This window comes from Saccostrea echinata, unplaced genomic scaffold (genome assembly GCF_033153115.1).
Source record: "Saccostrea echinata isolate AGI-Se365-2 ecotype Australia unplaced genomic scaffold, CSIRO_AGI_Sech_v1 ptg000014l, whole genome shotgun sequence".
NCBI lineage: Eukaryota > Metazoa > Mollusca > Bivalvia > Ostreida > Ostreidae > Saccostrea > Saccostrea echinata.
Genome location: NW_026889763.1, coordinates 2,123,033 through 2,264,707, shown reverse-complemented (window position 1 = coordinate 2,264,707; position 141,675 = coordinate 2,123,033). Strand labels below are relative to the sequence as shown.

Here is a 141,675-nt window from a genome sequence, read left to right as displayed (position 1 = left end):
ACTGTTTCCTACATTAAAGCGAAAGAGTATATTTCAAACGCCGTATTGACAAATGCATCTTTAGAGACAACATATTATGAGTCCGCACTGTTTGTCATTTGTGATACTCTAAAAACGAGATAAAATCTACATGTACCTTTTTCCTGAATCAATGACTTGAAAAGGGTTGTTCAGATGCAGCATCCAGTGCATTATGAAATTTGAAGATAACGAACAGTAATCCAGCTTAAAAGTCCCTTGAAAAATACAAATTTGAAACAGAGCATACACGAACCTTTAAAAACAACAGAGGTGGGATCAGGTGCCATGGAGGAGTGAGCATCCACTTTCGACCGGTCACACCCGCTCTGTGCTCCTTGTCATGTTCGGGAAAACGGAAAATAAATCAGTGAGAAGATAAATGCCTCACAATTTGTATGAAAAATGTCAGTCAAAATTCGACTTAATGATAGATCTATTTGCTGACAAGGCCATTGTAACGACCATAAAATTTGTGAAAAGTTGACGTATTAAAATATGTTTGGTCTTTATACACTGATCACTGTTTAATCGAGTCACTTAATCCGAATCTTGCATCAGACACAAAAGTAAAAATAAAAAACATATCTCGGATGTGCCTGTTCGGTTCGTATATTTCTTATAATGAGCTAAGTAAGTAATGAGCCTAGGTGCTTTACCTTAGGAGGTTCGATCCTTAGCTTTTGATCCGATTTTTCTCTGAACCTTTATTTCCAAAATTTTGCATCATATTTTAGTTCTTAAATTAGATTTGGATTCTACGATGCAAATTGACCTATTTTCATTTGAAACCCACGATGAAATTTTATACAGAAAGCATTAAGTAAGGAACTATACAATATACTATATACTATTCTATTTTGTAGCGGAATGTTTTTTAGAAGAAAATCATGGATTTTTCTTTGTCGAAGTATTTGCAGTACCGTTAAGTTTAGATTCCTATATTTTTTTTTTCATGCAGGCTGCACGCATAGTTATTTTGCGCAATGAAATGTTTTATACTAATCCTTAAATATTTATTAGAGTAGTTTTTATGAATTTTATCATCATATTGTGACAAATACAGCAAATATATTTTGAAAGTCCAGGAAGAAATAGATCGAATTTTAACATAAAATTGACACTGTTTTAGTAATATCTAAAAATGTACATCATAGACCCCCACTTTTTTTTCTTTTCTGAATATATAAAATAACTTAGACCATTCTGCTTAAATTCAGTGAGGGTTTAAGACTTAAAAAAATTCTTACCTGTTGAGTTTTTAATGCCAGAAAAATGACATTTTGTGAGTGTAGAAATGTCAAATAATTGATTATGCGAATTAATTTGCAATTTTTTTCTTTGTTTCAATATTTTTGATGTGTCTCTTAAGATAAAATAAGAGAATATTTAGTCTAATGATTTATTTGAATAAAAAATATTGAAGGATAAACTTCGAAAAAGTAATTTATGTTTAAGACACAATATCAGTGCAAAAAGGTCATATTAAATGTACCATGGCGCCAAAAGAAGTGTATTGACCCCATTATTTGTTTTGACTTTTAATTAAACTATATGTGCAGATACAAATAAAATACTTGAAAAATATTCTTAAGACTTTTGATAGCAGGATCCAACCCCATTAATTAGATTCGGTCAAACATAAAATTAGGTCAAATGCACAATTCAATGTACGAGTACTAAAATTATACATATGGCCGAACTACATATATAGAAGTTAAAAATAATAAATTGCTGAAGCACAATCACATAAAATTAATATGAACCTTTTTAGAACACCTCAGCCGAAGGCTCAAGTGAGTTTTTCTGATAAAAACGTCCATTGTCTGTCGTTGTTGTCGTTGTCGTTGTCTCATTGTCGTCGTAAACTTTTTACAGTTTCATTTTCTTCTCCAGAACATCTAGGTCAATTTCAATTAAACTTGGCACAGAGTATTCGTGGGTAAAGGGGATTCAAATTTGTTCAAATGAGACGTACATCCTCTCTCAAAAGGAGATTGTTAAGAAAAAATAAAAAAATAAAAAATAAAAAAAAACTGGATGGGGTCATTTAAAAAATCTTCTTCTCAAGAACCACTGGGTTCTTGAGAATGAAACTTTTGTGAAAGCTTCCTGACATAGTGTAGATTCAAGTTAATTCAAATCATTACCAGTGGATTAAAGGGGGGCACTGTGCGATCAAAGTTTTAAATGGATATATATATAGGACAAATCTTTAAAAATCTTCTTCTCAAGAACAGGAAAGCCATGATCAGTCAAATTTACATGGAAGCATCCATAGGTAGTGTAGATTCAAATTTGTTCAAATCATGAACCCTGGGGGTAGGGTGGGGCCACTATGGGCAATCAAACTTGGGTATAAAAAGGAAAAAATCTCTAAAACTCTTCTTCTCAAGACAGCAGAGACACGATTAATCATATTTATTTGGACGCATCCTCAGGTAGTGTTTGTTCAAATTTGTTCAAATTCTAACCCCCACTCCCACCCTCCCCCAGGTTCGGTTGGGCTACAATGGACAATCAATGTTTTACATAGGAATATATAGGAAACAAGGAATATAACAGAAAAATTATGATTAATATTTATAAGGAAGCATCCTCAATTTTGTTCAAATCATGACCTCTGGGGTTAAGGTGGGGATACAATGGGTGATCAAGTTACATGAGAATACATAGGAAATATCTGCTGATGAAGAACTAGAAGGATAAACATGTAGTTACTCCGCTGAGCGTTGTGGCCCATGGGCCTCTTATTTACCTGGTTTAAGAATTATCTTTTGTAATTATTGGACCTCATTCATACTAAATTTGACTATTGATTCCGTCTATCTGATTAATATACATGTGACTCAAGGCGAAAGTGACCGATCGACAGGGGATGCCTTCTACTAGGCACTTGATTACACCTCTGGAATTTCCGGGGCCAATGAGGACTCTCTTTTATGCCCTGCTCACAAATTTGTATTGTATTCTTTGTATGTTTTTGAGATCGATCGCTGTTCGTTATTTTCACCTATCTCATGTATAAATATGTTACCATACTTAAAAATAAGACATTTAAACTTGCAATCTTAAGTGTGGTGTAACAATTCTATAGAAATGCTTGAAAACCTTGCTCACATTTTTGGAAGAATAAATTTCTATTCTTTATTTTTGTGTTGTCCATTTTTTCATTCATAAAAAATCAGAAAAAATTGTTACCGGTTATGCAGCGTAAGCCCATAGAGGGCCCTAACAGGGTAGCTAGCATGATATCTGTAGGGTGTTCCCTTGAAGAAAATCATTAAATAATTTTTTGTCTTTTCTTCTGGCTGATTTTTTTAGATAGATTAACAAATGTAAACTAAAGGTAGTGTGAGCGAGCTCGCAAACTAACCCCCCCCCCCCTCCGCCACAATTTTCTTTTAAAGTGCCCATTCAATTTTTCTAAATGTGATTTTATACATTCCAAAAAGACATTGGCTTAAAAAATGACCAATACTCTGGTCATAAGTAAACTTTCAGTGAAATATGGAATGCAATGTTTTCCATTAGAAAATTATAGACCTGCTGTGAATTTTACTTTTTAAACCAGTTCAGTTTTTTTATCAGTGACTTTGAACTTGCAGGAATGATCTTGGTTCAAGGTCATGATACATCCTATGGTCATTAACGATCTCTTTTATGCAAGTGACCCTGAACTTGCCAGAATGACCTTTGGTAACTTGTCATAATGACCTTCGGTCAAGATCATGACAAATCCTAATGACATTGGCAATCTTTAAGCCTAGTATGAGCTTCCAGTAATTCCCCAGTAAAAATTAAAGTTATAGTCCAAATAAGAATTTTATACTTTTTCTACCAGTTACCTTGAACTTGCCGGAATGACCTTGGGTCAGGGTCAAGACACGCCATTGGCTTATAAGCAATCCTTGCACGAAGTATGAGCTTCCAGTGATTCTCCATTACAAAGTCAAAGTTTTAACCTGGACAAGGATTTTATACTTTTTCTGTCAGTGACCTTGAACACGTCGCAATGAACTTTGGTCAAGGTCATGACAAACCTTTGGATCATAAGCAATCTCTGTACCAATGTTTCTCCGTAACAAAGTTATAGCCCGGACAAGACTGGACTTTAAATTGAAGGTTGTCCTTTAGAAACAAGATGGTCGGCATTGCACGTGAATCTCTATGACTTTAAAGTATCTAGGTTGTGTAAGAAGCTGTAGTCTAACAAATCCAGGTGGTGTATCCGTGTCATCCATGAAAGAATTTCAAGATTTGATGCAGCATACTTCCTTAACTGAGAGGTGTCATTTATTAATAAATGAATTCCACAATACCAAATCATGTAATCCTCGTCAAATGATTTAAACCTTAACCCTTCCCTCTGACTACCGCGTAAAATTCTTCTTCCTCCACATTCGTGTTTACCAGTATGGTAACTTTGCTCTATCATGTCCTGCATGTCCAGCACGTCTCTTCTGATGGTCACCTCTGTCGGTCTCCCTATCTTACAGCAGAGACCAACATACAGGATCTCTGACAGACGGGGAATGTGGTCCATCCTGTAGATTATGTGTGAAGAATTGGTACAGGGTAATTGGGCATTGATGATAAAAACGAAAAGAGTAAAAAGATAAGCAAATAACTTTACTTAAAAAACATCTTCAGCATTGTATGCTATATGTCTAAAATACACATCTTAAAAGGCTTATATTACGTGCTAAAATATTTAGTTGAATTTATGTGTTTTAATTCCACTTCTTTATATCTGATAAGGGGTTTAAACTATCTGTATACATGCATAATATAAATGTTTAACTTAGAAAATTTTGTAAAAGTATGTTTTATTACTGTTTGACGCAGGTGAGTTTATCAATACTATAATCGGAAATGTATTTCTATACACTTTAAAGATTTGCCTATTGTACCTTATTTTGTTCAGAGTAAAACAAAATAAGACATTTCATTTAATATGCTTGAGGATGAATGTGGCTGCATTATTTTTTTAATTCTAGATCCTTATATAGCATAATAGAAATATTTTATGTATATATATATATATATATATATATATATATATATATATATAAAATATGCAAACCATAAAGAACACGAATTAAGGATTTTACATTAATATTTCAGTATTTGAGCATTTTTGTCCTAATTATTTTCAGTTTATTGTGTTTTAATAGAGTTCATATAGATGAAAAGAAATAACAATTTTCTATATTGTGAATGTGTTCTTTTTATTTTATTTTATATATTTTTTAACTCATTCATTTTTTTTAATTGCATAGATGTCTCTGTAAATAATATATAGTTATTTAAATCGATCCCCTCTCAATCTGACAATATTTTATTCTTCATATGCACTGTCCCTTAAATTAATAATAAGGATATAAACATAAACATTACAAGATACAATTGTACATGTAGGTACATTTGGCAGCTATTCTTTCATGAATTTATTGCTAATTACAGTTTTACGTCCGTTCCAATATGATTATTTCGCCCATAAAAGACGTCACCGGATACCAGCGAAGGGCTTCTTAAGACCTTTTCTCTGCGTTCGGGCTATTTGAGCGGTATGGAATCTTTAGCTTTCCAATGCCTACCTCGGTTTTTTATGTCTCGTGCGGAAGACACGCCTTTGATTACTTTCAAGGTGACGAGCGCTTGTCTAAGAAACGCCGGGCGCGAATCCACGATAACGAAGAAACGGTTGGAACCTACATATATTCACGAATTAAGCGAGCACTCTGTTGACTTAGCTATCGTGACTGTTAAAAATTAACTTACATTAAACAGATCCCACTTACCTGATTTATGTTCTATCAAATATTACTCTCTTTAAAGTTGAAAATCTCAAGAATATAGTAAAATTGAATACGTGTAGTTCGAATTTTTATTTTGATGGACGGCCATCATTTATAATATGCTGTGATAAATAAGGTCTGCCTACATTCAAGGAAGTACAAAACTGTTATCTTTGAGAAAACATCTGATAACTGAAACATTAAAAATGTGCCTAAATTTAAATACTCCTGCTTTGACTACATAAAATTTGGGAAGTCCAATAGGAGAGTAAGCAAATTTGGAAATGTCTTGTAGAGATTCGAAGGCTTGGTTTTTATAATTATCAAAGTTTAAACATTCTGCCTACAGTGAATAATTATTATATGAATTCGTGGGATTGTTGATCATCGTAACATGTAAAAGATTCAATCAAAATTTAGTTTTCATCAGCACTTTGAATTGGCATTTAGTCAATTTTTCTGTTGGAATTTTTCCTTGTGATTTTTCCTTGTAACTAGTAATATCACAACCAAGTTGTACATGTTTCAGATACATGTTCCTGTATCAATTTTGGTTATAATTTTCTAGTAGTAAAAAGATTATACCTTGAAAGAGATGGAAATACTTTATTGAAATTAATCATAAAAGTTGTTTTGATTATTGATTTTATGTGCCTGAAAAACAACAACATTTTCAGTTCTTTTCTCTTGACACTAAAAATAAACCCAACTTCTCTCTCTCTCTCTCTCTCTCTCTCTCTCTCTCTCTCTCTCTCTCTCTCTCTCTCTCTCTCTCTCTCTCTCGTGTCTTTATTTTAGATGACACTTCCTCCTTGTAATAAGAATCTTTTATAAGGAAAATAACACAAACAAAAAAATTAATGCCTGGATTGATAAATAATTTTTGACTGATTTTCAATGGACAAGTGCTTAGGAGTAGGCATGCATATTTAATTCCTAAAATATAAAAAAAATTGTAGGAAATTTTTTTTTTTTTTTTTTTTTTTTTTGTATTCAAATATGAGACTTTGTGTTACAACAATAAAATAAAATCATAACATGTACACATTACTCTGGCAAATACACGTGTATTATCTAAAATTTGTATATAAACATATATATAAATCAATTAGATATATTGCTGATTTATTAAAAAAAAAAAAAAAAAAAGGTAGATATCCTTTATTGAGTAAGCTATGCAAATATCAATCTTTACTGAGGAAAAAGCCTATGTGGTGTTAATTACTGTTACTAACATAAGTACATAATGCGTCTAAAACATGTACTACGCATAGTATTCATATTTTCAAAGTGAATGATCAACCACTAGTAACAAATCAACCAATCACAATATTTTAGGTAATCACTCTTGGAATTTTTATATCTCAGATGTACCGGTGTTTTCTGAACTCATATAGTACACAGGGTATTCATAATTCTTGACATTTTTATATTAAACAAAAACGTACTTTTAATTGAGCTTAACACATTTGAAGAGATCATTTATCTATACCTGTCTTCGAATGCTCCTCTTTCTAATCCAATATTCAAAATTCATTTTGGTGATAACAATTGATTAAAGGACTTATCGCATGTTTCTAAATTATTTGAAATTAAAAGCGTGAAACGTTCCTTATGACCACAGTTTATAAATTTTGTGTTTTTACTGAGGATAAACCGCGGTAATGAACTAATTATTGACTCAAATGAAAACCCCTGAATTAAAAATCTATGTTAATTAGATAGCGATCACGTGACCCTGTGACGTCAAAGGCGACAATGACTGATCAGCTCCTAACGTTAATCTTACTAAAATATACGCGATACAACCTGAATTTTCTGCGTTACGGACGACCAAATCACCGATTTTATCGATATGAAATTTAATATCCATCCTTATATTTTAGAACTGTCAGCAAGAAATAATCTGGAAAGTCCGTTAACATTGTAAAAATAACAGCGACGATAGCGAGGGAGACGCGGCGAAGACGAAGAAACTCGCCATCACAATAAAATTTGATTTGTCGTCATATCACATGTATAAACTTATTTGATTCACAAATTTAGTATTATATAACTTTGTTATTCTACGTTTTTAACACAATTTATGCAATATGCCTTCATATGTTTTGTAAAGGATGGCAGTCTTGAAAAATAATTTTCCATCACGAAACATTGCCGAAATCAGATCTACAGATTCTAAATGTTTGGAATAAAAAACGAAAATATCTCAAAAGCCTTATACCGTATAACTAGTTAATGTTTCTATAGTAATTGAAAATCACGTTAGGAATTAATTTTTTTCAGCATTTTTCGTAATTAAGCTGAATTTGTCGTTGATAACTTCGTAAATAGTGTGCAACTTCTCATCTCTCTATCACTGAATTGTCGCCTATGACGTCAGAGCAGTATTTCGCCGAAATCCGACTGAAATATGCATATTGCCGTATTTGAATTTCAACTCTCAATATCTCTTAAAATACCCTTTCAACAACATTTACTGTATTCAGAATTTTAATAAACAAGGTTGTAGATAATATTTTTCATAAAATCAAGATTTTTGAAAAATCATGCGATAAGTCCTTTAAAAAGAAGGAAAACTGAAGGTGAAGTTATTAACTTAATTAATTTTTTTTACAAAATTTTGAAATCTCTTCAATTCGTAAAGAAAAATTGTTCAATAACTTAATTTTTTCCTGTGTCCATGTATTTGGACTCCTATCACCGTGTTTTCCATGAAAAAACAGACGTCAATAGACGACTTTCTCATTTACTAAACATTAGTTTTATCAGAGGATCATTACCGATACACATTGTTATGCAATTAATTTCAATTACAAAGCACATTTTAAAACAACTCTTAAACTAACATAAATATTAGTTTAAGAGTTGTTTTTCCCTTGCATTCTTTTTCTTTATTTAAATTTCTCAAATTTCCTTTATGGTTTTCCCTTTAGTTTTATTAAAATAATGATTAATTTCGGTGATAAACAACTGAATAAATATAGAAGCTATGCTGAAAATTTTTATATCAATAAGATCAGTAAAAAATATTCTATTTTGCATTCTTTCTGTTAAAAATTTTTTTTTTTTTCGTTATCTTAAACTTAATTTCTTTAAAAGGCCTTTTTCCTCCTGCTATCTTAGTTTTTCAATGTTCCAGACGGAAGCAGAAACTAAATGTGTTGTAAAAGATGTTTCTAATTAATTTTTTTTTTCTTCCTTTTAAATATATATTTATTCCACGTCTGCATTTTCCAGTCTTTTATCCTGTCATTTTTTTTCTCTTATCTTGATTTTTTTTTTACATAAGCGCAAAAAATTAAAAATATCAAGTTTTTTCCTAATTATTCATTTTTCTTTATTTTCGGCATATAATCGAATATAAAGAATTCTTTTTTACATTTTATTTTATTTTTTATTCTTATTTTTCATTTTATTGACTTTCTGACAGTCATGTTTAAGCTTTAATTTAACTTAGCCTGTACAAAGGTGAGAATCACCATTCATTCAAACAAAATATAGGTCTGGGGCAACTCTAGTACTATTTATCACATTGAATATGCATGGATTCTTTCATATACCAGTTTGCTTTGGATAAAGGATAAACTTTAACCCTGAGATAAATGTCTTATTTACAAACAAAGCAATTGATTCCATCGTATCTCCCTATAACATTTGACAAGATATAATAACTAAAGCTGCCCTAATGAAACTGTTTCCTACATTAAAGCAAAAAAATATATTTCAAACACCCTATTGACAAATGCAAGTATAGATACAACATATCATGAGTCCGACCAATTTGTAATTTGTAATACGTTAGAAACGAGCTAATACCTACATATACCTTTCCTGCATCAATGAAGTGAATAGGGTTGGTCGGATGCAGTTTCCAGTGTATATATACATATGAAGATAAAAAACAGTAATCTCGATCAAAAGTCAATTGAAACAATAAAAAAAATTAAACAGAGCAAACACGGACCTTTAAAAACATCAGAGGTGGGATCAGGTGCCATGGAGGAGTAAGCATCCACTTTCGACCGGTCACACCCACCCGCTCTGTGCTCCTTGTCTTGATCGGGAAATGGAAAATAAATCAGTGAAAAGATAAATGCCTCACAATTTGTATGAAAAAACGTCAGTGAAAATTCGACTTAATGATAGATTGTATTTGCTGACAGGGCAATTGTATCGACCATAAAATTTGCGAAATGTTGACATATTAAAATATGCATTTTGGTCTTTATACACTTATCACCTCTATAATCCAAGTCACTTGATCCGAATCTTGCATCAGACACTAAAGGAAAAACAAAACATATCTCGGATGTGCCTGTTTGGTTCGTACATCTCTTATAATGAGCTAAACAAGCCTAAGTGCTTTACTTTAGGAGGTTTGATCCTGAGCTTTTTAGCTGATTTTTGTCTGGACATTCATATCTAAAATTCTGCCTCATATTTTAGTTCTTAAATTAGACTTGGATTCTACAATGCAAATTGACCTATATTCATTTAAAACCCACGATGAAATTTCATAGGGAAAGCATTAAGTAAGGAACTATATTTTGTGGCGGAATGATTTAGAAAAAATCATGGATTTTTTTTCGAAGTATTTACAATACTGTTCAGTTTGGATTCCTATTTTTTTTTAATGCAGGCTATACGCAGAGTTATTTTGTGCAGTAAAATGTTTTATTTTGATCCTGAAATATTTATTAGATTAACTTTTATGAATTTTATCATCATATTGTGACAAATTTAACAAATATATTCTGAAAGTTCAGGAAAAACCACGTCGAATTTTAACATAAAATTAACATTTTCTTTAGTAATATCGAAAAATGTACATCACAGACCCCCACTTTTGATTGTCTATGTGAATATATAAGATAACTATGAACATTCAGCTTAAATTCAGTAAAAGTTTAAGACTTTAAAAATAATTTTCTTAATTTTCTGAATTTTTAATGCCCGAAAAAAGTCATTTTTTGAGTGCAGAAAGTTCAAATAATTAATTTTGCGAAACTTCTTTCTTTGTCTCAATCTTTAATGTGTCTTTAAAGATAAAAAAAGAAAATATTTTGTCCAATGATTTTTTTTGGATAAAAAAGATTGGAGGATAAACTTTGAAAAAGTTGAATTATGTTTAAGACACAATATCAGTGCAAAAAGGTCATATTAAATGTACCGAAGTGCTAAAGAAGCGTATTGACCCCCCATTTTTTGTTTTGATTTTAATTAAGCCATATGAAGATACAATTAATATACTTGACAAAAATTCTTAAGACTTTTGATAGCAGGATCCAACCTCGTTAATTAGATTCGGTCAAACAAAAAATTAGGTCGGATGCACTATTCAATGCACGATTACAAAAGTATACATAAGATGGAACTACATATATAGAAGGTAAAACTGATAAATTGCTTAAGCACAATCATATAAAATTGATATGTACCTTTTTAAAACACCTGAGCCGAAGGCTCAGGTGAGCCTTTCTGATGAAAACGTACATTGTCTGTCGTTGTTGTCGTTGTCTAATTATAGAAAGGAAAAGTTAAAAAACTGGATGGGATCATTTAAAAATATTCTCAAGAACCACTGGGTTCTTGAGAATGAAACTTTTGTGAAAGCTTCCTGACATAGTGTAGATTCAAGGTAATTCAAATCATTGCCAGTCGATTAAGGGGGGACACTATGCGCGATCAAAGTTTTACATGGATATATATATACAAGAAAAATCTTTAAAAATCTACTTCTCAAGAACAGGAAAGCCAGAATCAGTCATATTTATATGGAAGCATCCATAGGTATTGTAGATTCAAGTTTGTCCAAATCAGGACCCCCGGGGGGTAGGGTTTGGCCTCTATGGGCGATCAACGTTTAAAATGGGTATGAAAAGGAAAACTCTAAAAATATTCTTCTCAATAACAGCCAAGACACGATTAATCATATCTATATGGAAGCATCCTCAGGAAGTGTATATTCAATTTTTCTCAAATTTTGACAACCCGGGGTCGGGTTGGGCTACAACGGGCGATCAAAGTTTTACATAGGAATACATAGAAAAAAAAAGGAATATATGATTAAATATATTTATATGGAAGTATTCTCAAAAAGTGTAGGTAAGGTGTAAGGGGGCAAGGTGGGGATACAATTAGTGTCAAGTTTTACATGGGAATATATAGGAAAAATCTGTTGATGAAGAACTAGAAGTACATAGTTACTATGTAAGCGTTGTGGCCCATGGGCCTCTTGTTCAATTTGTTTAAGATGTATCTTTTGTAATTGTTAAACCTTTTTCATACTAAATTTGACTATTGATTATTCCGTCTATCTGATTAATATACACTTGCCTCAATGAGAATGTGATCGATCGACAGGGGATGCCTTCTACTAGGCACTTGATTACACCTCTGGAATTTCCAGGGCCAATGAGGAGTCCATGTTTTATGCCCTGTTCACAGATTTGTATTGTATTCTTGGTAGGTTTTATGAGATCGTTATCTTCACCTTTTTCATGTATAAATTTGTTACGATAATTAAAAATAAGACTTTGAAATGTAGAATTTTAATTGTGGCGTAACGATTCTTTAGAAATGCTTGGAAACCATGCTCACGTTTTTGGAGGAATAAATTTCTATTCTTTATATTTGCGTTGTTCATGTTAGCATTAATAAAAAATCAGAAAAAAAATTATCGGGTATGCGGCGTTAGCCCATAGAAGACCCTAGCAGGGTAGCTAGCATGATGTGACACTACATCATGTAGTGTGTTCCTTTGAAGAAAATTGTTAAAAAATAAAACAAAAATCGTTCCTTTAGACTGATTTTTTTTTAGCTAGATTAACAAATGTAAACTAGAGGTATTGTGAGCGAGCTTGTAAACTAATGCCACCGTAGCATTTTTTAAGTCAATAGGTCAATACAGAAATACATGTGAATAAAAAATTCCAACATTTATCAAATTCGAATACAATACTTGGATACAGCAAAGGGATATTCATCATATAATTGAAATCACTAAAGTGACAATTCAAAATTGTAAACAATACAAAATATTGTTTCAACAGTGTATAGGTCTTCAAAGAACAAACCAGATACGTCAGAACAAAGCGCAGTGTGTACCTTGATCTAATCCTTGTAATTCATGCGGAAAGAAGAGTGCACATGTGTCAGAGCAACAAGATTTAGTCCAAGTTCATGCTTAATCCACACAGGGTTATCGAAATGGTTAAAATACATACTAACAAGTATTTTTATATACAATTTATCCTCTTTCCTTCATATGTGATATAAAGCAAAAATTCAACGATTACAGGAATTTATATCATACATTTTAATTTCTACTTAGTTGATGCCGTATATGGTCAATTCTAGTTTTTGTAGCTTTCTGTATTCCGCTCCTTGGTACCTGTCTAAGCGACTCTTGATAAGACTGTAAAGCCCCGTGTAAGTCCCCCACAACTTGCAAACAGATTCCTAATATATGCCAGGATATGCTTCTGTAAACTAATGGTACATATGTTCCATCATCATAAAGGAGCAGAGTGTGAAGGTTTGTCAGGGACTGTAGATACTGAGATCTGTTACCTAGTCTGCAGTGAGATAACACGAACATCATTTCTACAAATACAAATACTGGATAACTTGAACCCTCACTACCTATTGACTGTACCATGCTCTCTTCATGTTCTAATATTAGTTCTTCAATGTAGTGTATCCCATGATAAAGCTTAATATCCACAACCCAGGCGACTTTCATTTTTCTAGACAAAGACAGATTATTTATTTCTTCACTATATCTCTTTCTGTCTACTGGTTTTCTGTAATACAAAATAAAGGGTTTTGATAGTCTTTGTTTTGTCAGATTAGTTATATAAAGTGCTTTATTATATCTTCCTGTCCTATGGAAATACATAGCTAAATACACTAAATGTGAGATGCTTCCTATCCGTGATGACAACTTCAACATGTTGCACAGCATTTTGTCCAAATTGTACATGTGTTTATGTTTAGAATGTGAAGGATTGTTAACAATCATGAAAGTTGCCAAAGCAAGACTATCAGCTGTACACCACTGTAATGTTAAATAATGGTATGGCGAGAGTGACGAATTTAAAAGTGTCTCTACAGATTTTAAAAATGAAAAGCAATAAATTTTCGCTACAACAATATCCCTTAATTCATTTTTTCTACACAAATCTTTACATGCACATCCAATTTCTTGACATATTGCTCCAGTAAAGTGAATCGTATATGGACGGCTAAGAGCCTGCTCAAGGATAGATCTGAGTGTTGGACTAAGCAGTAGACAGGATACGCCTCTTGTGTAATACTGGTAAAGTTGTCGCAACAGAGATTCACGTGCAACACCGACAACCTTGTCTGAAAACATATTGTTCTCCGGAATAAAAAAATTGGCGAATTTACCACGATATACACAGAGAATGAGATATTTAAAACACTTCCAAAAACATTCTAGTATATTGTTAGGACACCACCTCAAGTCACCAACTTGTATTAACCAGAACATTGTAGTCTTCATGAAATAAGAACACAGTAATGGTCCCTCCACGTTGTCATTGATTACTTCTTTGAGAAATATTTTAAGGAGTCCATAGCATATAAATTGAGTATGATTCATGGTGTACACTAACTTTTGTTCGGCAAGAGAAAAGGACAACCTCCAGTCTAAAAAATGTCCAATGGTTGTGAATTTACTCCCAATCGCCACACAGTGATAACTATTGTTTAAGATATCTTTAAGCACACTTGCAGGAGGCCACATGTGCCTAAGGCATCTTTCCATCCAGCATTTTGTACTAGGGGGCCAATATTTGCAGGTAAAACAAAACGCTCTATCAACTTCTTCCATTCCCATGTAACCAGTGCAACAAGGACCATTTTCGTGAACATTTTGGTAATCCATATTAGAATCTTCTGTAAGGAACAATTGCCTCCACAAAAAACTGGAAATATAATTTCGATCATTTAACCGAAAAATAGTTACTGATGATGAAAAGTATTTAGGTTGTGTAAGAAGCTGTAGTCTAACAAATCCAGGTGGTGTATCAGTGTCCTCCATGAGAAGAATGACAAGATCAGATGAAGCATAGTCCCTCAACTGAGAAATGTCATTTAATAAATAACGTTCACAAAACCAAATCATGTAATCCTGGTCAGATGATTTAAACCTGAATCCTTCCCTGTGACTCCCGCTTAACATTATTCTTCCTCTACATCCGTGTTTACCAGTATGGTAAATTTGCTCCATCATGTCCTTCATATCCATCACGTCCCTTCTGATAGTCACTTCCGTCGGTGTTCCGATCTTACAACACAGACCAAGATACAAGACCTCTGAGAGACGGAGAATATGATCCATCCTGTTAATTAAGCATGAAGAATTGATAATTGTGCATTGATGATAAAAAGAAAATAGTGAACTGAAAAACAAGCTCTAATTCTTAAAAACATTCTCATCATCGTCTGTTTTGTGTCCAAAATAAACACCTTAAAAGGCATAAGGACAGATAATACGTACAAATTTTTATCAAAAAATCTTGAAAATAACAATTTAAGTCATGTTTATATAACTAAAATGAATACGTTTACATTTTAATTTTTTTTCCAAAGTTTCACAATTATGGGATTTAAGGAGGTTGGATCCTGTTATCAAAAGTACTGAGATTTTTTTTATCAAGTTTATTTTAGGAATCTACACACATAGCTTCATTAAAAATAAAAACAAAAAATGGGGGTCAATGCGCTTCTTTTGGCGTTACAGAGCATTTAGTATGATCTTTCTGCACTGTAATCACGTCTAACACATACTGAAATTTAGCGTGTACGATATTTGGCGGAAATTGATTTTTGAACAAATTAGCGTAGATTGATTTAGTGCATTTCTCAATTTTCTTATTTATGTGTATATGTGCAAGACATTTAGCGTTGTACTTGAATTAGCGGAAGTTTCTCTCCGCCAAAAGTTTCTCTCCGCGCTAAAAAGAATACACAGTCAAATGTAGTAAGTTTACAGTAAATCAATTGTTAAAGCAATATGAGCTGCAACTTTGATGTCGGAAATTTTTGTTGCAATATTGTAAATAAAAATTTCAATGGCAGAAAATATACGTTTATAAACTTCTGCTGTTCTTATTTGCATTGGAAGAACTATTTATAAGCTTAAAGAAAAATTACATTATTGTCGTACAATATTGATTTCTTATATTATACTGTACATTCCATTGTACTGAACTCTTCCGAAACAAAATTAATACTTTATTTTAGTCTAACTGATCAAAAATGTTTAAATTACATGCAAATTATCTTAACAGCACATTTAACAGCAAAGTAAAATGCTCAAAAATACAGCGCATATTGCTTTAAAGTTTTTCCTCCAATATTTTGTTTATTCGAATACATTATGAGAACAAACACAATCTTTTTTTCATTTTGAATAAACTCATTAAAATTTGTGACAACAAAAAAAATTACAAATTACTTCGCATGGTCAATTATTTGACCTTTCTTTGCACTCAAAAAAATTCATTTTTCTGGCATGAAAAATTTAACAAGCAATGAAATCATTTGAAAGTAATGACATTTTACTGAATTTTAGAAGAATGTTTAAAGTGTCTTATACGAGGGTTGTCCAAAAAGTTCGTGGCGTTTTTGTCAAAATGAATGGTTCAAGATATACTTATTGTATACCAAAATATTAGTTATGAAAATCCAAGTAAGAATAGTTTGGTTTTTATTGTTTGGACTTAATATTTTTGTAAAAATCGCGGTCATTAAAGGTCGGCGATAGTGCGCACGGACCAGTGTTAAAATGCCATAAACTTTTGAATAAAGTGTTCTGATTAAAATGATTATTTTCTTTATAAAACGAGTCAAAGATTAATAAAAATTAAATGTGTCGCAAATAAAGCGCTATCGTCATTTTCTGGTATCTTTAGTATCGCTTACTAAATAGACAGTGAGAATATTAAGCGAAATTCGCAAGAAGTATGTTTCAAAAATTGACGGAAAAAGCGACGTCGGCCATCCGAACGGAACAGCGTCGAATCATACAATTATGTTTTAATATGGTTGAAACGACGTCAGACACAAAATATTTATTCAAACAATGCAACTTGAAATTATTGGAATATATTTAGTTCATTGATTTGTAATTGGTGAATACGATTGTTCAACGGTGTGTAAAATTTCGGAAACGCTACAAGAAGTGGAAAACCACTGTTATTTGATGAAAATAGGATATCCCTATTCATGACGTTGTTATAAATCTAGCGCCGTCGGACTGGGCAGTGCAGCCTGTGTACTAAGTATACGAAGTGTTTATATTGATAACGCTCTTAAATTATCGTGTGTTGCTTTGAATTTTAAAAATTAAATAGATTATAGTCTATACATAAATACTATTGAACACACTTGGCAGTGTGGCATAATAAAGAAAATAAGCGTGTTTCCATGAACATGTGATAAAAATTCAAAATCCATATTTTTGACGTTAACATGAAATTAGCGTTACGTCAGACTGGGCCGTGCGGTTTGCGTATATAAAGTATTTACACCTATATAATAATGTTCAAAAAACAGTGTGAATTGTTTTGATTTTTCATATATTTATTAAATCATGGTCTATATTAAGACATTATCGTACATGTTTGCTATTGCGGACTTTATTAAGAAAATTAAGCATTTGTTCTTGAATTTTTTGGACACCCTCGTATATTCAGAAAAGAAAATTAAAAGTGAGGGTCTGCGATGTTAATTTTTAGAAATTACTAAAATAATGTTAATTTAAAGCTTAAATTTGGGATATTTTTTTCTGGATTTTCACAATAAATTTGCTATATTTGTCAAATATGATGATAGAAATCATGACAGTTTATTTAATATATAATTTTAGACCAGCATAAAACAGTTCGCAGCATTAAATAAATCTGTGTGCTGGCTGCATGGAAAATGGGAATCCAAACTTAACAATACCGGTACTTTAAATACTTCGAAAGAGAAAAACCGATCATTTTCTTCTTTAAAAAAAAAAAAAAGCTTCCGCCACAAAATATAGTTCCTCAATGCTCTTGGTATTGAATTTAATCACGGGGTTTTAAGTGAATATAGTTTAATCGGCATTGTAGATTCAAAATTTATTGTAACTAAAACATTATGCAGAATTTTTGAAATATAGGTCAAGACAAAAATCTGCTCATAAGGTCACGAGCGAACATCTTTAAAGTGAAAACATTTGTACAGTTTCATAAGGATGGCTGCAGAAAGGTAGAATTTTGAACATCATAGAAAGTCTACAATTTCTTACAAGTTTTGAAATTTATAAAGTTTTGAAAAGTCGTACGTTTTGATGCTATTGATTTTAGTAAAATTTTGTGATTTCAAATTTTCGAAAAGTTCTTTGGAGTTTTTAAGTATCCACATCTGATTTACACCACTTCTCGAATATGTTGTTGTACAGTACTCCTGACGTTTCTCCTTCATTACAGTAAATGTTTTAGTGAGGAGTAAAGAAAGAGGCTTGGTAGAACAATTACTGGAACCCGCTATCTTTGTAAGAATTTTTATGGATATTTTTTTTATAGTTTTTTTATATAAACAATCACACGTCTGTGACACGATTACAATACTTTAATGTTTAAAAGAAAATATATTATGGCAAATTTGTGTATTTTGTCAAATATTGTTTTTTTGTAATTGTTAGTTGGTAAAAGATTTGTGTATATTTGTTTTTATTTTGTATTATTGTTACATTTTTATATATCCTAGTCATATACGTATATATACATTCATTATATATATAAAATATATTCAATCTGATTGCCCTCGGGCACTTAAGTGAGCATTAATATCCTAGGATATATTGTTGTATGGTTGCAAATAAGGATTTGACAAAAAAAGAATAAGAAAAAAGTGCATATAGAATTGCAGGAAGAGAATTCCTTGGGACAACTCATTTTCTTCCTATGACAAATTTCTGTACATGTACAGTGTACATCTCTGTACACTTTAAATTGCCTAGTACCTTAGTTTGCTTATGGTAAAACTTAAGATAGTTATTTGATATGCTCCAGGATGTATGCGGCAGCATGCATTTTTTGTTTTGTTTTAGATTCCAGATCAGTATATAACATAATAGGAATATTAAATGTAAATAAACACATTGAGTTTTTTTTTTAACCAATGCTCAAATATGTATAAAACACATGATTATAGAGGAAAATATTCTAATTTTATAAAGTCAGTTCTCCAAAATAATATCAGAACATTAACGACCACTAATTCCTGACGAGTAAAAAGATTCCCTTGTATTTGTATCATTATTGTCATTTTTGAATTTACGGGGTGGTAGTAAATACAAAGTATTTAATTTTTTTTTTATTTACTACCACCCGGTAAATTCGAAAATTGCAATAGGATATTCGATTTCTTTCGTATAAGGATTAAAGATTTTAAAGAAATTACTGAGGAATTTAAATTGTTCCTTTCAAATTTGATTCCTTATAAACATTCTCCCCAGGAGCAAAATGTTTACATTGTTCCATCTGGATGTCTAGACTATATTTTAAAACAAGAGGCCCAGGGGCCACATCGCTCACCTGAGCACTGTGGCTAGGAAAAGAGGAAAAATCTGTTTAGTATTGAAAAGCTTGAATGCATAAGTGGTCCCAACCTACCCCTAAAAGGGAGTGGGAGGGGGGTATGATTTGAACAAAATTAAATCTACACTAACTAAGGATGCTTACATGATTTTTTGACTGTGACTTTTTTCTCTACAAGTTTGAACTTTCATTGTGGCCCCACCCTACCCCTGGAGGTCATGATTTGAACAGACTTGAATCTACACCACCTAAGGACGCTTCCATATAAATATGACCAATCATAGCTTTGCTGTTCTTGAGAAGAAGATTTTTCCTATATATTGCTACATAAAACTTTAATTGTCCATTGTGGCCCCACCCTACCCCCGGGGGTCATGATTTGAACAAACTTGAATCTACACTACCTGAGGATGCTTCCAAATAAATATGACCAATCATAAGTTTGCTGTTCTCGAGAAGAAAATTTTTGAAGATTTTTCCTATATACTCCTATGTTAAACTTTGATCGTCCATTGTGGCCCCACCCAACCCCCGGGGGTCATGATTTGAACAAATTTGAATCTACACCACCTGCAGATGCTTCCATATAAATATTACCAATCATAGCCTTGCTGTTCTTGAGAAGAAGATTTTGAAGATTTTTCCTATATACTCCTATGTTAATTAAAACTTTATTCTTCCATTGTGGCCCCACCCTACCCCCGGGGGTCATGACTTGAACAAACTTGAACCCACATCACCTGAGGATGCTTCCAAATAAATATGACCAATCATAACTTTGCTGTTATTGAGAAGAAGATTTTTGAAAATTTTTCCTATATACACCTATGTAAAACTTTGATCGTCCATTGTGGCCTCACCTACCCCTGGGGGTCATGATTTGAACAAACTTGAATCTACACTACCTGAGGATGCTTCCATTTACATATTACCAATCATTGCTTTTCTGTTCTTGAGAAGTTTTCTGTTCTTGAGAAGAAGATTTTTGAAGATTTTTCCTATATATTGCTACGTAAAACTTTAATTGTCCATTGTGGCCCCACCCTACCCCTGGGGGTCATGATTTGAACAAACTTGAATCTACTCCACATGAGGATGCTTCCATATAAATATGACCAATCATAGCTTTGCTGTTCTTGAGAAGAAGATTTTTGAAGATTTTTCCTATATATCCCTATGTAAAACTTTGATCGTCTATTGTGGCCCCACCCTACCCCCTGGGGTCATGATTTGAACAAACTTAAATCTACACTACCTGACAATAATTCCACATGAGTTTCATCTTTCCTGGCCCATTGGTTCTTGAGAAGAAGATTTTTCAATAATGCCATTAGTTTTTTTGATATTTCGTAATTATCTCCCCTTGGAGGGGGTGTGGCCTTTCAAACTTGAATCCCCTTCACCCAAGGATACTTTGTGCCAAGTTTGATTGAAATTGGCCCAGTAGCTCTGGAGAAGAAGATGAAAATGTGAAAAGTTAACGACAACGCCAACGTCAACGACAACGACGACAGACAACGGACAAATTTCGATCAGAAAAGCTCACTTGAGCCTTCGGCTCAGGTGATCTAAAAATGAATGACCTGAAATATCCCATCTCTAATTTTCTCATTGCCGTGTTACAATTTTCCTGGCAGTTTTACCATTTTTTCAAAACTTGGAACAAAATGACGTCTGCTCCACAGTAAGGAACAATAACTCTTAGAATTTATCATTCAATTGAAAAACGTCTCTATATAAGTGAAAAATTCTCGAATAGGACGTAAAACAACATACAATCAACCAATCAATTGAAAGTCTCAAAGGTAGAGTTCAGTAAAACACGTTAATAGTGAACACGCTTATAATGAATAGACGCTTACAGTGATACTCATTCCCTGTGACTTTAAATGGTGTTGGGATTCTAACGGATATAACGAATTACATTTATTACGAATCAAAATCATCTGTCCCTGGCCCTTCCTTATAAGCGTGTTTTACTATATTTTCTTTTTATGCATCTTAGTTATATGAACAACTATAATGATGAACTTTGAAGAAATAACATGGGTGCATGTATATGTAAATTACACTGTACATGTACATGTACTTTGTGAATTCGGTGACATTTTTGTGAGCATTTTCAATGACATTGTACTTTACTGCTGAATATTTAATCTGAGAAAGGAACCACAAACATTTACGGCGATTAAAGAAACTTGAAAATTAAAAGTGTATATATGCAAGACCTAAATTAAAAGAATAAACATTTTCACAATAATTTTCGAGTATTTTTGAGCATTTTGTCTTAATTTTTCTCAGTTTATCGTGTTTTTATAGACTTCTTACGGATAAAAAGGAACAAAAACAAGCATGTATAAGCTCTGTTGATTGTGCTTCTGTTTTGTGTCCGTCAAATTTCATTTACTTTGAACATCGTATTTCAAAGAATGTATGACGGTTATAAACAAGATATTATGGCAAGAATTTGTAATTCTCTTAAATATTTTTTATATCAACATTTAGTGGATAATGTTGTACTACAGGCGTATTTAAGAAAACCATTACATTCAAAGTATAGAATACCCATTAGTCGTTTAAGACTATCAGTGCACGATTTAAAGATAGAGAGGGGAAGGTATAGTAACATAGAAATAAAAGATAGAAAATGTGAAAGAGATAGAGGACGAATTTCACTTTGTATTAAAATGTCCTCGATATGAAGAACTAAGAATTAAATATATCAAGAGTTATTATTTTAAAAAACCATCAGTATTTAAATTAGTACAGTTACTGAGTTCCACAAATACTAAAGAACTATGTAACCTAGGTAAATTTCTGTATTTTTCTTATCAATTAAGAAATGATGTTTTAAATAATGTACAATAAGAAATGATAATACATTAAATGCTATTGTTTATGTAATTGCCACATGTAATGTATATTGTATAGCATATACTACACTTATCCTGTGCAAAGCTTATGTATAATTATTAATGTACATATTTTGTATACCTATGAGATGTAACAGTGTAATGTCTCTGGTTCAAATAAAACAAACAAAAATACTTATTTATTTATTTGTTTATTTATTCATTAATTTCAAATTGTATAGATGTCTTCTGTAAATAATAATAATATATATTTGAATCGGTCCCTACTTAATCTTACAATGTTTTATTCTTTACATGCATTGTCGCTTAAATTAAGAATATTTAAGGATATAAAGACAAATATATTACAAGCTGCAAATGTACATGTCCATACTATTACCAGCTATATATTCTTCCATGAATTGATGGATTGTTTGATTATTTTTCAGTCCATTGCAAGATTTTTTCACTCATATGAGACCTCACCGGATGCAGCAAAGGACCCTTTCTCAGCACGCACTCAGGGGCATTGAGCAGTGTGGGATCTTTAGCTTGCCTCAGTTTTATTTTTAAATGTTTTATGCGAAAGACCCACACCTTTCACTTCGAGCACACCGGGCGAGAATCCCAGCTCTTTCGATTACGTATCGAAGAAACACTAGATACCTACTCACTCACGAATCGAAGCGAGCACTTTATACTGACTGAGCTACCTTGACTGTTAAATTTCAACTTATAATCTATGATAGAACTCACTTACCTGCTTTATGTTCTATCAAATAGTACTCTCATGAAAGTTGAAAATCCCAGGAATATAGTAAAATTGAATTATTCATTTTTTTTTTAATTTTGATGGACGCCCATCGTTTGTAATATGTTGTAATAAGGTCTGTCTTCATTCAAGGAAGTACAAAACTGTGTAATCTTTGAGAGAACATCTGGTAACTGAAACATTAAAAATGCCCCTAAATATAAATACTCCTGCTTTGATTACAAATAAACTGAGACGCCCAATAGGAGAGTACGCTAAATTGGATTGATCACAAGTCGTCCAATTAGGTCATTCAATCGTTGTTTTCCATTTATGTGGTATTTTCTAGTGTCAAAAATAAGTGTCTATTAGAGATTAGAGGGTTTGGGTTTTTTTTGTTTTTTTTTTTATAATAATAATTCAAGTTTGAACATTCTGCCTGCATTATTTTTTTTCTAATGCATTCGTGGGATTGTTGATCAGCAGTATGATATCAAAAGGGTCAAAAGAAGAGTAAATTTTGAAGTACCCATGCCGGAGAAGCAATGTTTACCACATCAAAGATACAAAAACTCAAAAGACAACCCAGTTGTATGTTCAAAACTACTTATGTGTCTAAAATATAAAGCTGAAACAATTTCAAACTTTCTTTCCCAACCACTCTCCACTCCCCCTCTCTTTCCCCACTCGCTCCTCCTTTCCCCAATCACTCACTCCCGAATCTGTTCACACTCCCTCTGTTTATCCCCTCTCCCCCTACCATCTCACTACCTCCCTCTATCCCCTTTCCTCGATCCCCAGTCCCTCTCTACCCACTCCCTCTCTACCGCCTTTCACTCCCAACGCCCGTCACTCTCCCCACCACTATCTCCCATTCACACCTCCTTTCCCCCACAGACTTTCTCCTCACTCACTCCCCCTCTCTCTCCACACTCCCTCTCTCTCCCCCCCAACTCTATCTCTCCCCCACTCTCTCATACTCCTCCCCACACTCCCCCCTCTCTCCCCTTACAACCTCTCTCCACTCTCTCTCCACTCCCTCTCCCACTATCTCTCCCCCACTCTCTCATCCTCCTCCCCACAAATTCCCCCACTCTCCATTCTTTCTCTCTCCCCACGCTCCCCCTCCCCACTTCCTCTCTCCCCACACTCTCTCCTCTCCCTCCACTCTCTTCTCCACTCTCACCCCACTCTCTTTCCCTCACCCCACTCTCTTTCCCTCTCCCCACTCTCTCCCACTCTCTTTATTTATTTCTTGTCCGTCTGACTCAGTTACTCTATGTCCTGGTGAAATAAATTATATATATGCGTAATACATAGATGTTTCATAATTTTTACAATAGAAAATAATTGGGAAAATACTTATTCTACAGCAAAGAGAAAAATCTTATCGTTGTTTCAAAAAAAAAAATATAAAATGTTTATTCTTGATCATTTTACTTTAAAATGAATTTAGCAGAATTGTTTATTTATGCAAAAAATTAATGTCATTTAAAATTAGAAGGGCGATAACTTCACACAACATAAAATACTGCGTTGCAGTTCACAATTAGATCATTGCGTTGTTTGCGTATTTAATGAAGAAGAATTTTATATGCTAATTGAAGAACAATATTTATATGGTTACTAACATGCAAGGAAGATGGTATGTCAGCTTGAAATCCTAGTTGGATATTATTTTTTGTACCATTATGAAAAGTAGATGTCCTAAATTATCAGCATGCTGAGAGGAGGTCTATAAAATATTCTTTATTTGACCAAGTATGTAATTAGGGTTTGACTTTCACTACCCCTTTCCCTTGTATGCATTCAGTTTACTTAAATTATATATTTTTTATAACTGTTGTCCGGTTCAGACATCGTGTCGTTGCATTGAATGTGAGCCAAAATGCATTTGCATCATGACTCTCCCGTTGTTCTACGCATTACCCGGTATTTCATATTTTCTCATTGCAAAAAAATGTTCGTTTGGTGCTTTATTGAAACGCGTACCACATGTAACCTTTTCTTGGTGCATGTTAAATTCTACTCTACTAACCGATTTCCACTTTACGGTGTTAATCATTTGACCGTTGGGCCATCAGTGTGATTTGAGTAAATGTTCACCTTATAACAGGCCTTAGCCATGCTTAGCCAAGCATTCAATTCTTAGTCTGAAGGAAGAATTAAAGTTATGAAAAGGACCGGGGTGGGGTGGGGGAGGGGAGCGAACATGTTAGAAATTCGAAATTCCTTGAGAAGCCCAAAAAAATAATAATAAAGCCAGTAGACTTTATAGGACAGGAGCAAAAAATAGGGAGAACCATACTGCAGTGCATGATTTGGAGACAACCAATATCATTTACAATAAATTATTAATCCTGCGCTTAATAATATGTACGTATACGTTTTGGGGTTCCCTTTTTGGTTTTTTTTTTATTCCTCAAAGGTTTTGTTCCGAAAATGACATATGTTTCTGACAACGATAAACCAGTCCTGTAGGAATGTTATCACAAACCATTTTTAAAGACAAGTTTTAGGTCCCATATTTCTACCTTTAAATTCGTGTCCGCTTTCAACCTACCTTCACCTTTTATCAGTTTCTGGATACACCAATACATTGAATCATAAAAGTATTTTATTTTAACAAAAGAAAAGAAAATCAGAGCAAGCAAGACGTATGAAATGACCACATGGAGATGCTAATTAACTGTAATTACTACTTCAGTTTTAAAATCATGTTATATCTTTTTCCCTCTTTTAGGTTCATTCACCCTTATTTATTACATGAATGTTAATTACCCCGCTCCGAAGAAAAGAGGGTATAGTGTTTTACATTATAATGCCCCTAAAACGAGCAAAATTTAAGATCTAAGGAAATAATATTTCAGCCTTCATACATATCTATAAATTAGACGAAAAAAATTCCTCTCGTTGTGTGTATGGGGGAGACCTCCACCTCCCTTTTTTCAAATTTTTTTTGTTATAAAGTAAATATTGAAAATTTCATTAAAAGGTTGGTTGGCCAAGCCCCCATCCCCTCCAACACTTTTTGTTGCAGTATGGTCGAACCCTCCCATGTTAATGTATCCAAAATTCTTCTTGTCGAAAAGCGAATTATCATGTTGTACATGTTGTAAATGTTGAATTCACTGGTGAAGGTTAATGCGAAAGTAACAACATAACTAGTTACCATGTTGTAAATTTGGCATTTACTTCCACGTAGTAAATTTGAAATTAACAAAATGATAGAATGTTGGAACTATCCCCCCCCCCCGTCCTCATGAAATGGCTTATGTACTTTGGTCAGTACGATATATCTTACATAACTTACTTCGAAATTCATTCATGGTCATTGTCGATCATATGCGCCACTGCACTCCTGAACCATTAGCGGAAATTTCAGATTTAAACCCCTGAAGACCTTCCAGGGCTTTTCAGCGGTTGCAAAAAAATCAAGAAAACATGGAATTGGCACCCCAAAAAGGGCCCTCACAATAATGGAATTCAAGCCCCATCCCATCATAATGCACGTATTATAATGTATATGTAATTGTTTTTTAAAGAATTGATTAAATACAATGGCAAAATTTTTACCCCAATAAGGATATTATTACTATATTATTATATAAAAGAGAGCATGTTAGATATTTGAAAACAGTTCAAAAGCTCAACAAATTGCAACCGGCATGTAACATTTTATCTGACATTGTTCTGAAGCAGAAAGACATTGTTTCATCCACCACCCCACCATCCCCGCTTTCTACGGGAGTGGTTTGCAATGAGCCACTGGTATGTGAGGGGAAAACTGAGGGTTAAGCATCCCTCAACGGAATATATATATATAAAAAATATGTTGTATATTGTTAACAATTCAAAACGTTGAATCACTTGATCTCACTTCGAAGATTCCCTCGATACAAGGCCGTAACTATAGGCAAAATGTTTAGTGGGGCGAGGGACTGGGGTCCGCCTATGGTCCCAGCAAGCCGAGGACAGTGCCCGTGCGGGGGGGGGGGGGGGTCGAAAACTCCGACATGGTTTTAGAAATGGGAGACTTAACTTTATTTTTTTTAAGTTTTTGATAATGTTTTTGCCATGGAAACAATCTACAGCAAACTATTATGACTGACATGGGGAATAGATCTTGCCTTATTTTCATTTTGCCTGATGCCATGTCATTTTACACAATCAAATGAAAAGTGGTTTAGGTCAATAAGCTAAACTAACAACATTTCAAAGTATTGTCAATAAAAAGGGAAATAGTTTGAAAAGTCAGAAAACATGGATTAAGCACTCCCAAAAGGGCCCTCACATTAATGGAATTCAAGCCCCATCCCATCATAATGCAGGTATTATAATGTATATATAATTGTATTGTACTGTAATGTATATGTAATTGTTTTTTAAAGAATTGATTAAGTACAATTGCAAAATTTTTACCCCAATAAGGATATTATTACTTTAAGCAGGGACCTATATACTAAAGTATATAGGTCCCTGCTCTAAGTTAAGTAGAAATTTTACTTTTTTTTAATGTGCACGGAAATTACGATATTTTTAACTTTCAGTAGCAAAGGTTCTCAGTTTTAAATTTTATTGTCATGATGAATTCAGAAAAAAACATAAAACTATTCTGCACAAACACTTGACGTTACATATTTTTCTTATTTAAAAAAAAATAATGATCTCATGCCTTATAAATAGGATATGGGGTTATTTTTCTTTTCTTTTCTTTCTTTCTTTCTTTCTTTATTTTAAACAATGTTTGTCAGAGTTTACGGAGAAGCCGAGTGTCTCGTTGAACGAGCTTCTCCCTGTTACAAATTACAATTAAGGATCGGGATCGGCGTTTTCAATATTAGTTACTTCCGTTGGTGTATGAAACATCACATTTTATGATTTTTGTATTGTTTTGAAGAAGCCGGGTGTTTATACAGAAAACTGTAGTGAATCTTGTTGAATTAAGTTATTCAAATTAATAATGAAGATGAATATCACTTCTGCAGGTATGAATTTGTAACTTATACAAAACTGATATGTTCTTTAGGCCTATATTCCGAACAGTGTCGAAGCCGCGAACGACAAAGAGTTTTAAAAGTTAGACGTAATTATGAAGCAAAAATTTGTGTACATTTGTATATTAAATACTGTAAGTTATTGATAGATGTCGTTATGCTGAAGAAATAGTTTCTGTATTGATCGAGGTGAAGCTGAGTGTCACTCGGCCCCCCCCCCCCCTCCTCTACCAATTGATCTTTTCAATAAAATTTTAAAATTTGAGTTGTTAATGAAACACTATGATTTAAGCATAAGATTTTGTCCTTCTTGGAATAGGAAAACCAATTTAATGCTGCTAGGAACCCTTTTCATAATTTGAGAAAAATATCAAAAGTGATTCAGAGCTCCAGATAAGGTGCGTATATTTGCAGAAATACGCATTGAATTTTTACAAAAACGCATTGAAAATTAAAACTGGGCGTACAGTTACGCATTAGCAATCGTAGATAAGCATTACACCATGGAAGTACTGCGTACGGCTGGTTGAATAATAAAAGTACAACTTGTAGCTATCGATATGAATTGAGGTAAACTCAGTGTTTGATTTTTCTCAAAACAAAATACTGATTTTAAAGCGTTTTGTTAACCAGGAATATTCTAGTAATGGCGATGACGATTTCCATTTATGGAGAAAGAATCAACAATATAGGTTAAAGTCGATTTCTTTAAATAGAAAGACTATGCACTAGGCAGAGTCACATGTACTTTTAAGCACACAAAAGCTTGTGTCGTCTATGTAAGATGATATTGTAACAAGTGTAATACATAAGTAAAGAAAACATGTTACCTAGAAAACAAACGATAGTTGGAGGAAAAAAGTCTTAGGTCGAGAAATAAGTTTATACTGCAATGTTATCAAAGAGGACAAGAAAAAAAAAACAGTGAAGACCATATTATAACCATATTGAAAAAACTAGCTCTGTTTAATTTCAAGACCAATTAAATAAATAAATTGCTGTAGAGAGACATTACGCATAACATGTATTTGAATTTACCGATCAAGAGTTCTCTTAGATTCTCTAGAGTTCCCTGTTTAGTAGGACGAATACACACGGTTTGTACATGACGTTTTTTATGATGGGTTCATTGCCAATTTCTGATTTCTCTCAACTTGCCATATTAATGATGATTTTTTTTTCTCAGTTTACTCTTGTTACGATATCGTCTAAAATAAATGGAGGAAAAGTCTTTTGTGCCAATGGTTACTTTACCTACTGTATGAATGTTCCTTGTCAAAAAAAAAAAAAACATTTCTCAGTTTTATTAAAATGTCTTATTGGTATTTTCAAAAATTATTTAAATGAATGCAGAAACTGTCCTTTGTAGTTTTTTCCCTTTCCTCTCAACACTTATATTTCGATAACAAGCTCAAAATCAAAATTTATAGATGTCAAAACATTTATATATTAACAAAATACTCTTAAATCATTTTGCTAAAAATCAAAATCTGCATTGATTTAAAAATCAGGGAGTAAATACACTTTGAGGTAAAAAATTATCTGGAGCTCTGGTGATTTTTTAATTTACCTGAAAAAATTCAGGAACGCTGGATCTATTAGTGATGGGAATCAGTTACTTATAATTTCATAATCAGTGTTTGGTTTTCTGTAACCAAGTAATTATTGCTTATAATCCAAAAAAACAAAAAGTTGCATGATAAACTATCAAATGTCATTAGATAAACTTTTGTCATTGATGAGAAATAATGAAATAAGAAAGTAACTATTAAAGATCAAAGTAGCCTAGTGCACATTAAGAGTATACGGTTATTTCTATGGGTGACACTTTGCTCTCGGGTCTGTCAATCAGGGATGGGGTAATCGTAATCGAGTAATCGTAATCGATTGTAATGATTACTGTTTTTCAAGTAATCGACAGTAATCTGTAATCGAAGAGATTTTCGATTACTTGTAATCGTAATTTAATCGATTACAGCTAAAATTTTCAATGTAATTATAATTACTTTTTCGATTACTTTCGATTATTTTATACATAAATGGATGTTATTTTGGAGAATTAATTCCAGTCAATCACACATAAATATCAAATATAAACCACCTAGTGTAATGTTTGGATTTCCTAACTTTTCTTATCATAAGTTTAATAATGTTCTCAATGAAATTTGCATTATAGACCTACTGGTCTAGTTTTAAATAATTCAGAAGTATATTTCAACCAATTATTAATAAAATATACAGATTTTTCGTGTGCATTTTACATTTGACCCACTGTCCTCTTGCTGCATGTCCTTTTTCATATTTCAGAAGTTGAAAAACTTTGTCTTGTAATAGAAAATTATAAATAGCAAAAACAGATTTAAGTGCTGTATTAAATATAAATAATTTGGTAAATAAACTACATAGTACTCAAAAAAAAGATGGAAATACTTATTCATATCTGAAAATGTTTAAACAACTTCAAACTTGTGTTTTAGTAACTTTAAAATTTGCAAAATCATTCTCATGTTTTCATTCAAAATTGTAAGGTTGCTTTTATATCATTTAGGGGTTATAAGTGCCTGTAAGAGAGGGAGTAAGTGTCACTGTGTTTGCTTATCTTAATTGGCTGATTAATTGACTGAGACATATCCCTGATTGCAGATAATGAGGTGTAAACTGTGAACTACCTTGTGTTTAACTATCATTCCATTGAAGACAAACAATATTATTAAAAGAATTAATACCTCTCAAAACACTTATTTCAATACAGAATGAAACTGTGTTACATGTATTAGTTAAATTACTTAAAGACACATTTAATTTACATGTTAATTACTAAGAGTTCGTTCTAATTTACTTATTTTTTTGAAAAAGACACTTACAGGAATGTTTAATGTGTACTGTCAACATACGGACAGCCCAAATACTTCTAATGAAGTAATTCACAATAAAATATTAAATAATCTTTTCAACAAGTCAATAAATATGGAGGTACAGATCTAAGGTTGAAAGGAATAATTAATTCCTTGGCATATTTTATTGTAGGAATCATGTCTCCACTTTCCATGGTAGAAAATCCCTCATTTGGGCATTTAGTGAGAATGTTAGCCAGAATAAAACCTTAAAAGAATCTGCACTGAAACTGCAGGAACACATTCAAACTTCAGTGGATAACATCAACATTTACCATTTAAATATTGCTTTGATATTTGAAGGGATAAAAACTTGGAAGTAATCGATTATTAATCGATTACATCTTCCAAAGTAATCGATTACAATCGATTACAGGACAAAAATGAGTGTAATCGATTAATAATCGATTACACAAAATTCCTCTAAGTAATCGATTATTAATCGATTACATTTTTCAGTAATCGTGCCCATCCCTGCTGTCAATATATTTTTTTCAGAGAGCTACAGTTCTATAGCTAACTCTGATTTGAAGAGACTGACTTAGGGTTGTCTCTAAGAATTGAAATAGCAGGGGGCATTAAAAAAGTAGAAGGGGTTCTGTAGTTTCTCTCCTAAGAGGGGGTTGAGGGGGAATAACTGAATAATGGGGGGATTATGTCATATAGGCGGGGAAATTCCCCAGTCCCTGGGTCTTGGGGACAACCGTGCTGACTGCATTACATGCCAAGTCTTTAGAAGTCATGGTTATGCATAGTGTATTGTATAAAAACATTATGTTAATGAGAAGTACAGTTTAACTTCAGTATCTTGAACACCGATATCTCGAATATCATGGATATGTCAAAGTGCTTTTGAAGTCCCAACACAAGCCTTTATTTCTTAATAGGTATTTTACCTGGGATATCTCAATTCCTCAGATATCTTGAAGTATTTTCTCGGTCCCATCGAGTTTGAAATAATGAGTTTGACTGTACTCTTTCATTCCATTTTTAAAAGAGGTATGATAAATCTTGCCTTATTTTATTCCAGCTGGAGTGATTTCTCTATTAGATGAGCCTGAACCACAGTTAAAGGTACATTTTGTATACATGTAGAGTTTGAAATAAATCTAGCATGGTACTACATAGATAAAGGTTGTTTTTTGTAATTTTGCTCTGTAACTGAATTTGAAATTGAACAGGACAAATGAATGAAATTTTCATGCTCAATAAAGTGGAAAAGTAGTTGCTTCTTAAAACAGAAAATTACTTCTTCTTCATAGTGTTCTTGTCAATTACTCATATTTACATGTATATCAATTTTTATAGGCTTTTGCCCTGGAAAAATTGAACAACATTGTAGATGTATTTTGGGCAGAAATATCTGAAAATGTGGACAAAATGTAAGTACAAAAATTTTGATAACATTAAAAATCGGTATTATATCTTGCATATTAATAAATGAAGAAACTTTTAACAATGTAAAGAATTTTTTTTTTTTAGAGAAGTATTGTATGAAGACTCTGCATTTAAAAACAGTGAACTGGCAGCCCTTGTAGCCTCCAAGGTATGATTAAATAAACGTTATTTGTTAATTCTATTATGGTTATAGCAAAGATCAAAGAAATGCCACATCCATTAAATCACAAACATCTTCAACAAATTATCAATAACATTTAAATCAGTTTTCTCTAATTCTGATCGCTCTTACTAGGCAAAGAATGGAGGGCTCTTTTAATTGAGACACAAATTAGTGGAGAAAAAAGTTTACTTGGGATTCGGATTATGTTGTACTTTTTCTAATGCGTGAAGTGCAAATGATTTAATTGTGCAGGCACTTACATTGATGTATAGACATCTACTTCTCCGTTTCTCTATATAGGTGTTTAAAGATTCACTGTAGCAGAATAGAAATAATTCTCTTGTTGGTGAAATTGTTGGAGAATATACCCCTCAGTCTCAAGATTTTGTTCACAGATAAAATCCTTGCCCTTTGATCAGTTTTTATTTGCCAACAAAGTCTCGTGACCGTCAGGGTGACTGTATATTCTCCAACAATGGCGAAGACGCAAGAATTATTTCTTCAATAAAATAGACATCTGCTTGCATACTTGTATCGGTGTACATGTATATAGAAAATATATCTAGATGGACTATTGTTTTAGCATGTCTATTCTGCTGTGATTTTACAGTAATATATGATGAAACAAACATGTACCTGCATGTATAAACATGATAAAGAACTTTTTTCCTTTTTGATTTGGTTTTTTTTTCCACTCAGTAATCCATGTAAGTGAGTATTTCATCCTTAATAGTTTTTGAAATGTATCATATTTAGATTTTCACTTTTTTAGAATATCACCTGTGAAAAAATTATCAGATTTCCTTTTTCACAGGTTTATTATCATTTGGGAGCTTTTGAAGAATCCTTGACCTTTGCCCTGGGTGCAGGCTCCCTTTTCAATGTCAACGATACATCAGAATATGTGGAAACTATCATAGGTAATTTTAAGACATATTCCGCAATCAAACCATTGTCTATCAGACATTACTCTGTCTATCAGACATTACTCTTTCCTTTAAACACTAGGTGCAATACATTTATTTGACTTTTCCCTTTATTATACATTTAATGTTTTTACATTTTAACCAGTGAACATTTTTCAAGATATAAACTTAAAAATGGTATGTTTAAGACCACTCAAAATTTGAAAGTGTGAAGTTGAAATATTTATATATGTACATAAATCTTATGGATCTCTCTGATTTTCTCCAAGCCAAGTGCATAGACTTCTACACCAAGCAGCGAGTCAAAAATAGTGATGGCCGAGAGGAGCAGAAGAAGGAGATTGATCCACGACTGGAGGCCATTGTCAACAGAATGTTTCAGAGGTGCTTTGATGACAAACAGTACAAACAGGTACACCCCAGTACAGATTTTTTCAGAATGCAAGAATTTTTTAGAAGTGTCAAAGACCATTCCTCTGACTTACTGTGGAATCATTATTTAATTTTCTAGTGGTCAATATTTGTGTGCAGTCAAAATTACACTGATTAGTTGGCATATATGATGAAATTTCATTGGTAAATTGTACATAACCAAATGATTCAATGAATGGAAGTTGTTGTTTGGGTCTACTCAGAAGATAACAAGTTTAATTTAGTTTTGTGCAGAAGTTAGTGCACAGTAGGCATATTTTTTTGACACCCCTCTTATTAGGCTGTGAGAAATGGAATATTTCAAGTCTCTCCTAAATAATAGACCTCTTCTTTCAATTTTTTTTTTCTGATCTGTAATGTAGTGGCATTTCGATATGAATAAATGGACACATTTTTTGATCCATTATCTGGTTACCTTTCATCAGATTAGGTTTCATAAGATTTTTCATAAGATGTACCGTAATCCGGTTATGTCTTGATATGGTTAAATGTACACATTTTTGCATGTAATCTGGTTACATTTTGATGTGATTAAAGGGACATAGCTCTTTAAGGAAAAAAGTATTGAAAAAAGTCATACAATTGTACATGTACCTTTGTTTTTGAATATACTGTATATAAGCAGAAATTTTAGCGAAGATTCATTTTTGGCATTATTAAGAAGGTTTTGAGATTGCTAAAATTAAATATCGCTAACAATTTATACCGTATTAGTTGTTATAGCTGTCTTTCTTGACATTATAAAATTGCTAAAATTACATCTCGCTAAAAATATACCAACTTTTTTTTGATAAATCCCTAAATTTGCGTCTAGCTAAAACTTCCACTTATACGGTACTTGAGAGATATAGCTTGTTGACGTAACAACGTTACATCTTTTTTTTTATTGCAGGCTGTTGGTATATCACTGGAAACCAGAAGAATTGATATCTTTGAGAAAGCTATCTTAGAAAGTGTATGTAACAATCATATGACCTCTTCCTACACATAAGGAGTACAATTATTACATGGAAAAACTATCAAATATCTTTTTTATAAAATATGAATTTAATTGATTTCAAGTACGATATTTACGGTTAAGAGAGTAAAATTTGACACACAATCATATTTACAGTAAAGCACAGTTATCTACCAAACATGATTAAGTGAATCCATGATTACAGTGAATTAACTTCAGTTTCTAACTGTGTTATGAATTTGTCTGATATAACAAATTACACATATAATGAATCAAAATTGTTCATCCTTGGCACTCCACTCTAAGTGTGTTTTACTGTACATACTTCGTATAACTTAGCGAATCACAGTTGTTCATCCCTGGCACTCCACTCTAAGTGTGTTTTACTGTACATACTTCGTATAACTTAGCGAATCACAATTGTTCATCCCTGGCACTTCTCTATATGTTTTACTGTACATACTTTTTCTATACCCTTTCTTTACAGGAAGACGTAAATGCAATGTTGCTGTACAGTCTAAATGTCTGCATGTCCCTGATTCAAAACCGTCACTTCCGGAACACAGTTCTTCTGCTGTTAACAAAACTATACATGGGGCTGGAGACCCCTGATTACATCAATGTGTGTCAGGTAGGTCTATATCCCCACCCCCTCTCACTGTACCCCCTCCCCTTTTGTAGCCCCATCCTTTTGGTACCATTCGTGGTTACCAATGGGGACAGACATATAGTTAGATTACAGATTAGGGTTAATATTCACTACTCTCTAGATTTTTCAGAGAAATCTCAGATATTTTTTTTCTCAGCTGAGTCTGAAAAAAATGTTGATAGCACACATATTTGGAAATGATTTCAGATTTAAGAATTAACTCGAAGACAAGTCTAAGTTTGAGAAAAAAAAAATTCTGTTTGGTGAGATTTTCTGAGAAATCTCAGATTTGAGAAAATCTCCACGTGTGTCACAATTTGTCATCAAGTGAAAGAAGTCTTTAATGTGTACACCCTTCTTTTGCTTTCCCTCCCGATCAATCTCATGTACAATGTAGATCATCTTTGTCAAATGCTTTATATCTAGTATTATTATCTAGTCAGAGGTCAAATACTGTAGATCACCAAATTTTCGCAAGATAGTAAAACATTTATTGAATTTATAAGCGAGACAAAATTTTCACAAATTGATAACGCAATTATACGGAAGGATGACAGTTTCCCGAGCAGACTGCCTAGCTAAATTACACAAAAATATTTACGTTTCCAATGTCTTTGTCCGAGATAAAATTTCAAATAGTAAAAATACTTTATTTCTACATAAATCTACTGGTTCATCAAAAGGCGTGGTGAAAAAAAATCACTTGCGGGGCGGGACAAATAGAGACAGAATCGGGGCTTGTAGCACGTGACTTTGCAGAATCAAGAGCATGTGAATATAAGGAATAACTGTCAGATTTTTTGATTTCATGACGATGATCAATCGATTGGCTTGCGTGATAATTTTATGCATAAACGCCTTCGGCGTCTATGCAAATTATCACGCAAGCCAATCGATTGATCACATCATGAAACCCAAAAATTAGACAGTTATTCCTTAAATAAAGTCCTTGCATATGAAAAAGGGATCTAGGTAGGCAGATCATCTTTGTGTGGAAAACATTGTAACTATTCGTATTAGAAATCTATGTAGGTATTATCTCTTCCCCCCTCCCCCCCCAACCCCCAACCCCCAACTGATAGTACCGTGTGTCCTGATAAACAGGGGATCACAGACCCCAGATTTCATCAGTGTATGTCATGTCTAAGTACATCTTCTTGTAACTCGGCCCCTGTAGTCCTGCCCACCAAGTCGTAAAAGCAAAATAAACTCTAAATTACTTTTGAGTATTAGACAATTACTGATATTTTAGACTATGTTGGAATTTTAAATGCTAAATCACAGCATTTTCTTTTTTTAGTGCTACATTTTTCTGGACGATGCTCAGGCTGTGGCTGACATCTTGGAAAAGCTACTGAAGGGAACAGAGGTATGGCTTAGCTAGGGTTTATAGGGTTAGGCCATTCTGTTTTTTTTTTCCTGTTAAGTGGCCACCTATCATTTAAATACTAACTTACCTATTCTTAAAAAACATGCCAGCTAGTAATATTTGATTTATTTCTGAATTTCTTTCATAGAAATAAATATAGATGTATAGTAAGAAGTAAAATCTAGGACCGAGCTACAACAATTCCTTCAGAAATGAACTCGATTCAAATGTAATGAACAAAAAAAATAATATGTCATACCTTTGCTGCTGATGTGTTTATTTTACCTTTTTGGGTGTCCAAAACCAAGGCACAAACTGATGTTTAACAGAGGAAAAAAAATTTGAATGGCCATATTGAGAAATGATACATGTTTACTGTTAAAATCTCTGACTGTGTTGGCTACATTGAATTTCAGACAAATGAAGTTCCGTCAAAGAATGTTTCAAATTGATGTCCCTCTTACGATTTATCTAATGGAGTCATGCTGAATTTGTTATACATGTACATGTACTGTGTTGGAATTCTAATCTTGCTTTATGGTGTCAATCCTTGGAGACATGTGCAGTTTTAAATTCTTTTTTTTTTTTTAAATCTTCAGGACAATGCTTTGATGGCATACCAGATTGCCTTTGACATGTATGACAGTGCCACACAACAGTTTCTCCTACGAGTACAGAACGCCCTCAGATCAACTGTCCCCCTCCCCGAGACTGACCCCAAAAAATCAAGTGATGGAAAGGAGGAATCAAGCCAGGAGGAGGCAAAGGAAAAGTAGGTGTTAGATCTTCAGTGCTTCTGTCCCATAAGCATAGAATTTTGATAGAAATAAGTTCAGGCTTGGTATTTGTTGAGCATAGTAATTATTTTCTTTGATTATTAACTTGCTTTATATTTTTTTTAGAATGGACACAGAAACATCTGATACAACTCCATCACAGACACCCACTGTACCCCCCTCAAAACCACAGGTCAGATTTTACTACCTCCATCCTATCAAGAGCTGTATGCCCCCTCAGAATTATAGGGCAGATATAAAGCACAGCTATAATGTCTAATGCATCCTTGTTTCCTGTTGAATACATTTTAACTACAAAATATCATTAAAACATTTTTTTTAATTCCTTAGTTTGAATTTTCCAGTGTGTTTGTTATTCATTGTAATTTAGTTATCTTTTTCAAATTTAAAAGTTATGTTACGTTTTGATATAAATGACATTCTGTACATTTACGCAGAATCATGTAGATTTAGCAATGATCTTACCCAAGCTCAATTAACTTCTCAAAGATGCCAAAGGGGCTTGGGATTCACCTACAAACACAGTCTATAAAATTGATTAAGCAGCTTGCAGTCAAAACATGGGTGTGAAAGGTGTGAAACTTTGACGACGTCGAGATACCCGGAGTCGTCCGTGTGTGACAAGCGACCCTATCTGACAAACAATTAGGTTCAGTAGAGCAGAAAATTGCCAATGTCGACATATGCCTGGTAAATTTTGCTCTTGGGACTGTGAATATACGTCGAGATAACCCGGGTTGTCGACATTACCGAGGTTGACATATCAGAGTTTTTGCAAATCATTAATATAGTAAATACTGCCGGGACCGAGGAAGGATGTCGACATATCCCAGGTTGTCGAAATATCCGATGTCGAGGTACCGAAGTTTACCTGTAGTATGGTAGATCAAAAATTCTGTGGTACTTACATGTAATTGATCATTGAGTGAGGAATTATTAGAAGTCTTTAATTATTTGTTGCAGACAGAAGAGGAGAAGACTTTAGCTGACAGAATGAAGAAGCTTCACACGATTCTGGGGGGAGAGATCACGATTGGATTACATCTACAGTTCCTTATTAGGAACAACAAATCAGATATACTTATACTCAAAAATACAAAGGTAGGTAAATCAGACATACATGTATGGCGGACAATAGACAAATTAAGACATTAGATAAGGTGGGAGAAATAACTCAGATATAATTATACTCTAAAATACATAGGTCGGAGAAAACAGTTCTATTACTTATGTCTCAGATATTTTTATAGAAATAATTATCAGAAATTTTTCTTCTTGGACAGAAAATTTCTTTCTCGGAAACAATTTTAAAAATAATTGATATTTTATAGATTATATATAATTCATGATAATTGAAGATTTAATGACTTTAGACTTATTTCTTAGATTAAAAAAAAAAGAAGCAGAAAAAATGTGCACATGATTAAAAAAACTAGCAAGGAATGGTAATGGAAGATTTTATGATTTTATTTAATGAAAGACTTTTTGGTCACAGGAGGCTGTGAGAAATTCTGTATGTCATTCAGCTACAGTGATAGCCAACTCTTTTATGCACTGTGGAACAACATGTGATCAATTTTTAAGGTAAGCTGATCTTTGAACAGACAATTTTTTTTTTGAATTAGAAAAGCTTATTGATTTATCTCCCCTGTAGAATTGGTGCCTTTTTGTTTGAATTAATTCTTTCTAATTCATATGGTGCAGTTAAACTTTAGCCATCCAAATGTTGTGTATTTGGATATATTTCTTTATTTTTTAGTCTCTTTCAGTAAATTCAGTTCGTAAGAATGTCTAATCTGACAAATTTCTTTGAAGCCAATGATGTCCAGATCGGACATCTTTGACTGTGTAATGGTATTATCTCAACTCTAAGAGAAATGATAGTGTACAGATCTGTACAATATTTTCAGTCTTACAATGTTCTGTCATTTTATTTCTTATGCAAATCATCTTACTTTGCATTTTTTCAGAGATAATTTGGAATGGTTAGCTAGAGCTGCAAACTGGGCTAAATTCTCAGCTACTGCTAGTTTAGGTGTTATACATAAAGTAAGTATGGGTCATTACCACTTACCATGTCCATGCTAATAAATATTTTTTAAGTTTTTGAAAGAAATGTGAATTTTCAAGAACTAAAAATCACTGTTTCAACTATAATTAATATTAATGATTATTTTTTTAATTTCTGCAGGGTCACGAGAAAGAAGCTTTGAATCTCATGTCCACATACTTACCTAAAGATTCAGGCCCGGGGTCGGCTTATTCTGAGGGAGGGGGACTATATGCTTTAGGTAAGAGATGATTATTGTCTTTCATTGCTACTGAATATCACATGTTAAATATTGTTACCCTGAAATTTAAGTTTACAGGGAATTGGGGTTTGGGGGGGGGGGGGTAGAAAATTGAGTAAAATTTTTACTTTCTGCTACATGGGACACCATTCAAACTCATTTGTTTAGCGTTATGAAGAGCTACATGTATGTCTGGATTTAGTAAAAAGTTCTACTTTCTACTACATGGGACCCCATTCAAGCTCATTTGATTGGCATTATGAAGAGATACATGTCTGAATATATTATATCTGATTATTTTTGGTAAAGTTTTTAAAATGAATAAACAACTGAAGGCTCTTTGTCATAATGTTCTTGTTATCACACTGGCATAAATAAACCTCAAAACAACTTTTCCTTCATATGTGACTAACCATCATGAATTCAACTTTGAAATGATGCTTTTATAAGTTGTTCCTGACTGATTATAATAACTGTCTTAAATTTCACACAAATAATTAATTGATACCAAATGTAGGTTTTCCATGCCACATTTAATGTTTGGAGTGGTGCTCTGTTTAATTTGTTGGAGTCTGGTAATTCTAATGAGTGTTGTTGCCTTTGGGTTTCTTGAAAAAAATATGATTAATATCTGGAAAAATATATGATTAATGTCTGGAAAAATCAGTGGTTTTAATTTTTTAAGAATATTTACCAAACAGGATTGCCTGAAAGTACACTGAACATGATATATCTTGACAAGTCTTGAAGAAACAAATAAACCATAGTGTTAAAAATTCCTTGAATTTGTCTTGTAGTTGGCAAACATTCTCTCTGTCCAACAGCAAATTAAACATGAGATTCAGAAAAACAGATATAATCTAAATAACATGAGAATGCTCTTCATGTAAATGCTATTTTCACTTGAAAAACAAAAATTTGTAAGATTTGAAACGTATCCATCATCCTGAAATTAACTGTCAGGATTGAATTTGTTCCTGTTTTGAGGTAAACAAAATTAATTCTTATCCTAGCTCATGTTAATGTCTTAATCCTTTAATAAGGTATTCATATGTGCATTTTGAATTTCAAAGATTAATATGAATTTTTAAGTTTGAAACTGTGCAGAGATATTGATTATTATACATGGCATAAATTGTTATAATTTCTCCTCCAGCAAAAAAATTTTTAGTCGTATAAGTCATCAGAAACTTACTTGAACCATGGATAGAACATGAAAAGCCCCCCCCCCCCCCCCCCCCCAGCATCGTCTGACTTATTTCTATCAGTTGACCACAATCTGTGCTACAGGGACACAACTCTTCCAGTTTTATTGAAAAATGGAAAGAGTATTAACATGATTCAAATTAAAAATAACTTGGATAACCTTTCTTATAAAATAAAGATAAATCTTTCTTCATAGAAAATGTCTTAGCTACCTTAGAAAATATTTTAATGTGGCCAAAGTACAAGTATGTTCAATTTACAGATGACAATTATGATTTGATATTTTCATCTTAATCATGAATTTTGTGTGTTTGCATTATTAGAAAAAATTCCAGTTTCTCAGATAAAGAGCTGCATGCATCTGAAGATGCCAACATATTTTCATAATTCTCAAATTGGAAATCAACCTCTCATTCTTGAATTTCAAGAATTTCATTGATTTAATTAGAGATGTTTTAATTACTTGCAGGTTTAATACATGCTAACCATGGAGGAGAAATAACAGACTATCTCCTCAATCAATTAAAAGATGCCTCAACAGATGTAAGTTTCTAAAACCAAGGAGTTCCAACATGAATATATTAAGTTGATATCGATAATACATAATACTGGAAACACTTTTGAGTGTGATAATTAAGATTTGTCGTTATCAGTCCGATTAATTTATGGGGATAACTTATTACAAAGTGGTTATAAACCAATTTTATTTTGCTTTGATTTTTTTGTAGTTCATTAAATGAAATTGATTATGTCTGTCTGTAAAAAAACTAGACATATGTACATCACTGATAGAATGAACTTTCAAACCATTATTTTTTGTTGTATTTTGTTATAAAAAAAAAGTTGTTCCCTGCTAATTTAGCCTCATGGAACCTTTAATTGATTTTTAATTCAAAGAAAAGTAAATGACTTTCCAAAATTAATTGAAGACTTGAAGTAATTTTTTTTAATGCCATTTTCTAATATACAGGTAAACTTCGTTATTTCGACATCGACGGGACCATCGGAAAATGTCGAGATATCCGAGGTGTCGAGATATCAGAGTTGAGACTTGACGTCCAAGATTTCACTGCATAGCAAAACAGACAAGCTTATTATATGTGCATGACTTCAATATAGATTTTGTGCAAACATATTTCAGAATTCCCTCTATTTTTATTAAAAATCTAAGAAGTTATTTTAAAAATCTTGTTTATAAAACGTGTTCTTCATCGAAATCTTTCTAAATTCACAAAGTTTCAGCACAAAGTTACAGCATTCGGCAGTGATTCGCGTGTAACTTGCCTTTTTGTCCGAACAGGATACGACATGCGCTCTATAAACTTCGAACTGTATGAAGTCGATATCCGATATATGGAAAAAATTAAATGCAGATTATTTTTTTTCTTATTTCATTCAGGAAGAATGTACATTAAAATTAATTTTTTTTAAGAGATTTGTGTATCTAAACTAACGTAGTGATGTTACAGATGCATGAATTACGGCTGATTCGGTCAATTGTGTTGTTAATTGGATTGTTTCCTGTTGAATGCATTTTAACTACAAATTATTAAAACATCTTTTAATTCCTTAGTTTGAATTATTCAGTGTGTTTGTTATTCATTGTAATTTAGTTACCTTTTTTCAAATTTAAAAGTTATGTTAGGTTTCGATATAAATAACCATCTGTACTTTTACGTAGAATTGTGTAGATTTTGCAATATTACCTAAGCTGAACATTAAGCAATTAACTTCTCAAAGATGCCGAGGGGGCTTCGGATTCACCTACAAACACAGTATATAGAATTAATTAAGCAGCGTGCAGTCAAAACATGGGTGTGAAAGGTATGAAATATTAATTTTGATGACGTCGAGATACCCGGAGCAACCCTATCTGACAAACAGTTAGGTTCAGTAGAGCAGAAAATTGCCGATGTCGACATATACCAGGTAAATTTTGCTCTTGGGACTGTGAATATACGTCGAGATAACCCGGGTTGTCAACATAACCGAGGTCGACATATCAGAGTTTTTGCAAATCATTTATATAGTAAATACTGCCGGGACCGCAGAAGGACGTCGACAAATCCCAGGTTGTTAACATATCCGATGTCGAGATACCGAAGTTTACCTGTAAATGCTACAAGTACCTTCTGTTGCTTTTATCACTACTATTGATAAGTTACAAAAAGATTACCAGTTTATTTATTTATTTTTTTTATTTTATTATTTAAATTTTTTAGGCGCAAGTCCTTATATTACAACAATTTTATTTCAGGAAATGAATGCTAATTCAATATTTGATATGTTATAATTTCAGATGGTCCGACATGGTGGTTGTCTTGGTTTGGGCTTGGCTGCCATGGGAACAGCTAGACAAGGTATCAGCAATTTTTTCTTATGTCACTGTCATTTTGTCTCACATCACTGTCATTTTGTCTCGCATCACTGTCATTTTATCTCGCATCACTGTCATTTTATCTCGCATCAATGTCATTTTATCTCGCATCACTGTCATTTTGTCTCATGACACTGTCATTTTTTGTCTCATGTCACTGTCATTTTTGTCTCATGTCACTGTCATTTTGTCTCGCATCACTGTCATTTTGTATCTCGTCACTGTGACAGTCATTTTTCTCAAGTCATTGTCGTTTTGTCTCATGTCGCTATCATTTTGTCTCAAGTCATTTTCATTTTTGTCTCATTTCACTGTCATTTTATGTCATATATGTACTAAGATATGGTCAGATCTTGTTATGTCAATCTTGAGAGGACCAAGGAAAACTTTGAGATATCCAAAGATTCAAGATATTGAGATTAAATTACTTAAAGAAAAAGTTGTTTAGACATCCAACACACATAGAAATATCCATGGTATTTGAGATACCAAAGTTCAACTGTATATATAAATCATCCATTTGGCAAATAATTTCAAAATTAGGAGACGTCTAAAGAAATGATATGCAGGAATATTGAATTAAGATGTATTTTGATGTTAATATGCATAAGAAAAAGAGTTTCGCTGAAAATATATGAGAAATTCAGGATTTAAGTAACATGCCGGTCATTTTCTGTTTTAATTTAATTAATTGGTGACTGGTAATCTATTAGCTTAGTGGTAGGGCATTCACTTTGTGATTGGAAGCTTTCCGGGTTTGATTCAAATTCCTGGCACCATATGGGTAATGACTGTTCCTTCTCCAGATGCCCAGTATTAGAAGTGAAAGTCACAGATCTTTCAGATGAAACCTTAAAAACTGAGGTCCTGTCACATTAGTCAAGGGCATGATAAAGAGTCTTCACTGCTCAATGGTCGTGAGTGCTGATAAAAGGTTTAAATTTGAAGCCCTTCACAGGCATATCTTACCACATATGGTGACATCTGTATATAAATGAAAAATTTTTGAATGGGACATAAAACAACATACAATCAACCAATAATTAAGTGGTGGGCAGTTGTACATGATACACTGTATACTAGTGTATAACAGATAATAGGAGAACTACCGGTATTGTAGATCATTAAGCTGGGTGAACAAGTAGTTTTATATGCTTACAAAGCAAACAATATTTTTCCAGATGAACACGTGTCAAGTAAAAAAATGTCATAACACTCAATGCCTTTCTTTAAATTACATAACTTCTCATACTGGCATCCAAATGGAATGCAATGACAACTAGAAACAATGAACTATAGCTGTTGGGGCAATGATTTCTACTTAGGACTCAGTAAGTGTAGCATCTAATTTTGTTGCCTGAAAGGAAGCTGAAGAGACATACGCAAAGGGCGTACAAGTTTGTTAGGTACAAAACAAGAACAAACTTAGTAATTGATAACAATGCACAATGAGATTTATTATTATATATTAGCAAATTTACAATTTTCGAGGCATCACTCATGTTTTGAAATGATACAAAAGGTCTGCTAGTTCCCTACTTTCTGCCTGCCCCGGTCTTCAATCGCTCGTAATTCATATACTTTAAAATAAGATTTATAGCTTTTCTTAGAAGTAACACTTAAAAATAAATGACTTATTTTATGTTGAAAACATCACACAGACAAGGTACTTAATCTCTCTTGACAAAGAAAACGGAGCTGAAATCTAATTTTATCCTGTTCTAAATGATCATTATAGAAAGTGTTTATTTTCAATTTGATAATAAAAATTCATGTTGAACCATTCTAGATAATTCTAAAAGAAACAAGGCCACTTGTTGGGTCCTATCAACCTATTTTTTTTTTTATGAGATTTAAGATGTGCTGATGGCTGAAATGTAAATGACTTATTGCTATTTTTATGATATCTAGGATATGGGTTAAGTGTCCCTGTATGTTTGTAGAAAAAAACGTTATGCAATCTTAATCAAAAAGAAAAATATGACCTATAAAGATCCAGATATAAGATGCAATTTCCACCCATAATTTCAGATTTTAGATTTTCACTTAACTTCAAAGAGTTTGATTTATTTATTATGAATATTTCTATATATTCTAAAGTATGGTTTCTGATGTTTTATTACTCAGTATTCAGAATTGAGGAAAGGGATAAAATGTGTTACCACATTAAAAAGTGACCAAAGTTTTCAGATTAATGCCATGCAATCTGAAGCCAAATATTCACCCTGTGTAATTATGTATTCAATGTAAGAGGTGAAGTTAACGAACAGTGATTAATCTCATAAATGCAGTAAACAAAAGAGTCAATCGTGAACAGGGCAGAAACAGGGACCCTTGGAAACACCAGAGATGGGATCAGGTGCCTAGGAGGAGTAAACATCCCCAGCAGACAGGTTACAACCGCTGTGTACTCTGTATATTGATCAGGTAGACTGAGTATTCCATAGTTAAATTTAGTACAAAAGCAATGACCTGATAAATGGTATGAAACGTGTCAGATAAAATACAACCCAACGACTGGTTGTATTTACAAACAAGGTCATCATAATGACCAATGTTTTGGGGTATCGCAGAATCACATTATCAATCTTTGTGTTTCACTTTGTGTCTGTAAACAAGAAACATTGACGCTAAAATTTCAAGAATGATTGCTTATGACTATATTTAATACCCCAAACCAGGGTCCTTTTTACAATGTCATGGAAATTTGACCTAAAGATTCTGTTTGACCTTAGAATATGGAATGGAAATGGATTTCTGTTATTTAGATCATGTAAGGGTTAAAAGAATTTACAACTGTAAAAATGGCAGTTTTTTCAGGTATCTACTGTTTTGAGAGTAGCAAGCCAACATGGATTGGCCCAGTTAGAACAGGTCTAGTTGTATTCAGTGTTTGTTCACAATTTTGACCTAATTTTTATGACTTCTGACTTAAAAAAGACATATTAACTATGTTTATGTGCAAGATGGCTTATTTTTGTGTCCGGTCAAGATAAATCTTGCCAATCAGAGGTCATATCTGAATGTGTATTCTTAGGATTATGGCTGGCTGAACAATAACTTATTTTTTGAATATTTCAGATTAATTTGACAGAGCTTAATTTTGTTTAATTACTCAATGTTATTGCTTTGCTTGTATATACTTAGAGTTTAAATTTTTTATTTTGTAGATATTTATGAACAACTGAAGTTTAACCTTTACCAAGATGATGCTGTGACAGGTAAGACATTTCTGTTTGTCATTTTTGATTCAAAGGAATATTAGAATAGAAATTGGTGATGATCAAACAAAATGAAATAACAAATTTTCACAAGAAACCTTCATATCCTTGATCTGTTGACAAAACCTGCAGATACAGCAAACATGCTTACATTCAATTAACCCTTACCTGAAGTGATTTTCCTTCCATGTGATTTTAAAACATTTTGTGAACTTAACAGATATATTGAATTACGTTTATATATAATGAAGCAAAATTGTCTGCCCCTGGCACTTCTGTAGAAGGGTGTTTTACTGTACATGTTACAGGATTAGCACAAAAATTGGGAAGAAATTAGAGATTATTAACTAATATGTTCAATGTGTTGTTGTTTGTGTGTAGGTGAAGCTGCAGGAATAGCCATGGGACTAGTCATGTTAGGTACTAAACAGTCCACCGCCATTGAAGACATGGTGGCCGTAAGTTGTTGTTTTTCATCAAAGTACTGAAAGTACTGTAAAAAACACAGACAGAATCATGAATTATTTAAAAAAAAAAAAAATGTCTTTTTCCAAGTCAATTTCATTTTTCTTTTCTCTCTTAAATTTACAGAGAAAATTTTAAAATGTGAAAATGTGTCAGAAGTGCAGAAAATGTATCTTCCTTCATTAAACTTTTTCTTCTGCTTTAATATTTGACTGTTGTTTACATGGCTTTTTCTTTTTAATCCACATAATACAGTATGCCAAGGAGACACAACATGAGAAGATCTTGAGAGGCCTAGCCCTGGGTATTGCCCTTACCATGTATGGCCGGCTTGAAGAGGCAGATGCTCTCATTGACAGTCTGTGTATGGACAAGGACCCTATCTTAAGGTGGTCCGGCATGTTTACTATCGCCATGGCATACTGTGGCTCAGGAAGCAATCAGGCCATCCGTAAACTACTACACGTAGCTGTGAGTTCAGTGTCTCTTCTTAAATTATGGAAATTTATCACTGTGTTGCATTATTTGTCTATGCCTCTTGTTTTAACTTAGCAAAAGCTTCCATTGAAGTCAATAATTTTGTACACAACACTTATAAACAACATTATGGAGTTCCACATTAATGAGAACTACACAAACATTACAGATATTCTGTAAAGAAAATTATTAATTTACATGATCAGTCGAAATGCAGGTACAGTTCTTCTCAAAATGTAATCCGTAATTTGAATAAAATAATTAAGACCTGAAAGATGGGACTAATATATATATTGTTCTTATTCAGTATGTGTATATTTAATGTTTTTAAAAAAAAATTTATATTCATTAGAAAATGAAGTTATTGTAGTAAAGAAATTTTCTTTTTTTTGTTTTGCCTTACTAAGAGGTAAAAAAAAAAAAATAAATTTCATTAATATAACAATTAAATACAGTTCTTGTTTTAATTTGATCTAAAACTTGTTACACCATTTGAAAATATCCTTAATTTTAAATTTATAAAAAAAAAAAATATATATACAATTATAATCGATATTGATTGATTGTGTGTATCCAATTATTACCGATAATCAATTATGATATTGGTATATTCCCATCCCCTCCCCCCAACCCCCCACACCTTCCTCAACCCCTAATGTTTAGAATTTTAAATTACAAAGAACGCTGAAAATTGATTTTTTTTCCTGATAATTACATGTATCATGGTCAAGGCTTGAGTACCAGGATAATCCTTCATTTTGTAAGGTTTGGCTCTAATAAATAAGTTACTCCTGCTGTAACACTGATCTTTAACGGATTTATATCTCTATGTTGCGTAAGGACATAGTCAGATCCATAAACCGAAGGCCAAGCCAACTCATTTCCTCCCCTCTGCTGGCTTCTTGAGCCGTGTTTTCTATAATGGACAAGATAAATTGGTGTTTTTTTGAGAATATGCGCTACTAAGAGCTCGTATCATATGAAATCAATAGTGATGAGGATAAACAGGCCTTTTATATATGTATATCTCGTAAACGTACCCCATTTCCTTGAATATTCCCGGCGTAGTGATAAAATTGGAAGACGATAAATATGTAACTTTTATGGTAATTGATTCTAAAGTTACAGTCTTAATATTGTCTGATCTTTTATGTATGTGTGTCTGATCTTTAATATAAGTATGTGCTTTTGTAATGAAAAACAATTCTTAATAATGCATATGCTTTATTGACAATTTACGCATTTAATTAATAATCTTTTTTTTTTTTTGAAAAATAAATAATCATCATAATATTTTAATGCAATTTACGCAGTCGAGTTGACCCAAGTAACAGCTAAATTATCTGAAAACTTGTGGAATATAATCTTTTCTAACTTTCCCCTCTAATTACATCAATTCTTTACTTTTGTTCCAGTGTTACTTAATATAGCTTATGATTTAATAGACAAGGGTATAATAAATATTTATGATATTTTTACTTGATGAATAAAAAAGCAAAAACAGAATTTTTATATAAAAGGGAAAAAAAATATGGATGGACAAGCATAAAGAGAGTGTTCGGTGCATGTCAGTTGAGTGGAAACAGAGAAGACGTGACATTTATGATTTTCTAAGAACCCTGTGCTCCCTATAAATACTTCAGATGAAGTATAAGTCTTAGTGAAGAACACGACCTAGTACTATGTAGCTCTTAAGATATCATCTTAATCGTGCAGCAGTAACGGGCAAACCGTGTCATAAAATCAGAGAATTTGAAACAAACATGTCATCTCTAATTGGATTCTGCTGAAAATATTAGAATTACCATGATTGCAAAACAATCCCCCATGTTAAATTTTGCATGAGGTCTTCTTCCCTGAATGACAGTTTTGCTGAAATCGGCCATGAAATGTCAGACTCATAAAGAGACGTCTGGGATTTAATAATGGAGATTTTCAATTTTTCGCAGTTGTGTAATTCAATGATTTTGAGCTTTTAACCAGCAAAGTCTTTTATAAGTGAAACAAGGGTGTAATTATCAATGGGAAAAGGGAAATGTGCGATATTCTCTCCATATAAGGAAAATAATTTATTATGATTTTTTTTTCTATTAGCTTTAGACGTATTGTTCTCATGAAATTATTTTCCAGTATTGTTTATTTCATGTTTTCTACATTAGTTTCAGGATGTGAGGTTCTTACTTTTCCTGTTTATTGAAGTTAATTATTTTTCACAATGTCAGTTGCATAAGTTGTTATGAAACCAGTAAATCCTTGAAAGAACTTGATTATAAAAGTTTTAAAGGACTAGGTATGGTAACAGATGAATTTGGCACCTTGTTTGGTATAAGAATTAAAAGATGGTTAAAACTGCAGTAATTTGCAATTAAATGCTTCAAATGATGCTAATTTGATTTTAATTTAAAAAGTGCATCATGTATATGCCACAATAGGGTGACAAGAGGAGGCTTTTTCCCAGAATTTTCTCAATTCTGATGGAATTTTATCACATTTGTAGATAAAGTTTTTTCTTCAGGAAACTGAGAGTATAAGCTTGCTTATATGAAATTTTTATACACAAAATATATCTGATACTAGTGCATGAAATCAAGTAAATTAAATGGTAGATAAGAAACTTTTGCTCTATGTTTTTGAAAAAAAAAATGTGTCTAAAAATTGACAAAATGAATAAACATGAGAAAATTTGAAAATGGACCAATTTTATAACACTCCTTTGACCTTTGTGTATCCTATCGCTGAAACACAATGCTCATGACAAAAGGTTTTTCAATATGAACTAATGCACTTTCCCAGGGACATTTCAAATTTCCTACCTTACAAAATCACTGAAATATCTAAAAAGTTTCTGATGGATTCGACCCCTAGCTTGTAGCCATAACATGGTCAAGGCAGACCCATACCTTCCTTCTATACATCTGATGCCTCGCATTAACTTCAAATCATGGATCCACCCCCTGTTATTTACTGTAACCTAATTTGTAAACACAAATTGATATATGATATAAACTTAAAGAGGTTTTTTCTGATAATTTAAAAAAAAATGTGTATATAAATTGGGAAAGAACTTTTAAAAATCGAACTGTACAGCAACATTCCTGATTATCTTTGATATAAACACAAGTTTAAATAATATCTCAAAATTAAATCAAAGGTTATTCAAAAATAGTTCAATATATCTTAGAGAATTATTCAGATAAAAGTATCAACAGCGGAAAAAAGACAGAGCTTAAAAAATGGAGAGCCTATTTAGTGCAGGGCAGGTGATTGGGGAGTTGTCTGTATTTTTGAGGATCAATGAGACTGGCTGCGTGCTGAGAAGCGATGAACCCTCCCTTAATGTGGAGCTCTGGGTCTCTGACTAGAGATGTGTGCTGTCGGGCTTTTGGGATTGTATTGTCATGTTCTGTGATAAACTTCACACAAGACACAGCTTGAATTGATTAGAAAAAATTACAAATTTCATATTTGATATACTGTGTTTTTTTGCATGGGGTTACATTTTGGCATGATTTTGTATAGAGAAAAAATTGACAGGTTTTCTTGTTCACTGCGGTTTTTTTACATGCTTTAGGATAATAAATATGAAAGTGAGTTTATAATTGGAATGGATACATGTTAATTATGTTATAAACTACAGCAAATCAGTCGGAGGAATTTTTAACATTGTGATCAAAGGGACTTTGCCACCTTAAATGCTGCTGCATGCAATCGTTGTTGTTACTCAAATGGCATAAGCATTCACCGTTTTATTTCTTTGATTGTAATTAATTGCCTAACTGAAAGAATTTATGAAACTGTGAAAGTAACTTTAAATAACAACACATTTCTGTCCAAAATAGCAGAATTTTTTTTTTATATGAACAGCACCACAAAGTCAAACATATTCAGCCAACACATGATGTTGAAATGGTTTCAAATGATGGTTCAATAATGTACCTGTGTATAATTTTCCTGTCTGTTAGCTATGCAAAAAAAAAAAAAACAACAACAAAACAAAAAAACAACAAAACAAAACAAAACAAATAAAACAAAAAACAAAAATTGTGCACTCAATTTTTTCATAAATCTCATGTCTTCTTTAAATTCATTCAATTATAAAGACAATTTTGTACTTGAAGAAAAAGGAAGAAAAGAAAAAACTGGTATTTACTTAATATCTGAACTGGGTATGAAAAATATATTTTCTTGTAATCAGGCAATATTTAGTACAAGACTTTTAAGATAGCTAGGAAGTCGAAATTGCGGCACACATCATTTTTTGTAGATTTAAGAAAAAAAAAAAGATTAAAAAAAAAAACTTTCTTACTTGAAACATATTTTTTTCACAATTAAAAAGCAGGAAAAAAAATTATATTTATCTTTACAACCTAGATATTGTTTTGCAATGAATTTCATTGTCACAAAAATGTTTTGCATTGTGTTTTTATCTCTGAAATGCTTTTTTCAGGTCAGTGATGTCAATGATGACGTAAGGAGAGTGGCAGTAACCTCCCTTGGATTCCTCTTATTCAGGTTTGTTTGTATGTCTGTATGTATACTGGGAGAGCAGCTATACTCTTAATAATACTTCCTTCATTCCAGTTTATTTTTCATGTCTGAAAAATGAATATGTTTTATTCATTACTGTAATTATAATAGAATAAGAATTTAGAAAAAATTCTTGGGCTGTATCTAATTACTGTAAATCTACAGTGCTATGACAAAAGTATTTGCGATTTTTCAAAATGGCGCCCATAAACAAGGACGCGCTTCAGGGAACAAGTATCTAAAATGTATATATAACGCTGTAGATTGCCATACATTGAAAAAAGAAAGATGCATATAAAACCCCAAAATTACAAGGGAATATAGCACATGGTACCAAATAAAATCAAACGTACTTAATTTGTGCTGTTCAATGTCACTTCAGTGCCTGCAATGCGTAAGACTTGAATCATTTTTCCAAAATGATACTTTATCTGCATTTGGCAACCAAAAAAAAAAAAATTACAGTTGTCCATAATATGTTAATGTGTTTGTGACATTGTGTTGGAAGTTTCTTGAGAAGTAAAACTGAATTCAGAAAGAATCTAGGAAACCATCTTATCTTTGACATATTGCTTGGTTCACATGACTAGTTAGCTTCATTTAGACATTGTCATATTTAGCCCTCAGAACCTATTCAGACCTTATACTCAGTGTAAACAGTCTATAATGCCTCTAATTTCACAAGACAAATGACCATGTGGCTGAACTCTTCTGGTTACTGACCACTGTAATATGAACTGTCGAAGATGGTTCTCTCTGATCGTGACAGAATTAGCAGTTAGTTTGATCACTTGAAACATCAATCACTCTTTGTTTGCTATGTTAGCAAGACATTGTGACAGATTGGATCCCGGAATGGTCCCAGAGCTTGTATTCATATCTATTTATTATGGAAAGAGTTCACCATTGGTGTTGGATGAAGTTTATTTGTCTGTGTGGTTGTTTGTTTGATTAGATAGTTGATATTCATGGTTTTGTACCGACTTAAAATTAAGGTATACCTTTAAGCCTCTTTAATTGAAATCTTTGTGTTCCCAGGCAAATCTCAGCATTAATGAAATGTCCAGAATACTGAAAGATACATTTAATAATTTGTAGATGTAAAATTAATGTAAATTCTGTTTTCCATAAATATTGTCTGGAAGTCGAAGCCGATTCTTAGCATCAGGACTATCAAGGCTTAAATTATTGTATAAGGAAAGTTAGACTTATGTTATCATGGCATTTTATCTAAGAAAAAATTTCAAACAGAATTATTTTACCCATTTTCTTTCTGTCAGAAGTATATATGAGCAAAGTATCCTGTTTCATTGTCAAATCTATTGTAAACATACTTTTTTCAACAAGGTCATAATTCCGTGGAATCGCAATTTCTATTTAATCCGCTGGTAGGAAATTATGCAGATTTCTTGGATTATGAGTCTTAATTTGTCTTAAATGCACTTAAATACACTGTGAAAATTTTCCGTGGAAAATGTGTGACTGCTTTCATAGCATAAATTAATCCCACACAGAAAAAAATATGTTTACAGTAGTTTAGAATGACTAGTTTTTTAAAGTCAATAACAATTTAGTGACTTTCCTATGCTGAGCAGTAACTTAACCAACCCTGGTTAATCCTGGTTCTATTTCTGCCTCTTTTTCTCTACGTGTTTATCAATACCTTAATTGTAAAAATGACTGTATTCATTTGTCATTCCCTTTGACAGCAAAGCATGTTTGCATCAGAAGTAATCGAGAGACAATAATTTGATAACCAAAAAATTGGAAATCAATTTGCCCATCTTTGAAAGACAGTCCCCCTTATAAACGACTTCCTGCCAGATTATGAATGAACATGCTTAGTAGAAGCCAAGGGCTTTGTAAACGTCTTCTTCTTCTTAGGTTATCTGATGTCTGCAAAAGATTTTGGTGATTTACATCAAATTGGCATGAAGTAATCGGAGTTTCGATAATGGCGAACAAAAGTACAAATATTACATCATAATGTCAGATTTTTTTCCTCTCCATGAATGAAGGGATTAGATAAGATACAGCTTTTCTAGAAATCAATCTCTGACATACAAAAATATGAAGAGTATTTCTTTTTTAATTTCACTCTGGAATGGATGTATTGAACTCTTAATTGCATATTTTGATTACAGTGTTGGATTTTTATGGCTCTGAGGGGGGGTTATATTGATGTTTTTTTATTACCTGGCAGTCTGCTTTAACATGTTTAAAGTGCAAGTATTTGAAATCTTTTTGGATGTGAATCTTATGTAAAATGATTAAAGCATAGTTTTTACAAAGATGGATATTGTGAATTTCATGATATCATAAAAAATAGGGAAAAAGTATACCAGGTTCCATTACGTCTTTAGAAAATAAACTGGAAATGGGGGGGGGGGGATACAGCTGGGGGTCATAACAATTTTATCGCTTCTTCACAAAAGAGAGTAGAAAATAAACTGGAAATGGGGGGGGGGGGGGGGGGGGGGGAGGAATACACCCGGGGGTCTTAATGATTTTATCACTTCTTCACAAAAGAGAGTAGAAAATGAAGATTAGGTTTAGAAAGGATCTACTGGCAGTACTAGTTCTATACTGATGACATAAGTAGAAGGAGAGAATTCCTTTTGAGATACATGTATATGCTTACCTGGCAATAGAATCATTTTTTTTTTACTAGTGAATACTGTGGAATCAGCCTTGTTTGAGGGGACCCAATGTTCTTGGATTTTGTTGGTCACCTTTACCCAAGAATTTATATTCCCAGAAACAATAGCATTCATTGTCAGTGTATCAGTTTTTTGAATCTTCTGTATATATACTAGTTATCTACAAAATTACATCCCCATGAACCAGTGAAATTTTGAATGCATACGAACATTGACCCCCCACAAATTAAAATGATCCGCAATAGCTGCAGTGAAATGTCTATCAGAGTTTTGTATCAGACTTTTGCTTAATTAATGAGATTGACCAAAGAATAACCAAGTACAATAAGTGTTGATTAACCACAAATGTGCAAATTGCAATTTTCTGAGTTGGTGGTTTCATCAGATCAGTTTGATTTCATTTCCTGAGGATGTGTCCTTCTCTGAAAATTTCTATTACAATGTGCATTGTTCCATTCTTTTTTCTTGATAGGACGAAGCTCGGTGTATTGTTTTCACTGCTTATATTGTAAAAAAAAAAAAAAAAAAAAAAAAAAAATTAGACAAGGTGCTAGAGGCTTATGTAAAACAGCATAGTGAAGTGATCCTTACATGCTGATTGAGCAGTTAATTTGATAGTGTAGAGGAGGAAAATGAGAAGGAGGGATTCAAATTCTTAAAAATTTACAATCTCTGAATTTGGGAGGGGAATTGGGTTTTTCTGCTGGATTGCAAATTTCTTTATAAATACATAAAATGTAGTCTTAGGTGCTGTTAAACCATTAAGGTATCCCTTGTGAAAATAGACCAGGATATCCCAAGATTTCTTGAGATTTTCTCAAGATATCTTGGTTAAAAATCCCAGGAAGTCTCAGGATTATCCTGGTTCCTAACCTCAGGAATTGTCAGGATGGTATTGGAACAAGGATTTCTCAGGATTTCACAGGACATCCTGGTAAAGCAAAATATCCTGAGATATCTTGAGAATTCCTGGGACCACAATTATCCTGACCTCAGGAATATTTCACTTGTTTCATGGTAGTACAAAAATCCTGAGATGTCTTGAGATTTCCTGTGATCACAATCCTGTCATCATCCTGGCCTCAGGAATTTGACTTTGAAGTGCAAAAATCCTGAGATATCTTGAGATATTCCTGAGATCAACAACCCCCTTACTATCCTGAACTCTGGAATTTTGTCACTTCTTTCAAAAACAGATCTTTCAAAAACAGATTCAATTTCTCAAAATACATTTTAAATATCGACAATGTCCCTCTGTACACTAAAAAGACAAAGAGTTATTATTTAGGCAAATTCTTCTTTAATCAAATTTTTTTTTTCTTTGGAACTTTAAAAGTCTTTCATGATGTAATGAATGGTGGTAACATTGACCCCAGGGATGCATTCTGTTATTAGATCTGTAAAAGTAAAGATGCTTTATTATTCTAAAACAATCACATTAATGTTTATATTAATGGTCGAAATGAAAAAAAAAAAACAAAACAAAAAACATACAACTCTATGTATTTTTTTGCTTTTTACACTTACAACATCTACTTGTGTTAAAACATAACTTTACCTTCATTTAATGTTCTATTTTCCTCGACAAGGCCCCTTTTTTGGTGAAAACACCAATAAACTGGAAGTCATCAGCTTCTCTTTACTGAAAAATATAAATGACAGGTAGTTGACATATTTCTTCTTTTTAAACAAAAGACTAGTCAGCTTCTTCTTTAAAAGTGAATGAGAATGACATTGTTAATAGGTTCTATCAGCATTTTTTCAAGTTTCTCAAAAATATCTTTTAAATTTGACCCATTAAAAAATATCAATAAAAATATACCAAGTTTATTCCATGGGCAAGAGGTCTTCTCATCATCGCATCTTCCAAAATGTTACTGCTTTTGCTATTTGTTTCTGTGGGGGAAAGATAGATCATAGAGTTTACCTATAATATTATCTATTGCTCCTGAGTCCAAATACAATATTATTACAAATTATGCATGCACTAACCAGGTCTGGTACAATCACTAGATTTAGCTACGTAGCTTGAATTACCTACATAGCTTTATTTACCTACCTGAAGTAGCTTTATTTAGCTACTAAATCAAACTTATTTCATAAACTAGCATTTTTCCCAGAAAGTGCAGAAAATTGCACTTTGATGCAGTGATAATTTTCAACTTTTAACTCATCTGAAAACAATTCGTGAAAAATTCACTCTTGGAAATGTGTCTTTTTCTGCAAAATTGCAATCAAAGTTCTAAAAGTTTTGGGGCTTTAATTTGTGACCTAACTGTTACTTCTTGATTGAAATAACAAAGAAAACCAGTTCTGGTTAACATGAGCACAATGTGAAGTAATATACACTTATCCACTGGCTGTGAGTGGGATAGCTCTTTTATCAAACCCGCGACAGGAACTATTCCCCGAGGGCTTGCCCGAGGGGAATAGTTCCTGTCAAGGGTTTGATGAAAGAGCTATCCCACTCACAGCCAGTGGATAAGAGTTTTATTATACTGATGTGTATCATAATTTCTGAGGGTTGGATTTACCTGATACTACAGTTCCATATAAAAACATGAAAAAAAAAATTATAAAAGTTTTGAACAAGTATTTGGAATAAGATAACACTGCTAGAATGAGCTGAAATCCTGATGACGTCACAATGCTATTGAAGTCAGGATGACATCATAAGTCTATAGATTGATTACAGGAAATCAAACTTGGCGGCAAAAATTGCATGAAAATTTTCTGAGGGGTGGATAGCAAAAACTATACCCCGGGGTATAGCTTTGCTATGTGTGGAAATTTTGAGACTATAAAGATAGTTAGTTTACCTTCTTAACTTTATATAGGAAACATTTTAACAGAAGTATAATAATCATACTTATCCATGCCTCATCGCACACAAGGTGGTTATAGTTACTCAAACAATGGAAATACATCTTTTCCTTAAAAGTGTTCAAACACAGCAATGTTAAAACTATCTCTGCTTTAGATTGCTTTTTAAATAATAACTAAAATAAATATAAGTAGACATTTACTTGCAATTTTTTGTCTTTTTAAAATAAAAAGCAAAATTGTGAAAAGTTGCCTTGAAATAGCTAAATAAAGCTACCAGAGGTAGGTAAATAAAGCTACGGTAGGTAATTATAGCTACGTATATGTGCTAAATAAGCAGGGTGTGAATATGATATGCATTATTAAGTGCATGCACGGGCACTGGAAGTTAATGCACTTAATAATGCATATCACACCCTGCTTATTTAGCACATTTGTTTTATAAACGCCAAACTTCTGAAAGTGTTCAATTGGCACTCGAAATTTAAAAGAATACAATTTTATTGTGAAATATTCGATATGATCATATTTGAACCACGATACCTATTATATTAAAGTTTAAATAAGTTTGAACTTACAACCATGAATATTCCCAGCTTCATTCCCTGAATATGTGCAAATCATTGTCCCTTTTGTGGGTATAAACATTTCAGGTTTTTTCTCCAGGGGTGCATTATTTCCTCACTGTCCGTTGTCTTCACTTTTCATTACTTCAGCTTGGCATTCTTCAATGGCACACTTCATTTTCTATAGTTCGGTGTCTATTCAAAGTACAGTATCTCAAGCAAATCCAAATAAAATCTCTCCGCCGACATCTTGACCTCATCCAATTTGAAAAATGCGGATTATTGAAATGGGTCACTCTTTGTCATTAAACCGCTTGATTTCCAACACCGTACACACTTTAAGATAAGCGCACAGTTGACCAGATAACGTTTGGTAACTTGTACGCGTTTTGATTCTATATGGGATTTACAGTCCCTGAAACGTTCTACTTTCCCACTTGAACGGTGAGCGAACGCTGAACGAACGGTGAACGAACGCTGAACGAACGCAGAGCGAACGGTGAGTGAACGATGTGTGAACGCTGAACGCAACTTGGTGAACGATGTGTGAACGGTGAACGGTGAGCGAACGCAGAACGCGAACGGAGCGCAAACGCGAACGCAAAGTGAACGGTGAACGAACGGTGAACGCAAGATGAACGATATATTCGGAATGCCTCTGATCTTTTCCTTGCATTGACTATTTTATTGTATTATAATGTCAGGTGCCAAAAAAAAAAAAAAAATAAATAAATAAGTAAACCAATAAATGAATGAATAAATAAGTAAATAAAATAAATTCTCCAAAATTGTCCTAAGAAAGACGATTCATGCACATTAAGTTTTTAATCATACGATTTTTAACGCATTAAAACATTGCAATTGTTGCCGAACGCTGAAGTATAAAAGATATTATTTTTAGTTGGAAAATAAAAATGTTTATTCTTATTTGATAACAAATCAGAGAAAACTTCTGACTTATAGAATGAATTAAAGCGATTGTAACATCCATTCATATATCTCCGTGTCAAGGCGATTTCATGTAAAGTAATGAAAAAAATTAATTACAAAGGTCAGTGGACGTTTTGCATTTATACGCTCGTATTTTAAATTTTTAATACAATAATATATTATGTGTCATTTCTATTTTTCATGATGATTTATTGAGCAGACTTCTACATGTATCTGTAGATGGCCGTGATTATATTCGGACAAGAAAATACAAAGATACATATTCATTTTATTTGTTATAAATTCAATTTTCAGAACTTGATATTTAAGTAATATGCTGTTATAATTTTTATTAAACAGACAAATGAGAGAGAGAGAGAGAGAGAGAGAGAGAGAGAGAGAGAGAGAGAGAGATTCCGTTTTAGCCCCCCCCCCTTCCTTTCAGGCTTCACTAAATGTTTGTACCTATATCAAACAATAACTCTGAAATTTTTTTCGAAATATATTAGACAATGAAAGTAACTTTTTTTTTTAAATCAACAAATCATATCCATCTGTTTGACAGTATTACTCGTTTTTATTTTCCTGCTTCAAGTTCACACGAAGTCCACGTGCTTGTCCTGTCAATCAAAATCATTCGACCCTGTGCAGGTGTGAAAGTTTCGTCACATCGAAGACGAAGTGCGAGTATTTCCAACAAGTTATAACATTTATTTTTATCATTTCTAGGTTTGATACCAACATTTGAAAAATAAATGAATAAAATATATTGGGCATTAACACTTGAATTTGAAACATACTCTCTGCCAATTTCAAATACCACCGCCGACACGTGTACATTGTGAACTACTATTGTTTTGTGACTTTTTTAGATGCATGTTTGTTTTGAGACTGAAATTTTTGTTCTAAAAAAGACCTTAACTTTTTTTTAACAGGTAAATTAAAATTTTCTGGAAATACAGTACTGACTAAGTAACCGATTTAGGGGAAAAGGGGGGGGGGTATTCATATCGAATGGCAAACATATAAAGTTACGGTGAAGAAAGAATTTTTTTCTCTATAACTATAGACTTTACATACATGTATTATAGTAGCGAAAATTCTGTAGTGCATTACATTTTAAATAAATATTTCCTTTAAATACACTATCAATTTAATTCGCTCCAAAGATAATAAATTAACAGGATATCCGTAGTACTATGTATAACTCTCAGAACTAGTTCTATCATATTTTCTGTAGTAACTGAATTAAAAAACGCGTTAGAAATAAATATTTTCGTAATTTTGCTGCGTAATTATTTGACTTGAATAATTATATCTCCATTAACGATTTGTCGTCTTTAACAAAACAACAAAATTGCCCTTAGTTAAATTTAATATTTCAGCATCGTTCTACATAGGTACAGAATGTGCTTATAACAACATTTATTTTCCAGAGTAATTTAATAAATAACCTAATAGCTAAGTTAGAATAATAAAAATATATATCTTAGATATTTTCCCCCATGAAATAATGATTCTTCAAACACGATATGTTAGTTATTAAATTAAAAAATCTGTAACTCCTTACCTACAAAAAGATAAGTCCTTTCACTTGGGAGTTCCGAATGGCAATGGAAACTGAACGATAGGTGAACGCTGAACGCAAGGTGAACGCAAAGTGAACGGAACGAAGAGCGAACGCTGAACGCTTTGTGAACGGTGAACGCGAGCGCACGGTGAACGGTGAACGCAAAACTGTGAACGGAGAGCGAACGGTGAACGCACGCTGAACGAACGGTGAACGCACGCTGAACGAACGGTGAACGAACGGTGAGCGAACGGAAAAATGGGAAAGTAGAACGTTTCAGGGACTGTAGGTACTTTTCGTTTTTAGTAGAAGAGTGCAGCTATAGCCTAAATGTTGTACTTATATTACTGAAACAGTGTTTTAAAAATTAATTTACGGTAAAAAAAACTTCTGAACTTGAAGTTTTTAATTATTTTGTTGTAATAAATAATTATTTTACATTATGGTGCCAATGTTTATATTTATGCAGAAAAACGTCTATTTGTCTGTTTATATCGCTGTATATATATGAACGTTATTACTTACATAGCAAAGACTTTGATTTTTTTCCCACATTCAAAATAGGTCCAACAAAACAGCAATTTCAATGGTAACAAGTCCTCAGATGTTATTATTGAGGGGTAAACCATAATATACACTGGCGGATTTAGAAGGGGGGCCAGGGCGCCTGGGTCCCCCTTTTGTGTCCAAAATATACACAAGATTTAATAAATAATTTCTTTTGGTGTGGCTGTGGGCCCCTACCCCAACTCCAAACTGGTCAGCCCCTCCCCCCTTTTTTAAAATTTCTGGATCCGCCACTGATATAGTTTTAGGCCTATTTGTTTTATTGAATAGGCCTAGTGTATTCGCAAACTTAATAATGGGAGTTGTGCTGATTATAATCCCCTAGTAACTCAAGTGCACTATTCAGTATTCATCAACACATTGAAAAAATATCATATATTGTGAATGTCTCATATATTATTATATGTTGAGTCTTGACTTCAGGATATTCTAGGACTTAAAATTTAACAGTCCTCAGCTCAAAGATATCCCAGGACTTATTTGATTCAGTTGGTTTTAGTTCAGAAAGTGTCAAGAGTCCTGAGATTTCCTTATGTCAGGACTTGATCTCTTGTAAAAGTCCTGAAAAATCCTGGGAAAATCTTGTTTTGATGAAGAGTTAACATGAAGTCCTGATATTTCCTGAGAAAATCCTGTGCCTGATGTCAGGATATCTCAGGATTTGACAATTGTCAGGAGCAAAAATTTTGGAGAGCAGGACATGTCAGGATATCTCAGGAAAATCTCAGGATATCTTGACTTCTCCTGACCCTCCAGGATTTATTTCTGCAAGGGATACCACTTGTACATTAGAAGAAAATACATATTGCCATTGTGCACCTTTTATGTCCTGATTGGACAGATACATGTATGTGGGGTTTTCCAAAGCAAAAAAAAAAAAAATAGACTTTGCCATTATACTCACTGAGGGGGGGGGGGGGGGGGGATATCTTTTTGTGACCTCAGTGCTCACAGTTTGTCTAGTTCTGAAATATTTATGAAAGGTACAAAATTATTAGAGTTCAGAGTTTATACATTTAGCATAAATAAAATGTTTGAAATGTGTTTCCACATGGTTCTAGGTTTTCTTACATGATCAAAGAATTTAAGGAAATCCAGAGCAGACCATTAAGTAACTTGGCTGGTACCAGTATCTTGACTTCATTCAGGTGTTTAGAATATTGAACAAAAAAGTTGCATTATGACTACCATTAAATCACTTATTTTTGGAGGTCAAATTTTCGTTGATTGAGGAAAAAAATTCCTAGTTCGAAGGGATCAGGAAAAACGTCATACTGTAGCATGAAATTTTAACGTTTCGTGGGGGATATGAATTTGTGGATCACTTCTTTCCACAAAAACAATGAAAATTAAAATCCCACAAAAATTAGTGATTTACAGTATACTCACTGTGTATAATCATTTTTGTTACGATTGAGGGGAAAAACCCTCTTAACTGCTTTAATGTTTACTGCTCGTTAATGCCTATGAACAGCTTCCGAGAGATTCACATGAATCAATGAAGATTAAGGTGCTCCTGTCTGTCCAATTAAATGTGTCTCCAGTCGTTATTTTCCCTTGTTTTTCCTATTGTTTACACTGACATATATGCTGTACAAACATAAGTGATTACAGGTAGTTATTGACAAGGAGGTCTCGTGAACTGAAAAATGTGAAAATGAATTTGTAAATCATTATAATGTTTCAGCTAGAGAGGGTGTCTCTTTGTTTTAATCCTCATTATATGACTGACCTTGAGCTGTGTGGTACTGTAGATATTTATCAAAGCTTGGAAGTTGGTACAGGGTTTTAAATCTTGGTTTAAAAACTAATAATTTTGTATATGAAAGAAATACAAAGCTTTTAATCTCCCTGCAATTTAAAAGATGTTTTGATCTATATCTTTGCTAAGTCTGTACAAACTTTATCAGTTATCAAGATAACGATAAAGTATCAAGAAAGAAATAATATATTGTGCAATACATGTGGGATGCGGGGTGTTACAGGGAATCTTTAATATTGGTGTGGGAGGTGTTTTTATTGATGATCAATAGATAAAGTACACTAGAAAACCTCCCCAAATATTCCTTTGTTGGTTAGCAGGTGCTCTCTCTCACCATTCCAAGACCAGATCTGGTTCTTTGCCAGAACCATTATGTGTATAGTCTATTTTTCTAAATTTCTTCTTTGAAAAGGATTTGTCATAAATTTTATTTCAAGGTTATTATCAAATCAAGAAAATTTACTTAAATTCATTTAATTGCTCTGTGAAATGAAAGAGATTCCATTACAAACAACTATTGAAGTAATATATTTTTTTCTGAACTTATTCCTGTATACTTAGGTTACAAAAAGGAAATCTTGAAGAAAACTATTTTAATGTATTAAAAAATCAAAGATAAATGTATTACACCATCTTAAGAAAAAATATATCAACATGTTACTTAATTGCATTAGATATGATTTATTATTTATTTTTTTTCAAAGTTTTGTTTCTCCCCTTTTTTTAAACAAACTTAAACATACAAAAAGAATAGAAAAAAATGATTTTGTTTTAATTGGATTTTTTTTTTGGGGGGGGGGGGGGATAGAGTGAGTTCAACATCTTACCAAGGAACAAAGGGAATTCTTTGCAAGAGCAGCAGTGCCAAATTAAATCAAATTAATATGAGTAGTGTTTAGTTGAAATTATTTCTTTTTTCCAAATTAAGCACCACAGGGTTAAGCTGGAGCAAAAATCTGCAATCAAGCAATTTCAAGGTGACACAGGTGAGCATTGTGCTCCATGGACCTCTTGTTGTTTGGCCTTCAGATATGGATCAAATTCTCAAATATCTATAATAAAATTGTGGAATCTACAAAAGAAAAGCATAGAACAACTGTTGTGTAAGTTGAAAAGCATTAACTTCCACATATAACCTTGAACTGCTGAAGTACAAAAAGTATTCAAAATACAAATAGGCTTTTGAAAGGAACTTGGTGTTTCAGTTAACATTGGCATGAAAAAATTTACATGGCTATAAAATCATGTAATACATTGGGAAATCACCAAGCTTTTGGTAGTACATTGCTTAAATATTTATTTAACAGTTTGATCCACCATTACCTCTACAGTATTAAGCTTTTGTATGTGTTAATTACTTACATAATAAATCTGTATGTCCATTGCATGTACAGTTGAACTACATATGGTGTATGAAACATTTATATGGTTATCTTGGATATGTCAAAGTGAGTTTTAAGTCCCGACCCTTTTTCTTTATTACCGTATAATCCCTATTAACCGCCCCGGGCGCTTAGAAAAAATTGCGAAAAGGGGGCGGTTATTTTGGTATTCTCTTTTTAATATTTAATGTCATATTTTAAGTTCAAAAAATCTTTTGAACAAAAAATAAATTCAGAGAACCACTACAAGATTGTCTAACTTTCCTTTAAGTTAAGATAATCCATCCAAATTATGCTAAATGATTCATTTTTCCACCAAGAAATTAGAGAATAGACAAGGAGAACAAATTTTGTAGGTAACTTTCACTTTCAGAAATATATAATGATTAGGTCGCTCTAAAAATCTTTCACTTTCAGGAATACTTTACGTACGAGTTGCCCAATAACCAAGTTTCATTTTCACTTTCTTCAAATTATGGCAGACTTTTGATACAATTCTAGATGATTTTAATCACTCTACAGGGGACCCTTATTTCCTGACAATTGAAAAAGACCTAGGGGGTGCTTATAGGGGCAGGGGCGGTTCTTGGGATTATATGGTAATATATACTTTAACCTCTATATCTTGATGGAATCACTGCATATCTCGCAGTATTTTTTTTCCCTCCATCCTGTCAAGTTTGAGAAAATGAGATATGACTGTATAAGTATGAAATGCCAACATCTGACTACCGTTATTGCATGTTTCTCAATTTTGCAATTACACATGCATCAAAATTTAATTCGAATTAGCTTCCCTTAGCATTCACACAAAACTAATTTTGTTTGATTTTAGTTGCTAAGTAAAAAAAAAATTCAGAATAAACTAATTCTTATTAATTCCCTTGTGCAAAAATTCTATCAAAATTTTACATTTTGACTAAAGGTTAGATTGACATTGACATTTATTCTTGAGGGTCAAGGTCATAGTAAACATCTTACCCATATGTCACAGTAAGAATGACATACTTATCTGAGGTCTTACGTAATACTGACATTTTGATTTGAATTCACAGTGAAGATGACGTTATCTTTTAATCTGAGATTTGTTTGTTGTTTAATGTCCCTCGCAGGAATTTTTCACTCATATGGAGACGCCACTATTTGCCGGTGGAGGGCTACAAATTTTGACCTATACTTGGCACTCAGGGTCATGGAATGGTGAGGGATTTTTTCGTGCCAACATCTACTGCAACATGGGACCTCGGTTTATACGTTCTCATTCAAAAGACTGATCTCCATGTCCCACAGTGGGATTCCAACCCATGCCATAAGCTCTAACCACCGCGCCATGGGGGGTGACTTTAATCTGAGGTCACAGTAAAAATGTCACATTAATTTGTCAGGTGATAGTAAAATTCATTTTGACCATAGTCATGTTCATTCTTTTACTGTCATATTGTGTACCAACTATTGCTTAACAGTGACCATAGGTATAGCTTAAACTATGGAGGTATTAGGTAGAAATGTCAATGTCATACTAATTGAGGTTTCAGTCAAAAACTTCAATTTCACGACACCATAAGCACAAAAATGATTATCAAATAGAAAAATTTTATCAGAATCTTTATCAGGTCACTGTCCTAATTAACATGTTTAATCAACAAACAATGTAATTTATTATCAGTTTGTGCAATTTCAATAGGGTGTCATGTGAATGTATCCAATTAATGAAATAACTTAGTCATGCATCTATGAGTAGGTTGTACTAATCACATGTCACTAATTAGCATTGATATGGATGACGTATCAGTTGTCATCACTACCTGTACAGATAGTGGATATTTGGAGTCACCAAGAGTATAATTTATATAAGGGTTTTACATCAGATCAATTTAGAAATGTATTCCAAGAATCATGAACTTTGAAAGCTAAGGATTCAAGGGAGCAACTGTGTATTTATTTGATATTTAATTAATATGCTTGTGATTCACAAGTAGAATCTGATTTCACTGTCAGTTTGAAGTATGATTTTGCCGACTTTCACATTATAATAAAACCATTTCGTAGATATTCCACTGTCTTTTAATAATAGATGAATGTCATTTCTCTAAGATTTTGCTGTTTTTTCAGCAAAAACCATTAGAAACATATTCCTCATAGCAGTAAGGTTAGATTACAGAACAACAAATTTAAAGAGAAGGCAGTGAGAAAATATGTACATATAGCACTGGTGACCCCTGGTTCATGCTGAGGTGATGATATTTTAAACATGCAGTGAATTTGTGAGGCTTTCCTTCTAGTTGTTACAATTATGTTATTCCACAGTGTTTGAGAGAGTTCTCCTTGAAGTGTATACTGGACTGGCAGAGAAGTTAGAACTGCATGGAACCAATTTAATCTTGGAATGTTCTGTGTACAAATGTTATTTCTATTACCAAATCTTAAACAGTAACTGAATATACTGTATTCACCCTAATTAGTGCCCCTGATTGAAATAGAATTTGGTACACAAGTAGACAACATTAAGTCACATAATTCTGTTCATAAGTTTTTAATTTTATTGTTGTCATGGTTATAAAAACAGAGATTTCTGTCGTATTCTTTCAAAACCCTCCTCCTCCTACAGTTTCAGTTCGATTTCAGTATTTTAAAGTTGGTACACAAGTAGACTACATTAAGATTACTAATTCTGTTTATCAGTTTTTGATTTTGTTGAAGTGTTGCCATGAAAATTTCTGTGAAATTCTTTCAAAATGCTACTCCTGACCAATGGTTTCAGTTTGAATATAACGTGGTACATATGTGGACTACATTATATTAAAATACATTTCTGTATATTGTTTTTTTTATTTTGTTGAGTGTTGACGTGGTTGCTAAAAAAAGAAATTTCTGTGAAATTCTTTCAAAATATTACTCCTAGCTACTACAGTTTTTGATCAATTGCAATGAAACTTGACTCAAAAGAAAGAGACTAAATCAAGGATCATTATTTTACATACTGCTGTTGCCATAGGTTCAAGTCCAAGTGCTTAACCTTTCTCTACTTTTATGAAGAAAAAAACCAGTAGAGCTACAGCCTCAGCAGAGACTTCTGGTTAAGTTACACTGTAATTTATAAGTGATGGATCTAAGAAGCACCCCTTATTGCCAATTTTTCAATGCACCCTGTGCAATTATTATGGTGAATACGGTATACTAAGGTTTACAATATTCTACGTCTCCCAGTGCTCTAAAAATGGTATGATTAATTGAATATATATGCATGGAGATTAAATTAGTGATACAGTAAAAAATGCTTAGTAATACGGAGAAAAAAGAAAATTACTTTGCTATATGTTTGTATGAATTCATTATAAGCATGTTCACTGTAGCCTTGTTTCACTAATATAGTGACTTTCATTTTCAGTCTGCTACTGTACAGCTTTTCTTGTAAGGAATCACTAACATTGACTGAAAGATCTACAATTATGAGTTGGTAATTTTTGAAAGATTATAGACAGTTTTAGAAAATTTGTAATTTCTTCATCTCTTCAGAGAGGTGTGTTGTTTCTGGAACTCATTTCTGCATTGTAAGTTCATCTTGCAAAGATTTGGAGATAAAGCATGTATGTAAAATCTCAGTCTTTTAAGTGTTGATCATTATAAACATGAATCTTAATTCCAAGAAAAATTCATCAGAATTAATAAAAGAAATCAGAAAGACATCTCTATCTAAACCATAGTCGATTATTAACTGGGGGGCAATGACAAGCCTAATCAAAATCTGTGGTATCCTATTTTTTGTAAAAAAAAAAAAATCTCCCTAATTATCTCAGCAGTTAGTCATATTCCATACTGACCACAATATTTTTGTACATATTTTTTTTTGACATTAATTAGCACAACGAAAACCTAGCCACTCTTATGATAGGGGCAAAGAACGTTTCCCGTAGGCTAATTAAGTAAGATCGAGATTCATTACATTCCCTTCCTAAAACCCTCGAGCTAATCCATTTGGATACATATAAAGGGATTTTTTTTATGGTCAGTATGGAATAGGAATACTTACTGCTGAGATAATTAGGGAGTTTTTTTTTTTTTTTTTTTTTTTTTTTTTTCAAAATCATCATCACACTTTAGGCCTGATGTTTACAAAATCAAGAAATAAAAGGCATTATATTGTGAAGCCCTGCTGAGAGACTGAAACTGATAGACACTTGATGCATTGCAAATAGATATGATCTAGTCATGCAAATTTGAATTTTGTAAGAAATAATTAAAAGCTAAAATAGTCATTTTCTTAAACCTGTGAAAATGATTGATGATATATATGTCATGAAAAGCTAAGGTTACTTCTGTGATTGTTCTGTGTTTGGAAATCAGTAATCCTAGAAATTTCTTAATTTGTAAAATATATGTTTCATTAAATTCTATATGTGGGAAACATTAAGTTACACAATTTTTTTTTCTTTATTGAACTTGTAAGATATCCAGAAAATAAGATGTTTTAAATTATATATTTGGGAAAATGATTCATATAATGCATTTTCCCCTTTTATATAGTTCAGCTTTCCTGCCAGTCATTTTTACTTCCCATAAAAGCACAAAGAAGCGAGAGAAAAACCTTAGTCGTATCTTTTTAATGTTCTCACGAAAAACATGAACACGAGCTTCAGAAGGAGCTCTTTATGGTGCTAAAAAAGATATTAATGGAGTTTAGAAGACATTTAGACTATCTCGGGGGTTTTATCAACGAAATCTCTCTTCAGCCAAAATGCTATTTGGAGACACTTTTACTGTGAAACATTGTATGATTTAATTAAGCCAATAATCACAGTCATGAAGTACAGCCCCCAGCTTCCAAGAAAGCTTCTCCTTTACTCAGAGGACTTTAAAACGATTTATTTAATAGAAAATGTTAATGAATAAATTTCATGCTGTACAAAATTAATTTTTCCTTAATTCAAGATTTGGCATATGTCATGAGATGGGAGGAAATTTTGCTTTTCAAAATTGGGTGTAGGCTATGAGAGAATTAAATGTAACTCTACCTCAGAGAGCAGGATTTTGAATGTTAATGAAGCTAGCATTCATGATTAGGCTACTTTAGAAATCTGAGATCTTTCTTTCATGACTCCATAAATTTAAGTGGCTAAGAATAGACAATGAAGTGTTTTTTTAGGTGGATCTATCAGGAAATGTTGTGTGGTCTGATAAATTTTGATTTGTTACTGACTGTTAGTAAGATAATACTAGACAAAAAACATAAAAATACATAGTTATTTAAAAAAAATATAGAGGTTTGAAATGGCAACTTTGCATATTCTTATTTTTTAGTGTATCATATCCAAAATTTAACTCAAGAATTGGCTACTGGGAATATTTAACAAAATCTTGAATTGGTGCTAAATGCATTATATTTGTAAAAATAGTCACATTTTGGCTATTTAATTAGTTTTGCCAAAAAACTCCAATTCAAACATTCCAGAAATTTGAAAGAACACACACACAGTTAATTTGTCAAATTATTGCAAGTAATTTTGGTAATTGGGAATATACGCATGTGGCTATTTTAAATTTGTTTCCTTCCCTCCCTCCCCAATCAACAAATCTCAGTAATTAAGCTAAAGAGACAGACAAGTCTTTAGTAGCATGTACTAAGTGTTTACAATCTCCGAGCTGTTCATGAAGAACAACATTTTCATATTGTTGATGTAGTGTCTCCATCAGTTTGAAGCATTTTAAAAGCACCCTGCCTGTTCCAACTTCATAACAAATGGATTGTGTTAAAAAAATAACATTTATTAAAGGACATCTGGTGTTAAAATTTAAAAAGCTAAACACAACAAGAAGATGGGTCAGTGAGGAACAATATTTGATTGCATCAAAATTAGACTTGAATTAGACTTCAGTTTAAGTCTTCAAAGAGAACCTTTACCATTTTTACAATGAATTAAATCACTTTGAATCATCCTGCCATCAGGTATTTTGATTGTCCAGCAAAATGCATGCATGGATGAAATTTTGTTTGATAGAAGGCATTTTGATTGATTTTCTTATTGCCAAATTTTCCTTAAATTTTGACAGTATAGATAAAAAAATTGAGAGGAAATACTGACATTGTACATATTATACAGATGTATAGATAAAACATCCATATTACAGCAATACTTTTGACGATTTTTCACAAAGGGTGGTGATGATGATAATTCACTGAAATCTGTCCACCATGTTTCCTTCTTTCAGTAAAAGACATAGGATAACTCATTGTGCTGCGATCAGCAGCTCGCAGAGAACCGTTTATGCAAATGTGACATTTTAAGATCCGAATAAATGCCCTGCGGAATGAAGTGTTGAACATGGTATAAATAATGGGGTTAGCCAAGGAGGCCATATAACCCATCCACTGGAACAAAGACATTAGTTCTGGAGTTACATTCTGCATGCAGTGCTGACATGTCACAGACAAAATATTCACAATGAAAAATGGAGTCCACAGAATCACAAAAACGGCAAAAATAATTCCTAGCACCTTTGAGGCTTTTCGTTCATTGGTGGTAGCCCGTTTGGACATCACAGGACTAGCACCCTGATTTTTGTTGAATTTGGAGAGGAGTTTGTTTATGGTCAAACTTCTATTGATCATTTTGTGACCAGCTTGGCCATTATGCTTTCCTGTTCCATTACAAAGCTGGTGTCCAGAACCACCATAGATTTTGCTGCCAGATCCTATCAGTGGACTAGAGGGGCTTGGAGATTTTGTTGTGAACTTGTACATTTGAAGGGTTGTTGGACGCAACTTGATTGTCAAACTCTCGGAATTGTCCGAGACATCTGAGGGATCAATAATTGAGTCACCCGAATCAGAGAGAGGCATAGACTGCTGGCTTGATATGCTGATGTTTATACTGGAGTGTGACTGCTGACGACTTGCACAAAGGCATTGTGAGGGATTCTCATTTCCACTAGTGTGTTTTGAGTTCAGTAAACTTGTTTCTGTATCACATTTTGGAAAAAATGTGTTGTTGATTGTTGTGGAAAATTGTTGTGATGCTTCTGTCCTTGGAAGTAATTGGCTTGTGCTCCAGTATAAAGCATCAGAAGTTGAGTCAGTTTCGTCCCAAGCATTTTTGTCCCTGTTGTCAATAATTTGTCGCAAATGCTTTACATCTGTTTCTGTACAATCCTTCTTGTTAGAAGAATTTTCATGTGAGTCATAATATGTTTCATCATCAGAAATTTCTTTATTCCAAATAGAATCATCTGAGCTTGAACTTTTAGCTTGAGCAAGAATTGATTGTCTACTGGATTTAAGGTCTTCTTTGTCAAAATCCCCTTTCAAAATTTGGTCCATTTCTTTTTGTATTTTGGAATAATTTTCCTTCCATTCCACAAGTTTAAGGTCTTTTTTCCCAATGTCACTGCAACTGTGAAAGTGACTGTTTCCTGAACATGGGATCAAGTTTGATAAGATAGAACTAGTGGTGTTCACTGTTGAGCATGACACGGCCTGATGCAAGCAAGATTTTTCTGTCGATCTTTTGACCAAGGAATCATGGGAGCTGAGGCGTAGAAAGTTATCTCCCCTGGATGGCAACAGTAAATGTGACTTGGGAGATTTTGTACACATTGAGCTGTAGGAAGGGTAGTCATAATGGGTTGCTTTTAAGCAGGAAAGGGAGGAAGCTTTTTGCTCCAACTTCATTTCTCCAGCCTTTTGCACATTACCAGATCTAGAAATAGACTTGGATATTTTGATTTGAACCATTTCAGTTTCTTTATCTTGTTTTGGATCATTTGCACACTTGATGCTATATTTAGAATGAAATGTTTGAATGAGAGAGTTTTCTTGATTAGAGCTGACAGCTGGATCTTCATTAAGGAGAGATAATTGATTTTGTGGACTTTTGTCATCATGGCGTGGGGTGTTCAGTTGTGTCCCCAGAACTGTTGCATCAGTATCGTTACTTCTATCTCCGTCTTCCGGCTGTGGATGTAAGAGTGACTTCATCTCACATATTTCTCCATGTTTCAGCCTAGATTTTATAAATGTATCAGACCTGTCAATTTTCATGAGCTTCTGGTTTCTCCAAAGTATCCTTATGGTCAAAATATAGGTAACCAACATGATGGTCAAAGGAATGTAGAAAGCAAAGATTGAACCATAGATGACGAAGTCTTGGATGGCTGGAACACACTGCCCTTCGTTAAACACTGAGTTGGTGTCACTAATTCCATAAAAACAAATAGGACTACTAATTGTTATTGATACCAGCCAGGCAAACAGAATTTTCAGAGCGACAGTCATTTTGGTTTTGTTTCTTCCATATTTCATTGGGTACTTGAGGGTGAAGTAGCGATCCATGGACATTGTACACATGTGCCAAATAGAGGCTGTACACATCAGAACGTCAGTAGTGACCCAGAAAATGCAGAATTCTGGTCGCAGAGGAAAGTTTCCTGAAACAAAGAGAAATTTGTTATTTTTGGGATTGATCTCGCATAATGTATTTGTGAGAATTTAATCAAAATCCCTTTTTTCATGAGAATAGAACTTACATGTACCAATTGATATTCATTTATTCATTTTTTTTAAATACATTCATTTGAAAAAAAATAATTATGAATCTGTGCAACAAGAAAATAGATTGGTTATTAAAACATTACAAAATTCATACTTTCACCCATCCTGTGTTTACTTGTAAAATTTCAGTGTTTATGTATTATGTGATATATGGTACGTAAATGAATGTGATAAACATCCAAGTTAATCCGATATATTGGAGGACTTAATTGAAGGTACTACCACACCTAAAGTTGTTTACAAATCAGATACATCATCAACGTAGCCAGAAGAGCATGTAACTACTCCAAAGAATTAAATAAAGATTGATCACGCCTTAGCCTTTCTGTTGTCTAACAGAGAACTGCAAGCTACCATACTTAATGTTTCTTGGAATCATGGGTTTTTGAAAGGAAATCGTACGGTTTATTGATACTGTATGGAAATTATTGTCTTATTGATTCTCTTTGGAAATTTTATTGCCATAAGATATGTTTCAGAACATTCAGAATAGGAAATGTGGCAAATTTGAAACATTGATAGAAATTCATGTGTATAATATCTCTATAGTGTTTGTAATATTAATGAACCTATATGAGTGAAATTTATTGGTTTATCCTAAAGGCACCTGTCTTTCATTAGCTACCAATATAAAATTTCAGTTCACTCAAATGTCAATCAAATTTTTATTTTTGCATATTAAGTAGTTAAGAATGTTTTATACTAGAGATTTGGGAAGTGTTTAATAGGGAAATAAAATTAGAATTCACAGATATATATATACCAAAACCTAAATATTCAGAGTTTTATTTATTTATTTTAAATTTTTTTCTTTAGAGGGAAAATAAATTTTGCTGAAATATCACAAATCCCAATATTGATAGAAACACATGTGTTTGAATCTTGCATTCATCAATTATTTTTAAAAATATCAAATTTTTAAATAGAACGTGTTGTTAATCACATTTCAAATCACATCTGAGATTGCTGCTGCAGGAACATTCTAATATTGCGTTTGTGATAATCTGAATGCAGAACTTAAATAATTCATAAGAATTTTATCTTCAAGATGGAAGCAAACAGCAGGAGGCATTCTGGAGTATTTCATAGCAAAAAAGACATGCTAGAACTGCAATGTATTTCCGTATTAAAGTTGTGATATTAATCAGCAAGGCACGCCAAACATTCAATTTTTTACTGATAAAAACAAAAAGGTACTTGATACCAATGAATATTTTATTACTATGTCACACTTTATTAATCTATCATAAGTAACAATCAGCCATTAGCATTCTGATTTGTTGCTGCTGTATTTTGAAGCAGTGGTTTTAAGGAGTATGGAAAAAAAAAGGATTCTATAAGCAAAATGAATTCTCATTATCAGATTTTAGAGTTTCTTGTTCTATATTACAAAGATTTTTTGTCAAAAACCAGCAATTTTACAGTTCATCGTCAATATGAGCATTTATTTATCTAGTGGGATGGGGGTGGGGTGGATGGGGGTGGGGTTAAGATTTAAAAAAAAAAACAACTTATGGTTGAATAACTATAGTAATAATATTGGCAATTATAATTCTGGAAAAGTTTACTGAAACCATTTCATATATGCTGAAACAATTTCATTATATAGGGCTGAATTCATATTAACATTGTATTTTGTTTAGGAAACTCTAAATACTGATGAAAACATAATTTCAGGGCATTTAAGAAAATTATATATTATATAAAGAGGTACACTAGTGAATTAAATTTCAAAACAGATTACCAGCTGCAGCCTATTTTCCCCAAGGAAAATGGTCTTAGAACAGAATATATTGTAAAAGAATTCTAGATTCAGTCTGTTGCTTGCTAAGTCAGGGAAAAAACATACAAATAGACAAAAAAAAATACTTTATTTTGGTTTAATACTTAGATAGATTAAAAATTATATCTTTTTTAGTTAAATTTAGTTTATTCTATTTGACATCTAAGCTTACAATAATTGGGTAGTTCATTCTAACTGCAAAAAAGTTTCATGGAATCGATGAAAACTTTAAGTGCATGTGCAGTGTTTAGAGCCTGGGTTTTATGGTAGAATTTGATCTGCTTATTCAGATATTTTCTGTTCATTTTTTTATTATGAAAAAAAATCGAAGATGTAAAAAAAAAAAGGAATACCTTCATAAACTAATGCAATTAATATTGGCCTTTAAAGGTTAATTAATAGTGATTGGGAGTCTTCCGATTTCCAGGAAATTACAGATTAATTAATCTTCCTAATTTACAGGTAATTGTGATATACATCAGATATAATAAAGAGTAAATGCTAGTTCTACAACTTATTGTAATGGTGCTATAAATCTAATAGGAATATAATCTAAAGAACAGCATGGCTGCCGATAATATAAGGTAGAGGTCAGAAATGTCAATTCCTTTAGTGTAGGAGTTGATAATTGTGAAAGTAATCAAAGATAATGGACTTCAATTATTTATGAGTTACAATTTGTGCTTTTGACAGATATACAATGTCTTTTATATTGATATTGTTGACTGTAAGTCACTAATAGTACGCCCAATTTATAATATATCAGCTCTGTATCATAATAGATTATATGTGGACATGCCAGAAAAAAAATATGTTTCCCGATCCTCATATTTGTTAAATAGTGATCTTTTTTCAGTGCTCTTTTTTTCCAAACAAATTCAAGAAAAGGTGAATTTTTTGAAATCTTTTTTCTCTCTGTTATTTCAGATTTTCCTCTTTCTTTGGGTGCATTAATTAACAAATAAGTCAGTTTTTTTTTTATGCGCCCGGATCGATAGATCGGGGGCGCATATTGTTTTTGTCCTGTCTGTCTGTTTGTCTGTCTGTTGTCAACTTTAACCTTCACCATAACTTTTGAACTATAGGAGATAGAGACTTCATATTTGGTATGCATACTCCACTAATTAAGTTCTTTCAAATGACACCAAGGTCAATGACCTTGTGACTTTGACTGTGACCTATATGCTAAAAATAGCTTTTTCGAACTTTGTTGCCGCCGGGTGCATAGTGTTTCACAAACACATCTTGTTTAATTTAGTAAATAAGTTGGAATTAAGTTTTAATATTGGTTGAAAATCCATCTTTATAGAAAGGAGCCAATTTCCTATATGCAACTTACAGTATCCATCATGAATCTAATTTTTTTCAATGTTATCTGTAAAAAATCACATCATTAAAAGATTTTGTCTAGACACCCAAAAAAGAACTGTCTGTCTTTATCATCAGATATTGTTAACTTTGACAGATGAAGATGGCTCAAGATCACTGTTGTTGAAAAAAAAAAGAAAGATATAATTTATCACACAAGCTTAACATGCTTAAGGGAAGTTATATTATCATGCTTTAACTTCATTATGTGGTTTTTTTCCCCCTCAATGAAGACCAGATTTGAATATTTCTATTTTTGTTAGTCTTACAGGGACATTAACTGGTCTGGTTTGGTTTTTGCATGCCCTTCTTAAATGCTATGTAACATGACATTTGGCTATTCTTGTGAGTCCCAAGAGTTAAAAAACATTTTATTTATTGAATTAAGGTGGGCTATTTTGACAATTCCACATCAGAAGCATTATATTTATGGGAGGAAAAAATCCTAATGAATTGTTTCCTTGTGTTGCATTTTATAGAGTATGGAAATCACATACCCCCTCCTTAAAAAAATATTGGGCCCAAAAAAAGAAGATAAGTTTTCAATACCTCTTATATATAAATCAATGCAGTTTTACCAATGTTGCATTAAAATGTCAGATTGACTTTAAGAGGGCACTGAATTTTTTTTTATTACATGTCACACAAAGACACCACTTATTATTATGGATATATACTTCCATCGATGCTGACCATTTCATAAGCACAAACAGAGTTCCAATAGGAATTCACTTATCTTCCATAGCAAAAGCCTATACAGACTGATTATCTCTACAAATGTAGCATGATGTAATTAGTGGGCATTGAGCTAGACTAGTGCACAGAATCTTCCTGGTGGGTTTTTACTTTTTGTGTAAGAAGGGATGGTAATAATCATCTAAAGAGACTTATATATCTGACATTTTGATCAATTCATCAGACATAATCAGCTGTAATAGATGAGTTTTGTACATTTTTGTAAAGGACTTGGTAATTTTGCTTCAGTTTTCATACCACTATTTTTTTAGCTTTTAATTGAAATAAATTTGGATGGAAAGAAAGGAGAGACCTCTAGAGATGGTAACAGAGTTTTGAATGACACATCAAGCAGATTTTCAGTATGTACTGGAATAAGAATCTTAAAAAATAATGTAATTTTTGTTAAAGTGACTCAATCAAGTCAACTGAATCATTTGGTTAATGGTTTCCCTTTCACATGATGATTGTAAATATTTATAGACTTAACATATTGATAAGGTGCCATTTTGTAAAAAACAAGAATATGAGAACTTATAATTTTAATGTCATCCAAAATTTAGGATAGTGCTTTAAGAGTTCCCATGAGGTTTAATGCATGTTACTGGATTTTAAAATCATTGGCACAGAAAAAGGATACCAATATCTGAGGGGAAAATGGCGTAAATATTGATATTTCGAACCCTCTAATGTTAATTTTTGTAAAGTGAACAAATATATTGTTATAAGAAGTTATTTCCAGCTCGAAATTGACTAAGATTTTAAAGTTAAACTTATACATGTAATGAAAAATTAATCACACTCAGAATTAACAAGGATGAATTCCTCCCTCCCCCCCCTTCCCTATAACACGGGATATGACATGATATTTGCTTTGAATAAGTAGAAGAAATCTTATATTGACTTATGATTAAAAAAAAAAAAGAAAAAGATTATGAAATTGATTTTTAACAAATTTGTTTTGGAAAAGATTTTGCATAGCTGTAAGATTGATTTCAAATTTTTTGGGCTCTGTTTTGATTTTTCTTCAATTTATTTATTTGCAATGATGTTTGATATGTATTTGAAATCTTTTGATAACCAACATTGATCTTTAAAAAAATTCCTAATTCTTTAAAGTACAGCTTACTTTATTTTTATTTCATTGTCACTGAAATGTATGTATCAAAAAGATTCTATACACAGTTATTATTTCTAACTAATATTATGCACAATAAAGTTAAGAATTTTCATGACCAACATGATGAAGCTTTATAATTATTATAAATAAAAAAATTTAAAAACTAGAAAAACTCAACGGATAAAATTTTTCAGACATGAATCAGAAATTAATATTTAAAAAAAAAAAGCATACCAAAGAGTTCCACTAACATTCCAAATGGCATCACTAAAATAGAGACCAAGAAATCTGCAATGGCGAGTGACATCAAAAAGTAATTGGTCATGTTCTGTAGACGCCTGTCCCATATTACAGCAATGCAGACGAGGAGGTTTCCAATGGCAGTACAGAACACTATCAGCACTATGGCCAAAACCCCCCACTTTGGAGGTAACGGTTCTGGTCCGCTGGAGGGGGTGATATTTACCGAAGAAAAATTGGTCAGATTGCCTATAGTGTACCCAACAACATGGTTGGAATCATTCATTCTGATGTAAGGCCTTGCATCAACATGGACTGTTTGATCAACATGGATTATGTTTGGAAACTGTAACATGGATAACTCTTCCTTCCCTTACATGATAAGAACATCAAATCCAACTCTTCTCAGTGCAGCTCACATATAGATTCACTTGACTAGCTCCTTGGAGTAAACTTTATTGATAATGCCAGGCTCAAAGAAAGCTTAACTGCGGAAGCGGAGTGGGATGCTAACTTTGTGACTGAATCGAGTCATCTGAGTTCAATACTACGCTGCAGATATTCTCTGAGTCCATTGATTAAATGTTTTTCAGGTACTCCTCGGCTATTCATGCTATATTAGATCATTACTGGATATACATGTGAATGACATCTATATACTCATTGCAAAACAGATCTGAACGGTTTTGTCTGAATTTCTCACTTGATCAAACATTCAATACTCTGTTCCTCCTTCCTTTGCTGGTGATAACAATCCTCTTATCTTTTGCTTCCTTTCATCCCACAAGGCTTAGGGTTCTGCTTCAGTCAATTGCCGGAATTTATTTTTAAATTTACCAAAGTTGAGCATTTGTGGGTTTTAGATCACAGACAAGATGTTCTCAGTCCTTGCTTCATCCATGTGGTTTGATAATTTGCAGTGGGGGTATTAAGTATTTTTTTTCAAAGTTTGATTTGATTATCCAGATATTTACTTAATTTTTTCCTTCAGATTTTAGTTTACACATAAGCATCACTCCTGGGACCCCTTGGATGAAATTATTAAATATCAAAAATCCAGAGGTAATTTATTGTATCAATATTGAAATCAATGTGCAACCACCAGACCAGTACATGTCGGTCAAAATTCCATTCTCTGCATTTGGGTCATACATGTTCATCAATTTTATGAAGAGAATCAAAAAACCATATTAGAAATTTTTGTTAATTGTTGATCCTTTGAAAAATAAAAGGTTTTGCTCAAATCAATTCCATTAGGTCACTGAGGCTGAATTGGAAGAAAGAAGCAGTGTAATGGGCTTTATGCGTGCATGCACAAAAGTGTTGCAGGTTAATTAAGCTGTATCAGCTACAAACTTGCCAGAAGTTCATATCTGCAGACAGAAATTCAACAGTAACTTGGTAGAACACAGACTTAATTCACACCTGGGGTTAAGGGCTGATGAAAATGTGCCAGGTATATAACTACCAACATGATATCTTCTGGATTTATAGTGAATAACCCGTGGCAAAATATTGAATACCATTATGTCACTATACAATATTAACAGAGCCTTTTGCTGGGCACTCATTATTGATTGACATAATACCCAATTGCTGTAAAAGTTATGGATTATACCTTTTAGTATTAATGTCATAAAACTCATGAATTAAGGGATTTAGGTTTTTTTCTTGAGTATGAAAATTAATTATTGAAGAAATATTGGTTAGTAATTAAAAAAACAGGGTGAAGGGAAGAATTAATTGATTAATAGCTTTGCACATTAACCCATTTTCCAGGCACATATGTTTGAGAGACCAGATAAGCTTGGCATTTCATTTTCAGTTTTTTTTTTATTGATCATGTGAAATTTTAACAGAAAATGTTTAAACAATGATGGTAAATGATTTACCTCAAAATTCATGACATATTAGCTTTACAAGAACAGAATGTCTGTATACTTAACTAAGGTTTGAAGGGGAGCATGAGAAAGAGATATAAGTTCGTGCAAAATTAATATTTCTCATCAGCTTTATGTTGGAGTGCCTCGATCCATATTGGCTTGCTTTTATTGGTAGTCTGTATTAAGGTTGCAGGTTTAAACTCGGCTACAGTTTGCTCAGGTCTCTCAGTTTATACCATTAAGAGACCCTCCCTTTTACACAGTCTTATCCTGGCCTTCTTGTCTACTGATCGAGATATACTTTTTAGGTCAGGTACAGTAGTTTATATAGTGCATAATTGATGAACTCCCCTAACAGATCTTTATCTGTGTTAATGATAGCCCTGTAGTGGGAGAATTTGTACCAAATATAGTGAGAATGTGTAATTTAGTAAGACATTTTATGGATAGTGCACTGGTTGATGGCACAGAACTTTTGAAATAGAGTATGGGTTTAAGTAACAAAGTCAATATGTAAAGCAGATTTTACTATTATGATTTTATCTTAGAAGGGAGATCATTTGAAAGTGCTTTTTTGTATGCTAATATTCATGAGGTAAATAATTGAAACCCAGTATAACCTATAATCAAATAAAATTTCCTGAAAATTCTTTTTCATCAATTTTAGTGATGACTCTCTCATTATGTATCAAATGTATTTTATAAAAAAAAAAGTATATATTTACCACAATGAAAATATTAAATGTATATTGAAATGTATTTAGTACCAAGCTAAGATTCCTGAAAATTTAAGTTATACTGATGTAAGTTTTTTAGTCCTATCAGCATGGTCTGTGTGTAGAACTGGTGAGATCAAGTGAAATTGCTTCCTCCCATTCTCACTGTGTTATCACTCTAAGCAACAGGGATTTTTTTTTTTTGGTATAATTCTTCAGCATTTTAGAGAAACTTAGAAGCATTTGATTGGTTGCCATGATGATGTGCAAAGATTTGATTTGATGCAGTGATCTACAAAGAAGTAATGTACACATACTTTGAAGACATTTTTGCAAAGGGAGAAAAAAAGTTTTATGATATTTGCAGGTTAAAAGTTAACCATTTTTTCCAATTTGTCATTGTTAGTTTTTTTTTTTTTTAAATTGTCACTTATTATTTACACTTAAGACCCTGTGTCGCAGTAGATGCTGGTACAAAAAAGATCCCTCACTGCTCAATTAAAGGCTGTAAGTGCCTAGTACAGGTCTAAATTTGCAGCCCTCCACCTGCAAGTGGCGGCTCCTCAATATGAGTAAAAAATTCTTGAATGGATGATAAACAAAAAAAAAAGAACAAACAAACAAACAAACAAAAAAAAACACTTGAAAGGCCTCTTTTTTTTTTTTTTTACAAGTGGTAAAAAAAAGATTATATTGCTCAAGTTGGAGAAGAAAAAAAAAAGCTCACTAACTTGCGCATGCATGGTTTATAAAGGAGATTTCTCCCCTTCTTCCCTTTCTTCATCTTGCACCCCCTTTTTGATCACAGCACCCTCCCTCATTTCCTACCTCTTTTATCAGCATAATCCCCTTCCCCCATTATACCCATCTTCCCCCCTCCTCCCCCCCCCCCCAAAAAAAAAAAAGAGAGAAAAATAAGAACATGTGATTAAAAAATGATAATAAAAAAAAAAAATTACTGAACAAAAAAACCCTCTGCTGATGTTTGCTGTTATTGACACAAATATCTAATTATCTATTGATAAATATTTAGAAGTAATGAAGTCACACAGAGCACAAAATTTTCAGACAACCCATATGCATTGTAGCTTAAGAAAACAAGATAATGTCTGCAATATTTGTTGCAGTGGTCTGCAACAGACATTTAAAAATTGTAATACTTGTAGCAGAAAAGTGTAGTCTGTAAAGCGTAAATTTATCCCTGCTTTTAAGTATGCCATATTAGAGTCTGAATCTGAAGTGAACAGCAATAAAAGAAGATGGAAGATGTAACATTTATTGGCTTAGTGTGGTAAGCAACCTTGTAAACCATCCTAGTACTTTATCAAGATTAACCTTAGCATAACGTGTATAATAATTCCATCAGCGATCAGAATAAAAGGGAAAACCCAATTTTACTAGGTCTGGTTGTATGTGATAATACATTTTACTAGTATTGGATAATTACATTGACCAGAGGTTATGGGTAATGGCAAGTTGACTGATATCGAGACACGCAGTTCGCCGTCACATGGCAGCCTGATATAGTTCTACAGAGTTAAATATCCGCAAATTGTATCCTGACCAATTGGCACCAGATAATTGTCACAATTTTCAGGCTATCTGTATTCCATGGGTCATTTAGTAACAGTCAAAGTTAGAGCGATCCTGCAGATATATATATAAACAATATTTTCAAAATAACACATTAATTTTATATATTTAACAATTTAAGCTGTTTCTTTAAATGTCTGTCAGCAAAATTTAAATCTGGAGGTATATCATGCTTATGTATATGTTTAAAACAATGAAAAAATGATTAAAATTAATAAAATTGTCACTCGGAAATAAATTTTTATCACCAGATTATTAATAGTTTATACTGACAAGAAACAGAAATGTGAAATTCAAGTCTGATGCCAGGCATATACATGTAACTCATACTGCACTGTACAGCAGACATCGAGCAAACATGAAGTTAAAACAGTTGATAAAGAACTATATATGGTAAAGGCTTTTTTACACTGAAGATGTGCACCAAACAGAATCAGACAGAATACAGTAAAAAAAAATATCAATAAGGAAATTTAGCAAGATCGCAAGTTCCCTGCAGCAAGGACTATTTCCCAAAGTGGAGATTCTGAATGAGAAAAAAAATTGTAAAGGAATATTAATAAAATGCAAATCTAGGTTAATTAAAACTATTGTATAGTAAGACATTAGAAACAAGTTTAAATTTTGCTCATTTTGATATTCCTTAACTTTATAAATATGTAGTCATAAAACACAGATCTCAGAGAGAAATTTCTATATTTACATTATCTAGTACAATATACAATGAACATGTGTATAAAAAAAAAAAAAAAAAAAAAGGTGCTTTAGAATCTTCTAGACTAAAATTTGCAATAGGAATGCCCTCTTCTTAAATAACTTCATTTTTTTTTATGATCAATACTTGAATTTTGGTCATATTGGCAATGCATGAAATACTAAAAAAGCTCCCATTTAATTAGTTTGCCCCCAGAGAACTGAAAAACAATATTGTAGTGAAGAATTGTCAGTCAGGGGTTTTCATTTAATTTGATTTAAGATCATTATTTCCAATAAGAACCTTTAATTTCCTACTCTTACCATTAAAATTAATTTTAAAATTCAATTTGCAAGACTAAGGCAATACATTTTGAGAGTCTTGATATCTTTTAAAGTTCAATAGTTAGACTAAATAAAGAATTTTTCATTTATTTTGCTAATTTAATTTTAAAGTTCTAAAAGCAAAATTTGGTTTCTGGCAATTTAGAGAAACTCCAAGAACAGAGAGAGATTATGTACATATTACCCCCCCCCCCCCTCCCCAGGGCTGCAGTCTTCAGGTGTCAGGTAGTTTCTTAATTATGTTCCCCAAACGAAGTTTGGGAACATATTGTTTTTACTCTGTTTCTTATTATTATTAAGGTCTTCCGTTTCAGACGGAAGACCTTATAGTGATTCTACTGTTTCTTTTTATTATTTTTTTTTTTTTCCCCTTTTCTTGTCGGAGCGATTTCTCAGAGATGGCTGGACGGATTTTCTTGAAATTTTCAGGAATGATAGAGAATGAAAATACCCCCAGGCGTTTTTTTCATTTTTTCAAAATTCACTTCCGGTCGTCAGATATCTCCGATTTCCGTCTTTTTAAAAAATATTTTGTCCCAGTCATATCTCAAAAACGGTAAGAGATTAAGACACCAAACTCTAATGGTTAATAGATCTTGAGGAGTAGGCAAAACCATTTGGGATAAGAGCGTCAGCCGTCACTTCCGGTTGTCACAGGAAGTGATAATAGAAATCGAAAATTTCAACTTTTCTTTTTTGAATCTTTTTTTGCATCACGTTATTGCATTTCATTTGTAGTTTTGAAATATGTCAGTCCCACCGGAAACAAAAACGACAACTTCCGGTTATAAGAGAAAAACTACATAATTTGGGTATTTTTCTTTCCCATAAATATTTTTTATAGATGACGTATTTGAACTGATTTTTACTTATGTTATTAGGACTGCAAATGTCTAGAGTAACGTCAAAAATCTTTGTAAAATTCACTTCCGGTCGCGCGTTTAGGTGTCCGTAAAATGAGAAATTTTCGGAGTGAGACCTCAGAAACGGTAAGAGATTTTGACACCAAACTTTTATGAGTAATAGACCTTGAGGAGTAGACAAAATCATTTGGGTTAAGAGCGTCAATCGTCACTTCCGGTCGTCACAGGAAGTGATCAAAGAAATCGAAAATTTCAACTATTCTCTTTTGGAATAAGACTTGCATCATATAATTGTATCTTTTTCACAGTTTTGATATGTGTTGGTTCCACCCGAAACAAAAAAACAACAACTTCCGGTTATAAGAGAAAAACTACATTATAGGGTTTTTGGATTTTCCCATACATATCGCTTATATATAGAGTTCTTTAAATGATTTTTATATATGTTATTGAGACTGCAGATGTCTAAATTGACGTCAAACATCTTAGTATAATTCACTTCCGGTTGCGTATTTTCCTGCCCTCAAATTGAGATTTTATTCACCTAATTGCTCAGCACCAGTAAACGACTGAAGTCTAAAACTTTCAGGACTGATAGTCAGTCACCAGTTTTTCTACATCATGTGAAAATCGTACGTTGCCGTCAGTTTCCGTCGTGACCGGAAGCGATGCAAAAAAAGTGAATTTTCCAAGTTTTGTTTTCTTTTTACAGAAATGTTTGGCTAATGCAGATGTTAGATAGACTAAAACCATGCAAATCATTTTCACTGGGAGTGCCGGCCTAAAAACCGGACGTTGTTTCAAACATGAGTAGTTTTTCATGGAAACTTTTAGGGATGATCAGTTGTGAATAATTTAGGTGTAGAATGAACATTTTATTTGTTTGGAGTAATTTCAGTCTTGATGAAGTAAAAAAAAAAACATAGAAAGTAAATTTATTTCCGGGATTTTCTCATGACCTTGACCTTTGATCTTAACCTTTGATCTTGACCTTGAACTTCGATGACCTTGACTTTTGACCAAAAGGTCAGAATCAATAATAAATTTACTCCCCTTTCTCCCCTCCCCTTCCCCAAAAAAATCAAAAAAAAAAAAATCAGATTAATATCAGCCTAGAATATTTCTCTAGAACTCATACAACACCTCGAATCGACATAAAATTTCGGGGTTTTGCAGAAGATACCTGAAAGAAAGTTTCCTGAAAATTTGACAGTGAATCTCTGAAGTATATAGAAATTATGAATGTTAACGGCAAACACTACATCTTTTTTTCGTATCTGAAATTTAGGTGCTGATGAACATAAAAATTAATTAAAGCTTTTCTCGCTTATTTCTTCAGTTGTTATGAATAGCACTCGATTCTCTTGATATGATATGATATTTTAACACCAAGCATTCTTGCTTTCTCTAGTATGTGGAATTTATTTCAATTTTATTTAGAATTAATATTAATCGAATGAATGTCGAAAACAGCGATTTTTTCCCAGCAAATAAATTTTCACTCTCTCATTGGCACATTTTTCTTTCTAAAATGCATATCTGAAATTTTGATTCATGCTACTTACATTTAATTCAATCCACACAGAGATGCTTACCTATTATTTCAGGATATTCAGTCACATCCGAACCCGATCCGACATTTTCATATATTTGTAAACAAAGTCTCGACACTGCAGTTCTAATGCATCATAGGCTCTGAATGATTAATTCAATGCATTCCAAATATAGACCAACTCAAATAATTTTTTAAGCCGACAATCTGCATTTGCATTATACACCAATCGTGTTTCTCAATCTATTCAATACTGATCACTACATTCCATAACAAACAAAAGAACACGTGCTTTTATTCCTATTTATTCTTAAACAATTAATTTACTACCTCCATCTTCATCGGAATACGTGGTCTAGTGGTTAGCGCACAGGTCTTATAACCCGAAGGTTTTGAGTTCGATCCATGCTGGGAGAACTTTTTTTTTTTTTTTTTTTTTTTTTGCATTTTCTGCTTTTTTTTCAGAACAGTTGACAAAAGAATCAAGAAAACGGAAGACCTGTTATTGCCTAGGCAATAAGTATCTAGTTATTATTATTATTATTCTTCTTTTTTTCTACTTTCTTCTCCGGTACTTTTTTGTCCGGGAGTGTTCTCATAGAACCACTCATCCGATTGACATGAAACCTTTTTAGGGTTAATAGGCATGTTGTGTAGGTGTTCGGAACGAAGGTCATTTTCGCGCACATGCATGCACGTGCGCGCGCGTGCAATGAGTGAAATGACTGATATACTTGATGAAGCCGTAACTTTTATATTTCTTGATGAATTGCTTTGAAACTCAAAATATAAAGATATATTAGTAGTCTAGACAAGATAACATGGTCAAATTAGCGTGAACTCACGCGCATGCACGTGCGCTCTTCTCTGATTGGCTGATACAAAAATCTCAATAATTTCCTTGTTTTTTGACAAAATACTTTGAAAATTAGAATATAAGTATATATTATAAGGTGCTACAACATGTTATATAGGAAATTTCTTGAAAACACGCGCATGCAGGTGTGCTGCAATCTGATTGGTTGAAACTTTAAATGTCTATAACTCCCTTGGTTTTCAACAAAACAGGATGAAATTTATGACATGGATAGGCACATAGAGCTCCTACATTATGATACTATCAAAATTGAATGCAAGGCCATGCATGCGCGTATGCTGAATTTTGATTGGCTAATACTTAAAGGGTACATCTCTCTTATTTTTCAATGAAATTCTTTAATATTTAAAACAAATGTATGTATTGTGAGACACTATAAGATAATTAATGTGAAAAATGAAGAAAACATGTGCAAGCACACGCGCTGAAATTTGATTGGATAATACCCATATGGCTATATCGGAGTAGTTTTCCAATGAAATACCCTTGAAAATAAAGTGTCCATCTATATTACAAAAGTATTGTCTAATTTATTGAAGCTTGTAGGGAATGGGGCATCATAAGGGATTGGGGAGCCGTTTGGGGAACATCTGTAACGGTTCCCGTTACAATTAGCACTAGTTAACTATCAAATTGTCCTGTTTACCATCTGCCTTAATGATTGTTACGATATAATGGAACATATAATAACTGAGATATCGTTATCTTTACCTCAAATATATGTGTTTATTATAATTTCATGGTAGCTGTATCATTATATACTGAAACGCATAAGAAACGCAACAAGCAGTAATCTACAAATATTTGAATTTTTTTATCTAATGATTTTCAAAAATGAATACACTAGAGGTAAAACTTGATTTGAAAACATCAGAGATTTGATAAAAATGTTAAATGATTATCTTTTAACTTTAGAAAGTACGTAACACATGACTGTTGAAAAAAAAACCACCCCGGCCATTCAAGAATGGTGGCATGATGGGGATTCTAGAATTTATGTGATGAATCCAAGGTCAGAGGGTAAATTTTTCTTGCCCATAGAATGATTTGCATCAGGTGTATATGAACACCTTCAGATATCATATTTAACCTGGAATTAGGTTTAAGAATGACACACAGAGAATTGAATTCATAGGGTTCAAACTAGTAAATATTTCTAACAGTATAATTTATATTCTCCCACAAGAAAAATGATTGTAAGAAAGTGTCTTCACCCCCTCTTTGAATTCTCCATTTTGATAGCTTAACATTTAGTAATAACATATGACGCAGAACAGTTTCTATCTCTTACTTTACACCTGGTATGTAGATAAAACTCGAGTGGTTTGGCGGAACACTGATTCAGTAGATGTCATTGTACTTTAACAATGGTGTTTTCTAAAAGGTACTTACTGGCAGTTCAAATGATGACAATTTACATGGATTGTCAATGTGCATTCCACAGTGCATGTCATTTTGATGCATTTGCTTAAATAGAAAGAAAAGAAAGGTCACTCATTGAAAGATATTAGCTTAGAGTTGTCTCTCTTGGACTTGAGACTGCATACAATAGCAACAAATTTTCGTTATTCATTTAATTAAACAATATAATTCTCTCTAGCTAATGATATTTATTTAGAAAGTAGAAGTAGCAAACTTCTTGTCTGAAAAAAATCATGTTTCCACTTTAAAAGTGCTAATGTTCCAGCATTATTTGGGCTCTGGTTAATTTTTTTTAATGAAAATTGGCTATTCAAATATATTTTTACTTCCTGATGTGCTTATTGAGAAACTGAAGTGCTTTTGGTGGGTTGGTGCAGTAGGTGGTAGTATAATAATAATAATTATGTAAATCGAATTTTAAATTCAGTTGTCAAAAGAAACTGTTGTCCTTGAACTTAACAAGTATTCTTAAATTAGCTTGTGTGTGGGAAAGGTGTTACCTACAAGAAATGCAGGGATAACATGTGGGCAAATTAATGAAATGGTATTTAATCTTTATAATTAACATTTTTCTGAACAGCCATAGAATTTTATAAGGTGTTTGTGTGTATCTGTACTGTCGGCCAATATTTATTTAAACACAGAATAAAATTGTATGGGTAAAAATATGTACGATACTGACTGGAGTATTTTTAGCTCACCTGAGCTGAAAGCTCAAGTGAGCTTTTCTGATCACCCGTTGTCCGTCGTCCATCCGTCTGTCCATCCGTCTGTAAACTTTTCATGTTTTCAACTTCTTCTCAAGAACCACTGGGCCAATTTTAACCAAACTTAGTACAAAGCATTCTTGGGTGAAGGGGAGTTTAAATTGTTAAAATGAAGGGCCAAGTTCTCTTCAAAGAGGAGATAATCAAGAAAATACAAAAATTGGGTGGGGTCATTAAAAAATCTTCTTCTCAAGAACCACTGGGCCAGAAAAGCTGAAACTTATGTGGAACCATCCTTGGGTAGTGTAGATTCTAAATTGTTCAAATCATGACCCCCGGGGATAGGACGGGGCCACAATAGGGAATCCAAGTTTTACATTGAAATATGTAGTAAAAATCTTTAAAAATCTTCTTCCTAAGAACAACTGGACCAAAAAGGCTGAAACTTATGTGGAAGCATCCTGGGGTAGTGTAGATTCTAAATTGTTCAAATCATGACCCCTGGGGGTAGGGCGGGGCCACAATAAGTACTACAAAGGGGGGGGAGGAAATCAAGTAAAAAACAGCAGGCCAAAGTTACTCATGATCAGGTGAGCATTGTGGCCCATGGGCCTCTTGTTGGAAATATGCAGTGTTAAGCTGTCTGGCCTCCAGGGGGAAATAAGTAATTTTGTTAAATTTTATGAAGTCTGTTTTGTATTTAATGTGCAAGCTTAATTTGGTTTTACAGGGCAGAGGATGAGATAAATTATAGGATGCCCCTTTAAACTTAGGGCTTTCTGCTGCTACCAGATGCACAGTGTAATGTCTTGATGAGTTGTAATTGCCTCAATTTGATGACAAGAGTTTGAAGAAAACTGCACTTGAGAAAAGTCTGGAGCATACTGGGCTCTCATTGCAACTAACACATCAGCAGACTTTGAGAAGCCCTCATTAGCTTTAGCATGTACAGAAATAAGATTTAAGCACAATGTGCCAGTTTTAATACTTATGTCAGTGAAAGAAATCATTGCTGTCAGTTATAAGGTCTGACTTTTGTAGATCTGTAACTTTTGTAGTATACTTATATATTAGACAGAGTCACATTTAGGAAATCTCTGTTACAAAGCTTAGGAATTATCCCATATGTAGACAGTTTAACAACCATAATTCAAAGGTAATTTGACATTTCTTACGAAATGCCCCATAAGCAAAAGTTTTGACTATTGCACAACCTATTCTATGCAGTACAGATAATGGTCATTTGCTACAAATCAGATTATGGACTTATTTTAAAAGAAGAATAAACTTTATTTATTTTATAGCAGTGATTATAATGGATGATTGATTATGAAAATTTCCTGATTATATTCAACACTATTTAACCTCTCACATGCAACCCTATTCAGTTCAAAAAAATAGAACAGGCATAGTCATTGATGGCAGTGTCTGTTCACACACCTATTCTCTGGATGTAAGCAGTCCCTGTCCACACCTATTCTCTGGATGTAAGCAGTCCCTGTCCACACCTATTCTCTGGATGTAAGCAGTGCCTGTCCATACCCTATTTTCTGGATGTAAGCTTTGCCTGTCCACACCTATTCTCTGGATGTAAGCAGTACCTGTCCATACCCTATTCTCTGGAAGTAAGCTGTGCCTGTCCACACCTACTCTATGGATGTAAGCAGTACCTGTCCATACCCTATTCTCTGGATGTAAGCTGTGCCTGTCCATACCCTATTTTCTGGATTTAAGCTGTGCCTGTCCACACCTATTCTCTTGATGTAAGCTGTGTCTGTCCACACCCATTCTCTCGATGTAAGCTGTGCCTTTCTGCACCCTATTCTCTGGATGTAAGCAGTGCCTGTCCAATTCTCTGAAGAGAATACCTAGACATCAAGAGATCTAAGATCAAAAACAAATTTGCCTCTTTATATTACTACAACAGCTGGAGGCACTATCAGATAGAGTATTGTTTTCTATTTGCTCACTTAAGTGACTGTTGTACCAAGAGCCAGCCTGGCTTAATTTTGTTCTGTTGCTTGTAATATTAATACTTAAGGTGTTCAGACATGAAATTCTTGCAGACATGATCGTTACTGTACTTGATACTGCAGGCTGTCAGTTTGCTTACAGTAAAAAATTTCATTTTCATCAAATTTCAAGGGTAATACCAAGAAATTAACTATATGCTAGCTTTATTTAATTTTGTATATATTCAGGATGTAAACTGAGGATTAGTGTAAATTTACAGCATTTATGCCATTGCAAATCCTGTTCTAACTCTAGATTGCTAGATTATTAGTATGTGTATATATGTACAGCCAATGGGAAAGAACAAAAAGAACAAAGCCCTTTTTATCAGATTACTAATTTACATTCAAAGACATGATATTGCACTGTCAAGTGCAGCAGGAATCCCTTTTCACTGTGGAAAATGATCTTTTGATGATCTCTTTATCTAGCTATTTGTAGAAATTTTCTTGTTGTTTTGGCTCTTTGGTTATTGTTGGAGAGCTAAATTGTGGTTATCTAAGTTCATTTCCTGATAATTATCGTAATGATTGTGTACAAAATATGTAATTAGTCCTCTCTTTCACAACAAAGGTCCGACTAATTTTCACTTTTTTTCGAGGGAGACAAAGGTCATTCACATCCCTCTTTGCTCTTTGCAGCTTCACGTTCCTAAACAATTCTAAGGAATACTATTATTATTGTTTCAAGTATACGACTTTGTTTTTTTTAGCGACCAGCAGGAAGTGGGTTTTTTATTGGGAACAGAGATCAGTGTTGGGTAATGATAATCCGTAGCAAACACATTCAAAGTAAAAGGCTCCCGATAAAGTATAAAATTTATCTCCTTTATTGTACATCAGTCCCTGGAGACTCTCTGGCGTTCCAGTGTTTTGCAGTCACTTTTCGGGAATCATAAAACTTACTACTGAAGAACTTCAGAGCAAACAATCTTTATTTGCTGGTTTAATTGTTATGGTTTTATGCTTGTTTAACCTGGGTTTCTGGGGTTTGTAAATTTTTTTTTATTGGTTTTTGTAAGTCTCCAGTCTGCTTTTTGACCTTGTGTTTACCTTTTTTAATTTAGACAGTAATGAAATGCAGTTTATCATATCAGGCCATATGTTGTATTTTTTTTTTAAAGATTATTTAGTCACATATCTATCTCTCAGGCCAATATTACATTGTACCATATTTTGAGATAATTAATTAATGTCTAATGTCCATTAATACTCGGATAAGATTGAGTCTGTATATCACTATTCTAAGATTATAACAATGATAAGGTCTCCCTGCAATTATGAGGACAGAAAGGTTAAAGATATCTGTGTAATGACAAGGCAGAAATCTTGGCAATGATATGAACAGGAAGTTTGATGATACATTGATCCTTACTCAAAGTTTAATTACGGGTACAATAAAAGTTCAATTTTTACTGTAGAAGATTTTTTTTTCACTTTTATTTTTTTTTACATTGCTCAATTTTCATTGCTTCTCTTTTTTGTTTTATAGGTAAGATTATTAACACAGAAACATATCACAGAAAAGTCTGTTTTTTTTTCAGACATAAGGTAAGAATTTGAATACAAAAAGATGTAGCCTTTTGCGGGAAGATCATGGATTATTTTCTCCACATATTAAGACAGAGAAAAATATTGATTAAATTCGAATCTTTTCTTTGCAGTGTAAAAAGTTTGACTTCAAGTGTTCATTTCATGCTTCCAAAAGATTTTCTTAATCAGCTTGTAATTGATTGAAAATGATTATTTTTTCAAACATTAATTTTTTTTTATTTAGAGAGGATAAGCACAAAACATTTTCTTTTAAATGGTGCAGTACATTTCTTTTAATAATTAATCAATGACATATTTTACATTTTATTTGTTGTTTTTTTTCCTCAGGATACTTAAAATTTATCATGAAATCAAATTGAATAAACTTATTTTTCATATTGATTAACAGTGTATATTTACACACAAGTACAAAATCTTGAAGCATCGTTCTAATATTTTCCCTTTCAAGGAATCTGTAATTTATTTTGAGAGAGATACATACCCTACTGAACTGTCATAGTGGGTAAATTGCAAATTTCCAGTTTAATTGTGAAATCATTTAAACAGTAACTTGGTTGTATTTATTATTTTTCTGCATTAACTGCAACTGTTGATCCTTGTATTAACAAATTAAGAAAAACATTTTATTGTTTATATTTATACAGTAAAACTTGGTTATAGCATTAGTTCTGAGGACCTGTGAACTTACTTTGCTTTGTCCGTAATTCGTTTTACTGTATATGTGGAAATTTTCACCCTTGTTTTATATTTGCCCCTTTAGCCCTTGTCATAAGTGGGCAAATTTTAAAACAGGGCAAATTCAAGAAAGAAAACGTTAACTCTTAAACACAACTGTGTCTGGAAGAATTTAAAATCAGGCAAAATTGTAAGTGTGAAGGGTCAAAAATAAAAGGCCACGAAAAAAAAACCCTGTATACTGTACCTGTATAATGAATTTGTTAAAGACTTGGCTTTAAGATTTCAAAATAACATTTCTCGACCTCGGAGGTTATCCTGCAACTTCCACAAAAACGCGAACTTTATTTCTTATTGTGTAATAGTCACTATGGAATGGTTTTTCCCAGAAAATCAAAAATTTGAATGAATTTATTTTAAATAATTCATGAATATTATGGCCCTGTATTTTTGAAGTTTCATCATGTCCCGGTTGTTAATTCAATTAACAGTACTCAGTTTGGCAAGCAGTTTAAATTCTATAATGTGACCACTTGATTTATTGAGTTGTTTCCCCAGACAAGATACTTTTTCTGTATGATCACAGTCTGCTTGGGTAGGGTTTACTGTTACAATTATATTGAACTCTCTCTTGGGGGGTATTTGACCTCTGTCCACTAAGAAACATTGAAGTTGGTTTGTTTAAGCTCTCAGAATGAACGTTTTCGCTTTAATGGATGAAATACATGAATGATTAGACACTTGTATTTAATGAACAGCCTTTTTCTTTAGTTTAAGTTCATAGAGCTATACAAGATTTCAGGCTAACAGCTAGACTTTATAGGGCTTGATGTAGTCTATAGTGTCATAAATATACATGTATGTTATAATATTACATATTCTTCAGTTGGTATTTCCTAAAGTTATCAAGTTTAGAAACTTTTCTTTAAGGAAATAGCGTAGATAAATGTGAAAATTGTCTAGTTTTTCTTTCCTCTAGTGCAAGTAGTATCAAGTTCAGAAATTTTTGTTTACGGAAATGTTGGTAGATAAATGTGAAAATTGTCTAAGTTTTCTTTCCTCTGAAGCATTGCTCCCTTAGATAAGATACATTTTTTGTGCTGTATTCTGCACTTTGAAGTTTATGCGTAACTTTTCACTTAGCATGGCAATATATGTCATGAGCGTCAAAACTTTATTTTTTTATTTTGAGACCCTTTGACCCCCTGAAAAGTTTCCCATGATGCCAAACATGCAACACAACAAAAAAAGCATATAACCTGCTTCCATCTTGTAATTGATATCAACAGGTTCATTTTTGATTCATAAGTCAAAGCAATCTGGTTTATTTTCATAGGTATAAGAATAGCTCCACGTTAAGCGTTGGCGTAAGCGTGGTATATGTTCACTCCAAGAGTTTAAAAGACGCAAATTCATTAAATTTTTTTTTACTCTTAAAGTGAAAGGAGATATTTATTTGTTGTTATCACATTGTAAATCATGATAAACATGGAAGCTTGAGGAATAAAGTATCTTTGGTTATCTTTGAAGATGTCAGTATGTCGATCAGTGTTCATATGATATGAGACATAATTAAAAGGGGGGATTAAATAAGTATCAAACATATTTACTTTCAAATATTTATGGGAGAGCAAATTTATAAATTTTAGGAAATATCTTTAATATTCATATTCTGTATGGAACAGATGTTGAGGAATATTTTGCGATTTTGATTTTCAAATTATTTATTGAGTTGCGATTTCATAGGTTATGGATCAGTATATATATAACTCAATTTTCAGCTTAAAAACTTCAACTCATTCCATCATATATTAAAATACTCTAAAAAAGAGAAAAGGAGGAGAGAATCATATGCCTGTCATTCTGTCTTTGAACTCTTCTTGATATTGCGTAAAAAGACTGTGCTATAACTGTCTGAAGTACGTGGAAATGCAAATGTTATCAGATCTTCATCCCACTCTCAAAGCGATTGCTGATAAAATGCTGGCGGGTTTTTTCAGATTGTTTTCATTGACTTTTCTCTCAATTTACTCATTAAGTATTTTGTAGATTCAGTTGTTGGGAAATTACTGGAGATTATCAATTGATTGGTGGCATGCTGCAGTTTTCACTTCTGAATCAGCTCTTCAAGGTTTTATTTTTTTTTTTTTCGTTGTAATTACAGGAGGAAAATATCCATGCTTTGAATCTTTATGTACACATCCTTGACCTATAGTTGAAGAGATCGCATGTCTTGCCATTCAAAAAGATTCATAATTTTATCAGCTGTGTCGGTATCTGTGATATATAGAATGTAAGAGCTTAATTTTATCAGAATCAGCTTTAAGATTGATATTCTGGATAAATGATATACAATATGATATATACTGATTCTCTTCCTAAATTATCTAAAGTGTTTGTGAAATATATGTATTATATATATATTTCATCACATCAAAATTGCATACATACACATAAGAATTCATGATTTATGAGACAAATCCTTTCAAGAGCAATTTCTTTTTATGATGGGAACTTTTTTCATCTCTGGAGCATAAAATAATAATTCAATAACAATTTCTGCGCACTTCAGAAATAGATATTTAGACAGGAAGTGCTCACTTTGATGAGGTCGGGTCATGTGGGTAACAGGGATAGGGGTGTACCCATGTCATGTGTACGTAACAACTGATGACGTAAAGATTTTTCTTTGTTCCACATTTTCCTTTGATGAAGAACTTTATGTCAGTAACTTAGTAGTTCAGTCCCGTGCTTAAAAGGGTTCCCAGATAAATCATTGGTCCATTGAATTGAACGTGGTTAAACCCTATAAGTAATCAATTTGTAACTTATATTTACCTCAGAATTTTCTAATAAATGTCACAGGTACCACTGACATGAATCCATAGAAGTGAAAGATGAAATGTCAAGGAGTGGCCCACCAGCTAGAATATGTAATAAAGCTAGTACCCGTGAAATGTCAAAGATTTGTCCTAGCTTTTTTACAATGTGTCTCAACTTTCTCATAACTGTCGATCTGCAACTTTTCTTTGTTGTCAACTCCATCAAAGTCTCGATCAACACTTCAAAACATAACTCTATTTTCTGATAAGAAATATCCATGATTATTTTTTGGCTAATTTAATGTAATAGCGTTCTGATTACAATGAGACATGCAAAATAAATATAATATCAAAATCAATGATGTTTTCAGTGTATCACAGCTTAAAATATCAATTAATAACGGTATGCCTTTTAAGTAGTATTGAAGTTCACAGTTAAGCAGAGTTGAAGTCAATAATTGATGCAGGTCTGTTTGTTATGGAGTGAGACTATTTGAAAAAAAATTCAACTGAACATTTAAAAATTTGATGCTTGGTTATTGTACAATATCATTCATTTAAAAACAAACAGATTTGAAAATTAAAAAAAAAAAAATTGAAAATCCTGTTTTGTGTGCAGTATGTATCCTTCTGCAGGTTCTACATGACACCATATTCTGATATTCCTCCTCATCATATGTCAAGGTCATGTCTTATTACATGGTGAAAATTAACATGGTGTTTCAAACTTGTCAATGCTATTATTAGAGTCTGAGCCATTGTGGTAAAGAGAACCGTTGCTAAGAATCCAACTTCGCACTCTCTGTTTACGTTGGATACGGTCGTAGCGACACAACAGAAGTTTCTTGAAGGTCATTTTGAAGGTCTTGTTGAACATTGTGTAAATGATGGGGTTCAGGGTGCTGGAAATGAACCCCAGCCAGTTGAAGGATGCATACAATGCAGGCTCAAAGCTGCAGTCCTCACAGAGTGGGGTCATAATGTTGAGAACAAAGAATGGTGCCCAGCACACAACAAATATGATAAACACAATTCCAATCACTTTAGAAGCCTTCTGCTCAGTGTGAACATCATCTAATTTTTTTATGTGAGCTTTTTTTAAAAGTAAGATGTTGGTGGCCTTTAAAACCAGTTGATGCTTTTTGACAAGTCCCCTTAGGTTGCTTGTGTGACCGTTTGGTAGAATTAGTCTTGATCTTGTCCATGGCTTTACCTTTTTGGACTTATCACCTGGGCTTTGGTCAAGATTTAAGTGACAATTGGAGTCTGACATGTCTAAGTTTTTCATGAGATTTTTGGGGGATTGGAGTTGCTGGTTGTCCATTAAAGGAGATGAGGCACCTATGCCTCTGGGACTAGATGTCTCTGAAATGTTCTCTACACTTGAATGTATGGATGATTTGGGGTTGGATTTACGATTGATGATAGGTGTGTACAACTGCTCCTCTGTCTCTTCTCTATTATGACTTCTGTTCTGTTTTCTAGTCTGAAATCGTACCCTGGTCCCATGTTTTAATGGCTTTCTGCTCAAAGACCTTCTTATAACAGGCTCTTCGTTTTCTTTTCCTTGAGCATGAAGCTTGTGTGATTGGCTTATCAAGGTATACAGTGTCAACCCGTAGGAAAAAACCATGATAAATAATGGAATGAAGAAAGCGCATACAGATCCATAAATTTTAAAATTACCATTGGATAACGCACAGTGGTGATTAGAGTACACGTTACTCTCATTAATGAAACCTAATATGGTAATTGGACTAGAAATGGCCAGAGAAGTGACCCACACTATTGCTAGTTTGATGATAACAACCGATTTGGAGATGTTTCTAGATTTTAGAGGTGATTTGATTGCCATGTAGCGATCCAGTGATATCGTACAAAGATGGAGGATGGAGGCTGTACACATAAAAACATCCGCAGTGACGTACAAATTACAGATGATTGGTCCAAAAAACCAGTACCCTGAAAAGAGATAAATAATTTTATAAATTAAGTTTTGAACAAAATAAATCAATTAAGAATCAATATTTTCGGGTAAATTTTTAAGTTTAAAGATAAAAAGATTGAAATTAATGGTGATAAATTTAAATTTAAGTTTTAGGCAAGATTCCTTTTAAAACTTAAGTATTTTGAGATTAATTCCTTACATTGATATTAGTTGCTTAGTATAATTAGATAATTTTGAATTATGTAATCAGTATCATTGTATGGAATAATTTACTTATGATGTAAATTTTTCCAACATATAAGGGTTCTTCCTGGCAGAAGAGCAACGTACATTACACGTATGAACTCTGAAATTCATGGGACTATTGGTCAATAAATGCAGTCACAAAGAAGATATTGAAGTGTAAGTTAATAGTCCATGAATTATTTATAAGAAATAAAAGACAATCTCTGTGATGAATAATTTCTCAGTCCTAAAATTTCTTGTTAAAATAAAAATCAGAGTGAAGAGAGGGCAGCCATAAAAACAATGGAAACATCCAATATATATGTTTTATCAAGTCCACATGATGCAGTTATAGCACTTTTTCCAGTTTGTAAAATATGTTTTATATAACTTATGTGGAACTAACAATTAGTTCTGTAAATGATTCCAAAAGTGTAAAATTACTAGAAGAATGGGTCATGTTTTATATGTGCTTATTTTTAAAGAACTGAAAATTAGTTCTACAAATGATTCGAAATGTGCCTTCCTCAGAAATTCTTATGAAAGACTGCTTGAATATATAAACTCTGTAGTAGTCCAATTCTCTTTTCCCTTTGCAATTCTCTGGAATTAAGTGACATCTGAACGTAGTAATTCTAATACTAAGTAAATATGATTGTTCTTTACCATGAAGTCTAGATAATGTTAAAAATTATTTTAATTTCAAAGTGCTTGAAAACGGTTCTGGTAAGTTATTAAAAAAGGAAAAAAAAGCAATGAATTTATAGCAAAAATACTTCAACTTGTGTACTAAGTCAATTTACTCATGTGAAATATCACTGATCTATATGTGAACTTTTTTGCTTTACACTATCAGAGTAAGCATGACAGGTAACAAAAAATTAGTTTATTTCTTAAGTTCTGAAAATTAAACATATAAATTCTTAATCTGTGAAGGATGAAAGATGTGCAAAAAATGGATCTTTCTGTATTGGTAGGCTTATAGTGATGGTTTGTGATATTCAATTTGGGGCCAAAAAAAATCTTCAGCAAACGTAGAAAAACATACCAGACTGTAAAAATCTTTATGTCCTTTAGAAAAAAGAGAAATGTGCATGTAAAACTACAGTATTGTTTTCCTTCTTTTAAATTGTATAATGAGACAATTTAAACAGCGCATTACTGACATCGACTCTTATGATGAGCATATGCAATAAATTTATTTTAAATTTCATATGATTGTGCTTTATCATCATCCAATTATTCCAGATTGTGAGGAAAAACATTCAAGGTTTTTCATTACCAATAAATTAAGGTTCCCATTGATGCTCGAGTCAGAAATGACAATGTTTTGTTTAACAAAAGTTGTTTATATCCTATCAAATATTTTTTATCAATAGAAACTTGTAGAAAGTAAATTTGTTTACAGAATTTTTTGATACTTTAATGTTTTTCCTCAAATAACTCTTCTACATAATTGGTATTCAAGGCTATTGGGGATTTTATTTTTCCATTCACTTCTGGTGTTATTTGTCAATAAATGAATAGTAGTGCCCCTATGGACCTTCATAGAAAAAAGATTACATATAATATAGGATAGTTTCCTTGTTTAGGCCAAGGACCCATCATTCCATTGTATGTCCAATTTTATTGCGTGAATCCCTGTTTCCTTCTATGGACAATAAACCTTGGTCGTAGTTTTCGGAATTGCTTTGAAAGAGACCATTTGCATCATGGTCGGTAATTGATTACGTGATTATCTTGGTAGATGAAGTTACTGTTATTATGGATTTTCAGTGTTATTTTCGAGGATAATTCTGGTTAAATGAGATTGATGTTTAATGCAAATTCTCTAAGACTGGTTCATAGTCTGTTGACTTTAAGGAGAGCTCTTAATTTGGTCAAAATCATGTTTTTTGTACAAATTGATGATCTTAAGGACAGTCTACAAGTCAGTTTTTTCCAGTTTTAAGTTTTTGTTCTGTCCAATCTACAAATCAGTTTTTTCCAGTTTTAAGTTTTGGTTCTGTCTGCAAATGTTGATCCTTAATTGTCAAACTTCAGAAAAAAATTTAAGTAATTAAGATAATTTACCACCTTTTTAAGAAAAAATATGAAACATGTTTTTCCACTTTTAAGATTCTTAAGTGTTTATTTATTCTGATACAGGGTACACACTTTGAAACTGCATAAAAATAAACTTCGGAGTTTTTGATCGAATCTCAAATAGTGTCTTAGTGAGTGTCTGAATCAGGATAAGAGTATTATCGGTAGCATTTTGTATCAGGGTAAATATAAGAATATGTCAGTAGCATATATTCTTATATCTGCAGGGTAGATATAAGAATATATCGGTAGCATTTTCTTAATGAGACACTACAACAGTCATGGAATCGTGATACGGAGGAAGAGGCCTGTATTATTATTTTTTTCCATACATCATATTCAGCTATAAGATAAAATATGGCAGAAGTAAGTCGTTAATCAACGCAAACAAATGGATTTCATCGTATCTTGATCATTTCTCATGTACTCTTGTCAAGTCTAGAATTGGACACGCATAGTGGAGATCAGCAGGCTTTCTGAATTCAGTAGGCAGGTTTCAGTATTGTTTTTCATGCAGTGACTAATTTTTTCTTTGTTTTTAATATTCAGGTCCTATGAACAGTGAATATATGTTTGGGATAAGTAATAAAATCATTTTTTCAGAATGAATACAAGGTTCAGTATTAAGATATATATATATATATATTTTTTGATACAATAGTCAAAGACCTTTGTGTATATTGAAGAAATAAATTTTACAAGAACTTTACTCTTTCAGTATAATAGCACTGACATGAAGGAAAAAGATAGGACATGAAAAAAGAATAAGTATAAATTTTTACACTAAGTAACTTTTCCTGTGTAAACACTCTTCAAGACTAATAAAATGCATGGATAATGCCACTTCCATTCACATAAGATAAATGAATTGACCAACAAATGAACCATTGAAAACGAAAAAAAGTTTTTTAAAGTCAGTTAATGCTTCCTGCCAAATAATTCAAGGATGTTTTGGACAATTGAGTGTCTTAGAGCATACAGAGATAGTGCAGATCAGCTGCATGTGCATTCATTTTCTTGTCAATGAATGAATCATTTCGAAAAATGTAAAAGTCCCCCCTCATTACCTGAAATCTGAAGAGAGGACTTCCGTTGGAAATGAGTTATTTTGAATTAATGAATTGTATTCGGTTATCTTTGATATTTTGGATTAATGATACCACATATCATCGCTGACTTGAATTTGTCTTCAGTAAAATCCTGCGTAGTGTTGAGATGGCAATTTGAATGTACTTCCGCAACTTATTCTTCTGATTCATTCATAGATTTGACAAGAAAGGTTTTATTTATTTATTTTTATTTTTTTTAAGAGGGGGGTGGAGGTCTTGTTTGTTTTTCAATTAAATTTAGTAAGATTTATATAATGCTGATAGTTAAATTTTAGGTTTAACATCAGATGAAATCAATTGTGATGGAATGCATTAGAAGCTATGAATCTGTAGTCTATTTATCAGAGCTCGGTGGAGTAAATATTGAACCAGGCCAACATTTTTCTGCTTTACCGATGTGTTGTTTCTTAGAACTATCAGGTTTAATGGGGCAATCATAACAAGAAACACTGACAAGTATACAGAAATTCAAACATTCCATCTGTATGTATTCACCATAGGGGCTATTCTGACCACTGTCAAGAAAATATTTTCATGTTAACCATTTTTTTTATTCCACTCGGCTAATGATGCTTTTAAAGGTGGGAAGGTGATGTAGCTAAATAGCAATGGCAAGAAAAAAAATTCCATGAAGTTGAGATGAACCCTTATTCAATCTTCATCTGTTGCAAAGTAAATCTAGTTTCCTTAATGAAAATTCCAACCTATCTCTGTTGGTTGTGAAGTGTGAGATATTTTCTAATTAACCACATTCCCCGTATGAAGCAGGTGAAAATTAAAATGAGCTCTCTGTATCACATATAGCTCAGAGAGTGTCTGAGAACTCCGAGAAGCTACATAGAGAGCTTGGAGCTCTGTAGTAAGTATGGGGGGAATTTCTGTTCAGATTATAACTGTATTGTGGTGGTGATTAAGTTTCTGCCAAAAAAAAAATGTGAAATCTTACAAATCCTTCATTTATTTCAACAAGTTTCTAAGCCATTAAGTTTAGTGATAATTAATCTGCCTAAAGAGAAAAGCACAAACTCCTAAGTGATCAATTACCTGGGCTCTAAGCTACCAATGGAAAAAAGTATTAAGAAATTTCTTACATGAATTTATCATCCATACATGTGTAGTCGCTTATTCACATCTGTTTCAAATTTGGATGTTTTACTGACTGTAGATGATAATAGCCAACTACTAACTAAAAATTTTGACAAATGGGATGACAATTCTGCTTTTCTATTGTAACTTCCATAATTTATGTAGTAATATTCCAACATCACCTTTAAAAGGTGTTCATGTCTTCTAACTGATTCGATATGGAAGAGCATGCACCAAATATGATCAAAATTTGAACCGAGGCAAGGTACTGGCAAATAAGTTAATGTTACAAAAAAGATTTCAACAACCCCAATTTAAATCAGCCTTTTTGAAAATCATTAAATGACCTTGTTTGTAAATACAACCTATTGCTGGGTTGTATTTTGTCTGATGATTTCTTACCATTTCTTAGTTCATAAAGCTTTTATGCTAAATTTGACTAGGGAGTATTCAGTCTACCTGATCAAGACAAAGGCTGTGACCAGTCGATGGGGGATGCTTACTTCTCTTAGGCACCTGATCCCACCTCTGGTGTTACCAGGGGTCTGTGTTTTTGCCGTATTCACATTTTTTCTTGTTTACTTCATTTATTAGATTGATCTCTGTTCTTTACCTTCGTGCACCTTTTACATTACTCATACACCAATATAAAAAAATTTGAAGGAGCCATCATGTTCTTTTCTGAATCTGGTATTAAATAAACCTCTTTATACATAAGTATTCCTTTGAAACATGAATACATCTGTTGAGAATAAGAAGGAACATCAACTGGCATTTTGTGTGATATACAACACAATCTTCTGTAGTATTATGGTGTTACCTAATTGTGGAAATCACTAATCTATACATGTTAATTCTTAGCCATCTTATTTATGATAGGAATTTGTCTTTGCTCCTCAATGCTCTCTAGCTCTGGTTACAAGACTAAAGGATTTATGACTGAATGTTCTAATTGTAAAGACTATATGGATTTATATGGTATTTGTGGTAATTGCTTCTGGTGCCAGAGATGTGGGGTTACTTTAATCCTTTTTTTCACATTATATGGCTGGTAGAAACTGAAAGAGGATAGGGAAGACTTTTAGTTTTAAGGGTTTTAGTGCTCTAGATATGTCATCCAATTGGATTAACTATTATTAAAGGAAATGGGAAAATGTGTCGATTTTAGGTCATTCAGTTCACAATGGCAGCAGATTAACCGGAGTAATTGATCATTATACGTGTATACAGTCCAGTAACTAACAAACCTACTACAAATATGATCATAAACTCTGTCCCAAACCTTTGTCCAGATTGTCAACATAACCTTAGTTGGGTACAAAACTCTATAATCACCCACTCTTGTGTGGAATCTCTGGAAAAATTATTTCAAAGCATTTATATCATCAATAACAGACATATCGTTTAGAACCCTTAGAATCGACTTCAAAGAGCCAGGAAAAACGATTTCACCTCATTGTATCCCGCTGTGCATCAGTAATAAAGGAACCCAATTTAGACTTATCTCCCTTTATAAACCGCTCAATCACCTTTCTCTGTTTTTTAATCAAGTTTCAACAAGGTCATCCACAGGTATTTAGGAAGTTAAATGAACTGAGTGCATTTATAGTCCTTGTATATGAAGTGTGTACTCTAGACTGGTGCTGTGGCTTTGATACTTCCATCTCTTAATTAGATTATGTCTGTATAAATAGGCCCTGGCCAGTGTCAAGTTGGAGGTGAATGCTCATCAAAATGACTGATTTTTTTCCCAGCTATTTGGTAGCAAGAGAATTTATTGCAATACAGGGGGAAATTCCATATTTATAAGCACCTTCTGGAGAATATTAAACAGCAACAGTTAATGAAAGGTTAAAAGAGGGCAGGGGGATTCCGGGAAGAACAAAGAAACCAGAGAGAGATTGGAAATGACCAGGGTCTGTGATGATTTTTTTTCCCGCTTTCATGCTTGCATGAAAGATGAGTAGAGATATTAAAGAGGGAATTGGCAGGCTCTGCTTAATATGAAAGCAATGAATTTTTTATATTAAGAAATATTATCCTGATGTCAGACAATTTCCCCTTTGGATGAGATATGGAATGCAAGCTTTTGGCTTTTGAAAGCTCAGAATTCACAGAAAGAAACTGTTTCCAGTTTGTTGATACTCTTCATTGGACGCTTAGGTCGGAGGTTTATATTAAAGGATACATGTAAGGGAATTGTACACAGATATCAAGAATTTGATTTTTTCCAATATCTTGCATTGATGAAAACAAAATAGGTCTTAATTATTGCAGCTGACGTTTTTTAACACCCTTGTAACTGATCGTGTACTTGTATTGATGTATAGGGTTTTCAATCTGCTATATAGAAGATAAGTGGCATCAAATAGTGTGAGAAAAAAATTGGTGTGCTTTAGATGAGAAAATTGCTTAATTTGTTATCACCCTCTGCATCTGTACTTGAGAAGCATGCTTAGAAGAAGATGATTTAGATGAAGAAAGATTATTTGTGTATGACATATTTATCAACAGGAAAACAGGCATTTACAGAAAATGAAATGCTATTTTCAAGAAGCAAATTTCTTTCCCTGCAAGTCTTTATTGCTTGCTGTGTAATTTAAAAGTAGTTGCAAGTCAGCAGCATCAATAGGGTGATCATTCAATTATTTACAATTACTGGTTTATCATTTTAGTTATTTTCATTTCATATTGTGTAATTAAAACAAAATTGGATGGCATTTTATATCTTATAAAATTAATACATGAATTTTCTTACTCATTTCAATATTAAGATTATTTTATGCACACAAGATATCAGTGGTATTTAAATAGACCTTCAATTACACCCAGTAATTATTGGAGGGAATGACTGTTTACAACAATTGTACTTTTTTTATCTAACAATTAAGAGTGTAAATATATGCAGAAAAATTGCAAACTATCATGCTCAATGCATATTATCAACTTAATATGGGGAAAAATGCAAGAATGAACGAGAAAAAAATCAATCGAGAGAATGGGACAAATTAAACATAATTTTTTTTCAAAAACATTCATTTCTCTGTGTACATTTTTATCAGAACTTAGTTCAAGAATAAATCAATTGCTAAATCCAGATCTTAATTAGGAAACTTAAGTAATGAAGTATTATTAAGGTATTTAGCCCATTGTAAAGCCATGACTCGGCATGCAATGAAAATAGAAGTAATGATCAGAATTTAATCTAAAGAGGCAATTTTATTTAGTTAAATATGTACTAAGGTCATCATTTTATATTAATTGACACAGTTTCTATCAGCTATTAGCTTATAAACCTTCTGTAAAATAACCTTGGGATGCTACAAGAAAATCTGATTAAGCATAAGCTAAATGCCCAGCCCTTTAAAAAATCTGATTACATCCTCGATTTAATGTTGTCCCAGGTGCACCATTGTAAAATACTTTTTGATTAACAGAGAAAATTCCAGTAGAGATTTGAGTTATATATGAAATCCGAAAAAAATCTGTTACTGTCTCTCACTTTGGTAGCTAACCCCCTACTTCTGTGATCTTGGAGGGAGGCTGGATTTTGAATATATCAAAAAGGCCTAATTGGGCAGATGCCTGGCATTACTTTTGAAGATGGTTATAGTTGTTAAATGACAGAAAGATTGCAATACCACACTGCAGATTCTGTTAATATAGAAAATGAGTTTTTATTTTCCTTTTTTTTTTTTTATTTTAAGTCTCTGGTTAATTTTTGAAAGTAAGAAATACTTTAAATTTTAATTAAATGGAAAACTAAAAGTTAACTTGTGCAGATTAATTGATATGATTTTTTTTTAATCCATATATATTTCTCATGCAGTGTATGGAAAAGAGTGAAATCTTTAAATAATATTTCAGAGTTCAGAAATTTTGATCTGCTCTCTCTCTCTCTCTCTCTCTCTCTCTCTCTCTCTCTCTCTTAGAGAAAGAACATTTTGACACTTCCTATGTTTCCATCAAGAACATTATGCAAATTCTGCAAACAAACTTTCACCTGAGGAGCTCTGTTTCTGTAGAACCTAAGCTATCACTTTCACTACGAGATAGGTATGGGTATGCTCACTGTTAAAGCTTTACAGTGGCAGAAACTGGCCTAGTATTTGGGGAAGCAAATGTTAATGAAAGAAAAACAATGGAGCAACCCCTGCAGTTACTTTATCTCATTTTAACAAGTTGCTCTGGTTCAAAGCTGCATGCTGCAGAGTTGATTAAGCTAATTTTCATTCCCCTGACAATTTGTAATTGGTTGGAAAAAAAAAACGGAAGCAGCTATTTTAAGATTTTTTTAAAAAAAAACTTAAATGGCCCAGAGACAGGGTAGCGATATCCTGTTATGGCAAATTGTTTGTTTGTTATTAATTGATTGTTGTTCCCTTTGGAACTGTTTGATTTTGTTTTAGTTGCCATTATCTGCCCTAGCTTACCTGTGAAATCATTTACCACTGTGAATGGCATCACAATAATACAGACAGAGAGGTCCGTAATGGCAAGGGAGAGAAGGAAATAATTCGTCACCGTTTGTAAACGTTTTTCCATAGAAATGGCCATGCACACTAAAATATTCCCTCCCACTCCAAAAAAAATCAGAGGGGTCAGGAGCAGAATTGGCCAGTTGTATCCCCTTTGACCGTCATCTTCAACAGATAGAATACTGGTACAGTTGACCGTTTCATTGAGTCCTCCTGCATCAAGTTGACAGCCGTGGGTCCTGTGATTAAAACTGGTGTTTTCCAGCACAAACATTCCATGGGTAAATGTGATGTTGTCATATGCGGGTACATTCCCAATCGGCATTTAAAAAAATTTGTTCCTCTTTGAATTTCAAATGAGATATTTCCTTAATTCAGCTCAATTGATGAACAACTTTATAACCTTTTTTTCCCCATCAGTGAAAGAACTAAAATAATTCAGAATTTTTTTTGTGTAATAATTCCTGATTTTCAGTGATGTCCAGTTTCAGAGCTGAAAATATTTCTCCAACAAATCAATTTTCCTCACATTAAGGGATAACTTTTCCTTCTGACTTTTATAACTTTTTTTTCCCTGAAGAGAAAAAATGAATATTTATGAACTTATAAACTGAAAATCAACATTTTAAGGCAAAGTATACTGAAATAAATATGTTATATATCTGACATTTAATTGCAACATATATTGATCAAAAGTCATTTCTCACCATTGAAGTGATAGATTTATTTATAAGGTCAATCATATTTTACATTACCGATAATAACCTTACATTCTTTTCAAGAAAAGTTATTGTTAAATTTTCCCCAAAAAACAATAGCTTTTTCTATTGATTTTAGTCCTGAGCATATGGAAAAGAAAAAGTTTTACCCCCCAAAAAGTTGATCTAATATTCCTTTCGTGAACAAAAGAAAAAAAAGTTAATGAATTACAATTTATAACACTGGTAAATTTTAAATAAGGTTTTATGTTAAGCTCTTTTAGATAAATATTTTACTAATATCAAATAAGTTTGCACAATTTAATTACCTGATCTACAAAGACACTCTTAGACTTGAGTGTATATTCATTTGAAGTCCATGAATCATAGGGAGTACATGTAATTGTGGTCCTCTCTCAACAGTAGCACAACACAGAGTAGCAATCTATTCCATCAATGCAGTCTACCTGTACGCAGTCGATCATTTATCAGACTGGTCCAATACAGAGGAAACAAATTGTAGAAGGGGCAATACAGTTTAAACTTCCATGTTATTCTTTCAGCCTCTCTTCCTGAAGATTAATGTTGATCATATCTCCGGATTAAGAGATTAGCACAAGGGAAGCACACACTTGAAAAAAATTTGGCTCATCAATTGATGGCTAATTTTGGCACCTCTGTAGTTTTTTTAAGAGTGTGACCTCTGCATGTCATCTTGTTTGATCATTCCAAGATGTATTGATATTCAGGACCTTTATTTTTTACTGTTCACCTGATTTCATCAATATACGAATTCATAGAAATGCAGTGGTGATTCCAATATGAATAGCATCAATTTAATAATCACTTCTGCTCAAAGAACATTAAAATAATCCTTGGGGGGAAAAGAAGTCCATACTTCTAAGAATTCCTGAAAATTTGAAGCACCCAGTTCATAACTTTCTCGGCTTTATAATCAGAGATAGAGGAAAAAGAGATTTTCCTTTTTATCTATGGAACTGAGATTGCAGGCACCTATTGGCCATCAGTTATTCTGATAGAGTGTCGAATTCTATCCTGGAACACCTGATTTCAAAAATACCACTTATCCAAGACGTTCCTTTGAATTAGGATCTGAACAGTTGATAAAGGTTCAGTTCTGTATGTGAAGGGGAGTCTGGTGCCTCCCACTGTCTCTATAACTTCTCAGACAACTGATAGTGTTAACACACACGTCCTCCACTAGTATATATATATATATATCCACTGTTACAAAATAATTTATTCATCAATAATGATATTTTGGTCTAATGACATATTATACCTGCATATTTGCACGTCCTTGAGTGCAGATATATTGGGTGTGGAATTTTTTTTTCCACACTGTGTGCCTTCTCTGATTGTTTTGTTTTGTTTTTTTCTTGTGAATATGTTCATGTGTGCAGAATTCAGTTTCTATTGCAGTATTTTTAAAATGAATTTTATGTTCACTTTTTTAAGAAATTGGCATGATTATTCAAATTTCGGTCAGTGCATTGTTTGTGTTTTGCAGGAAAAAATAAAACCACAACCCTCAGGGAAATAAAAAAAAGATGGTTGCATGATAATTTACATCCCTAGTTAACACTTTACAAAAAATAAGATAATCATTCAATTTGATGATTTTTGCAAATGTAATCTTAAAAAAATCTCCATTTTGCTAGGAAAAAAATGACCTTATATTTCTGGTTTATGAATACTATACATCCAATGTCATCATTAACGATTAAGAGTCATTTGTTAAAGTACAGTTGCAGATTTTATCAGGAGTTTATCAATTAATTTTAAGCTTTTGACACTTTCGAAATCTTGATACTTTATGCAGAATGCATTTATAATTCTGTAACAATCAGATAAGATGTATCCAATCATTTCTGTTTTTATTCCAAATTAGTTTCTGTAAAAATTTAAAAGGTGTTGAGGGCAATGCCATGCTTAAATACATCCATCATGTAATATTTTAATGTTTGACATAATATATCTCTGATTCATAACATGTACTTTAAAAAATTTGTAAACAAGTGTTATATTTGAATGACTATTTTTGTTGTTGGTCAAAATAGAGAATATATTTTTTTTATATTTAATTGTGTGAATATTATTAATTAGATCAAACATTCCATTTACCCATGTTCATTAATTTAAGAAAAAAAATAATGATAAGATGTTAAAATACACACGCATATATATATATATATATATATATATATATATATATATATATATATATATATATATATATATATAGTCAAACCTAATGTTTTGTCAAAATCGGTGGTAGGGCATTCACTTTGTGATCGGGTTATTTTTCTGGAAAAAATAAATTGCAAATGTGACAAATAGTGTTGTACTTGAAGCACAAATTGAGATCACAGTAACCAGAGAGCTGCCAACTGACTTAAAAAGTCATTAAAACCCATATACCCATGACACTCACTCATTCCTAAATGCTTCTGAAGAAGTCACATTTTGTGACCAAAGAGTTCATTGTACAATATGTAATACGATATCAACTGGTGACATTGTACAATATGTAATACGATATCAACTGGATCATAAGAAGAAATTTTGGATACAGTGCTTGAAATTTCATTAAAGCATGTTTTAACTGTCAATTTAGCTATAATGGATACATACAAAGTAAAGAGGACTAAAACAGTTTAGTATTTTAAAGTCGAACATTATACTCTGTATGCTGACATTATAATCTGTATGCTGACATTATAAACTGTATGCTGACATTATACTCTCTATATACTGACATTATACTCTCTGTATGCTGACATTATACTCTCTGTATGCTGACATTATAATCTCTGTGTGCTGCTCCTAGTGATATTTAAATACTGTATGCTACGGACACTCAGGGGACAAGGCTACCAGCTGTGCTGTTTGACCCGGAGAACTTGTATGAACAATGTTACGCAAAGGTTACATCAATACATGTATCCATATTTCTATATTAATGGTATAAAAGCTGCCAGCTTTTTATTTTGTAAACAATGCTAGATTGCATTGTTCAATTTATACCATGTATTGTTCATGTAAACTGTATTTAACCTATTTTCATGTAAACTGTAATTAACCTATTGTTCATGTTACAACTGTATTTAATCAATTGGATGCTAACCTGACAGTTTTTATTGCTGCAGTAATGATGTCAGACATTTTGTTTTAATTCCTAATTAGATAATTCATGGCATTAACTTTTATTTAAAAAGCATACAATTTCAGCATACCTTATGGGGCAAATTTGACAGAAATGGCCCTTTAAATTTGATCGACAATTTCATAAAAGAATAGTCAATGTGGTCATTTAAGAGTTACCTCTCTTATCAGAGGGTCACTGAACCTTAAAATGTTTTTGAGATCTTAGAAATTTTAGCGGTCAAATGTGGAATTTATTTGTACATTTTATAGGGAAAATTATTGTAAGAGGTAACAGCTAGAATTGAATTTTCGAATTAGTTCTTGATTTGTTAAAATAGTTATTAAATAATGCTGCAGTAAACCGTATTTAAGTCATGAGATGATGACATGCATTGCACTGGCAAATCAGTATACAGGTAAACTTCGGTATCTCGACATCGGATATGTCGACAACCTGGGATATGTCGACATCCTTCCGCGGTCCCGGCAGTATTTACTATATAAATGATTTGCAAAAACTCTGATATGTCGACCTCGGTAATGTCGACAACCCAGGTTATCTCGACGTATATTCACAGTCCCAAGAGCAAAATTTACCTGGTATATGTCGACATCGACAATTTTCTGCTCTACTGAACCTAACTGTTTGTCAGATAGGGTCGCTCTTTAGCACGGACGACTCCGGGCATCTCGACGTCGTCAAAGTTTCACACCTTTCACACTCATGTTTTGACTGCACGCTGCTTAATTAATTCTATAGACTGTGTTTGTAGGTGAATCCCAAGCCCTTTCAGCGTCTTTGAGAAGTTAATTGAGCTTGGATAATATCATTGCTAAATCTACACGATTCTGCGTAAAGTACAGACTGTTATTTATATCGAAACCTAACATAACTTACAAATTTGAAAAAAAAATAACTAAATTACAATGAATCGCAGGTGAGTTAAGGCTAGGTATAGGCATTTCTATGCAAATAAACTAATTAAAATGCCTGAAGACTATATCTATTATACAGAGAAAGTTAAAACTTATTGTCTAATACATACTTGGTACCCACGACATGAGATAGCCAGTACACATTATGACGTCATATTATGACGTCATTGTTCTTTACTACACAAGATTATAATGGACATCATCAAAAATGCTTCGGCGCAAGGGCATGCTCTATTTTATTTAACCGAAGCAAGGTATATTTAGATCCAAAATATTTCAAAGATTGCTGGTATTGCTGCACAAATATCAACAGTTCAGTTGTATAATATCTATTTGTAAAGTCATAAGTTGAATCAGGGTAAAAATGCACAGTCCGGTATACGTTTCCTTAAATTCTGATCAAATGAGAAAATACCTAGGATTTGTGCAGCAGTTTTATTAATCTACAGAATATTCTTCTTAGCATTATACAATTTTTATGTAAAATTAAATAGGGTAATCCCTTGCGCCGAAGCTGTTTTGTTGTGTGTTTTATTTCCTCCAGTAGGTAAGAACAATGACGTCATAATATGACGTCATAATGATTACTGGCTATAACATATCGTGGGTACTAAATATGCATAAGAAAATAAATCAAAACTTTCTCCGAATAATAAATTTACCTCTTATGCGTTTTTATTAGCTCATTTGCATAGAAACGCCTATACCTAACCTTAACTCACATGCGATAACAAACACACTGAATAATTCAAACTAAGGAATTAAAAAAATGTTTTAATGATATTTTGTAGATTAAATGTATTCAACAGGAAACAATCCAATAAACATCACAATTGACCGAATCAGCCGTATTTCGTGCATCTGTAACATCACTACGTTAGTTTAGATACTCAAATCTTTTTAAAAAAATTAATTTTAATGTACATTCTTCCTGAATGAAATAATCCGCATTTAATTTTTTTTTTACCGTATATCGGATGTCGACTTTATACGGTTCGAAGTTTAAAGAGCGCATTTCGTATCCTGTTCTGACGAAAAGGCAAGTAACATGCGAATGCAGCTCAATACTGTAACTTTGTACTGAAACTTTGTGAATTTGGACAGATTTCGATAAAGAACACGTTTTATAATAACTTCTTAAGATTTTTAATAAAAATAGAGGGAATTCTGAAATATGTTGAGCTACAGTCTATATTAAAGTCATGTACATATAATAAGCTTGTCTGTTTTGCTATGCAATGAAATCTTGGACGTCAAGTCTCAACTCTGATATCTCGACACCTCGGATATCTCGACATTTTCCGATGGTCCCGTCGATGTCGAGATAACGAAGTTTACCTGTATATAACTCACTCTATCCAGTTTATATGTTTCCTTAATGGCAAACATGGTAAAATAAATAATGTGAAAAGCAGGTTTTTATTATATTTTTAATCTTTGTAACCTAATCAAGTTTTGCTAATTTTAACATCTTAGTGAGTGGTTCCCAGGAAGAGAAATGATTTATTACATATAATACAATGTGCCCATTTCATAAAGGCAAATCTTAGGGTCATCTGGGGTCTATTGGGTTAAGTGCATATTGTCTTGAATCTGCAGCTCACAAAACAAAAAAACAAACAAACAAAACAAAAAAAAATCCAGTAAAAATTATATTGAAGCTATATGAGATTTGATTTTGTAATGAAAGATGTTACAATTTAGCAGAAAATAATATATTTATTTTGTCAACTCTAGAAGGAAAAAAACTGAGAGCTTTGATAATAACTGTGACATTCAATATTTGTAATAATTTGTAATAGCAAAGGATGGACATATGTCTATAATTATAAAGTCATGAATGGAGACAAATTGACGTCACCTCCTGTATTTGTCGCAGGGAAAGACGAGAGAGGATAATTGATCAAAATAGTCGTAAAATACTCATTGTTAAAATATCAGATCTATTTTGGATTGTCTCTGCAGTTATTTCTTAATTTTAAATAATTAATTAAAGGTTCTGAATGAATATTCATGAGCATTACGTAACTTGTTTGTAATTAAATATAAAAATTACAAAAGGAAATAAATTAACATATTAAGAATTGTATGAAAAACCAAGAAAAAGTTCGCCAAAAAAATTGAAAATTCATGATTTTGTATATAGTTAATAGATTTTCAGTTATAACATTATGTTGTATGCATGTACATTTGCTGGTATTCCAATTCAGCTCAGAATAAAATACTGGGACAGTCACTAATATTTAATTCCCTTAATTATAGCTCCCAGCTTGATGATGTTTTTGTATGGATGTAAAAGGAGAAAAGGTTCATGCAATTTGATAAGAAAATTCCTCGCAGGAAACCCTGTGATATTTCTCTATTTCTCTGTGAAATCTTAGTTTTCCCTGGAAGGAAACATGATCTAAGAAACGTAGACTTTCATGGAACCCCAATCAAAGACGCACGAGTAATGGTCACTTACGTCAGGGGTTGCTGGGATACCTGGGTATGTTGTTCTATTGTGACAGCGTGTAACGCTACTTCAGATGGGTTTTATTAGTTTGAATGTATACAAGAGGACGTAGAAAAGGAAAATTGCAATTATCAATCAAGGGAGAGACGAGCAAAGCATAGGTTATTAATCAATTATCTTTAAGTTAAGATAATGTTTATAGCAAAGTTGAAAATTTTATAGAGGTGCATCTGGGTTAATGTGAAAATTGATTTTTAGAATGTTTAAACTAAACCTATTAGGCTAATAAATACATTCCTCTTTAATTTTTTTCAATCTTTCTGATGATTTTCTCTCATGCTTGATTTTGGAGTAATTAATGTTGGGTCATAATACAAGCTGCATATAGTATATTCTAATGAATTCTATGATCATTAATTGAGAGTAAAATGGGCCATAAAAATGATAAGAGATTAATTTATGGAGGTAATCTATATACCCTGGTACATCTAATTAATTAAGTTTTATTAGCCATGATATCACACTGTGGATAATGGTATCATGAAATCTGTGGATATATATATAATCAAGTAGTAAAAGTACTATTTATAAGTTTTAAAATTTGATTTAGATGACCAACATTTAAAAAAATGAACTGTCAACAGTATAGGGTAAAATACTGAGGAAACACAGTTTATTATGTAGTTACATGGAATTTTGATTATCTTGAAAATAAAAGTACTTGTTCAGAAATTACAATGACTTACCTGGAATGACTTACTTTTTAGTCTTATTGATCGTATGCAGAATTATACATAATAAATTCTCAAAAATACAGCCCATATTACAATTTTTGAATTTCACAATAGTACATATTACATGTATATGGTATTGAGGCCATGATTAAATCCCTGCAATTACAGAAAATTGTCAGTCAGACACCTGGCCTTTTCTCCCTGTATTATATTCTAAGTTTGCTATTGAAGTTTACACTAAAATCTGTGTGCCTATGTCACTTAAATGCAGAGCTTAATTAAAGCTTCATTGCAAAAATGCTCTTTACATGCATACCAGATCATTTATAAATTGCTCAGATGTGTTAAGACCCCTAGATTTAATAAAGAAACTTAGCACTCAAAATGCAGTTAATATAAATATATCACTAGTTAGTTTGGATCAATTGTTTCCATTCTTCATCCAAGCTACATGTATCGTTTTATTTTTCCGATTTCAAAATAATTATTAAAAAATGGACCAAGAAAAATTCTCTTTAAAATTAAAAACATAAAGTTTGATTGCATGAACAGATCTAAATCATTAAAATAAAAAATCATTCCTTTTGGGAGTGTGTTATGTAAATCTTATATAACAATGCTATTCTGCATTTAACAATGATAAAAACTTGGACAGACCTAATGGTCATGATGGTTGTATGGATTATTGCATAAAAATGTTTCTGTTGAAAAGAATCTGCAACAATGAAGTAAGAATAAAAGCATCACATGGCAGGTAATAAAAGAGAGGTGTATTGCATTATCCTTTGATGTAACATTTTATCCTCATTTCAATCTAATTTACTGACTTAATGCTTTCGTTAAAACCAATAAATGCATGACTCGAGTGGTTAAAGCCTTGACACTGAGAGAAATGGAAATATCTCAGTGGCATTTTGTGAAATATATTTTTTTTCTTCAGATAATTGTTGCACAGAAAACATTAGGATTAAACACAATGCAGTCCCTTTAACAGCTAAAGCTAATCGAAGTTTGAAATCACAATCTTACGTAAAATTGAAGAATCCGTGCATATGCTAGGGATCGGATATTGATAAACATGATGCAAAATATTATGAGACACAAAACAGACTCACAAATCATGGGGAAGGTGTTGAATCAATTTGCTGAGTACAAGTCATATAGCATTTTTATTCTCTACGCAAAGTTTGAAAAATGCCAGCTTTCAGGAACAATCATGATATATAATTCCTTATGATGATTGTGGGTACAATAATTTCTTGCATTGAAACTTTGTAAATATCTAACGATTTTTAATGCAGGTGATTTTAATTTCTTATAAAAGAATAATAGTTGATTCAAACAGTTAATTTTCATTTGAACAATAGTTTCATTTATGCCTGTGTCCCATAAAGTAACTACCAATTCTTATCTCTCCTCACAGAAATGGCCTTTTGATCGGAAGGTCAATATCAATGGCTGCAATCGGAGGAATAAAACTATAAAAGATCATCAGAAAGTTAAATGACATGCCAGTATCGAATAAATCAAAGCAATTAAAGCTTCGTCTCATTGGCATAGCATGATCTTGAACTCTTTATTTGGGCATTGGGTTCAAACACGGTCTGAGACTCCTAAAATGAAGAGCTATTGTTCGAATTTTGTAGAGGAATAAACTTGAAAGAAAATTTATTTCCATAAAAAAATCTGTTCATTATTGCAATAATTTGAGGTTGATATTACAATACCAGTATTTAACACAGTTGATGCTAGGAGCATTGCAGTTTCTTTACATTTTGTAAAGAATTTTATTTACATCACTTTTTATATTTAAATTTAAGACTTACAAAATAGCAATCATTAAAAAAAAACATTTGAAAAAATATTCTGCTTTATTCTTCAACTTACAATTTCTTTCATGCAGTTTTAAATTAAAAGTAGGTGAAACAATAATAGCTAGTGAAGTCCTTGCAATACAAGATGTCCAAAATATTCTCTTTCAGATTCTATTGTCTACTGTGCATATAATACCAAATGTTCTTGTATATCATTCATGATCAGTGGTCAGTTTTAATTTAAAACTGATTATTAATCAGGACCATTTATCTTCAGTTAATTTTTTTTCCTGATGTTTGGAGGTTTTTCATTTGTTACTAATGGAAGTTACAGAGTTCAAGGAGGACTGGTTTATAGGGGCTTGGACACAGATATGATGATAATTAACATTTTCTTAAATTTTCAGTATAATATATCATTAATTACATGTTTAAGAGCATTTCAGACAGATATATTGGAAAAAAATGTTTAGAAACTTGTTTTATCTGAAATTATTAAAATTACAAATTTCAGGATGCATTTGAATGACACAGATCATTGCACTTTTATGAAGTAAAATTTATCCTTAATATCTAACAAAAATGATAAATTTATTGTGTATTAATTAATGAACTTAATATATTAAAATTATAATTCAGAAAATTCAGAGAAGAAATGTGAGAAAGCAAATCCAACTTGCCAGTATTGTTAGACCATCCTCAGTAATGTGTGCAGAGTTAACAAATAGAAAACATCGGCTGTAATGTAAACATTAACAATAACAGAGCTGTGCCCATGTTTACAAACACAGATGTTTGACGTAAAATGAAGAATATTGTGTTCATTGAATTTTAAGAATTTCCATGCAAGTTCAAATCATCAAACCAATTCAGAAATTATTTTTTGAATAAAAATTAACAATTGTAAACAAAATTGCAATTCACTAACTGTGTCCAGGCCCCTTTAATGAAAAAATCCTGCTAAGAGATAGGAAGTGTGCATGTTGGAAAGGGGGGGGGGGTTCCTCTGTTTAGGGCCAAAATAAGTCTTCAAGTGACTTCATTTAACCTGTTGTCCAACGTCCATCTATTAACTGCTCAAGATTTTAATGCTTTGTATGACCCTGAATGAAACACTCTTAAGGACTTGATCAAAATTCTGTACGTTAGTACAATGAACTTTTGAGTAATCCGTGAAGGTTACATAATTTCTCGTATTGTTTCCGTTTGGACCAAACATCCATATCTGGGACATAATTTTTTCATCAATAATGGTCTCTCATTTACATGGAAATCAATGACCAACATTACGACTATTCAGGCTTGATGCTAATGCATTAAATGTCTGCTCTCTTGTGAACCTAGTGTTTTGGTAATGATGTAAACAGATTAATGCCAAATTATATAAGAATTGATGAAAACAAATTAAATGGACAAGGGCAGTATCCTATGATAAATCTCATTTTTGTGAAAGACACAGTACATGTACTGTTAAAACATCATCAACAGAGTGACATGTAATTGCTATAAGAAAATTAAGATTTTGTACGTAATTGAACGCGTACATGTAAATTGGTATGTTAAACAATCTCTCTCTCTCTCTCTCTCTTTCTCTCTCTGAAAGACTGGTTTTGCAGAGAGCTGAGTTTTAATATGATAATTTTGAAGAGTTGTGTAAGTGTTGCATAGTCACTGTATTTGCCTGAAATGCAGTGAGTATTAAATCACAAGTGAAACTTTAAAAAAAAAAATGAAATTTACTTTGATTCTCTTAAGATTTTTTATGTGGCATAAAAGTTTGTGTTTCACAAAATAATGTTGCTAATATAAAGATATTCTTTTTTGCAGTTTCCAATGTTCCATGCATTTAACATTTCTCACTTCTCACAATTACACTATTTTTTTTTGTATTTTCAGAACCCCGGAGCAGTGTCCACAAGTAGTGTCCCTTTTGTCGGAGAGCTATAACCCTCATGTACGATTTGGGGCGGCCATGGCTTTGGGCATTGCATGTGCAGGAACAGGTCTTAAGGTAGCTTGGTATTCTAAATCCTTATGAAGTAGTAGTTGCTCAAAAATATTTCTTTCCAATTGAAAAAAAAACTCTGAAAATATGCTAAAATGGGGTCGGAATTTGCAGCTTTTTATTTGGTTTAATTTTCCCTTAGAACCTAATCGCAGGTGCTTGAATTGGTGAAATTTTTAAGTAATTTGTTTTCAGTATGTACTTCATGTCCATATAACATTATTTTTTTTGGGGGGGGGGTCATTTTTGGCTTTGTTGTGAGCATGATTATCACAAAAATTGATGCTAGTAAAGTGAAGAGTTCATTAAATGTTGACCTGACTGGTTTAGCATTCTGGGCCTAAAAATAATCTTATAGTCGCTAAAACATATTTGGTCCTTCTCAGTGGATTGGGCTGTATACTTTCAGTAAAGAAAATTTAATTGATGAATAATCTTCACTGATTTGTAAGAGTATAAAAATCTATTCACCTTAATTATTAAATTAATGATCAGAAACAAGTTGTTCCTTGGCCCAGAAACTGTTGACTATTAAATTCTGCTAAAAAAGTACGGTCACATGTACTGTTGATCAATCTGTATTTCAAGAGTACACTCAGGGTCAATAAGTAAATTTTTCATCGACAGCCAATTAACTTTCTTGATCAGTCTTATTCCCATTGACCTATAGACAACTTTTTTAATTGAACAGTAACTAATTAACAGAGATGGACTGTTAATTTACAAAGTGAATTTAATGTTGGAAGATAAACAGAATGATTTATAAGGACAAAAAGAGATTGGTCCTGTTTGCTTGGCTAGGGCCAGAAATGTCAGACTAATATTATCGTTCTGTAATGGAGGGTTTAAAGGATCCCTTCAATTAGTAGTCTCTTTGTGCTGGATTTTCATCATGCAATGCTAATACCAAAGAAGGGAGAAGATGGGCAAAAGTCCATTAGACCACCGAGATTTTGTACTCTACACTCATTGTAGATATTCAGTTTTGTAGACATGTTTTTGTATTGGGTTCAAAAACAGAATTTCAGGATATATGGTTGTTATATACGTTGTGTGGTCAGCATAATGCATCAATTCAAATATTTTTTTAACGTTTACTGAAGCCATCTTTAATACACCATGCTTGTGTATTGGGCCCTGCTAATCTTCCAGCATTTGCATTATTGTTTTTCCAACCTTTTTAATGTTGTTTTAACTTTATTTATAATCAATTTATTCCTTGCTGTAGAATGTGTTCATTGAGCCTAATAAGTGATTTTATAATATCGGTTTTTACACATTTAATTAAGCATATTTCTTATTTCATGTAGGCTAACATATTGCTCAGAGAAAGAGAAAAAGAATTGCAATATTATAAATGAATATTTTTCTTAAATTATTTAAACTTTAATTTGCAGAAAATACTTTCAAAATTGGCTAAACCATTGGCATAATTTAAGGCCTCTCACTACAGATGAAAGTTGTAAATCATTTGCAGCTTTGAAAATTCAAATCAGTGAATGCATACTCAGTAACATTGATATATTGATTGTAAGGGATTCGAAGTGATTGGGTTTTAGCTCACCTGAGTCAAAGGCTCAAGTGAGCATTGTCCTTAATATAAACTTTACTTTTGACCCCTCCAGAACCACTAAGCTAATATCAGTTAAGTTTGGTACAGAGTATCCTTGTGTGAAGGAGATTAAAATTTCAAGTAAAGGACCATGCTCCTTTTTAAGGGAAGATAATCAAGAAAAGACAAAATTTAGTTAAGTGATTTTAAAACAGCTTTCTTGTCAAGATGCACAAACCCCAAAAAATGAAACTTATGTGGAAAAAAAAGAAAAGAAATAGTCCTCATGTAGTGTAGATTAAAGTTTGTCCAAATTATGCTCCCCAGGGGTTGGATTGGGCCACAATTAATAGATGAACAAATTGCTGCATGGGGAAATAGAAAAAAAATCTTAAAATAATATGTTCTCAGGAAAAGCAGGAGCATGATTAGTCATAATGATATGCAAGCATCCTCTTGTAAAGATTCAAGTTTCATCAAATCACCCCCCCCCCCCCCCTCGTGGTAGGTTGGGACCACAAAGTTGCAAAGTTGTTTGGAATATAATTTTTACAAATTATGGGGCCATGGAGGCAAGATTGGGCTAAAACAGGGGATCAAACTTTACCTAATAGATGTATACAGAAAAGGATAGAAAATGCTTGAAAAATCATCAAGGTCATGTTAGTCAGGGATATTAAAGAAATTCCATGTTTTTGGATTCAGTAGGGCCAGTGTGACTTAGGCTAGCATTGTACCCATGGGCCGCTTGTTTTTATTAAATTTACATGTTGACATATTGAAGAACAGTGTAACAAATGAATGTAATGATAATTCTGATATATTAAATATATTGTCACCCATTCCTGTGAGAAAGCTTAGCCATCTTTTAACATCAGCCAGGCAGAAATTTCAAGTGAGCCTTGTGGCCCATAAATAAAAAAAATGAATGGACCAAGATATCAGAGAGGTCCTGGGAACTGTGTGACGTAGAGTATGATCGATTGCTTTGATTTCAAGGTGGCAATTAATCTATTGCGTTTTTTGATGCATCATGCAGATCAATAGATAAAAGCTGAACATAAACAAAAGCCAATTAAGATTCCATTCAACATTTTGCTTCTCAGATCTCATTTGCTATGAAATCGATCACGATTTTTGACGAGCTGTAAGCTTCATCTAGCTGTATAGAGAGAAGAGAGGTTCTCCCTTCTGATTTTTCATATTGATGCATGGTTTGAAGTATCGGAGAGATAAGAGGGGGCTCCTGTATATAAAATGTTTATAGATATCTGTATGTGTGTTGTTATGGCTCGGTTCTAAGAGTTTGACATTAGAAATTATCTCATCAGAATTTTTTTCAGGGTTTTTTCTGTCTTAAAATTAGTGCAGCTACCACACAATAAAAACTGGTTCCTTTGCTGTTGAATAAATGTAGAAATCATGCCCTTGAATTTTTTTTATTTGATAAATATATATTTACATTCAGTGTAATTTTCTTTATGAAAACCGTTGGAAATCTACAACACTCAATACCCTGTTACACACGAAACCTTGTTTACAGAAGGAATTAAATGCATTTTCAATACTCTAGGAACACCAAAATGTATATTTTTTTGCTCAATTTAATCAAAAACAAATACCCTATTAAATTACTGTAAAAATATAGCAATTGTATGTTTAAAATTAATTTGTCATTTTTCCCTCATAATTATTCATTTGCGTTAATTGACTTTCCACATCACAATGCTCTTACGTCAGACTTTATTCAGCACTCCAGTTCTGAAAGCAAAGTGCTATGAATTCATAAATTAATTAACAATGGTTAACAAAATTAACAATTACTAAGAGAGAAAATTAGAGAATGTAATTATAAGCATTGAATTCTTATTTTTGGATGTCGTCGGTCCTGTAACAACATCTTTGCTGACAAACTATTATACTGTGCTAATGCGCGGTATTCAATTTATTGGCACAACCAGGTGCTGTTATAATACCAACGACATCCAAAAATAAGAATTTATTGCTTAAATGAATATAACAAGGCAATTCAGTTGTTTATAATGTTTCACTGTATGCATGTCCTTTACTGTAACCTATTAAAAGCAAGAACAGCCATTGAAGAGTAACACTTAAAAAGTTTGAAAATAGCGGATGTACATGTATCGATCTGCTTATATCTTCAGCATTTTATATTGAATATAAATATTATCACAATTTCAGCATTTTTGTTGTAATTGAAGTTTTATGATTTAATTGTATTAACAAGTAGTTTACACTGATTTCATGTTGGAGGAATGTTATTTGTGGTGTTTGATAACAGGCAAATCTACAGAATTTGAGTCTTGATACTTGTTTTCACCATATATTTGAAGGAGATATGAATCATTATATATAATCTATGTGAATTACTTTATATGTAATTAATATGTTTTTTTTTCCTTTGTCTTATTGATGTATAGGATGCTATCAGTTTGTTGGAGCCCATGACCAATGACCCTGTGAACTATGTTAGACAGGGAGCTCTGATTGCCTCTGCCTTGGTGCTGATACAGCAAAACGAAAACACCTGTCCAAAGGTAAGGAAAACACCTTCCAAAGGTAAGGAAAACACCTGTCCAAAGGTAAGGAAAACACCTGTCCAAAGGTAAGGAAAACACCTGTCCAAAGGTAAGGAAAACACCTGTCCAAAGGTAAGGAAAACACCTTCCAAAGGTAAGGAAAACACCTGTCCAAAGGTAAGGAAAACACCTGTCCAAAGGTAAGGAAAGCACCTGTCCAAAGGTAAGGAAAACACCTGTCCAAAGGTAAGGAAAACACCTGTCCAAAGGTAAGGAAAACACCTGTCCAAAGGTCAAATTTAATGACAATCTTTTCACTCTGTTCGAAAGGTAAGATAAAGTGTCAGCTGTATAACACCTGTCCAAAGATATCATTGATGCCTTTTTTTCACACCTGTCCAGGGAATAAATCTGGCATATACTGTTTTACCTCAACTGTGGTAAGACCTAATGCCAATTTTGACTCTTTTCTAGGGGTTAGACTAGCTTTATGAGACTTCCCCAAACATTAGGACCATCTCTACAATATGTCTACAATCTGAGATGAGAGATTTTATGAAAGATAACTATAATTCTTGTGTTTAATATATTACCAGGATTTAATCACTCATCTAGAGGCTACATCAAAATGTCAACTTACGAGAAGTTTTGTATTATTTACTAAATTGACAAGACTTTTCAGGGTGTGTTGAGAAAAAAGTATAATATTGTTTTTCATCAATTATATCACACAAACCCCCCAGCCCCATCAACAAAGTTGGAGGGGATGTGTACTGAAATTGTGTCTGTCTGTCTGCTTGTCTGCCAAGCTATGGGTAAAGCCCAGTGTTTAGATCACCTTGCAAGGATGACACAATTCTTCAGACTGTCCCTTAATTCATATCCACAGTGTTTTATTTTAAAAGATATGTTATAGAATCAAGAGAATGGGAAGTTATAATTTCAATTTTGAGTGAATTTATGAAATGGAAATGTTAACATTTTGGACTTAATTAACCTCTTTATTTTCATTTAGCCAGAATTTTTTTTATTTTTGCAAGCAAAAATTTCAAAAATGTTTACCAACAAAGCATTTGCTTCGTGTGAATGCATGTTTATCCCATTCTAGATAATATTTCAGACATGCCATCACTGTGCAAAATAGAAAGGGTGGTAAAATCATTATACTTTAATGCTCTATGAATTCTTCTCACTTTGTGGGTCATGCAACTAAATGTCCATCATCAAAAGAACATCCACATACTGCAGAACTTTATCTGCTCAACATGCCAATTTCCATTTCAATTTCCATTCTGACATTTCTAAGAAATGTTTTTGTTTGAAAATGTCTGTTTCTCAAGAGAAATATATTTATACTGATCTCTCATTTTGAATCCTTTTGAAATTTGAAATAAAAGAATGCTCTGAGGAATCATTTTATCTAATGCTTCTTGGGAGTTCTCCATAAAGAATATGTTCAAAACAATGTTTACAGTTGATATCTGCACGATAAATCAGGGCCTCTTGAAGTGCAGCTAACGTTGCAATTTGTGGTCGAAAAAGGGGCCGTGCATACCATTTGTTAAATAGGATTCAAATTCAAAACAAAAAGAAATTTATTTTTCAAAAATCTCCTAAAATGTTAATGTTTAATTAAGTTAAACAAAAATTTCAAATACATGGAAACTCTTTTATCCTAAACTAATGTGATTAGGTAGGAATTTTATTTCCTCCTTGCTGTAAATCTAGATTATTGAGGGGTCAATATACTTCACAAAATGAAGTTTAATTATATATACATGAACATGAATTAGTAAAACATATCCAGGTCAATTTCTTAGAAGTATGTAAATCAACTCTGTTAACCATTCAAATTGGCACCATTTTGTCCATTCAATTTATTACAACTATTGCACTGAGAATATATTCCTTGTAACTCAATATTTTAGCAAATTCTCTTTGGGATTTTCCTTGTTTTAAATTAGCAGTTTGTTATTTGAAGTAATGCATAGTGATTTCATTCCCCATGACCTCATGAAACTTGCAAATATTATTCATTTGGTTGAATACACTGCGTGCACGAAAAGAAGATGCTTTAAGGACCCTCTATACACTAGAGGGAAAGATATTTTGGACACTGAGAAAATTATAGTGTGTAAAGGTGTAAATATTGAGCTTACCTATTACATTTTCAACATGGGAACCTTGCATTTACGCCCAGGAAAAAATGATGAAAGACAATGAAGTACTGATGAACAGAAGTCACTGTTGTTTACTTAAGTGGGCAAAATCCCTGCAAATGAAGTGTTCTGTCTATTCATCTTGACTTATTAAATTGTTATAAATGCTTGATTTGATCACAAATTAATAAACTGTACATTTCAATTTATTTTATTCATGATCAAAGGACAGATTACTCTTTCTGCATAAAAATACCACAAATCAGAACTCTTTAGTGTGCAGTGTATAGAGGGCTCATGAGAGTCACTAAGACTTCAAAATTTGCTTGCATATAATGAAATGTATAGAGATAATGAACAGTATCCAAGCTCAAAAGTCCATCAAACAATACAAATTTTGGAGCAGAGCAAACACGGACCTCTAAAACATCAGAGGTGGGATCAGGTGCCATGGAGGAGTGAGCATCCCCTGCCGTGTGCTCCCTGTCATGATCAGGAAATAACTGAAAAATCTGTCAACATATAACCAAGATTATATCTATATAAAAACATAGTGCAAAGTCTTCCATAGGATTCATAAGTCCGTAGGATGGGACGTTAAATGGTGCCCCGTGTCAAGGATTACAACCACTTGGCACGTAAAAGATTGTTTCTCTGAATTTCGAAAAAGAGTAAGCTCACTGAGGGCCGCCAGAGAAATCAAAAACCTTTCAAATACCGGTCAAAAAAACTTAATTTTCTGCAGAAATATGGCTGAAATATTGCCGACTCAGTGTTAAAAAATAAACAATCAATCCATAGGATTCCTAAAGGATTCCCTCTAAGATATCCTTGTAATGGAATACTGTATAACCAAGTTTTACTGTATCTTTGTGACCACTCATAGTTTAAAAATTAACATTATAGTCATGGAAGCTTTACACACTGATAATTCATACTTCTTCCATTTGAACTCTTTCTCATAATACCAGGTATTAATCAATGTTATTTAAGCTCTCAGCTTTTTTTACTTAGGTTGCCCACTATAGAAGTTTGTATGCCAAAATCATCGGAGACAAACATGATGACATCATGGCGAAATTTGGTGCAATTCTGGCACAGGGAATCATTGACGCAGGTAAGTCAAATCACTTCAAAGAAAAGATTTTTTCCCCCTATTAACATGTAATATTTTTGATTCATATGAATTTCTGGGAAAATATTTTTTTGAACAGTAAATCAGGATTATATAGCTATTTTATAAGTTTCCATCAATGTCTTGAATGTGAGAAAAATATTTTGTTCTGAAGATGTAAAGTGAAAAAAGAATTTGCATCAACAAGTCTATAAAGTGGACTAGCTACATTAATGCTGACATCCGCTTGTGAATCAATAGTTTGTTGGTCTTAAAAGTAATTTGCTTGACTTAAACTGTTTCATCAGAGAGTTCATTGACCATAATTTTTTAATGCAATAGATAGGTGAATAATTTTTTTTTTTTAAATTTGTAGAGGAAAATACCCTTTTTCACTAAAAGAGAATAACATTTCCAATGATAAGAAAAAAGTTGATCAAAATCAAGTTTATCAGTGCTGTGTAAGCATTCTTCTCTTCACTGAATGTCAACAACAGTGTTTTATCTCAGGAAGCAGTGATCAAAGATTATAAAAAAAAATTAAAGAAAAGAATTTCTGTGCCAAATTTCAATGGGGGAGAGATGGCAAATGAAGCGGTTATCTGCATGTTTTATAATCTGACAGATTGATTCAAGAGGGTGATAGGTATATGATTTCCTGGCAAACACTAGAGAAAAAAAACACGGATGGCCATGGAGACTGCAGAAACAGGTGCTATTCCTGATAAGATGTACATACTCACTAGATATCAAATAGGGCTCTTAAGTTCTAGTGTTAAAAAAAAGGGGGGAAGGATAAACAGATTATACCGTGAAAGTGACCCACTGCAAGCAGTATGCAGTATGTGAATTTGAATTTTAACTGTTATATCACTCTTTTCCACAAGGAAGAGAGATGTTAAGTATCTGGTTGATGGCTTTCTTACAAGCAGCATAAAGAAATATGAACTCTATAGTCTGATTGCACAAGGTTTGGAATGCATGTAATGGCCCTCTATTGAGGCTTAGCTTCATGTATATTTTGGGTTGCATGAGTTTTGCAGAAGGGTATTATTTTAATACTATGAAATTAAAAAAATAGAGGTAAACATTGTAAAATATTACACTCAGGGATGGTACTGATTAACAGCAGCCTTGATTTTTTTATTTAATTATTTTTTTGTTTGTTGTTGTTATTATTAAAAAAATGTCTTAAATGTTTATTATTATACATGGTCCTGAGGGATTGTTATATGTTCTTATGATGTTAAATTCAGAATAGAACCTGATGCCAAATATGATTCCAAACCAGAGCTAAAATTGAACATTTCCAACCACTCAATTACAAGCCCCTAACATGCACGCATGTTTGTCAACATCATCACCCTCTGACTGTGAAATCTGTGTGAGACCTCAGTAAATAATCATTGTGTAAAAAAAAAGGCAATGAGCCTCATTATCATGTAAATAAGCAACACCTAGCAAACATTAGTAACAGCATTGCATTAAGTCACGATAAAAGTACATTTTGAATAAAAAACACTACTATCATATTTCACAGTTGCAGTGGTCTGTGTGTCTATAATCAGACAGTTTAATTAGTCCAGTACAAAGGAGTGGGAATGTTTACATGAAATTTGCCTTTTTTACCTCAGTAGGTGGGAGTGATGAACTACGATCAGACCTCTTTTACACAAGAGGTACTTGTGAATTCATTATAGCATTCTAAAGAGTGGCTAATTTTGATGGTGTTTCAGACACAAGTCACTACACAATCATCCTTAGTTTCCGTAGCCTAGGTCTGATAATTTTTATTGAAAAAAAAAAGAAGCAAAGCTCTTGATTTGAATCTCTCATAGTTTATGTTGCAAAATAAATCGTGATGTAGACATTGCTTTTATTCCAACTCAGCAGTGAGTTCAAGTGGTATCTTCTGATCAGAGATCATCCATCATACAATTTTTTCTACTTGAAAAGTTGATCAGATCAATGCGCACAGTAGAACATGTTCATAGGAAAGACGTATTTGATATACTTGTTGTCGCAGGTGATGTTTTACTTATTATAAAACAAACATCTGTACAGTGATTGAAGTCAACTTAAAATCACATCAGCCATATAAAAAGATTCCAGTTCTATAAGAGTTCATTCTGAAAATTGTTGCAGGACCTATTGTAGCTATAATTTTTTTTTGTATCTATTATCATGATTATTCACTCAAGATATCTTGTAAATAGCCCAAACATAGAAGGAATGTCATATATGAAACTTCAATTTATGTGAACTTTGAGATAACAACAGTGAATTTTAAAATCGTAACAAGGTTGGGATGACCTTCAGTTTACTTCTGTGTATCTCAACGTATCATTGTCAGAGATACAAATGTTCAGCGGTAAATTCAGGCGGAATCTCAAGTCTAAGTTTTAATAAGCATATAAAAGAAAGATCACATTATTTTGTAAGATTTATGCACATATATCAAGTGTCCTCTAAAATTACTTGCATCATACTGTGGTTTTATATAGCTCTTTATTCATTGGAAATTTGGTAGCAAAATATTTTCATTCATAATTGTTCTTGGTTTTCAGTGCAAATACATTTAGATGTTAAGCTGTTTTATTGTAGATTTATCAAAGAAAAAGAAGTTTCTGAGACTCTTTTATATCTGTATTGTTATTTTTCATGTGGAATCTTCTACGTTAATATGTTTTGACCGTATTCTGGTCTTGTTTTTTTTTCTTACACTCTGCAAACAAAATTAACAAGAGTATGCCATTAATTTTCAAAGATACAGACTTGATACTGCTCAGAGAGGAGAGGAAAACATGAAAAAAGATAATTTTTGACAATTCTGTGATGGCTCCCAGTGGCTTTATACATGTAGTCTGTGGAGGTTGTTTATAGAAAGAATTTGGAGATTAAATAGGCAATCCTACATTATGTCACTATTTAAAAATTTCGGAAATGGAGAGAATGTTATTAGTCGGTATTCTGTTGCCTGATAAAAATGGGGGAAAATAATGGCTTTTTGATGAAAATGTATCTTCTAACAATACTCGTTTAATAAAGTGATGGTCTCTCAATTCACTTTGATGTAATCGGTACATGGTAGACCTGAAACGTGAATATTAACATGTTACATCCGACTAATGTGTAATTTGTTTGTTTTAGACACATACTTCACAAATAAAAACAGCTGAGAAGGGGTGGTAACTAGGAAATTTGTTGTTTTATTGTCTTTTTTCAGTATCAAAAAAGTTGGGTGTAAATTGCAGTTACTGGAAGGTTATATGAATCAGTTTTTTGACAGACTTAAAATTTTGATGTATTAAGACTCTAAAAAGAAATAAAATTCCATGTCTAGCAGTGAATTAAGATTTTAGAACATACCAGTGTCATAACATTTGATAGAGATATTTTTCCAAGGAAATGTACTAGAATTCTGCTTCAGTCCCAAATGACTCACATGCATGGAACAAATGTTTTATTCTTTTTCTGGCAATGTTATATAGATCATAACTGCTTTTCGCAGGAGGACGAAACATGACGGTTTCTCTGCAGTCCCGCACGGGTCACATGAATATGGAGGCAGTGGTGGGCATGCTTGTGTTCACTCAGTTCTGGTTCTGGTACCCACTGACCCATTTCCTGTCCATGGCCTTCAGTCCAACCTGCCTGGTAGGACTCAACGAGGATCTCAAGGTTAGTATCTATCAGGATGTAGCTCTCAGTGAGGACCACAGGTTAAGTCCTAGTGACCTCAGTGTGAACCTCAAGGTCATTATCAGGGAGACAATGGATCCTAATGAGGACCTCATCACATTGCAGCTCTCAGTGAGGACCTCAGGTTCTGTTTTACTAGACCTCAGAGTGAACCTCAAGGACATTGTCAGACAATGGATCTTAATGAGGACCTCATTTATCAGGTTGCAACTCTCAATGAGAACCTCAGGTTCAGTCTGTTAAATCTTAAAGGACCTCAGTGAAAAACCTGATATTCATTTTCAAAGAAGTCTTAATAGACCCCAACCCCAATAAGGACCTCATGGGTAGTTTTCTTTAAAAAAAAATCTCATGGGAGCTCAGTAAAAGGTCAGTTTTTAAAATGTTTTCATTGATCAAAAGTAGGGCCAAGAGATAAGTGTTTGACATCTTCTTGAACCTTGGAGACTTTCTCCAAAACATTAATTGCACCTCCAAAAGCACCTAGGACTCGATGTTTAACAAGTCTCAGTTGACCTCATTGAGATTATCATGGTCTTTGACACAAGTCTTAGTGGTTCTCATTGAGATCTTCATGATTTGTCACACATGAGTCTTAGAGGACCTCGTTGAGATCTTGATGATCTGTGACATGAGTCTTAGTGGACCTCATTGAGATCCTTATGGTCTGTGACTTGTATGATACAAGTCTTAGTGAACCTCAATGAGGATAGGGAGGCCAGTGTTGGACCTGAGTGATGTCAAGTTCAGTGGGTCTCATGAGGAAGATAAGGGTCATGCAGCTTCTGTCAAGTCTCACAAAGGAATTGTGTCGTTCAGTGTCATAGAAGGACAAAACCTGTTCAGTACTGTAATTGCCAATATTATCTATACACATTTATATGTTAATTGTTCTGCATAATAGACTTAATGGTTATTGACAATTTAATGTCTAAAGTGAATATTAAATGGTTCAATTAAATAAGCTGGTTTGATTCTCCTCCATTATTTCTCTGTAGTCCACCCATATGCTCAATGAATTACTGCCATTGGTTGCTGACGTGGGTATAATAACAGACAAATAATTCAATTGTCTTCTCTTTTATGATCTGTTTTCTCATGTCTTTCTACAGAAAGATTTTTTTCTATTAATCAGTCAAGGAATTTAATGTATTGTCAGGAGATCAGAAATGTTTTCACGCCTTTTTGTAAGAGTCTTTCTTTCCAATCTTTGTCTTACGTAGCTTTGTCATTGAAGATGTACTTTAGAATACTTTGTAGAAACGTTCAAGCACATTCATTTTGATGACTAATACTAGGTAGAAATCATTTGTTCAAGTTTTAGTATTGTAATTATATCTCCCTGTCGCCATATGTGCAGAAATGCATGAAGAGGATTAAGTAAGTAAGTAATTATATCTCCAAAATCAAAGTTAGGAGGGGGGATCCATGTGCATCCATCTATCTAGCTGTCTATCTGACCTTTTACTTATTTCTAAACATTTTTTGTCTCTTGAGATTAACAACAAATCAAAACATTTTATGACTTCTTTAACTTCCACAAAAATTTGCTTGACCCTTAACAAAGGTTACTTAGACAAGGTGAAGGTCACAGTGTTCAGAAGTGTCACATTTATAGAAGGTCATACTTTCATACTCAACACAAAGGTTGCTTTTGACAAGAGTTGTTAAAACCCATAAGTTATTTGTTGTCTATAGTCCCTCCAAGATTATTTACTCTTAGTGAGACCTGCTCTTCATTCATGATAAACTGAAGGAGATTGAAGAGTGATAGATGGATTCCATGTGACCATTACAGCTACATAGCATTTATTGAAACTACTCCAAACTTCAATCAACTTAATCATTAACTCAATGTAGACAAAAGTATGAATGTATGGGATGGATAGACATTCTCCATATGTGTGTATCTTCTGACAGTTTCTACGATTGCAAAGGGAATCCAAATGTTTACCAGATTTTTAGGTATTTAAATACTTAAGGTGTGATTTGAACAGAATCTTAATTTTTATTGATGATTTTGAGGGAAATAGGGATAAAATTGTAGAAACCAGAGAAATTAGTTGATGATGTGAAAAATAAGAAGTTAGGTATTGATTTTTCAGAAATTATATCATGCATCTGTTTTGTTTTGTTTTGTTTTGATTAATTTTTTTTTTTCCTTTTATTTTTTGTTTTTTGTCTTATTAACTGTAAACAGATCACTAAGATTTGAGAGGCAGATATCAATTTCATAAATAACTACCTTTATTTTCTTTCACGCCAACAGATGCCAAAGTTGGAGTTCCGTTCCAATGCTAAACCCTCTCAGTATGCCTACCCCCCTCCCTTAGAGGACAAAAAAGAGAAAACGAAAGAGAAAGTATTGACAGCAGTCCTGAGTATTACTGCCAAACAGAAGAAAAAGGAGGCTGAAAAGAAGAAAGATGAAGAAAAGATGGATGTGGTAGGTGAAGAATTAAAAAAAGGTCAGCCAGAATTATAGGTCATGGGTCAGACTGATTATAGATCAAAGGTCAGGTAGGATTATAGGTTAGCTAGTAGCTCAGAAAATTTTATAGATCAGCTAGGATTATATAAATCCTGTAAAGGTCATACAGGATTATTGGTCAAAGGATAGGCCAATCAAGATTATAGGTCAGACAGGAATATGGGTCGGCTAGGATTTAAATTGTAGGTGAGAAAGAATTATAGATCAGCTAGGATTATATGTTATAGGTCAGACAGGATTATAGGTCAGACAGGATTATAGGTCAGACAGATTATATTTCAGACAGGATTATAGATAAGACAGGACTACACATGTAGGTCATAGGTCAATAAAGATTTCAGGTCATAGGTCAATAAGGATTATGATTGAAAGATATTCATAGTTGATGCTGGTGTGTTCATTTAATGAAATTTTTTCTCCCTGAAAAATGAAAGTACATTTTTTGACACTCTGACACAACATAAACTAAAAAGCTGTTCTTATTTCCCTGCTAATTTGCAGTGAATTGGGCACAATTTAGATATATTAAATAAGAAAACCTGGTATGCGTAGATAAATAAATTTAGCCGTATTGATGGAGTTTTCTTTCGCATATTATTAGGCTAGTTTTGCATGTTGGAATAGAGATTTAAGACTATGTTATTGTGATTTAAAAGCTACACAAGACATATTATAGGTTTTCAAAGGAAAATCCAATATAAGACAGACTCGTGCTCTACATATTGACATGCTATTTCTCCTAAATGATGGTCGTTAAACTAATTTGTTGTCAAAGCAATAACCAACGGTATATCTTGGCTTCCATGTTTTCCAGTTGTTTTACTTTCAAGCTTCTTATTTATGTGACATGATATACTTATCTAAAATGAGGCTTAAAACATGATTTTCATATGGTTTATAAATCATATCCATTCTATGTTATTTTGGTAGTATAAGATGATAATTTCAGTGCAAGTTGGTAAAAAACACAAGATATTCATACTGAGATCGTACAATGATGAAATTGAACTCTGTATTTGTACAATGATGAAACTGAACTCTGTATTTGTACAATGATAAGACTGAACTCTGTACAGTGAGGAGATTGAACTCTGTAGGATGATGAAATTGAACTCTGTATTTGTACAATGATGAAATTGAACTCTGTATTTGTACAATGATAAGATTGAACTCTGTACAATGAGGAGATTGAACTCTGTAGGATGATGAAATTGAACTCTGTATTTGTACAATGACGAAATTAAACTCTGTACAATGATGGGATTAAACTTTGTATTTGTACAGTGAGGAGATTGAACTCTGTGTAATGATGAGATTGAACTCTGTTTTTTGTAGGATGATGAAAAGAAAGATAAGGAAGAGGAAAAGATGGAAACAGAGGAAGGAGAGAAAGAAAAACAGGATAAAGAGAAAACAGAGAAGGAGAAAGAACCAGAACCCAACTTCCAGATGTTAGATAATCCTGCCAGGGTGATGAAAGCTCAGGTAAATGTTACAAATCCCAGCAAGGTGGTAATTCCATTGGTCGATAAGAATTCATTGATAGGTAATTCCATTGGTCGATAAGAATTCATTGTTATGTAATTCCATTGGTCGATAAGAATTCATTGTTAGGTAATTCCATTGGTTGTTAAGAATTCATTGTTGGGAAAATTGGTGATAAGGCTTCATTGTTGGGTACAATAAAACATGCTGATAGGGAATATGTTTATAACGAACTGATGCTTATAGCAAAGAGATTTTCATTCCCTGTGACTTTTAAGTATATTTCAAACTTAACGGGTATCACATTAGGCTTATAACAAAGCAAATCTGTCTGTCCCTGGCACTTGGTTATAATCATGTTTTACTGTAATTTCATTTGGTGTAAAGACTTCATTGGTAGAAATTCCATTTGGTGATAAGACATCATTGTTAGGTAATTCCATTTGATGCTAAGACATCATTGTTAGGTAATTCCATTTGATGATAAGATATCATTGTTAGGTGCAGTAAAACGTCTAATCCGGACACCATTCATTCCAAAGAAATTGGCCGGATTAGACAACATTCCGGATTAGACAACATTTTAAACAAATGAATTTACTGAAAAGGACTTAAACTTAACATTATATTAGGCAAGATTTTGGATTATACAACATCCAGATTAGACAAGTTTCACTGTAATTCCATTTGGTGAAGGTTAAAGATGTATATTTTAGATGAATATTAAATTCATCAAGCTGATGAGAGCCCAAGTACCACAAACTGATGAAAATTCTTGTATATAATAGATACTACATGTACTGCAAAGTGATGAAAGGTCAGCTAAGTAATATAGTGATGAATAATTCAGGTAAATGTTAGAGTGATGAAATTGTTGGGTAATATCTTTAGAGTGATGAAAGCTCAGGTACATGCAAGGATGATGAAAAGCTGAGATAGTACAATAACAGATTACTGTAGCCAGACATTGTATAGACAGGATCCTTAAAGTTCAGTGCAATTGATTTAAGTTTTCCTCACACAAATGGAAAAAAAACTCAGATGAGTGTAATAAAAAGCTCAGGTAAATTTTAGAGTAAAATTTTTTACATACATGTTGGATAATTAATCTTGCCAGGATGGTGATAAACACATGGATAAGTATCATACTTAAATTGGATGTTAGCTACATGTATTTGCAATCTTGATTATGCATACCAAATACATGTACCATCATACTATTATTCAGTAAAGAAAAAAGCACTGGTTTACATATTTCTACTGGTTGAGGTGCCTTATTCATGTAGTATGTTGATGATAAGGGCTACTGACACAAACAATAAGAAGAGGAGGTACTTGTACTTGTGTGTAAAAAAAAAAAAAACTAGAGACCAGAACTTTATCATATCAACAGTTTCTGAATAGAATTTTTCGAGATAGATTTATGTGCAGTGTCTGGTACATTTTAAAAAATGTAATACCTGACACCTGTATTTTGTACTTGGTCATCCTTGCGTTTCACAACAGGAGTCTATAAAAAGCTGTATACAAGTTTTTGTTGGAAGCTCACTTCCAAGTTAATTCTGGGCCAGAGTTCAACAAACTTGGTTTTCAATGAAGAAAAAAAGCAGAATAAAGGAATTGGTTGATTTCTTGGCTAACATAAGGATGAATTTCCCAGTTGTATAAACACATGTCATGCTGCAAAAATTAAAAGTTAATGAATTGGAGATTTTGTCGGAAAAGAGGATATGTAATTCTGTCATGGAAATGTTATTAGTGCAAGGTAAAGCATAAGTCAGTCAACATATCACATGGTTTATGCTTTTTGGCTTAAGAGAAATTAAGTACAATGGCATGAACAAGATGTAATAGCTGATAAACGGTACTCGATTATGTGTGCTGTATATATTGCTGTATTACATGTATGATATTAATTTGTGATTGATATGGTTTCCTAAGAAGATTAACTCTTGTATAATTATTCCCTTCTGCAGAGAAGGGAAATTTTTCTCAACATTACTTACACATAAGGAACAAAAGATTCTTCAAATTATCAATAATAGAATTTTAACTAAATACAAGACCTCAAGGAATATTATTATTTATGAACGTGATTTTTCTTATATTCTAGCTGAAGGTGTTGGTAATGCCAGAGACAAGCAGATATGTACCTGTTAAGGATGTAAGTATATGTATATACATTATATAAGCATTTTATAGGTAAACAAGAAAGGGGTGGATCCAAAAATTTTCTTACAAGAAAGTGATTAAGATATAGATGCAGAGTATTTTTTATATATACAAGAGTATTTTAGCTGGATAGAAATATTCTGAACAGAAATAAGAACTATGGCTAGGAATGCTTTAAAGGGGCCAGTGAACAAGCCTTAATCTCTCTTCTTTAAATAACATCATATTGGTAAAATGTTTCAGAGTTGAGCATGATTAATTTATTTCATGAAGCATTGTTGAATGAATAGCTTGCAACAATTATTTTTTTGTTATCTTTCATTTACTGAAGGCTGGTCAGTTTATCCTCAACATATTGACAGTTGTCATAGATACCAGTCTTGAGCTAACTTTTAGACATTAACCTCGGGTAACAAAAAACATAGTAAAGGGTCCTACTACATGCTGAAAATAGCAAACGATCTGATTTGTATAAAATTTGTTGCCAGTTATCAGGTTTTGTGGTGTTTCAGAAAATTGAAATTGAAAATTGTATCTATTTTGGGCTAAGTGTGGCAATTCTTCAATGAGTTAAAGTGTTCAGGAAGTAGACAAATATTTATCAACAATTACAGTTTCTTCTCTACTTGAAAATTAAATAGCTGTGTTAATTCAGATTTTCCCTTGGCCACTTACATGTACTGCCTGATTTAAGGTCCATCTTTGATGATTTTTTCTAAAAGATTTAACAGACAAACAAGCAAATTGAACCAAAACACACCACCTTGCTTAAAGATAACACAAAATTTTTATACTAATCTTTTTATATTATTCAGAACATTTTATATCTAGAATGAGCAGTAGAATAAATTCTAAGCAGCCATTGACAACTTACTGTATACATGTATCTGCTGAAAAATAGTTTTAAGAAACTTGAACACTATGTTAATTCTTAAAAATTGTATTTTAGAGCATTTTAATCTATTCAAAGAACTGGCTTACTTTCTCGACTTGTTTAATACATTTTACATGATAAAAAGTGACACATGGAGGCTTCATCTTGATATGACATATAATACTGACATTGTATTTGTAGGTGACACATGTCATGATGTGACATATGTGACATATAATACTTGGATTGTAAGTGACACTTGGAGACATTTTGATGTAGCATGTGCAACATATAATACTGACACTGTGTTTGTAGGTGACATGTGGATTATCTTTATCATTTATTAAAGATTATCATTATTTGCGTTATCTTGATGTGACATATATTAGTAATTCTTTGCATTGATTGTAGATGACACATGTAGACATTCTCTTTGTGTGACATATAATAATAAGTCTTTGATTATAGGTGACACATGGAGGCATTACCTAGATATAACATGTGACATAAAATACTAATTCTTTGATTGTAGGTGACACATGGAGGCATTATCTAGATATGGCATATGACATATAATACTAATTCTTTGATTGTAGGTGACACATGGAGGCATTATCTAGATATGGCATATGACATATAATACTAATTCTTTGATTGTAGGTGACACATGGAGGCATTATCTTGCTGAGGAATAGCAAACCAGGAGAACAAGAGGAAATTATAGAACCAGTAGCAGGTCAGTTATTTCTAAGTGAACCAAACCAGGAAAAGTGCTTGAAATTTGACCCAGTCCTTGAAAAGTGCTTAAAGAGCAAAAAGTCATGGAAAAGTGCTTATATTTGCATGTTCAGTGCTTGAGTTTTTAACAGTGGTGCTTGAATTCTGATCATGGGCTGCTATAAAAACAAAAATTTTAAAAAAGGAAAAAAAATTGTGTTTGATTTATGTGTACTAGTATGTGTATTATCAATTAGAAAATGTTGGGTAAAAAACATAAATGGAGATCAAATGAGGTAAGAATTTTTTGGACAAAAACTATGTAAAATTTTCTATTTGCATCGTTGTATCATGCAATAGTGCATAAATATTACTTAAAAAATTGTCTTAAAGGTAACAGTACTGAAAAGTGCTTGAAAATGATGCTGGGATGTACGAACCCTGTGTTTATTCAAACTTAAAATATATGGACTTGTAAACTACATAGAGACACCAGTGTTTTATGCTACTTGTTCAAACTTGGGGTTAAAAGGTCAAGGTGACAAACATTAGCAGATTGCCAGGCCTTTTATAACTTTGTTGTTTTTTAGTTATATGAAAAACTTTTAATTGCATATAATTTTACTGACATTGTCAGAAAAAAAACCTATTTGTTTTAAACCTCCCGTTGATTAAAATAAGAGTTTTTGACTTTGTGGTTTTGGGTTGGCATCCAAAAGGTTCAAGTCAAACAAGTTCAATTTCCTGATGTTGAAAGTGAATGCAACACTTACCACAAGATTACCTAGCCTAAAAGTGCTAGGAATTTCTGAAATTGTTTTTCCTGTTGCATCATTCATTTTGTCTGTGAGAAATGAATTTATATCTGTTTTGTTTTTAGCTGGAGGACCAAAGATTGAGGAAGAGGAGGAGCCAGAGCCCCCAGAGCCATTTGAGTGGACCGAGGACTGAAACCGAGGAACAAAATAAAGAATTTACAGGTTTCATAGCTGATCATGCCTTTCATCTGAAAACATATTTTATCAGCATGTAATTTTTTAATAGACTTGATACCTTCTTATTTTTCAGCCATAGAATTTAAAGTGTTGGATTACCTACCACTACCTTAGCAAGAACTTTAAAATGTCAACATTTATTTGTGACTTTATTCAGAGGGTGTGACCTTCATAGATAGAAAAGACTGTTATTATAATATTTTATGTCTTTGTGAAATTTAAAACAATTAAATTCAAAGTCATAATAAATTATGTCAAAAAAATTATTTACATGTTTTTATTGCATAGGAAGGTTATAGTTTATTAGGGCCCTGCTCTGCGGGCGCCCTATAGTGATCAGTCTGTCCGTCCGTCTAGTGTCTGTCCGAGATCTCTTGTCCGGAGCATATTTTCTCTCTCCTTGGCCCAGTCTGGCTCATACTTCACCCACAGAGTGCCTTTGGGTAAAGGGAGTGCAGTGACCTTGAACCATGTTTCTAGGTCTAAGGTTAAGGTCATAGCAGAATTATATGAAAAATCCTGTCCAGAGCATATCTTCTCACCCCTTGGTCCAATGTGGCTCATACTTTACAGAGTTCCACTGGTCAATGGATGTGCAGTGACCTTGAATGAAGTTTCTAGGTCAAGGGTCAAGGTCAAAAATATTTTCTCTCTACTTGGCCCAATCTGGCTCATACTTCACCCACAGAGTGCCTTTGGGTAAAGGGTGTGCAATGACCTTGAACCATGTTTCTAGGTCTAAGGTTAAGGTCATTAGCAGAATTATATGAAAAATCCTTGTCCGGAGCATATCTTCTCTCCCCTTGGTTCAATGTGGCTCATACTTCACTCACAGAGTACCACTGGTCAATAGATGTGCAGTGACCTTGAACGAAGGTTCTAGGTCAAGGTCAAAAATAGGCTACCTTACATTTTCATGTTCGTTACTGAAAGTGGGGCCCTTTGAGATGGGCACCATCTCAATAATATCTAGTTTTTTTCTGTTTTACTTATTTTTTATGCCCCTGTGGGAAAAATGGGAACATATTAGTTGGTCTGTTATTCTGTCAACTGGTAGTCCAAGTAATGTCTACTCAATAACTTGAGAACCCTTTGCTTGACAGACATAAAATTTAGTACACTGAGCTGGTACCCCTAAAAAGTAAATGATGTCTATTGATTTTTAGCTCAAGGTCAAGGGTCAAACTACTTTGGACATTAAAAAAAAGATATTGTCCTTAAATATCTTAAAAACACTTTACTTGACAGACATCAAACTTGGTACAATTTTACCCAATAAGGAGTAGATGATCACTATAAATTTGAGGTTACAAGGTCAAGGGTCAGACTACTCTGAATATAGGAAAATATTGTCTGCTCATTATCTTGTATATTCTTTGAGTGACAGATATCAAAATTATACACTGGTATCCTCTATGGAGTAGATGACCCCCCCCCTTTCAGATTCTTCTATTTCAGTTTTGCCACACGAGAAACATTTCTTATTAGTTGTATTTTTTAACCTTCTATTTGAGATGTAAACTTTGTATTAAATCATAAGCATAACAAATTGAAATCAAAAGTCAAGTAAGAATCTTCCGTGAAAAGATGTGTTTCACATTTGTAATGTCTAAAGCCTATACCTGAGGCATATACCTCATATTTATTTTAATCTGTCTACAAATCCAGATACAATATGATTGAAAGTTGGAAATGCTGATTTGATAATGAAATAAATCTAAGTTACAATACATCAACACATGAAGTTACACAGATGAAGTTAGCAATAAAAAAAGAAAAAAAAGTGCATGGTTAGAGGGCAACCATTTTATTCCGAGGAAGGGGACAGGGGCAGACCCTGTAAGTGACTTCTAAAATTAAGGCGCCAGCTGGTGGCTTATCAAAAAAAATTAGTCGCCAATGCAAATTTTTAGTCGCCTGGCAATTTTTTTTAGGCACCAACTTTAAAAGTTAATAGTAATCAATATAGGGACCCATGATAGGACGTGAAATTTTGTTCATATGTGTGCTTACTAAAAAAACAAAAATGTGACCAAGAAAACACGACATGTCCATTGCTAAAAATAGTTTCCTCTTTTAAATGTCTTCAGAAAAACAAAAATTGTTAAAAATGTTAAAAGTTCCAGAATTCGACGATCACCAAGTCAATTTAAAATGGTCACCAATTTGGCGATTTATGGAAAAATTTCTAGGCGCCAATCAAAAATTTTAGGCGCCAAGGTGACTTAATTAGTCGCCAATTAGAGTCCTGAGGTGGGTTGTAAATTTTACGGAGTCAGATTATTTATTTTCATGCCATTGCAGGAAAAAAATATTTATTTCCAAGATGACAACAGATTATTTATTTTTTCCCTAGAAAAGGTTGACAAAAAAGAATGGATCTGCCTGTGTGTGGTGATGATGGTGGTGATTGGGAAGGGGGTATCCCACTCTCTTTAATGACAAATTAAAAACAATTGCAGGGATATTTGAGATGAATTTTATAAAAGTAAGTTGAATGTTTCTTTTAAACAAAGCACAGATTTAAGAAAGGTGAGGTCAAGGGAAAGGTAAGATGTTGAAGTAAAATAGCTCTCTCTCTCTCTCCAATATGTATCAGCATATGAAGTTTGATAAAATATCTTGATAGGTTCTTTGAAACTGAGCTAAACACAAATTTAAAAAGTGAGTTCAGGGTGAAGGGAAATGTCAAGGTCAAAAAAGGTGTTTCTAGTTGAATAACTCTCTTCAATATGTATCAGCATATGAAGTTTGATAAAAATATCCTGAATAATTTCTTTGAAATTTAGCTAACATTTTGAAAAGTGAGGTCAGGGTCAAAGAAAAGGTCAAGGTAAAAAAAATGTTGAAGTTGAATAGCTTTCTCTCCAATGTGTATCAGCATATATAAGGTTTGATAATAATATCTTAAATAGTTTTTTTGGAACTTAACTAAACACAGATTTAAGAAAACGTTAAAGTTGAATAGCTCTCTCCAATATGTACATGTATCAGCTTATAGAGTTTTAAAAAATATCTTAAATAGCCATTTTGAAACTTAGCCAAACAGATATTTTTGAAAGGTGAGGTCAGGGTCAAAGAAAAGATCAAGGTCAAAAAATGTTGATGGAGTTGAATAGCTCTCACCAATATGTATCAGTAAATGAAGTATGATTTTATACTTTATATGACAGTAGGTCCCCCCTAAACTTG

At 32.8% G+C, this 141,675-nt stretch overlaps 3 protein-coding genes across 3 annotated transcripts; 1 reads left to right on the top strand and 2 right to left on the bottom strand.

Annotated features, from left to right (window-relative positions):
- Window positions 1–27,913: 27,913 nt before the first annotated feature.
- On the top strand, window positions 27,914–138,689 carry LOC133186628 (26S proteasome non-ATPase regulatory subunit 1-like). Its single transcript, XM_061321864.1, has 31 exons — window positions 27,914–28,017; window positions 31,951–31,994; window positions 32,229–32,302; window positions 32,403–32,466; window positions 33,296–33,401; window positions 33,677–33,819; window positions 34,732–34,794; window positions 35,285–35,428; window positions 36,747–36,815; window positions 37,415–37,587; window positions 37,718–37,784; window positions 38,576–38,713; window positions 39,108–39,196; window positions 39,583–39,661; window positions 39,804–39,903; window positions 41,579–41,652; window positions 43,409–43,469; window positions 46,657–46,707; window positions 47,089–47,165; window positions 47,428–47,643; window positions 52,097–52,161; window positions 118,574–118,688; window positions 122,676–122,792; window positions 125,948–126,050; window positions 129,559–129,728; window positions 132,019–132,195; window positions 133,576–133,725; window positions 135,839–135,889; window positions 137,432–137,507; window positions 138,369–138,468; window positions 138,557–138,689. Exons 1-30 carry the CDS (start codon window positions 27,993–27,995, stop codon window positions 138,437–138,439), a joined length of 2,952 nt encoding a protein of 983 aa, XP_061177848.1. The 5' UTR covers window positions 27,914–27,992; the 3' UTR covers window positions 138,440–138,468; window positions 138,557–138,689.
- On the bottom strand, window positions 70,214–78,733 carry LOC133186626 (uncharacterized). The gene is made up of 2 exons (XM_061321862.1): window positions 78,222–78,733; window positions 70,214–72,857 (listed from the first exon to the last, which is right to left on the bottom strand). The coding sequence occupies exons 1-2, from the start codon at window positions 78,580–78,582 to the stop codon at window positions 70,582–70,584; spliced, it is 2,637 nt and encodes an 878-aa protein (XP_061177846.1). The 5' UTR covers window positions 78,583–78,733; the 3' UTR covers window positions 70,214–70,581.
- LOC133186627 (5-hydroxytryptamine receptor 2C-like) lies at window positions 96,239–108,681 on the bottom strand. Its single transcript, XM_061321863.1, has 3 exons — window positions 107,900–108,681; window positions 106,828–107,446; window positions 96,239–97,903 (listed from the first exon to the last, which is right to left on the bottom strand). The coding sequence occupies exons 2-3, from the start codon at window positions 107,195–107,197 to the stop codon at window positions 96,651–96,653; spliced, it is 1,623 nt and encodes a 540-aa protein (XP_061177847.1). The 5' UTR covers window positions 107,198–107,446; window positions 107,900–108,681; the 3' UTR covers window positions 96,239–96,650.
- Window positions 138,690–141,675: the final 2,986 nt, after the last annotated feature.

Excerpts from the sequence above, each read along its gene's own strand:
- LOC133186628 (XM_061321864.1), top strand. The coding sequence starts at position 27,993 with ATGAAGATGAATATCACTTCTGCAG. Across the intron at positions 34,795-35,284 it reads AGAAAGCTATCTTAGAAAGT|GAAGACGTAAATGCAATGTT; the intron begins GTATGTAACAAT and ends CTTTCTTTACAG. Across the intron at positions 118,689-122,675 it reads GTGCAGGAACAGGTCTTAAG|GATGCTATCAGTTTGTTGGA; the intron begins GTAGCTTGGTAT and ends ATTGATGTATAG.
- LOC133186627 (XM_061321863.1), bottom strand. The coding sequence starts at position 107,197 with ATGCCGATTGGGAATGTACCCGCATATGACAACATCACATTTACCCAT. Across the intron at positions 97,904-106,827 it reads AGTGGTAAATGATTTCACAG|GGTACTGGTTTTTTGGACCA; the intron begins GTAAGCTAGGGC and ends ATCTCTTTTCAG.
- LOC133186626 (XM_061321862.1), bottom strand. The coding sequence starts at position 78,582 with ATGTTACAGTTTCCAAACATAATCCATGTTGATCAAACAGTCCATGTT. Across the intron at positions 72,858-78,221 it reads AATGTTAGTGGAACTCTTTG|GAAACTTTCCTCTGCGACCA; the intron begins GTATGCTTTTTT and ends TCTTTGTTTCAG.